This window comes from Idiotropiscis lumnitzeri, unplaced genomic scaffold (assembly GCF_059441095.1).
Source record: "Idiotropiscis lumnitzeri isolate Australia: NSW breed Sydney's pygmy pipehorse unplaced genomic scaffold, RoL_Ilum_1.0 HiC_scaffold_107, whole genome shotgun sequence".
In the NCBI taxonomy this organism is placed as follows: domain Eukaryota; kingdom Metazoa; phylum Chordata; class Actinopteri; order Syngnathiformes; family Syngnathidae; genus Idiotropiscis; species Idiotropiscis lumnitzeri.
This window is the reverse complement of record NW_028283645.1, coordinates 428,674-572,852: the sequence shown is the minus strand read 5'-3', so window position 1 is coordinate 572,852 and position 144,179 is coordinate 428,674.

Below are 144,179 nucleotides of genomic sequence, written 5' to 3'. Positions count from 1 at the left end.
TTCCAATGTAAATTTCCACCTTTATATAGTGTAAAAAGACATCCTGAAGCCTGGGCAGTCATTAATTTGATTGTCCAATATTTCCCTTATGAGATAATGCCTCTCATAGCAAATGTGTACAGCGCGAGCTGAAAATGCATTTACAGCACTAAAAAACCAAACTTTTATAACAGCTAAACCAAACGTTTCCAATGTAAATTTCCACATTTATATAGTGTAGAAAGGCATCCTGAAGCCTGGAAAGTCATTAATTTGATTGTCCAGTATTTCCTTCATGAGATATTGCAACACTTAGAAAAAGTGTACAGCGCCAGCAGACAATGAATTTTCAGCACTAAAAAAACGAAACTTCATTAACAGCTAAACCAAACGTTTCCAATGTAAATTTCCACATTTATAGAGTGTAAAAGGGCATCCTGAAGCCTGGGAAGTCATTAATTTGATTGTCCAGTATTTCCCTTATGAGATAATGCCTCACATAGCAAATGTGTACAGTGCGAGCTGAAAATGCATTTTCAGCACTAAAAAACCAAACTTTTATAACAGCTAAACCAAACGTTTCCAATGTAAATTTCCACCTTTATATAGTGTAAAAAGACATCCTGAAGCCTGGGCAGTCATTAATTTGATTGTCCAATATTTCCCTTATGAGATAATGCCTCTCATAGCAAATGTGTACAGCGCGAGCTGAAAATGCATTTACAGCACTAAAAAAACAAACTTTTATAACAGCTAAACCAAACGTTTCCAATGTAAATTTCCACCTTTATATAGTGTAGAAAGGCATCCTGAAGCCTGGAAAGTCATTAATTTGATTGTCCAGTATTTCCTTCATGAGATATTGCAACACTTAGAAAAAGTGTACAGCGCCAGCAGACAATGAATTTTCAGCACTAAAAAAACGAAACTTCATTAACAGCTAAACCAAACGTTTCCAATGTAAATTTCCACATTTATATAGTGTAAAAAGACATCCTGAAGCCTGGGCAGCCATTAATTTGATTGTCCAATATTTCCCTTATGAGATAATGCCTCTCATAGCAAATGTGTACAGCGCGAGCTGAAAATGCATTTACAGCACTAAAAAACGAAACTTTTATAACAGCTAAACCAAACGTTTCCAATGTAAATTTCCACCTTTATATAGTGTAAAAAGACATCCTGAAGCCTGGGCAGTCATTAATTTGATTGTCCAATATTTCCCTTATGAGATAATGCCTCTCATAGCAAATGTGTACAGCGCGAGCTGAAAATGCATTTACAGCACTAAAAAACCAAACTTTTATAACAGCTAAACCAAACGTTTCCAATGTAAATTTCTACCTTTATATAGTGTAGAAAGGCATCCTGAAGCCTGGAAAGTCATTAATTTGATTGTCCAGTATTTCCTTCATGAGATATTGCAACACTTAGAAAAAGTGTACAGCGCCAGCAGACAATGAATTTTCAGCACTAAAAAAACGAAACTTCATTAACAGCTAAACTAAACGTTTCCAATGTAAATTTCCACCTTTATATAGTGTAAAAAGACATCCTGAAGCCTGGGCAGTCATTAATTTGATTGTCCAATATTTCCCTTATGATATAATGCCTCTCATAGCAAATGTGTACAGCGCGAGCTGAAAATGCATTTACAGCACTAAAAAACCAAACTTTTATAACAGCTAAACCAAACGTTTCCAATGTAAATTTCCACCTTTATATAGTGTAGAAAGGCATCCTGAAGCCTGGAAAGTCATTAATTTGATTGTCCAGTATTTCCTTCATGAGATATTGCAACACTTAGAAAAAGTGTACAGCGCCAGCAGACAATGAATTTTCAGCACTAAAAAAACGAAACTTCATTAACAGCTAAACCAAACGTTTCCAATGTAAATTTCCACATTTATAGAGTGTAAAAAGGCATCCTGAAGCCTGGGAAGTCATTAATTTGATTGTCCAGTATTTCCCTTATGAGATAATGCCTCACATAGCAAATGTGTACAGTGCGAGCTGAAAATGCATTTTCAGCACTAAAAAACCAAACTTTTATAACAGCTAAACCAAACGTTTCCAATGTAAATTTCCACCTTTATATAGTGTAAAAAGACATCCTGAAGCCTGGGCAGTCATTAATTTGATTGTCCAGTATTTCCCTTATGAGATAATGCCTCACATAGCAAATGTGTACAGCGCGAGCTGAAAATGCATTTACAGCACTAAAAAAACAAACTTTTATAACAGCTAAACTAAACGTTTCCAATGTAAATTTCCACCTTTATATTGTGTAAAAAGACATCCTGAAGCCTGGGCAGTCATTAATTTGATTGTCCAATATTTCCCTTATGAGATAATGCCTCTCATAGCAAATGTGTACAGCGCGAGCTGAAAATGCATTTACAGGACTAAAAACCCAAACTTTTATAACAGCTAAACCAAACGTTTCCAATGTAAATTTCCACCTTTATATAGTGTAGAAAGGCATCTTGAAGCCTGGAAAGTCATTAATTTGATTGTCCAGTATTTCCTTCATGAGATATTGCAACACTTAGAAAAGGTGTACAGCGCCAGCAGACAATGAATTTTCAGCACTAAAAAAACGAAACTTCATTAACAGCTAAACCAAACGTTTCCAATGTAAATTTCCACATTTATAGAGTGTAAAAAGGCATCCTGAAGCCTGGGAAGTCATTAATTTGATTGTCCAGTATTTCCCTTATGAGATAATGCCTCACATAGCAAATGTGTACAGTGCGAGCTGAAAATGCATTTTCAGCACTAAAAAAACAAACTTTTATCACAGCTAAACCAAACGTTTCCAATGTAAATTTCCACCTTTATATAGTGTAAAAAGACATCCTGAAGCCTGGGCAGTCATTAATTCGATTGTCCAATATTTCCTTTATGAGATAATGCCTCTCATAGCAAATGTGTACAGCGCGAGCTGAAAATGCATTTACAGCACTAAAAAACCAAACTTTTATAACAGCTAAACCAAACGTTTCCAATGTAAATTTCTACCTTTATATAGTGTAGAAAGGCATCCTGAAGCCTGGAAAGTCATTAATTTGATTGTCCAGTATTTCCTTCATGAGATATTGCAACACTTAGAAAAAGTGTACAGCGCCAGGAGACAATGAATTTTCAGCACTAAAAAACCGAAACTTCATTAACAGCTAAACTAAACGTTTCCAATGTAAATTCCCACCTTTATATAGTGTAAAAAGACATCCTGAAGCCTGGGCAGCCATTAATTTGATTGTCCAATATTTCCCTTATGAGATAATGCCTCTCATAGCAAATGTGTACAGCGCGAGCTGAAAATGCATTTACAGCACTAAAAAAACAAACTTTTATAACAGCTAAACCAAACGTTTCCAATGTAAATTTCCACCTTTATATAGTGTAAAAAGACATCCTGAAGCCTGGGCAGTCATTAATTTGATTGTCCAATATTTCCCTTATGAGATAATGCCTCTCATAGCAAATGTGTACAGCGCGAGCTGAAAATGCATTTACAGCACTAAAAAACCAAACTTTTATAACAGCTAAACCAAACGTTTCCAATGTAAATTTCTACCTTTATATAGTGTAGAAAGGCATCCTGAAGCCTGGAAAGTCATTAATTTGATTGTCCAGTATTTCCTTCATGAGATATTGCAACACTTAGAAAAAGTGTACAGCGCCAGCAGACAATGAATTTTCAGCACTAAAAAAACGAAACTTCATTAACAGCTAAACCAAACGTTTCCAATGTAAATTTCCACATTTATAGAGTGTAAAAAGGCATCCTGAAGCCTGGGAAGTCATTAATTTGATTGTCCAGTATTTCCCTTATGAGATAATGCCTCACATAGCAAATGTGTACAGTGCGAGCTGAAAATGCATTTTCAGCACTAAAAAAACAAACTTTTATCACAGCTAAACCAAACGTTTCCAATGTAAATTTCCACCTTTATATAGTGTAAAAAGACATCCTGAAGCCTGGGCAGTCATTAATTCGATTGTCCAATATTTCCTTTATGAGATAATGCCTCTCATAGCAAATGTGTACAGCGCGAGCTGAAAATGCATTTACAGCACTAAAAAACCAAACTTTTATAACAGCTAAACCAAACGTTTCCAATGTAAATTTCCACCTTTATATAGTGTAAAAAGGCATCCTGAAGCCTGGGCAGTCATTAATTTGATTGTCCAATATTTCCCTTATGAGATAATGCCTCTCATAGCAAATGTGTACAGCGCGAGCTGAAAATGCATTTACAGCACTAAAAAAACAAACTTTTATAACAGCTAAACCAAACGTTTCCAATGTAAATTTCCACCTTTATATAGTGTAGAAAGGCATCCTGAAGCCTGGAAAGTCATTAATTTGATTGTCCAGTATTTCCTTCATGAGATAATGCCTCACATAGCAAATGTGTACAGTGCGAGCTGAAAATGCATTTTCAGCACTAAAAAAACAAACTTTTATAACAGCTAAAGCAAACGTTTCCAATGTAAATTCCACCTTTATATAGTGTAAAAAGACATCCTGAAGCCTGGGCAGTCATTAATTTGATTGTCCAATATTTCCCTTATGAGATAATGCCTCTCATAGCAAATGTGTACAGCGCGAGCTGAAAATGCATTTACAGCACTAAAAAACCAAACTTTTATAACAGCTAAACCAAACGTTTCCAATGTAAATTTCCACCTTTATATAGTGTAGAAAGGCATCCTGAAGCCTGGAAAGTCATTAATTTGATTGTCCAGTATTTCCTTCATGAGATATTGCAACACTTAGAAAAAGTGTACAGCGCCAGGAGACAATGAATTTTCAGCACTAAAAAACCGAAACTTCATTAACAGCTAAACTAAACGTTTCCAATGTAAATTCCCACCTTTATATAGTGTAAAAAGACATCCTGAAGCCTGGGCAGCCATTAATTTGATTGTCCAATATTTCCCTTATGAGATAATGCCTCTCATAGCAAATGTGTACAGCGCGAGCTGAAAATGCATTTACAGCACTAAAAAAACAAACTTTTATAACAGCTAAACCAAACGTTTCCAATGTAAATTTCCACCTTTATATAGTGTAAAAAGACATCCTGAAGCCTGGGCAGTCATTAATTTGATTGTCCAATATTTCCCTTATGAGATAATGCCTCTCATAGCAAATGTGTACAGCGCGAGCTGAAAATGCATTTACAGCACTAAAAAACCAAACTTTTATAACAGCTAAACCAAACGTTTCCAATGTAAATTTCTACCTTTATATAGTGTAGAAAGGCATCCTGAAGCCTGGAAAGTCATTAATTTGATTGTCCAGTATTTCCTTCATGAGATATTGCAACACTTAGAAAAAGTGTACAGCGCCAGCAGACAATGAATTTTCAGCACTAAAAAAACGAAACTTCATTAACAGCTAAACTAAACGTTTCCAATGTAAATTTCCACCTTTATATAGTGTAAAAAGACATCCTGAAGCCTGGGCAGTCATTAATTTGATTGTCCAATATTTCCCTTATGAGATAATGCCTCACATAGCAAATGTGTACAGCGCGAGCTGAAAATGCATTTACAGCACTAAAAAACCAAACTTTTATAACAGCTAAACCAAACGTTTCCAATGTAAATTTCCACATTTATATAGTGTAGAAAGGCATCCTGAAGCCTGGAAAGTCATTAATTTGATTGTCCAGTATTTCCTTCATGAGATATTGCAACACTTAGAAAAGTGTACAGCGCCAGCAGACAATGAATTTTCAGCACTAAAAAAACGAAACTTCATTAACAGCTAAACCAAACGTTTCCAATGTAAATTTCCACATTTATAGAGTGTAAAAGGGCATCCTGAAGCCTGGGAAGTCATTAATTTGATTGTCCAGTATTTCCCTTATGAGATAATGCCTCACCTAGCAAATGTGTACAGTGCGAGCTGAAAATGCATTTTCAGCACTAAAAAACCAAACTTTTATAACAGCTAAACCAAACGTTTCCAATGTAAATTTCCACCTTTATATAGTGTAAAAAGACATCCTGAAGCCTGGGCAGTCATTAATTTGATTGTCCAGTATTTCCCTTATGAGATAATGCCTCACATAGCAAATGTGTACAGCGCGAGCTGAAAATGCATTTACAGCACTAAAAAAACTAACTTTTATAACAGCTAAACTAAACGTTTCCAATGTAAATTTCCACCTTTATATAGTGTAAAAAGACATCCTGAAGCCTGGGCAGTCATTAATTTGATTGTCCAATATTTCCCTTATGAGATAATGCCTCTCATAGCAAATGTGTACAGCGCGAGCTGAAAATGCATTTACAGCACTAAAAAAACAAACTTTTATAACAGCTAAACCAAACGTTTCCAATGTAAATTTCCACCTTTATATAGTGTAGAAAGGCATCCTGAAGCCTGGAAAGTCATTAATTTGATTGTCCAGTATTTCCTTCATGAGATATTGCAACACTTAGAAAAAGTGTACAGCGCCAGCAGACAATGAATTTTCAGCACTAAAAAAACGAAACTTCATTAACAGCTAAACCAAACGTTTCCAATGTAAATTTCCACCTTTATATAGTGTAAAAAGACATCCTGAAGCCTGGGCAGTCATTAATTTGATTGTCCAGTATTTCCCTTATGAGATAATGCCTCACATAGCAAATGTGTACAGTGCGAGCTGAAAATGCATTTTCAGCACTAAAAAAACCAAACTTTTATAACAGCTAAACCAAACGTTTCCAATGTAAATTTCCACCTTTATATAGTGTAAAAAGACATCCTGGAGCCTGGGCAGTCATTAATTTGATTGTCCACTATTTCCCTTATGAGATAATGCCTCTCATAGCAAATGTGTACAGCGCGAGCTGAAAATGCATTTACAGCACTAAAAAAACAAACTTTTATAACAGCTAAACCAAACGTTTCCAATGTACATTTCCACCTTTATATAGTGTAGAAAGGCATCCTGAAGCCTGGAAAGTCATTAATTTGATTGTCCAGTATTTCCTTCATGAGATATTGCAACACTTAGAAAAAGTGTACAGCGCCAGCAGACAATGAATTTTCAGCACTAAAAAAACGAAACTTCATTAACAGCTAAACCAAACGTTTGCAATGTAAATTTCCACATTTATAGAGTGTAAAAAGGCATCCTGAAGCCTGGGAAGTCATTAATTTGATTGTCCAGTATTTCCCTTATGAGATAATGCCTCACATAGCAAATGTGTACAGTGCGAGCTGAAAATGCATTTACAGCACTAAAAAACCAAACTTATATAACAGCTAAACCAAACGTTTCCAATGTAAATTTCCACCTTTATCTAGTGTAGAAAGGCATCCTGAAGCCTGGAAAGTCATTGATTTGATTGTCCAGTAATTCCTTCATGAGATATTGCAACACTTAGAAAAAGTGTACAGCGCCAGCAGACAATGAATTTTCAGCACTAAAAAAAACGAAACTTCATTAACAGCTAAACTAAACGTTTCCAATGTAAATTTCCACCTTTATATAGAGTAAAAAGACATCCTGAAGCCTGGGCAGCCATTAATTTGATTGTCCAATATCTCCCTTATGAGATAATGCCTCTCATAGCAAATGTGTACAGCGCGAGCTGAAAATGCATTTATAGCACTAAAAAACCAAACTTTTATAACAGCTAAACCAAACGTTTCCAATGTAAATTTCCACCTTTATATAGTGTAAAAAGACATCCTGAAGCCTGGGCAGTCATTAATTTGATTGTCCAATATTTCCCTTATGAGATAATGCCTCTCATAGCAAATGTGTACAGCGCGAGCTGAAAATGCATTTACAGCACTAAAAAAACAAACTTTTATAACAGCTAAACCAAACGTTTCCAATGTAAATTTCCACATTTATATAGTGTAGAAAGGCATCCTGAAGCCTGGAAAGTCATTAATTTGATTGTCCAGTATTTCCTTCATGAGATATTGCAACACTTAGAAAAAGTGTACAGCGCCAGCAGACAATGAATTTTCAGCACTAAAAAAACGAAACTTCATTAACAGCTAAACCAAACGTTTCCAATGTAAATTTCCACATTTATAGAGTGTAAAAAGGCATCCTGAAGCCTGGGAAGTCATTAATTTGATTGTCCAGTATTTCCCTTATGAGATAATGCCTCACATAGCAAATGTGTACAGTGCGAGCTGAAAATGCATTTTCAGCACTAAAAAAACAAACTTTTATAACAGCTAAACCAAACGTTTCCAATGTAAATTTCCACCTTTATATAGTGTAAAAAGACATCCTGAAGCCTGGGCAGTCATTAATTTGATTGTCCAATATTTCCCTTATGAGATAATGCAACACTTAGAAAAAGTGTACAGCGCCAGGAGACAATGTATTTTCAGCACTAAAAAACCGAAACTTCATTAACAGCTAAACTAAACGTTTCCAATGTAAATTTCCACCTTTATATAGTGTAAAAAGACATCCTGAAGCCTGGGCAGCCATTAATTTGATTGTCCAATATTTCCCTTATGAGATAATGCCTCTCATAGCAAATGTGTACAGCGCGAGCTGAAAATGCATTTACAGCACTAAAAAAACAAACTTTTATAACAGCTAAACCAAACGTTTCCAATGTAAATTTCCACCTTTATATAGTGTAAAAAGACATCCTGAAGCCTGGGCAGTCATTAATTTGATTGTCCAATATTTCCCTTATGAGATAATGCCTCTCATAGCAAATGTGTACAGCGCGAGCTGAAAATGCATTTACAGGACTAAAAACCCAAACTTTTATAACAGCTAAACCAAACGTTTCCAATGTAAATTTCCACCTTTATATAGTGTAGAAAGGCATCTTGAAGCCTGGAAAGTCATTAATTTGATTGTCCAGTATTTCCTTCATGAGATATTGCAACACTTAGAAAAGGTGTACAGCGCCAGCAGACAATGAATTTTCAGCACTAAAAAACGAAACTTCATTAACAGCTAAACCAAACGTTTCCAATGTAAATTTCCACATTTATAGAGTGTAAAAAGGCATCCTGAAGCCTGGGAAGTCATTAATTTGATTGTCCAGTATTTCCCTTATGAGATAATGCCTCACATAGCAAATGTGTACAGCGCGAGCTGAAAATGCATTTACAGCACTAAAAAACCAAACTTTTAGAACAGCTAAACCAAACGTTTCCAATGTAAATTTCCACCTTTATATAGTGTAAAAAGACATCCTGAAGCCTGGGCAGTCATTAATTCGATTGTCCAATATTTCCTTTATGAGATAATGCCTCTCATAGCAAATGTGTACAGCGCGAGCTGAAAATGCATTTACAGCACTAAAAAACCAAACTTTTATAACAGCTAAACCAAACGTTTCCAATGTAAATTTCCACCTTTATATAGTGTAAAAAGGCATCCTGAAGCCTGGAAAGTCATTAATTTGATTGTCCAGTATTTCCTTCATGAAATAATGCCTCACATAGCAAATGTGTACAGTGCGAGCTGAAAATGCATTTTCAGCACTAAAAAACCAAACTTTTATAACAGCTAAAGCAAACGTTTCCAATGTAAATTCCACCTTTATATAGTGTAAAAAGAAATCCTGAAGCCTGGGCAGTCATTAATTTGATTGTCCAGTATTTCCCTTATGAGATAATGCCTCACATAGCAAATGTGTACAGTGCGAGCTGAAAATGCATTTACAGCACTAAAAAACCAAACTTATATAACAGCTAAACCAAACGTTTCCAATGTAAATTTCCACCTTTATCTAGTGTAGAAAGGCATCCTGAAGCCTGGAAAGTCATTGATTTGATTGTCCAGTATTTCCTTCATGAGATATTGCAACACTTAGAAAAAGTGTACAGCGCCAGCAGACAATGAATTTTCAGCACTAAAAAAAACGAAACTTCATTAACAGCTAAACTAAACGTTTCCAATGTAAATTTCCACCTTTATATAGAGTAAAAAGACATCCTGAAGCCTGGGCAGCCATTAATTTGATTGTCCAATATTTCCCTTATGAGATAATGCCTCTCATAGCAAATGTGTACAGCGCGAGCTGAAAATGCATTTACAGCACTAAAAAACCAAACTTTTATAACAGCTAAACCAAACGTTTCCAATGTAAATGTCCACCTTTATATAGTGTAAAAAGACATCCTGAAGCCTGGGCAGTCATTAATTTGATTGTCCAATATTTCCCTTATGAGATAATGCCTCTCATAGCAAATGTGTACAGCGCGAGCTGAAAATGCATTTACAGCACTAAAAAACCAAACTTTTATAACAGCTAAACCAAACGTTTCCAATGTAAATTTCCACCTTTATATAGTGTAAAAAGACATCCTGAAGCCTGGGCAGTCATTAATTTGATTGTCCAATATTTCCCTTATGAGATAATGCCTCTCATAGCAAATGTGTACAGCGCGAGCTGAAAATGCATTTACAGCACTAAAAAACCAAACTTTTATAACAGCTAAACCAAACGTTTCCAATGTAAATTTCCACCTTTATATAGTGTAGAAAGGCATCCTGAAGCCTGGAAAGTCATTAATTTGATTGTCCAGTATTTCCTTCATGAGATATTGCAACACTTAGAAAAAGTGTACAGCGCCAGCAGACAATGACTTTTCAGCACTAAAAAAACGAAACTTCATTAACAGCTAAACTAAACGTTTCCAATGTAAATTTCCACCTTTATATAGTGTAAAAAGACATCCTGAAGCCTGGGCAGTCATTAATTTGATTGTCCAATATTTCCCTTATGAGATAATGCCTCTCATAGCAAATGTGTACAGCGCGAGCTGAAAATGCATTTACAGCACTAAAAAACCAAACTTTTATAACAGCTAAACCAAACGTTTCCAATGTAAATTTCCACATTTATATAGTGTAGAAAGGCATCCTGAAGCCTGGAAAGTCATTAATTTGATTGTCCAGTATTTCCTTCATGAGATATTGCAACACTTAGAAAAAGTGTACAGCGCCAGCAGACAATGAATTTTCAGCACTAAAAAAACGAAACTTCATTAACAGCTAAACCAAACGTTTCCAATGTAAATTTCCACATTTATAGAGTGTAAAAGGGCATCCTGAAGCCTGGGAAGTCATTAATTTGATTGTCCAGTATTTCCCTTATGAGATAATGCCTCACATAGCAAATGTGTACAGTGCGAGCTGAAAATGCATTTTCAGCACTAAAAAACCAAACTTTTATAACAGCTAAACCAAACGTTTCCAATGTAAATTTCCACCTTTATATAGTGTAAAAAGACATCCTGAAGCCTGGGCAGTCATTAATTTGATTGTCCAATATTTCCCTTATGAGATAATGCCTCTCATAGCAAATGTGTACAGCGCGAGCTGAAAATGCATTTACAGCACTAAAAAAACAAACTTTTATAACAGCTAAACCAAACGTTTCCAATGTAAATTTCCACCTTTATATAGTGTAGAAAGGCATCCTGAAGCCTGGAAAGTCATTAATTTGATTGTCCAGTATTTCCTTCATGAGATATTGCAACACTTAGAAAAAGTGTACAGCGCCAGCAGACAATGAATTTTCAGCACTAAAAAAACGAAACTTCATTAACAGCTAAACCAAACGTTTCCAATGTAAATTTCCACATTTATATAGTGTAAAAAGACATCCTGAAGCCTGGGCAGCCATTAATTTGATTGTCCAATATTTCCCTTATGAGATAATGCCTCTCATAGCAAATGTGTACAGCGCGAGCTGAAAATGCATTTACAGCACTAAAAAACGAAACTTTTATAACAGCTAAACCAAACGTTTCCAATGTAAATTTCCACCTTTATATAGTGTAAAAAGACATCCTGAAGCCTGGGCAGTCATTAATTTGATTGTCCAATATTTCCCTTATGAGATAATGCCTCTCATAGCAAATGTGTACAGCGCGAGCTGAAAATGCATTTACAGCACTAAAAAACCAAACTTTTATAACAGCTAAACCAAACGTTTCCAATGTAAATTTCTACCTTTATATAGTGTAGAAAGGCATCCTGAAGCCTGGAAAGTCATTAATTTGATTGTCCAGTATTTCCTTCATGAGATATTGCAACACTTAGAAAAAGTGTACAGCGCCAGCAGACAATGAATTTTCAGCACTAAAAAAACGAAACTTCATTAACAGCTAAACTAAACGTTTCCAATGTAAATTTCCACCTTTATATAGTGTAAAAAGACATCCTGAAGCCTGGGCAGTCATTAATTTGATTGTCCAATATTTCCCTTATGATATAATGCCTCTCATAGCAAATGTGTACAGCGCGAGCTGAAAATGCATTTACAGCACTAAAAAACCAAACTTTTATAACAGCTAAACCAAACGTTTCCAATGTAAATTTCCACCTTTATATAGTGTAGAAAGGCATCCTGAAGCCTGGAAAGTCATTAATTTGATTGTCCAGTATTTCCTTCATGAGATATTGCAACACTTAGAAAAAGTGTACAGCGCCAGCAGACAATGAATTTTCAGCACTAAAAAAACGAAACTTCATTAACAGCTAAACCAAACGTTTCCAATGTAAATTTCCACATTTATAGAGTGTAAAAAGGCATCCTGAAGCCTGGGAAGTCATTAATTTGATTGTCCAGTATTTCCCTTATGAGATAATGCCTCACATAGCAAATGTGTACAGTGCGAGCTGAAAATGCATTTTCAGCACTAAAAAACCAAACTTTTATAACAGCTAAACCAAACGTTTCCAATGTAAATTTCCACCTTTATATAGTGTAAAAAGACATCCTGAAGCCTGGGCAGTCATTAATTTGATTGTCCAGTATTTCCCTTATGAGATAATGCCTCACATAGCAAATGTGTACAGCGCGAGCTGAAAATGCATTTACAGCACTAAAAAAACAAACTTTTATAACAGCTAAACTAAACGTTTCCAATGTAAATTTCCACCTTTATATAGTGTAAAAAGACATCCTGAAGCCTGGGCAGTCATTAATTTGATTGTCCAATATTTCCCTTATGAGATAATGCCTCTCATAGCAAATGTGTACAGCGCGAGCTGAAAATGCATTTACAGGACTAAAAACCCAAACTTTTATAACAGCTAAACCAAACGTTTCCAATGTAAATTTCCACCTTTATATAGTGTAGAAAGGCATCTTGAAGCCTGGAAAGTCATTAATTTGATTGTCCAGTATTTCCTTCATGAGATATTGCAACACTTAGAAAAGGTGTACAGCGCCAGCAGACAATGAATTTTCAGCACTAAAAAAAACGAAACTTCATTAACAGCTAAACCAAACGTTTCCAATGTAAATTTCCACATTTATAGAGTGTAAAAAGGCATCCTGAAGCCTGGGAAGTCATTAATTTGATTGTCCAGTATTTCCCTTATGAGATAATGCCTCACATAGCAAATGTGTACAGTGCGAGCTGAAAATGCATTTTCAGCACTAAAAAAACAAACTTTTATCACAGCTAAACCAAACGTTTCCAATGTAAATTTCCACCTTTATATAGTGTAAAAAGACATCCTGAAGCCTGGGCAGTCATTAATTCGATTGTCCAATATTTCCTTTATGAGATAATGCCTCTCATAGCAAATGTGTACAGCGCGAGCTGAAAATGCATTTACAGCACTAAAAAACCAAACTTTTATAACAGCTAAACCAAACGTTTCCAATGTAAATTTCCACCTTTATATAGTGTAAAAAGGCATCCTGAAGCCTGGGCAGTCATTAATTTGATTGTCCAATATTTCCCTTATGAGATAATGCCTCTCATAGCAAATGTGTACAGCGCGAGCTGAAAATGCATTTACAGCACTAAAAAAACAAACTTTTATAACAGCTAAACCAAACGTTTCCAATGTAAATTTCCACCTTTATATAGTGTAGAAAGGCATCCTGAAGCCTGGAAAGTCATTAATTTGATTGTCCAGTATTTCCTTCATGAGATAATGCCTCACATAGCAAATGTGTACAGTGCGAGCTGAAAATGCATTTTCAGCACTAAAAAAACAAACTTTTATAACAGCTAAAGCAAACGTTTCCAATGTAAATTCCACCTTTATATAGTGTAAAAAGACATCCTGAAGCCTGGGCAGTCATTAATTTGATTGTCCAATATTTCCCTTATGAGATAATGCCTCTCATAGCAAATGTGTACAGCGCGAGCTGAAAATGCATTTACAGCACTAAAAAAACAAACTTTTATAACAGCTAAACCAAACGTTTCCAATGTAAATTTCCACCTTTATATAGTGTAGAAAGGCATCCTGAAGCCTGGAAAGTCATTAATTTGATTGTCCAGTATTTCCTTCATGAGATATTGCAACACTTAGAAAAAGTGTACAGCGCCAGGAGACAATGAATTTTCAGCACTAAAAAACCGAAACTTCATTAACAGCTAAACTAAACGTTTCCAATGTAAATTCCCACCTTTATATAGTGTAAAAAGACATCCTGAAGCCTGGGCAGCCATTAATTTGATTGTCCAATATTTCCCTTATGAGATAATGCCTCTCATAGCAAATGTGTACAGCGCGAGCTGAAAATGCATTTACAGCACTAAAAAACCAAACTTTTATAACAGCTAAACCAAACGTTTCCAATGTAAATTTCCACCTTTATATAGTGTAAAAAGACATCCTGAAGCCTGGGCAGTCATTAATTTGATTGTCCAATATTTCCCTTATGAGATAATGCCTCTCATAGCAAATGTGTACAGCGCGAGCTGAAAATGCATTTACAGCACTAAAAAACCAAACTTTTATAACAGCTAAACCAAACGTTTCCAATGTAAATTTCTACCTTTATATAGTGTAGAAAGGCATCCTGAAGCCTGGAAAGTCATTAATTTGATTGTCCAGTATTTCCTTCATGAGATATTGCAACACTTAGAAAAAGTGTACAGCGCCAGCAGACAATGAATTTTCAGCACTAAAAAAACGAAACTTCATTAACAGCTAAACTAAACGTTTCCAATGTAAATTTCCACCTTTATATAGTGTAAAAAGACATCCTGAAGCCTGGGCAGTCATTAATTTGATTGTCCAATATTTCCCTTATGAGATAATGCCTCACATAGCAAATGTGTACAGCGCGAGCTGAAAATGCATTTACAGCACTAAAAAACCAAACTTTTATAACAGCTAAACCAAACGTTTCCAATGTAAATTTCCACATTTATATAGTGTAGAAAGGCATCCTGAAGCCTGGAAAGTCATTAATTTGATTGTCCAGTATTTCCTTCATGAGATATTGCAACACTTAGAAAAGTGTACAGCGCCAGCAGACAATGAATTTTCAGCACTAAAAAAACGAAACTTCATTAACAGCTAAACCAAACGTTTCCAATGTAAATTTCCACATTTATAGAGTGTAAAAGGGCATCCTGAAGCCTGGGAAGTCATTAATTTGATTGTCCAGTATTTCCCTTATGAGATAATGCCTCACCTAGCAAATGTGTACAGTGCGAGCTGAAAATGCATTTTCAGCACTAAAAAACCAAACTTTTATAACAGCTAAACCAAACGTTTCCAATGTAAATTTCCACCTTTATATAGTGTAAAAAGACATCCTGAAGCCTGGGCAGTCATTAATTTGATTGTCCAGTATTTCCCTTATGAGATAATGCCTCACATAGCAAATGTGTACAGCGCGAGCTGAAAATGCATTTACAGCACTAAAAAAACTAACTTTTATAACAGCTAAACTAAACGTTTCCAATGTAAATTTCCACCTTTATATAGTGTAAAAAGAAATCCTGAAGCCTGGGCAGTCATTAATTTGATTGTCCAATATTTCCCTTATGAGATAATGCCTCTCATAGCAAATGTGTACAGCGCGAGCTGAAAATGCATTTACAGCACTAAAAAAACAAACTTTTATAACAGCTAAACCAAACGTTTCCAATGTAAATTTCCACCTTTATATAGTGTAGAAAGGCATCCTGAAGCCTGGAAAGTCATTAATTTGATTGTCCAGTATTTCCTTCATGAGATATTGCAACACTTAGAAAAAGTGTACAGCGCCAGCAGACAATGAATTTTCAGCACTAAAAAAACGAAACTTCATTAACAGCTAAACCAAACGTTTCCAATGTAAATTTCCACCTTTATATAGTGTAAAAAGACATCCTGAAGCCTGGGCAGTCATTAATTTGATTGTCCAGTATTTCCCTTATGAGATAATGCCTCACATAGCAAATGTGTACAGTGCGAGCTGAAAATGCATTTTCAGCACTAAAAAAACCAAACTTTTATAACAGCTAAACCAAACGTTTCCAATGTAAATTTCCACCTTTATATAGTGTAAAAAGACATCCTGGAGCCTGGGCAGTCATTAATTTGATTGTCCACTATTTCCCTTATGAGATAATGCCTCTCATAGCAAATGTGTACAGCGCGAGCTGAAAATGCATTTACAGCACTAAAAAAACAAACTTTTATAACAGCTAAACCAAACGTTTCCAATGTACATTTCCACCTTTATATAGTGTAGAAAGGCATCCTGAAGCCTGGAAAGTCATTAATTTGATTGTCCAGTATTTCCTTCATGAGATATTGCAACACTTAGAAAAGGTGTACAGCGCCAGCAGACAATGAATTTTCAGCACTAAAAAAACGAAACTTCATTAACAGCTAAACCAAACGTTTCCAATGTAAATTTCCACATTTATAGAGTGTAAAAAGGCATCCTGAAGCCTGGGAAGTCATTAATTTGATTGTCCAGTATTTCCCTTATGAGATAATGCCTCACATAGCAAATGTGTACAGTGCGAGCTGAAAATGCATTTTCAGCACTAAAAAAACAAACTTTTATCACAGCTAAACCAAACGTTTCCAATGTAAATTTCCACCTTTATATAGTGTAAAAAGACATCCTGAAGCCTGGGCAGTCATTAATTCGATTGTCCAATATTTCCTTTATGAGATAATGCCTCTCATAGCAAATGTGTACAGCGCGAGCTGAAAATGCATTTACAGCACTAAAAAACCAAACTTTTATAACAGCTAAACCAAACGTTTCCAATGTAAATTTCCACCTTTATATAGTGTAAAAAGGCATCCTGAAGCCTGGGCAGTCATTAATTTGATTGTCCAATATTTCCCTTATGAGATAATGCCTCTCATAGCAAATGTGTACAGCGCGAGCTGAAAATGCATTTACAGCACTAAAAAAACAAACTTTTATAACAGCTAAACCAAACGTTTCCAATGTAAATTTCCACCTTTATATAGTGTAGAAAGGCATCCTGAAGCCTGGAAAGTCATTAATTTGATTGTCCAGTATTTCCTTCATGAGATAATGCCTCACATAGCAAATGTGTACAGTGCGAGCTGAAAATGCATTTTCAGCACTAAAAAAACAAACTTTTATAACAGCTAAAGCAAACGTTTCCAATGTAAATTCCACCTTTATATAGTGTAAAAAGACATCCTGAAGCCTGGGCAGTCATTAATTTGATTGTCCAATATTTCCCTTATGAGATAATGCCTCTCATAGCAAATGTGTACAGCGCGAGCTGAAAATGCATTTACAGCACTAAAAAACCAAACTTTTATAACAGCTAAACCAAACGTTTCCAATGTAAATTTCCACCTTTATATAGTGTAGAAAGGCATCCTGAAGCCTGGAAAGTCATTAATTTGATTGTCCAGTATTTCCTTCATGAGATATTGCAACACTTAGAAAAAGTGTACAGCGCCAGGAGACAATGAATTTTCAGCACTAAAAAACCGAAACTTCATTAACAGCTAAACTAAACGTTTCCAATGTAAATTCCCACCTTTATATAGTGTAAAAAGACATCCTGAAGCCTGGGCAGCCATTAATTTGATTGTCCAATATTTCCCTTATGAGATAATGCCTCTCATAGCAAATGTGTACAGCGCGAGCTGAAAATGCATTTACAGCACTAAAAAAACAAACTTTTATAACAGCTAAACCAAACGTTTCCAATGTAAATTTCCACCTTTATATAGTGTAAAAAGACATCCTGAAGCCTGGGCAGTCATTAATTTGATTGTCCAATATTTCCCTTATGAGATAATGCCTCTCATAGCAAATGTGTACAGCGCGAGCTGAAAATGCATTTACAGCACTAAAAAACCAAACTTTTATAACAGCTAAACCAAACGTTTCCAATGTAAATTTCTACCTTTATATAGTGTAGAAAGGCATCCTGAAGCCTGGAAAGTCATTAATTTGATTGTCCAGTATTTCCTTCATGAGATATTGCAACACTTAGAAAAAGTGTACAGCGCCAGCAGACAATGAATTTTCAGCACTAAAAAAACGAAACTTCATTAACAGCTAAACTAAACGTTTCCAATGTAAATTTCCACCTTTATATAGTGTAAAAAGACATCCTGAAGCCTGGGCAGTCATTAATTTGATTGTCCAATATTTCCCTTATGAGATAATGCCTCACATAGCAAATGTGTACAGCGCGAGCTGAAAATGCATTTACAGCACTAAAAAACCAAACTTTTATAACAGCTAAACCAAACGTTTCCAATGTAAATTTCCACATTTATATAGTGTAGAAAGGCATCCTGAAGCCTGGAAAGTCATTAATTTGATTGTCCAGTATTTCCTTCATGAGATATTGCAACACTTAGAAAAGTGTACAGCGCCAGCAGACAATGAATTTTCAGCACTAAAAAAACGAAACTTCATTAACAGCTAAACCAAACGTTTCCAATGTAAATTTCCACATTTATAGAGTGTAAAAGGGCATCCTGAAGCCTGGGAAGTCATTAATTTGATTGTCCAGTATTTCCCTTATGAGATAATGCCTCACCTAGCAAATGTGTACAGTGCGAGCTGAAAATGCATTTTCAGCACTAAAAAACCAAACTTTTATAACAGCTAAACCAAACGTTTCCAATGTAAATTTCCACCTTTATATAGTGTAAAAAGACATCCTGAAGCCTGGGCAGTCATTAATTTGATTGTCCAGTATTTCCCTTATGAGATAATGCCTCACATAGCAAATGTGTACAGCGCGAGCTGAAAATGCATTTACAGCACTAAAAAAACTAACTTTTATAACAGCTAAACTAAACGTTTCCAATGTAAATTTCCACCTTTATATAGTGTAAAAAGACATCCTGAAGCCTGGGCAGTCATTAATTTGATTGTCCAATATTTCCCTTATGAGATAATGCCTCTCATAGCAAATGTGTACAGCGCGAGCTGAAAATGCATTTACAGCACTAAAAAAACAAACTTTTATAACAGCTAAACCAAACGTTTCCAATGTAAATTTCCACCTTTATATAGTGTAGAAAGGCATCCTGAAGCCTGGAAAGTCATTAATTTGATTGTCCAGTATTTCCTTCATGAGATATTGCAACACTTAGAAAAAGTGTACAGCGCCAGCAGACAATGAATTTTCAGCACTAAAAAAACGAAACTTCATTAACAGCTAAACCAAACGTTTCCAATGTAAATTTCCACCTTTATATAGTGTAAAAAGACATCCTGAAGCCTGGGCAGTCATTAATTTGATTGTCCAGTATTTCCCTTATGAGATAATGCCTCACATAGCAAATGTGTACAGTGCGAGCTGAAAATGCATTTTCAGCACTAAAAAAACCAAACTTTTATAACAGCTAAACCAAACGTTTCCAATGTAAATTTCCACCTTTATATAGTGTAAAAAGACATCCTGGAGCCTGGGCAGTCATTAATTTGATTGTCCACTATTTCCCTTATGAGATAATGCCTCTCATAGCAAATGTGTACAGCGCGAGCTGAAAATGCATTTACAGCACTAAAAAAACAAACTTTTATAACAGCTAAACCAAACGTTTCCAATGTACATTTCCACCTTTATATAGTGTAGAAAGGCATCCTGAAGCCTGGAAAGTCATTAATTTGATTGTCCAGTATTTCCTTCATGAGATATTGCAACACTTAGAAAAAGTGTACAGCGCCAGCAGACAATGAATTTTCAGCACTAAAAAAACGAAACTTCATTAACAGCTAAACCAAACGTTTGCAATGTAAATTTCCACATTTATAGAGTGTAAAAAGGCATCCTGAAGCCTGGGAAGTCATTAATTTGATTGTCCAGTATTTCCCTTATGAGATAATGCCTCACATAGCAAATGTGTACAGTGCGAGCTGAAAATGCATTTACAGCACTAAAAAACCAAACTTATATAACAGCTAAACCAAACGTTTCCAATGTAAATTTCCACCTTTATCTAGTGTAGAAAGGCATCCTGAAGCCTGGAAAGTCATTGATTTGATTGTCCAGTAATTCCTTCATGAGATATTGCAACACTTAGAAAAAGTGTACAGCGCCAGCAGACAATGAATTTTCAGCACTAAAAAAAACGAAACTTCATTAACAGCTAAACTAAACGTTTCCAATGTAAATTTCCACCTTTATATAGAGTAAAAAGACATCCTGAAGCCTGGGCAGCCATTAATTTGATTGTCCAATATCTCCCTTATGAGATAATGCCTCTCATAGCAAATGTGTACAGCGCGAGCTGAAAATGCATTTATAGCACTAAAAAACCAAACTTTTATAACAGCTAAACCAAACGTTTCCAATGTAAATTTCCACCTTTATATAGTGTAAAAAGACATCCTGAAGCCTGGGCAGTCATTAATTTGATTGTCCAATATTTCCCTTATGAGATAATGCCTCTCATAGCAAATGTGTACAGCGCGAGCTGAAAATGCATTTACAGCACTAAAAAAACAAACTTTTATAACAGCTAAACCAAACGTTTCCAATGTAAATTTCCACATTTATATAGTGTAGAAAGGCATCCTGAAGCCTGGAAAGTCATTAATTTGATTGTCCAGTATTTCCTTCATGAGATATTGCAACACTTAGAAAAAGTGTACAGCGCCAGCAGACAATGAATTTTCAGCACTAAAAAAACGAAACTTCATTAACAGCTAAACCAAACGTTTCCAATGTAAATTTCCACATTTATAGAGTGTAAAAAGGCATCCTGAAGCCTGGGAAGTCATTAATTTGATTGTCCAGTATTTCCCTTATGAGATAATGCCTCACATAGCAAATGTGTACAGTGCGAGCTGAAAATGCATTTTCAGCACTAAAAAAACAAACTTTTATAACAGCTAAACCAAACGTTTCCAATGTAAATTTCCACCTTTATATAGTGTAAAAAGACATCCTGAAGCCTGGGCAGTCATTAATTTGATTGTCCAATATTTCCCTTATGAGATAATGCAACACTTAGAAAAAGTGTACAGCGCCAGGAGACAATGTATTTTCAGCACTAAAAAACCGAAACTTCATTAACAGCTAAACTAAACGTTTCCAATGTAAATTTCCACCTTTATATAGTGTAAAAAGACATCCTGAAGCCTGGGCAGCCATTAATTTGATTGTCCAATATTTCCCTTATGAGATAATGCCTCTCATAGCAAATGTGTACAGCGCGAGCTGAAAATGCATTTACAGCACTAAAAAAACAAACTTTTATAACAGCTAAACCAAACGTTTCCAATGTAAATTTCCACCTTTATATAGTGTAAAAAGACATCCTGAAGCCTGGGCAGTCATTAATTTGATTGTCCAATATTTCCCTTATGAGATAATGCCTCTCATAGCAAATGTGTACAGCGCGAGCTGAAAATGCATTTACAGGACTAAAAACCCAAACTTTTATAACAGCTAAACCAAACGTTTCCAATGTAAATTTCCACCTTTATATAGTGTAGAAAGGCATCTTGAAGCCTGGAAAGTCATTAATTTGATTGTCCAGTATTTCCTTCATGAGATATTGCAACACTTAGAAAAGGTGTACAGCGCCAGCAGACAATGAATTTTCAGCACTAAAAAACGAAACTTCATTAACAGCTAAACCAAACGTTTCCAATGTAAATTTCCACATTTATAGAGTGTAAAAAGGCATCCTGAAGCCTGGGAAGTCATTAATTTGATTGTCCAGTATTTCCCTTATGAGATAATGCCTCACATAGCAAATGTGTACAGCGCGAGCTGAAAATGCATTTACAGCACTAAAAAACCAAACTTTTAGAACAGCTAAACCAAACGTTTCCAATGTAAATTTCCACCTTTATATAGTGTAAAAAGACATCCTGAAGCCTGGGCAGTCATTAATTCGATTGTCCAATATTTCCTTTATGAGATAATGCCTCTCATAGCAAATGTGTACAGCGCGAGCTGAAAATGCATTTACAGCACTAAAAAACCAAACTTTTATAACAGCTAAACCAAACGTTTCCAATGTAAATTTCCACCTTTATATAGTGTAAAAAGGCATCCTGAAGCCTGGAAAGTCATTAATTTGATTGTCCAGTATTTCCTTCATGAAATAATGCCTCACATAGCAAATGTGTACAGTGCGAGCTGAAAATGCATTTTCAGCACTAAAAAACCAAACTTTTATAACAGCTAAAGCAAACGTTTCCAATGTAAATTCCACCTTTATATAGTGTAAAAAGAAATCCTGAAGCCTGGGCAGTCATTAATTTGATTGTCCAGTATTTCCCTTATGAGATAATGCCTCACATAGCAAATGTGTACAGTGCGAGCTGAAAATGCATTTACAGCACTAAAAAACCAAACTTATATAACAGCTAAACCAAACGTTTCCAATGTAAATTTCCACCTTTATCTAGTGTAGAAAGGCATCCTGAAGCCTGGAAAGTCATTGATTTGATTGTCCAGTATTTCCTTCATGAGATATTGCAACACTTAGAAAAAGTGTACAGCGCCAGCAGACAATGAATTTTCAGCACTAAAAAAAACGAAACTTCATTAACAGCTAAACTAAACGTTTCCAATGTAAATTTCCACCTTTATATAGAGTAAAAAGACATCCTGAAGCCTGGGCAGCCATTAATTTGATTGTCCAATATTTCCCTTATGAGATAATGCCTCTCATAGCAAATGTGTACAGCGCGAGCTGAAAATGCATTTACAGCACTAAAAAACCAAACTTTTATAACAGCTAAACCAAACGTTTCCAATGTAAATGTCCACCTTTATATAGTGTAAAAAGACATCCTGAAGCCTGGGCAGTCATTAATTTGATTGTCCAATATTTCCCTTATGAGATAATGCCTCTCATAGCAAATGTGTACAGCGCGAGCTGAAAATGCATTTACAGCACTAAAAAACCAAACTTTTATAACAGCTAAACCAAACGTTTCCAATGTAAATTTCCACCTTTATATAGTGTAAAAAGACATCCTGAAGCCTGGGCAGTCATTAATTTGATTGTCCAATATTTCCCTTATGAGATAATGCCTCTCATAGCAAATGTGTACAGCGCGAGCTGAAAATGCATTTACAGCACTAAAAAACCAAACTTTTATAACAGCTAAACCAAACGTTTCCAATGTAAATTTCCACCTTTATATAGTGTAGAAAGGCATCCTGAAGCCTGGAAAGTCATTAATTTGATTGTCCAGTATTTCCTTCATGAGATATTGCAACACTTAGAAAAAGTGTACAGCGCCAGCAGACAATGACTTTTCAGCACTAAAAAAACGAAACTTCATTAACAGCTAAACTAAACGTTTCCAATGTAAATTTCCACCTTTATATAGTGTAAAAAGACATCCTGAAGCCTGGGCAGTCATTAATTTGATTGTCCAATATTTCCCTTATGAGATAATGCCTCTCATAGCAAATGTGTACAGCGCGAGCTGAAAATGCATTTACAGCACTAAAAAACCAAACTTTTATAACAGCTAAACCAAACGTTTCCAATGTAAATTTCCACATTTATATAGTGTAGAAAGGCATCCTGAAGCCTGGAAAGTCATTAATTTGATTGTCCAGTATTTCCTTCATGAGATATTGCAACACTTAGAAAAAGTGTACAGCGCCAGCAGACAATGAATTTTCAGCACTAAAAAAACGAAACTTCATTAACAGCTAAACCAAACGTTTCCAATGTAAATTTCCACATTTATAGAGTGTAAAAGGGCATCCTGAAGCCTGGGAAGTCATTAATTTGATTGTCCAGTATTTCCCTTATGAGATAATGCCTCACATAGCAAATGTGTACAGTGCGAGCTGAAAATGCATTTTCAGCACTAAAAAACCAAACTTTTATAACAGCTAAACCAAACGTTTCCAATGTAAATTTCCACCTTTATATAGTGTAAAAAGACATCCTGAAGCCTGGGCAGTCATTAATTTGATTGTCCAATATTTCCCTTATGAGATAATGCCTCTCATAGCAAATGTGTACAGCGCGAGCTGAAAATGCATTTACAGCACTAAAAAAACAAACTTTTATAACAGCTAAACCAAACGTTTCCAATGTAAATTTCCACCTTTATATAGTGTAGAAAGGCATCCTGAAGCCTGGAAAGTCATTAATTTGATTGTCCAGTATTTCCTTCATGAGATATTGCAACACTTAGAAAAAGTGTACAGCGCCAGCAGACAATGAATTTTCAGCACTAAAAAAACGAAACTTCATTAACAGCTAAACCAAACGTTTCCAATGTAAATTTCCACATTTATATAGTGTAAAAAGACATCCTGAAGCCTGGGCAGCCATTAATTTGATTGTCCAATATTTCCCTTATGAGATAATGCCTCTCATAGCAAATGTGTACAGCGCGAGCTGAAAATGCATTTACAGCACTAAAAAACGAAACTTTTATAACAGCTAAACCAAACGTTTCCAATGTAAATTTCCACCTTTATATAGTGTAAAAAGACATCCTGAAGCCTGGGCAGTCATTAATTTGATTGTCCAATATTTCCCTTATGAGATAATGCCTCTCATAGCAAATGTGTACAGCGCGAGCTGAAAATGCATTTACAGCACTAAAAAACCAAACTTTTATAACAGCTAAACCAAACGTTTCCAATGTAAATTTCTACCTTTATATAGTGTAGAAAGGCATCCTGAAGCCTGGAAAGTCATTAATTTGATTGTCCAGTATTTCCTTCATGAGATATTGCAACACTTAGAAAAAGTGTACAGCGCCAGCAGACAATGAATTTTCAGCACTAAAAAAACGAAACTTCATTAACAGCTAAACTAAACGTTTCCAATGTAAATTTCCACCTTTATATAGTGTAAAAAGACATCCTGAAGCCTGGGCAGTCATTAATTTGATTGTCCAATATTTCCCTTATGATATAATGCCTCTCATAGCAAATGTGTACAGCGCGAGCTGAAAATGCATTTACAGCACTAAAAAACCAAACTTTTATAACAGCTAAACCAAACGTTTCCAATGTAAATTTCCACCTTTATATAGTGTAGAAAGGCATCCTGAAGCCTGGAAAGTCATTAATTTGATTGTCCAGTATTTCCTTCATGAGATATTGCAACACTTAGAAAAAGTGTACAGCGCCAGCAGACAATGAATTTTCAGCACTAAAAAAACGAAACTTCATTAACAGCTAAACCAAACGTTTCCAATGTAAATTTCCACATTTATAGAGTGTAAAAAGGCATCCTGAAGCCTGGGAAGTCATTAATTTGATTGTCCAGTATTTCCCTTATGAGATAATGCCTCACATAGCAAATGTGTACAGTGCGAGCTGAAAATGCATTTTCAGCACTAAAAAACCAAACTTTTATAACAGCTAAACCAAACGTTTCCAATGTAAATTTCCACCTTTATATAGTGTAAAAAGACATCCTGAAGCCTGGGCAGTCATTAATTTGATTGTCCAGTATTTCCCTTATGAGATAATGCCTCACATAGCAAATGTGTACAGCGCGAGCTGAAAATGCATTTACAGCACTAAAAAAACAAACTTTTATAACAGCTAAACTAAACGTTTCCAATGTAAATTTCCACCTTTATATAGTGTAAAAAGACATCCTGAAGCCTGGGCAGTCATTAATTTGATTGTCCAATATTTCCCTTATGAGATAATGCCTCTCATAGCAAATGTGTACAGCGCGAGCTGAAAATGCATTTACAGGACTAAAAACCCAAACTTTTATAACAGCTAAACCAAACGTTTCCAATGTAAATTTCCACCTTTATATAGTGTAGAAAGGCATCTTGAAGCCTGGAAAGTCATTAATTTGATTGTCCAGTATTTCCTTCATGAGATATTGCAACACTTAGAAAAGGTGTACAGCGCCAGCAGACAATGAATTTTCAGCACTAAAAAAAACGAAACTTCATTAACAGCTAAACCAAACGTTTCCAATGTAAATTTCCACATTTATAGAGTGTAAAAAGGCATCCTGAAGCCTGGGAAGTCATTAATTTGATTGTCCAGTATTTCCCTTATGAGATAATGCCTCACATAGCAAATGTGTACAGTGCGAGCTGAAAATGCATTTTCAGCACTAAAAAAACAAACTTTTATCACAGCTAAACCAAACGTTTCCAATGTAAATTTCCACCTTTATATAGTGTAAAAAGACATCCTGAAGCCTGGGCAGTCATTAATTCGATTGTCCAATATTTCCTTTATGAGATAATGCCTCTCATAGCAAATGTGTACAGCGCGAGCTGAAAATGCATTTACAGCACTAAAAAACCAAACTTTTATAACAGCTAAACCAAACGTTTCCAATGTAAATTTCCACCTTTATATAGTGTAAAAAGGCATCCTGAAGCCTGGGCAGTCATTAATTTGATTGTCCAATATTTCCCTTATGAGATAATGCCTCTCATAGCAAATGTGTACAGCGCGAGCTGAAAATGCATTTACAGCACTAAAAAAACAAACTTTTATAACAGCTAAACCAAACGTTTCCAATGTAAATTTCCACCTTTATATAGTGTAGAAAGGCATCCTGAAGCCTGGAAAGTCATTAATTTGATTGTCCAGTATTTCCTTCATGAGATAATGCCTCACATAGCAAATGTGTACAGTGCGAGCTGAAAATGCATTTTCAGCACTAAAAAAACAAACTTTTATAACAGCTAAAGCAAACGTTTCCAATGTAAATTCCACCTTTATATAGTGTAAAAAGACATCCTGAAGCCTGGGCAGTCATTAATTTGATTGTCCAATATTTCCCTTATGAGATAATGCCTCTCATAGCAAATGTGTACAGCGCGAGCTGAAAATGCATTTACAGCACTAAAAAACCAAACTTTTATAACAGCTAAACCAAACGTTTCCAATGTAAATTTCCACCTTTATATAGTGTAGAAAGGCATCCTGAAGCCTGGAAAGTCATTAATTTGATTGTCCAGTATTTCCTTCATGAGATATTGCAACACTTAGAAAAAGTGTACAGCGCCAGCAGACAATGAATTTTCAGCACTAAAAAAACGAAACTTCATTAACAGCTAAACTAAACGTTTCCAATGTAAATTCCCACCTTTATATAGTGTAAAAAGACATCCTGAAGCCTGGGCAGCCATTAATTTGATTGTCCAATATTTCCCTTATGAGATAATGCCTCTCATAGCAAATGTGTACAGCGCGAGCTGAAAATGCATTTACAGCACTAAAAAACCAAACTTTTATAACAGCTAAACCAAACGTTTCCAATGTAAATTTCCACCTTTATATAGTGTAAAAAGACATCCTGAAGCCTGGGCAGTCATTAATTTGATTGTCCAATATTTCCCTTATGAGATAATGCCTCTCATAGCAAATGTGTACAGCGCGAGCTGAAAATGCATTTACAGCACTAAAAAACCAAACTTTTATAACAGCTAAACCAAACGTTTCCAATGTAAATTTCTACCTTTATATAGTGTAGAAAGGCATCCTGAAGCCTGGAAAGTCATTAATTTGATTGTCCAGTATTTCCTTCATGAGATATTGCAACACTTAGAAAAAGTGTACAGCGCCAGCAGACAATGAATTTTCAGCACTAAAAAAACGAAACTTCATTAACAGCTAAACTAAACGTTTCCAATGTAAATTTCCACCTTTATATAGTGTAAAAAGACATCCTGAAGCCTGGGCAGTCATTAATTTGATTGTCCAATATTTCCCTTATGAGATAATGCCTCACATAGCAAATGTGTACAGCGCGAGCTGAAAATGCATTTACAGCACTAAAAAACCAAACTTTTATAACAGCTAAACCAAACGTTTCCAATGTAAATTTCCACATTTATATAGTGTAGAAAGGCATCCTGAAGCCTGGAAAGTCATTAATTTGATTGTCCAGTATTTCCTTCATGAGATATTGCAACACTTAGAAAAGTGTACAGCGCCAGCAGACAATGAATTTTCAGCACTAAAAAAACGAAACTTCATTAACAGCTAAACCAAACGTTTCCAATGTAAATTTCCACATTTATAGAGTGTAAAAGGGCATCCTGAAGCCTGGGAAGTCATTAATTTGATTGTCCAGTATTTCCCTTATGAGATAATGCCTCACCTAGCAAATGTGTACAGTGCGAGCTGAAAATGCATTTTCAGCACTAAAAAACCAAACTTTTATAACAGCTAAACCAAACGTTTCCAATGTAAATTTCCACCTTTATATAGTGTAAAAAGACATCCTGAAGCCTGGGCAGTCATTAATTTGATTGTCCAGTATTTCCCTTATGAGATAATGCCTCACATAGCAAATGTGTACAGCGCGAGCTGAAAATGCATTTACAGCACTAAAAAAACTAACTTTTATAACAGCTAAACTAAACGTTTCCAATGTAAATTTCCACCTTTATATAGTGTAAAAAGACATCCTGAAGCCTGGGCAGTCATTAATTTGATTGTCCAATATTTCCCTTATGAGATAATGCCTCTCATAGCAAATGTGTACAGCGCGAGCTGAAAATGCATTTACAGCACTAAAAAAACAAACTTTTATAACAGCTAAACCAAACGTTTCCAATGTAAATTTCCACCTTTATATAGTGTAGAAAGGCATCCTGAAGCCTGGAAAGTCATTAATTTGATTGTCCAGTATTTCCTTCATGAGATATTGCAACACTTAGAAAAAGTGTACAGCGCCAGCAGACAATGAATTTTCAGCACTAAAAAAACGAAACTTCATTAACAGCTAAACCAAACGTTTCCAATGTAAATTTCCACCTTTATATAGTGTAAAAAGACATCCTGAAGCCTGGGCAGTCATTAATTTGATTGTCCAGTATTTCCCTTATGAGATAATGCCTCACATAGCAAATGTGTACAGTGCGAGCTGAAAATGCATTTTCAGCACTAAAAAAACCAAACTTTTATAACAGCTAAACCAAACGTTTCCAATGTAAATTTCCACCTTTATATAGTGTAAAAAGACATCCTGGAGCCTGGGCAGTCATTAATTTGATTGTCCACTATTTCCCTTATGAGATAATGCCTCTCATAGCAAATGTGTACAGCGCGAGCTGAAAATGCATTTACAGCACTAAAAAAACAAACTTTTATAACAGCTAAACCAAACGTTTCCAATGTACATTTCCACCTTTATATAGTGTAGAAAGGCATCCTGAAGCCTGGAAAGTCATTAATTTGATTGTCCAGTATTTCCTTCATGAGATATTGCAACACTTAGAAAAAGTGTACAGCGCCAGCAGACAATGAATTTTCAGCACTAAAAAAACGAAACTTCATTAACAGCTAAACCAAACGTTTGCAATGTAAATTTCCACATTTATAGAGTGTAAAAAGGCATCCTGAAGCCTGGGAAGTCATTAATTTGATTGTCCAGTATTTCCCTTATGAGATAATGCCTCACATAGCAAATGTGTACAGTGCGAGCTGAAAATGCATTTACAGCACTAAAAAACCAAACTTATATAACAGCTAAACCAAACGTTTCCAATGTAAATTTCCACCTTTATCTAGTGTAGAAAGGCATCCTGAAGCCTGGAAAGTCATTGATTTGATTGTCCAGTAATTCCTTCATGAGATATTGCAACACTTAGAAAAAGTGTACAGCGCCAGCAGACAATGAATTTTCAGCACTAAAAAAAACGAAACTTCATTAACAGCTAAACTAAACGTTTCCAATGTAAATTTCCACCTTTATATAGAGTAAAAAGACATCCTGAAGCCTGGGCAGCCATTAATTTGATTGTCCAATATCTCCCTTATGAGATAATGCCTCTCATAGCAAATGTGTACAGCGCGAGCTGAAAATGCATTTATAGCACTAAAAAACCAAACTTTTATAACAGCTAAACCAAACGTTTCCAATGTAAATTTCCACCTTTATATAGTGTAAAATGACATCCTGAAGCCTGGGCAGTCATTAATTTGATTGTCCAATATTTCCCTTATGAGATAATGCCTCTCATAGCAAATGTGTACAGCGCGAGCTGAAAATGCATTTACAGCACTAAAAAAACAAACTTTTATAACAGCTAAACCAAACGTTTCCAATGTAAATTTCCACATTTATATAGTGTAGAAAGGCATCCTGAAGCCTGGAAAGTCATTAATTTGATTGTCCAGTATTTCCTTCATGAGATATTGCAACACTTAGAAAAAGTGTACAGCGCCAGCAGACAATGAATTTTCAGCACTAAAAAAACGAAACTTCATTAACAGCTAAACCAAACGTTTCCAATGTAAATTTCCACATTTATAGAGTGTAAAAAGGCATCCTGAAGCCTGGGAAGTCATTAATTTGATTGTCCAGTATTTCCCTTATGAGATAATGCCTCACATAGCAAATGTGTACAGTGCGAGCTGAAAATGCATTTTCAGCACTAAAAAAACAAACTTTTATAACAGCTAAACCAAACGTTTCCAATGTAAATTTCCACCTTTATATAGTGTAAAAAGACATCCTGAAGCCTGGGCAGTCATTAATTTGATTGTCCAATATTTCCCTTATGAGATAATGCAACACTTAGAAAAAGTGTACAGCGCCAGGAGACAATGTATTTTCAGCACTAAAAAACCGAAACTTCATTAACAGCTAAACTAAACGTTTCCAATGTAAATTTCCACCTTTATATAGTGTAAAAAGACATCCTGAAGCCTGGGCAGCCATTAATTTGATTGTCCAATATTTCCCTTATGAGATAATGCCTCTCATAGCAAATGTGTACAGCGCGAGCTGAAAATGCATTTACAGCACTAAAAAAACAAACTTTTATAACAGCTAAACCAAACGTTTCCAAAGTAAATTTCCACCTTTATATAGTGTAAAAAGACATCCTGAAGCCTGGGCAGTCATTAATTTGATTGTCCAATATTTCCCTTATGAGATAATGCCTCTCATAGCAAATGTGTACAGCGCGAGCTGAAAATGCATTTACAGCACTAAAAAACCAAACTTTTATAACAGCTAAACCAAACGTTTCCAATGTAAATTTCTACCTTTATATAGTGTAGAAAGGCATCCTGAAGCCTGGAAAGTCATTAATTTGATTGTCCAGTATTTCCTTCATGAGATATTGCAACACTTAGAAAAAGTGTACAGCGCCAGCAGACAATGACTTTTCAGCACTAAAAAAACGAAACTTCATTAACAGCTAAACCAAACGTTTCCAATGTAAATTTCCACATTTATAGAGTGTAAAAAGGCATCCTGAAGCCTGGGAAGTCATTAGTTTGATTGTCCAGTATTTCCCTTATGAGATAATGCCTCACATAGCAAATGTGTACAGTGCGAGCTGAAAATGCATTTTCAGCACTAAAAAACCAAACTTTTATAACAGCTAAACCAAACGTTTCCAATGTAAATTTCCACCTTTATATAGTGTAAAAAGACATCCTGAAGCCTGGGCAGTCATTAATTTGATTGTCCAGTATTTCCCTTATGAGATAATGACTCACATAGCAAATGTGTACAGCGCGAGCTGAAAATGCATTTACAGCACTAAAAAAACAAACTTTTATAACAGCTAAACTAAACGTTTCCAATGTAAATTTCCACCTTTATATAGTGTAAAAAGACATCCTGAAGCCTGGGCAGTCATTAATTTGATTGTCCAATATTTCCCTTATGAGATAATGCCTCTCATAGCAAATGTGTACAGCGCGAGCTGAAAATGCATTTACAGGACTAAAAACCCAAACTTTTATAACAGCTAAACCAAACGTTTCCAATGTAAATTTCCACCTTTATATAGTGTAGAAAGGCATCTTGAAGCCTGGAAAGTCATTAATTTGATTGTCCAGTATTTCCTTCATGAGATATTGCAACACTTAGAAAAGGTGTACAGCGCCAGCAGACAATGAATTTTCAGCACTAAAAAACGAAACTTCATTAACAGCTAAACCAAACGTTTCCAATGTAAATTTCCACATTTATAGAGTGTAAAAAGGCATCCTGAAGCCTGGGAAGTCATTAATTTGATTGTCCAGTATTTCCCTTATGAGATAATGCCTCACATAGCAAATGTGTACAGCGCGAGCTGAAAATGCATTTACAGCACTAAAAAACCAAACTTTTAGAACAGCTAAACCAAACGTTTCCAATGTAAATTTCCACCTTTATATAGTGTAAAAAGACATCCTGAAGCCTGGGCAGTCATTAATTCGATTGTCCAATATTTCCTTTATGAGATAATGCCTCTCATAGCAAATGTGTACAGCGCGAGCTGAAAATGCATTTTCAGCACTAAAAAACCAAACTTTTATAACAGCTAAAGCAAACGTTTCCAATGTAAATTCCACCTTTATATAGTGTAAAAAGAAATCCTGAAGCCTGGGCAGTCATTAATTTGATTGTCCAATATTTCCCTTATGAGATAATGCCTCTCATAGCAAATGTGTACAGCGCGAGCTGAAAATGCATTTACAGCACTAAAAAACCAAACTTTTATAACAGCTAAACCAAACGTTTCCAATGTAAATTTCCACCTTTATATAGTGTAAAAAGACATCCTGAAGCCTGGGCAGTCATTAATTTGATTGTCCAATATTTCCCTTATGAGATAATGCCTCTCATAGCAAATGTGTACAGCGCGAGCTGAAAATGCATTTACAGCACTAAAAAACCAAACTTTTATAACAGCTAAACCAAACGTTTCCAATGTAAATTTCTACCTTTATATAGTGTAGAAAGGCATCCTGAAGCCTGGAAAGTCATTAATTTGATTGTCCAGTATTTCCTTCATGAGATATTGCAACACTTAGAAAAAGTGTACAGCGCCAGCAGACAATGAATTTTCAGCACTAAAAAAACGAAACTTCATTAACAGCTAAACCAAACGTTTCCAATGTAAATTTCCACATTTATAGAGTGTAAAAAGGCATCCTGAAGCCTGGGAAGTCATTAATTTGATTGTCCAGTATTTCCCTTATGAGATAATGCCTCACATAGCAAATGTGTACAGTGCGAGCTGAAAATGCATTTACAGCACTAAAAAACCAAACTTATATAACAGCTAAACCAAACGTTTCCAATGTAAATTTCCACCTTTATCTAGTGTAGAAAGGCCACCTGAAGCCTGGAAAGTCATTGATTTGATTGTCCAGTATTTCCTTCATGAGATATTGCAACACTTAGAAAAAGTGTACAGCGCCAGCAGACAATGAATTTTCAGCACTAAAAAAACGAAACTTCATTAACAGCTAAACTAAACGTTTCCAATGTAAATTTCCACCTTTATATAGTGTAAAAAGACATCCTGAAGCCTGGGCAGTCATTAATTTGATTGTCCAATATTTCCCTTATGAGATAATGCCTCTCATAGCAAATGTGTACAGCGCGAGCTGAAAATGCATTTACAGCACTAAAAAACCAAACTTTTATAACAGCTAAACCAAACGTTTCCAATGTAAATTTCCACATTTATATAGTGTAGAAAGGCATCCTGAAGCCTGGAAAGTCATTAATTTGATTGTCCAGTATTTCCTTCATGAGATATTGCAACACTTAGAAAAAGTGTACAGCGCCAGCAGACAATGAATTTTCAGCACTAAAAAAACGAAACTTCATTAACAGCTAAACCAAACGTTTCCAATGTAAATTTCCACATTTATAGAGTGTAAAAGGGCATCCTGAAGCCTGGGAAGTCATTAATTTGATTGTCCAGTATTTCCCTTATGAGATAATGCCTCACATAGCAAATGTGTACAGTGCGAGCTGAAAATGCATTTTCAGCACTAAAAAACCAAACTTTTATAACAGCTAAACCAAACGTTTCCAATGTAAATTTCCACCTTTATATAGTGTAAAAAGACATCCTGAAGCCTGGGCAGTCATTAATTTGATTGTCCAGTATTTCCCTTATGAGATAATGCCTCACATAGCAAACGTGTACAGCGCGAGCTGAAAATGCATTTACAGCACTAAAAAAACAAACTTTTATAACAGCTAAACTAAAAGTTTCCAATGTAAATTTCCACCTTTATATAGTGTAAAAAGACATCCTGAAGCCTGGGCAGTCATTAATTTGATTGTCCAATATTTCCCTTATGAGATAATGCCTCTCATAGCAAATGTGTACAGCGCGAGCTGAAAATGCATTTACAGCACTAAAAAAACAAACTTTTATAACAGCTAAACCAAACGTTTCCAATGTAAATTTCCACCTTTATATAGTGTAGAAAGGCATCCTGAAGCCTGGAAAGTCATTAATTTGATTGTCCAGTATTTCCTTCATGAGATATTGCAACACTTAGAAAAAGTGTACAGCGCCAGCAGACAATGAATTTTCAGCACTAAAAAAACGAAACTTCATTAACAGCTAAACCAAACGTTTCCAATGTAAATTTCCACCTTTATATAGTGTAAAAAGACATCCTGAAGCCTGGGCAGTCATTAATTTGATTGTCCAGTATTTCCCTTATGAGATAATGCCTCACATAGCAAATGTGTACAGTGCGAGCTGAAAATGCATTTACAGCACTAAAAAACCAAACTTATATAACAGCTAAACCAAACGTTTCCAATGTAAATTTCCACCTTTATCTAGTGTAGAAAGGCATCCTGAAGCCTGGAAAGTCATTGATTTGATTGTCCAGTATTTCCTTCATGAGATATTGCAACACTTAGAAAAAGTGTACAGCGCCAGCAGACAATGAATTTTCAGCACTAAAAAAAACGAAACTTCATTAACAGCTAAACTAAACGTTTCCAATGTAAATTTCCACCTTTATATAGAGTAAAAAGACATCCTGAAGCCTGGGCAGCCATTAATTTGATTGTCCAATATTTCCCTTATGAGATAATGCCTCTCATAGCAAATGTGTACAGCGCGAGCTGAAAATGCATTTACAGCACTAAAAAACCAAACTTTTATAACAGCTAAACCAAACGTTTCCAATGTAAATGTCCACCTTTATATAGTGTAAAAAGACATCCTGAAGCCTGGGCAGTCATTAATTTGATTGTCCAATATTTCCCTTATGAGATAATGCCTCTCATAGCAAATGTGTACAGCGCGAGCTGAAAATGCATTTACAGCACTAAAAAACCAAACTTTTATAACAGCTAAACCAAACGTTTCCAATGTAAATTTCCACCTTTATATAGTGTAAAAAGACATCCTGAAGCCTGGGCAGTCATTAATTTGATTGTCCAATATTTCCCTTATGAGATAATGCCTCTCATAGCAAATGTGTACAGCGCGAGCTGAAAATGCATTTACAGCACTAAAAAACCAAACTTTTATAACAGCTAAACCAAACGTTTCCAATGTAAATTTCCACCTTTATATAGTGTAGAAAGGCATCCTGAAGCCTGGAAAGTCATTAATTTGATTGTCCAGTATTTCCTTCATGAGATATTGCAACACTTAGAAAAAGTGTACAGCGCCAGCAGACAATGACTTTTCAGCACTAAAAAAACGAAACTTCATTAACAGCTAAACTAAACGTTTCCAATGTAAATTTCCACCTTTATATAGTGTAAAAAGACATCCTGAAGCCTGGGCAGTCATTAATTTGATTGTCCAATATTTCCCTTATGAGATAATGCCTCTCATAGCAAATGTGTACAGCGCGAGCTGAAAATGCATTTACAGCACTAAAAAACCAAACTTTTATAACAGCTAAACCAAACGTTTCCAATGTAAATTTCCACATTTATATAGTGTAGAAAGGCATCCTGAAGCCTGGAAAGTCATTAATTTGATTGTCCAGTATTTCCTTCATGAGATATTGCAACACTTAGAAAAAGTGTACAGCGCCAGCAGACAATGAATTTTCAGCACTAAAAAAACGAAACTTCATTAACAGCTAAACCAAACGTTTCCAATGTAAATTTCCACATTTATAGAGTGTAAAAGGGCATACTGAAGCCTGGGAAGTCATTAATTTGATTGTCCAGTATTTCCCTTATGAGATAATGCCTCACATAGCAAATGTGTACAGTGCGAGCTGAAAATGCATTTTCAGCACTAAAAAACCAAACTTTTATAACAGCTAAACCAAACGTTTCCAATGTAAATTTCCACCTTTATATAGTGTAAAAAGACATCCTGAAGCCTGGGCAGTCATTAATTTGATTGTCCAATATTTCCCTTATGAGATAATGCCTCTCATAGCAAATGTGTACAGCGCGAGCTGAAAATGCATTTACAGCACTAAAAAAACAAACTTTTATAACAGCTAAACCAAACGTTTCCAATGTAAATTTCCACCTTTATATAGTGTAGAAAGGCATCCTGAAGCCTGGAAAGTCATTAATTTGATTGTCCAGTATTTCCTTCATGAGATATTGCAACACTTAGAAAAAGTGTACAGCGCCAGCAGACAATGAATTTTCAGCACTAAAAAAACGAAACTTCATTAACAGCTAAACCAAACGTTTCCAATGTAAATTTCCACATTTATATAGTGTAAAAAGACATCCTGAAGCCTGGGCAGCCATTAATTTGATTGTCCAATATTTCCCTTATGAGATAATGCCTCTCATAGCAAATGTGTACAGCGCGAGCTGAAAATGCATTTACAGCACTAAAAAACGAAACTTTTATAACAGCTAAACCAAACGTTTCCAATGTAAATTTCCACCTTTATATAGTGTAAAAAGACATCCTGAAGCCTGGGCAGTCATTAATTTGATTGTCCAATATTTCCCTTATGAGATAATGCCTCTCATAGCAAATGTGTACAGCGCGAGCTGAAAATGCATTTACAGCACTAAAAAACCAAACTTTTATAACAGCTAAACCAAACGTTTCCAATGTAAATTTCTACCTTTATATAGTGTAGAAAGGCATCCTGAAGCCTGGAAAGTCATTAATTTGATTGTCCAGTATTTCCTTCATGAGATATTGCAACACTTAGAAAAAGTGTACAGCGCCAGCAGACAATGAATTTTCAGCACTAAAAAAACGAAACTTCATTAACAGCTAAACTAAACGTTTCCAATGTAAATTTCCACCTTTATATAGTGTAAAAAGACATCCTGAAGCCTGGGCAGTCATTAATTTGATTGTCCAATATTTCCCTTATGATATAATGCCTCTCATAGCAAATGTGTACAGCGCGAGCTGAAAATGCATTTACAGCACTAAAAAACCAAACTTTTATAACAGCTAAACCAAACGTTTCCAATGTAAATTTCCACCTTTATATAGTGTAGAAAGGCATCCTGAAGCCTGGAAAGTCATTAATTTGATTGTCCAGTATTTCCTTCATGAGATATTGCAACACTTAGAAAAAGTGTACAGCGCCAGCAGACAATGAATTTTCAGCACTAAAAAAACGAAACTTCATTAACAGCTAAACCAAACGTTTCCAATGTAAATTTCCACATTTATAGAGTGTAAAAAGGCATCCTGAAGCCTGGGAAGTCATTAATTTGATTGTCCAGTATTTCCCTTATGAGATAATGCCTCACATAGCAAATGTGTACAGTGCGAGCTGAAAATGCATTTTCAGCACTAAAAAACCAAACTTTTATAACAGCTAAACCAAACGTTTCCAATGTAAATTTCCACCTTTATATAGTGTAAAAAGACATCCTGAAGCCTGGGCAGTCATTAATTTGATTGTCCAGTATTTCCCTTATGAGATAATGCCTCACATAGCAAATGTGTACAGCGCGAGCTGAAAATGCATTTACAGCACTAAAAAAACAAACTTTTATAACAGCTAAACTAAACGTTTCCAATGTAAATTTCCACCTTTATATAGTGTAAAAAGACATCCTGAAGCCTGGGCAGTCATTAATTTGATTGTCCAATATTTCCCTTATGAGATAATGCCTCTCATAGCAAATGTGTACAGCGCGAGCTGAAAATGCATTTACAGGACTAAAAACCCAAACTTTTATAACAGCTAAACCAAACGTTTCCAATGTAAATTTCCACCTTTATATAGTGTAGAAAGGCATCTTGAAGCCTGGAAAGTCATTAATTTGATTGTCCAGTATTTCCTTCATGAGATATTGCAACACTTAGAAAAGGTGTACAGCGCCAGCAGACAATGAATTTTCAGCACTAAAAAAACGAAACTTCATTAACAGCTAAACCAAACGTTTCCAATGTAAATTTCCACATTTATAGAGTGTAAAAAGGCATCCTGAAGCCTGGGAAGTCATTAATTTGATTGTCCAGTATTTCCCTTATGAGATAATGCCTCACATAGCAAATGTGTACAGTGCGAGCTGAAAATGCATTTTCAGCACTAAAAAAACAAACTTTTATCACAGCTAAACCAAACGTTTCCAATGTAAATTTCCACCTTTATATAGTGTAAAAAGACATCCTGAAGCCTGGGCAGTCATTAATTCGATTGTCCAATATTTCCTTTATGAGATAATGCCTCTCATAGCAAATGTGTACAGCGCGAGCTGAAAATGCATTTACAGCACTAAAAAACCAAACTTATATAACAGCTAAACCAAACGTTTCCAATGTAAATTTCCACCTTTATATAGTGTAAAAAGGCATCCTGAAGCCTGGGCAGTCATTAATTTGATTGTCCAATATTTCCCTTATGAGATAATGCCTCTCATAGCAAATGTGTACAGCGCGAGCTGAAAATGCATTTACAGCACTAAAAAAACAAACTTTTATAACAGCTAAACCAAACGTTTCCAATGTAAATTTCCACCTTTATATAGTGTAGAAAGGCATCCTGAAGCCTGGAAAGTCATTAATTTGATTGTCCAGTATTTCCTTCATGAGATAATGCCTCACATAGCAAATGTGTACAGTGCGAGCTGAAAATGCATTTTCAGCACTAAAAAAACAAACTTTTATAACAGCTAAAGCAAACGTTTCCAATGTAAATTCCACCTTTATATAGTGTAAAAAGACATCCTGAAGCCTGGGCAGTCATTAATTTGATTGTCCAATATTTCCCTTATGAGATAATGCCTCTCATAGCAAATGTGTACAGCGCGAGCTGAAAATGCATTTACAGCACTAAAAAACCAAACTTTTATAACAGCTAAACCAAACGTTTCCAATGTAAATTTCCACCTTTATATAGTGTAGAAAGGCATCCTGAAGCCTGGAAAGTCATTAATTTGATTGTCCAGTATTTCCTTCATGAGATATTGCAACACTTAGAAAAAGTGTACAGCGCCAGGAGACAATGAATTTTCAGCACTAAAAAACCGAAACTTCATTAACAGCTAAACTAAACGTTTCCAATGTAAATTCCCACCTTTATATAGTGTAAAAAGACATCCTGAAGCCTGGGCAGCCATTAATTTGATTGTCCAATATTTCCCTTATGAGATAATGCCTCTCATAGCAAATGTGTACAGCGCGAGCTGAAAATGCATTTACAGCACTAAAAAACCAAACTTTTATAACAGCTAAACCAAACGTTTCCAATGTAAATTTCCACCTTTATATAGTGTAAAAAGACATCCTGAAGCCTGGGCAGTCATTAATTTGATTGTCCAATATTTCCCTTATGAGATAATGCCTCTCATAGCAAATGTGTACAGCGCGAGCTGAAAATGCATTTACAGCACTAAAAAACCAAACTTTTATAACAGCTAAACCAAACGTTTCCAATGTAAATTTCTACCTTTATATAGTGTAGAAAGGCATCCTGAAGCCTGGAAAGTCATTAATTTGATTGTCCAGTATTTCCTTCATGAGATATTGCAACACTTAAAAAAAGTGTACAGCGCCAGCAGACAATGAATTTTCAGCACTAAAAAAACGAAACTTCATTAACAGCTAAACTAAACGTTTCCAATGTAAATTTCCACCTTTATATAGTGTAAAAAGACATCCTGAAGCCTGGGCAGTCATTAATTTGATTGTCCAATATTTCCCTTATGAGATAATGCCTCACATAGCAAATGTGTACAGCGCGAGCTGAAAATGCATTTACAGCACTAAAAAACCAAACTTTTATAACAGCAAAACCAAACGTTTCCAATGTAAATTTCCACATTTATATAGTGTAGAAAGGCATCCTGAAGCCTGGAAAGTCATTAATTTGATTGTCCAGTATTTCCTTCATGAGATATTGCAACACTTAGAAAAGTGTACAGCGCCAGCAGACAATGAATTTTCAGCACTAAAAAAACGAAACTTCATTAACAGCTAAACCAAACGTTTCCAATGTAAATTTCCACATTTATAGAGTGTAAAAGGGCATCCTGAAGCCTGGGAAGTCATTAATTTGATTGTCCAGTATTTCCCTTATGAGATAATGCCTCACCTAGCAAATGTGTACAGTGCGAGCTGAAAATGCATTTTCAGCACTAAAAAACCAAACTTTTATAACAGCTAAACCAAACGTTTCCAATGTAAATTTCCACCTTTATATAGTGTAAAAAGACATCCTGAAGCCTGGGCAGTCATTAATTTGATTGTCCAGTATTTCCCTTATGAGATAATGCCTCACATAGCAAATGTGTACAGCGCGAGCTGAAAATGCATTTACAGCACTAAAAAAACTAACTTTTATAACAGCTAAACTAAACGTTTCCAATGTAAATTTCCACCTTTATATAGTGTAAAAAGACATCCTGAAGCCTGGGCAGTCATTAATTTGATTGTCCAATATTTCCCTTATGAGATAATGCCTCTCATAGCAAATGTGTACAGCGCGAGCTGAAAATGCATTTACAGCACTAAAAAAACAAACTTTTATAACAGCTAAACCAAACGTTTCCAATGTAAATTTCCACCTTTATATAGTGTAGAAAGGCATCCTGAAGCCTGGAAAGTCATTAATTTGATTGTCCAGTATTTCCTTCATGAGATATTGCAACACTTAGAAAAAGTGTACAGCGCCAGCAGACAATGAATTTTCAGCACTAAAAAAACGAAACTTCATTAACAGCTAAACCAAACGTTTCCAATGTAAATTTCCACCTTTATATAGTGTAAAAAGACATCCTGGAGCCTGGGCAGTCATTAATTTGATTGTCCACTATTTCCCTTATGAGATAATGCCTCTCATAGCAAATGTGTACAGCGCGAGCTGAAAATGCATTTACAGCACTAAAAAAACAAACTTTTATAACAGCTAAACCAAACGTTTCCAATGTACATTTCCACCTTTATATAGTGTAGAAAGGCATCCTGAAGCCTGGAAAGTCATTAATTTGATTGTCCAGTATTTCCTTCATGAGATATTGCAACACTTAGAAAAAGTGTACAGCGCCAGCAGACAATGAATTTTCAGCACTAAAAAAACGAAACTTCATTAACAGCTAAACCAAACGTTTGCAATGTAAATTTCCACATTTATAGAGTGTAAAAAGGCATCCTGAAGCCTGGGAAGTCATTAATTTGATTGTCCAGTATTTCCCTTATGAGATAATGCCTCACATAGCAAATGTGTACAGTGCGAGCTGAAAATGCATTTACAGCACTAAAAAACCAAACTTATATAACAGCTAAACCAAACGTTTCCAATGTAAATTTCCACCTTTATCTAGTGTAGAAAGGCATCCTGAAGCCTGGAAAGTCATTGATTTGATTGTCCAGTAATTCCTTCATGAGATATTGCAACACTTAGAAAAAGTGTACAGCGCCAGCAGACAATGAATTTTCAGCACTAAAAAAAACGAAACTTCATTAACAGCTAAACTAAACGTTTCCAATGTAAATTTCCACCTTTATATAGAGTAAAAAGACATCCTGAAGCCTGGGCAGCCATTAATTTGATTGTCCAATATCTCCCTTATGAGATAATGCCTCTCATAGCAAATGTGTACAGCGCGAGCTGAAAATGCATTTATAGCACTAAAAAACCAAACTTTTATAACAGCTAAACCAAACGTTTCCAATGTAAATTTCCACCTTTATATAGTGTAAAAAGACATCCTGAAGCCTGGGCAGTCATTAATTTGATTGTCCAATATTTCCCTTATGAGATAATGCCTCTCATAGCAAATGTGTACAGCGCGAGCTGAAAATGCATTTACAGCACTAAAAAAACAAACTTTTATAACAGCTAAACCAAACGTTTCCAATGTAAATTTCCACATTTATATAGTGTAGAAAGGCATCCTGAAGCCTGGAAAGTCATTAATTTGATTGTCCAGTATTTCCTTCATGAGATATTGCAACACTTAGAAAAAGTGTACAGCGCCAGCAGACAATGAATTTTCAGCACTAAAAAAACGAAACTTCATTAACAGCTAAACCAAACGTTTCCAATGTAAATTTCCACATTTATAGAGTGTAAAAAGGCATCCTGAAGCCTGGGAAGTCATTAATTTGATTGTCCAGTATTTCCCTTATGAGATAATGCCTCACATAGCAAATGTGTACAGTGCGAGCTGAAAATGCATTTTCAGCACTAAAAAAACAAACTTTTATAACAGCTAAACCAAACGTTTCCAATGTAAATTTCCACCTTTATATAGTGTAAAAAGACATCCTGAAGCCTGGGCAGTCATTAATTTGATTGTCCAATATTTCCCTTATGAGATAATGCAACACTTAGAAAAAGTGTACAGCGCCAGGAGACAATGTATTTTCAGCACTAAAAAACCGAAACTTCATTAACAGCTAAACTAAACGTTTCCAATGTAAATTTCCACCTTTATATAGTGTAAAAAGACATCCTGAAGCCTGGGCAGCCATTAATTTGATTGTCCAATATTTCCCTTATGAGATAATGCCTCTCATAGCAAATGTGTACAGCGCGAGCTGAAAATGCATTTACAGCACTAAAAAAACAAACTTTTATAACAGCTAAACCAAACGTTTCCAATGTAAATTTCCACCTTTATATAGTGTAAAAAGACATCCTGAAGCCTGGGCAGTCATTAATTTGATTGTCCAATATTTCCCTTATGAGATAATGCCTCTCATAGCAAATGTGTACAGCGCGAGCTGAAAATGCATTTACAGCACTAAAAAACCAAACTTTTATAACAGCTAAACCAAACGTTTCCAATGTAAATTTCTACCTTTATATAGTGTAGAAAGGCATCCTGAAGCCTGGAAAGTCATTAATTTGATTGTCCAGTATTTCCTTCATGAGATATTGCAACACTTAGAAAAAGTGTACAGCGCCAGCAGACAATGACTTTTCAGCACTAAAAAAACGAAACTTCATTAACAGCTAAACCAAACGTTTCCAATGTAAATTTCCACATTTATAGAGTGTAAAAAGGCATCCTGAAGCCTGGGAAGTCATTAGTTTGATTGTCCAGTATTTCCCTTATGAGATAATGCCTCACATAGCAAATGTGTACAGTGCGAGCTGAAAATGCATTTTCAGCACTAAAAAACCAAACTTTTATAACAGCTAAACCAAACGTTTCCAATGTAAATTTCCACCTTTATATAGTGTAAAAAGACATCCTGAAGCCTGGGCAGTCATTAATTTGATTGTCCAGTATTTCCCTTATGAGATAATGACTCACATAGCAAATGTGTACAGCGCGAGCTGAAAATGCATTTACAGCACTAAAAAAACAAACTTTTATAACAGCTAAACTAAACGTTTCCAATGTAAATTTCCACCTTTATATAGTGTAAAAAGACATCCTGAAGCCTGGGCAGTCATTAATTTGATTGTCCAATATTTCCCTTATGAGATAATGCCTCTCATAGCAAATGTGTACAGCGCGAGCTGAAAATGCATTTACAGGACTAAAAACCCAAACTTTTATAACAGCTAAACCAAACGTTTCCAATGTAAATTTCCACCTTTATATAGTGTAGAAAGGCATCTTGAAGCCTGGAAAGTCATTAATTTGATTGTCCAGTATTTCCTTCATGAGATATTGCAACACTTAGAAAAGGTGTACAGCGCCAGCAGACAATGAATTTTCAGCACTAAAAAACGAAACTTCATTAACAGCTAAACCAAACGTTTCCAATGTAAATTTCCACATTTATAGAGTGTAAAAAGGCATCCTGAAGCCTGGGAAGTCATTAATTTGATTGTCCAGTATTTCCCTTATGAGATAATGCCTCACATAGCAAATGTGTACAGCGCGAGCTGAAAATGCATTTACAGCACTAAAAAACCAAACTTTTAGAACAGCTAAACCAAACGTTTCCAATGTAAATTTCCACCTTTATATAGTGTAAAAAGACATCCTGAAGCCTGGGCAGTCATTAATTCGATTGTCCAATATTTCCTTCATGAGATAATGCCTCTCATAGCAAATGTGTACAGCGCGAGCTGAAAATGCATTTACAGCACTAAAAAACCAAACTTTTATAACAGCTAAACCAAACGTTTCCAATGTAAATTTCCACCTTTATATAGTGTAAAAAGGCATCCTGAAGCCTGGAAAGTCATTAATTTGATTGTCCAGTATTTCCTTCATGAAATAATGCCTCACATAGCAAATGTGTACAGTGCGAGCTGAAAATGCATTTTCAGCACTAAAAAACCAAACTTTTATAACAGCTAAAGCAAACGTTTCCAATGTAAATTCCACCTTTATATAGTGTAAAAAGAAATCCTGAAGCCTGGGCAGTCATTAATTTGATTGTCCAATATTTCCCTTATGAGATAATGCCTCTCATAGCAAATGTGTACAGCGCGAGCTGAAAATGCATTTACAGCACTAAAAAACCAAACTTTTATAACAGCTAAACCAAACGTTTCCAATGTAAATTTCCACCTTTATATAGTGTAAAAAGACATCCTGAAGCCTGGGCAGTCATTAATTTGATTGTCCAATATTTCCCTTATGAGATAATGCCTCTCATAGCAAATGTGTACAGCGCGAGCTGAAAATGCATTTACAGCACTAAAAAAACAAACTTTTATAACAGCTAAACCAAACGTTTCCAATGTAAATTTCCACCTTTATATAGTGTAAAAAGACATCCTGAAGCCTGGGAAGTCATTAGTTTGATTGTCCAGTATTTCCCTTATGAGATAATGCCTCACATAGCAAATGTGTACAGTGCGAGCTGAAAATGCATTTTCAGCACTAAAAAACCAAACTTTTATAACAGCTAAACCAAACGTTTCCAATGTAAATTTCCACCTTTATATAGTGTAAAAAGACATCCTGAAGCCTGGGCAGTCATTAATTTGATTGTCCAGTATTTCCCTTATGAGATAATGACTCACATAGCAAATGTGTACAGCGCGAGCTGAAAATGCATTTACAGCACTAAAAAAACAAACTTTTATAACAGCTAAACTAAACGTTTCCAATGTAAATTTCCACCTTTATATAGTGTAAAAAGACATCCTGAAGCCTGGGCAGTCATTAATTTGATTGTCCAATATTTCCCTTATGAGATAATGCCTCTCATAGCAAATGTGTACAGCGCGAGCTGAAAATGCATTTACAGGACTAAAAACCCAAACTTTTATAACAGCTAAACCAAACGTTTCCAATGTAAATTTCCACCTTTATATAGTGTAGAAAGGCATCTTGAAGCCTGGAAAGTCATTAATTTGATTGTCCAGTATTTCCTTCATGAGATATTGCAACACTTAGAAAAGGTGTACAGCGCCAGCAGACAATGAATTTTCAGCACTAAAAAACGAAACTTCATTAACAGCTAAACCAAACGTTTCCAATGTAAATTTCCACATTTATAGAGTGTAAAAAGGCATCCTGAAGCCTGGGAAGTCATTAATTTGATTGTCCAGTATTTCCCTTATGAGATAATGCCTCACATAGCAAATGTGTACAGCGCGAGCTGAAAATGCATTTACAGCACTAAAAAACCAAACTTTTAGAACAGCTAAACCAAACGTTTCCAATGTAAATTTCCACCTTTATATAGTGTAAAAAGACATCCTGAAGCCTGGGCAGTCATTAATTCGATTGTCCAATATTTCCTTCATGAGATAATGCCTCTCATAGCAAATGTGTACAGCGCGAGCTGAAAATGCATTTACAGCACTAAAAAACCAAACTTTTATAACAGCTAAACCAAACGTTTCCAATGTAAATTTCCACCTTTATATAGTGTAAAAAGGCATCCTGAAGCCTGGAAAGTCATTAATTTGATTGTCCAGTATTTCCTTCATGAAATAATGCCTCACATAGCAAATGTGTACAGTGCGAGCTGAAAATGCATTTTCAGCACTAAAAAACCAAACTTTTATAACAGCTAAAGCAAACGTTTCCAATGTAAATTCCACCTTTATATAGTGTAAAAAGAAATCCTGAAGCCTGGGCAGTCATTAATTTGATTGTCCAATATTTCCCTTATGAGATAATGCCTCTCATAGCAAATGTGTACAGCGCGAGCTGAAAATGCATTTACAGCACTAAAAAACCAAACTTTTATAACAGCTAAACCAAACGTTTCCAATGTAAATTTCCACCTTTATATAGTGTAAAAAGACATCCTGAAGCCTGGGCAGTCATTAATTTGATTGTCCAATATTTCCCTTATGAGATAATGCCTCTCATAGCAAATGTGTACAGCGCGAGCTGAAAATGCATTTACAGCACTAAAAAACCAAACTTTTATAACAGCTAAACCAAACGTTTCCAATGTAAATTTCTACCTTTATATAGTGTAGAAAGGCATCCTGAAGCCTGGAAAGTCATTAATTTGATTGTCCAGTATTTCCTTCATGAGATATTGCAACACTTAGAAAAGTGTACAGCGCCAGCAGACAATGAATTTTCAGCACTAAAAAAACGAAACTTCATTAACAGCTAAACCAAACGTTTCCAATGTAAATTTCCACATTTATAGAGTGTAAAAAGGCATCCTGAAGCCTGGGAAGTCATTAATTTGATTGTCCAGTATTTCCCTTATGAGATAATGCCTCACATAGCAAATGTGTACAGTGCGAGCTGAAAATGCATTTACAGCACTAAAAAACCAAACTTATATAACAGCTAAACCAAACGTTTCCAATGTAAATTTCCACCTTTATCTAGTGTAGAAAGGCATCCTGAAGCCTGGAAAGTCATTGATTTGATTGTCCAGTATTTCCTTCATGAGATATTGCAACACTTAGAAAAAGTGTACAGCGCCAGCAGACAATGAATTTTCAGCACTAAAAAAACGAAACTTCATTAACAGCTAAACTAAACGTTTCCAATGTAAATTTCCACCTTTATATAGTGTAAAAAGACATCCTGAAGCCTGGGCAGTCATTAATTTGATTGTCCAATATTTCCCTTATGAGATAATGCCTCTCATAGCAAATGTGTACAGCGCGAGCTGAAAATGCATTTACAGCACTAAAAAACCAAACTTTTATAACAGCTAAACCAAACGTTTCCAATGTAAATTTCCACCTTTATATAGTGTAGAAAGGCATCTTGAAGCCTGGAAAGTCATTAATTTGATTGTCCAGTATTTCCTTCATGAGATATTGCAACACTTAGAAAAGGTGTACAGCGCCAGCAGACAATGAATTTTCAGCACTAAAAAAACGAAACTTCATTAACAGCTAAACCAAACGTTTCCAATGTAAATTTCCACATTTATAGAGTGTAAAAAGGCATCCTGAAGCCTGGGAAGTCATTAATTTGATTGTCCAGTATTTCCCTTATGAGATAATGCCTCACATAGCAAATGTGTACAGTGCGAGCTGAAAATGCATTTTCAGCACTAAAAAAACAAACTTTTATCACAGCTAAACCAAACGTTTCCAATGTAAATTTCCACCTTTATATAGTGTAAAAAGACATCCTGAAGCCTGGGCAGTCATTAATTCGATTGTCCAATATTTCCTTTATGAGATAATGCCTCTCATAGCAAATGTGTACAGCGCGAGCTGAAAATGCATTTACAGCACTAAAAAACCAAACTTTTATAACAGCTAAACCAAACGTTTCCAATGTAAATTTCCACCTTTATATAGTGTAAAAAGGCATCCTGAAGCCTGGGCAGTCATTAATTTGATTGTCCAATATTTCCCTTATGAGATAATGCCTCTCATAGCAAATGTGTACAGCGCGAGCTGAAAATGCATTTACAGCACTAAAAAAACAAACTTTTATAACAGCTAAACCAAACGTTTCCAATGTAAATTTCCACCTTTATATAGTGTAGAAAGGCATCCTGAAGCCTGGAAAGTCATTAATTTGATTGTCCAGTATTTCCTTCATGAGATAATGCCTCACATAGCAAATGTGTACAGTGCGAGCTGAAAATGCATTTTCAGCACTAAAAAAACAAACTTTTATAACAGCTAAAGCAAACGTTTCCAATGTAAATTCCACCTTTATATAGTGTAAAAAGACATCCTGAAGCCTGGGCAGTCATTAATTTGATTGTCCAATATTTCCCTTATGAGATAATGCCTCTCATAGCAAATGTGTACAGCGCGAGCTGAAAATGCATTTACAGCACTAAAAAACCAAACTTTTATAACAGCTAAACCAAACGTTTCCAATGTAAATTTCCACCTTTATATAGTGTAGAAAGGCATCCTGAAGCCTGGAAAGTCATTAATTTGATTGTCCAGTATTTCCTTCATGAGATATTGCAACACTTAGAAAAAGTGTACAGCGCCAGGAGACAATGAATTTTCAGCACTAAAAAACCGAAACTTCATTAACAGCTAAACTAAACGTTTCCAATGTAAATTCCCACCTTTATATAGTGTAAAAAGACATCCTGAAGCCTGGGCAGCCATTAATTTGATTGTCCAATATTTCCCTTATGAGATAATGCCTCTCATAGCAAATGTGTACAGCGCGAGCTGAAAATGCATTTACAGCACTAAAAAACCAAACTTTTATAACAGCTAAACCAAACGTTTCCAATGTAAATTTCCACCTTTATATAGTGTAAAAAGACATCCTGAAGCCTGGGCAGTCATTAATTTGATTGTCCAATATTTCCCTTATGAGATAATGCCTCTCATAGCAAATGTGTACAGCGCGAGCTGAAAATGCATTTACAGCACTAAAAAACCAAACTTTTATAACAGCTAAACCAAACGTTTCCAATGTAAATTTCTACCTTTATATAGTGTAGAAAGGCATCCTGAAGCCTGGAAAGTCATTAATTTGATTGTCCAGTATTTCCTTCATGAGATATTGCAACACTTAAAAAAAGTGTACAGCGCCAGCAGACAATGAATTTTCAGCACTAAAAAAACGAAACTTCATTAACAGCTAAACTAAACGTTTCCAATGTAAATTTCCACCTTTATATAGTGTAAAAAGACATCCTGAAGCCTGGGCAGTCATTAATTTGATTGTCCAATATTTCCCTTATGAGATAATGCCTCACATAGCAAATGTGTACAGCGCGAGCTGAAAATGCATTTACAGCACTAAAAAACCAAACTTTTATAACAGCAAAACCAAACGTTTCCAATGTAAATTTCCACATTTATATAGTGTAGAAAGGCATCCTGAAGCCTGGAAAGTCATTAATTTGATTGTCCAGTATTTCCTTCATGAGATATTGCAACACTTAGAAAAGTGTACAGCGCCAGCAGACAATGAATTTTCAGCACTAAAAAAACGAAACTTCATTAACAGCTAAACCAAACGTTTCCAATGTAAATTTCCACATTTATAGAGTGTAAAAGGGCATCCTGAAGCCTGGGAAGTCATTAATTTGATTGTCCAGTATTTCCCTTATGAGATAATGCCTCACCTAGCAAATGTGTACAGTGCGAGCTGAAAATGCATTTTCAGCACTAAAAAACCAAACTTTTATAACAGCTAAACCAAACGTTTCCAATGTAAATTTCCACCTTTATATAGTGTAAAAAGACATCCTGAAGCCTGGGCAGTCATTAATTTGATTGTCCAGTATTTCCCTTATGAGATAATGCCTCACATAGCAAATGTGTACAGCGCGAGCTGAAAATGCATTTACAGCACTAAAAAAACTAACTTTTATAACAGCTAAACTAAACGTTTCCAATGTAAATTTCCACCTTTATATAGTGTAAAAAGACATCCTGAAGCCTGGGCAGTCATTAATTTGATTGTCCAATATTTCCCTTATGAGATAATGCCTCTCATAGCAAATGTGTACAGCGCGAGCTGAAAATGCATTTACAGCACTAAAAAAACAAACTTTTATAACAGCTAAACCAAACGTTTCCAATGTAAATTTCCACCTTTATATAGTGTAGAAAGGCATCCTGAAGCCTGGAAAGTCATTAATTTGATTGTCCAGTATTTCCTTCATGAGATATTGCAACACTTAGAAAAAGTGTACAGCGCCAGCAGACAATGAATTTTCAGCACTAAAAAAACGAAACTTCATTAACAGCTAAACCAAACGTTTCCAATGTAAATTTCCACCTTTATATAGTGTAAAAAGACATCCTGAAGCCTGGGCAGTCATTAATTTGATTGTCCAGTATTTCCCTTATGAGATAATGCCTCACATAGCAAATGTGTACAGTGCGAGCTGAAAATGCATTTTCAGCACTAAAAAAACCAAACTTTTATAACAGCTAAACCAAACGTTTCCAATGTAAATTTCCACCTTTATATAGTGTAAAAAGACATCCTGGAGCCTGGGCAGTCATTAATTTGATTGTCCACTATTTCCCTTATGAGATAATGCCTCTCATAGCAAATGTGTACAGCGCGAGCTGAAAATGCATTTACAGCACTAAAAAAACAAACTTTTATAACAGCTAAACCAAACGTTTCCAATGTACATTTCCACCTTTATATAGTGTAGAAAGGCATCCTGAAGCCTGGAAAGTCATTAATTTGATTGTCCAGTATTTCCTTCATGAGATATTGCAACACTTAGAAAAAGTGTACAGCGCCAGCAGACAATGAATTTTCAGCACTAAAAAAACGAAACTTCATTAACAGCTAAACCAAACGTTTGCAATGTAAATTTCCACATTTATAGAGTGTAAAAAGGCATCCTGAAGCCTGGGAAGTCATTAATTTGATTGTCCAGTATTTCCCTTATGAGATAATGCCTCACATAGCAAATGTGTACAGTGCGAGCTGAAAATGCATTTACAGCACTAAAAAACCAAACTTATATAACAGCTAAACCAAACGTTTCCAATGTAAATTTCCACCTTTATCTAGTGTAGAAAGGCATCCTGAAGCCTGGAAAGTCATTGATTTGATTGTCCAGTAATTCCTTCATGAGATATTGCAACACTTAGAAAAAGTGTACAGCGCCAGCAGACAATGAATTTTCAGCACTAAAAAAAACGAAACTTCATTAACAGCTAAACTAAACGTTTCCAATGTAAATTTCCACCTTTATATAGAGTAAAAAGACATCCTGAAGCCTGGGCAGCCATTAATTTGATTGTCCAATATCTCCCTTATGAGATAATGCCTCTCATAGCAAATGTGTACAGCGCGAGCTGAAAATGCATTTATAGCACTAAAAAACCAAACTTTTATAACAGCTAAACCAAACGTTTCCAATGTAAATTTCCACCTTTATATAGTGTAAAAAGACATCCTGAAGCCTGGGCAGTCATTAATTTGATTGTCCAATATTTCCCTTATGAGATAATGCCTCTCATAGCAAATGTGTACAGCGCGAGCTGAAAATGCATTTACAGCACTAAAAAAACAAACTTTTATAACAGCTAAACCAAACGTTTCCAATGTAAATTTCCACATTTATATAGTGTAGAAAGGCATCCTGAAGCCTGGAAAGTCATTAATTTGATTGTCCAGTATTTCCTTCATGAGATATTGCAACACTTAGAAAAAGTGTACAGCGCCAGCAGACAATGAATTTTCAGCACTAAAAAAACGAAACTTCATTAACAGCTAAACCAAACGTTTCCAATGTAAATTTCCACATTTATAGAGTGTAAAAAGGCATCCTGAAGCCTGGGAAGTCATTAATTTGATTGTCCAGTATTTCCCTTATGAGATAATGCCTCACATAGCAAATGTGTACAGTGCGAGCTGAAAATGCATTTTCAGCACTAAAAAAACAAACTTTTATAACAGCTAAACCAAACGTTTCCAATGTAAATTTCCACCTTTATATAGTGTAAAAAGACATCCTGAAGCCTGGGCAGTCATTAATTTGATTGTCCAATATTTCCCTTATGAGATAATGCAACACTTAGAAAAAGTGTACAGCGCCAGGAGACAATGTATTTTCAGCACTAAAAAACCGAAACTTCATTAACAGCTAAACTAAACGTTTCCAATGTAAATTTCCACCTTTATATAGTGTAAAAAGACATCCTGAAGCCTGGGCAGCCATTAATTTGATTGTCCAATATTTCCCTTATGAGATAATGCCTCTCATAGCAAATGTGTACAGCGCGAGCTGAAAATGCATTTACAGCACTAAAAAAACAAACTTTTATAACAGCTAAACCAAACGTTTCCAATGTAAATTTCCACCTTTATATAGTGTAAAAAGACATCCTGAAGCCTGGGCAGTCATTAATTTGATTGTCCAATATTTCCCTTATGAGATAATGCCTCTCATAGCAAATGTGTACAGCGCGAGCTGAAAATGCATTTACAGCACTAAAAAACCAAACTTTTATAACAGCTAAACCAAACGTTTCCAATGTAAATTTCTACCTTTATATAGTGTAGAAAGGCATCCTGAAGCCTGGAAAGTCATTAATTTGATTGTCCAGTATTTCCTTCATGAGATATTGCAACACTTAGAAAAAGTGTACAGCGCCAGCAGACAATGACTTTTCAGCACTAAAAAAACGAAACTTCATTAACAGCTAAACCAAACGTTTCCAATGTAAATTTCCACATTTATAGAGTGTAAAAAGGCATCCTGAAGCCTGGGAAGTCATTAGTTTGATTGTCCAGTATTTCCCTTATGAGATAATGCCTCACATAGCAAATGTGTACAGTGCGAGCTGAAAATGCATTTTCAGCACTAAAAAACCAAACTTTTATAACAGCTAAACCAAACGTTTCCAATGTAAATTTCCACCTTTATATAGTGTAAAAAGACATCCTGAAGCCTGGGCAGTCATTAATTTGATTGTCCAGTATTTCCCTTATGAGATAATGACTCACATAGCAAATGTGTACAGCGCGAGCTGAAAATGCATTTACAGCACTAAAAAAACAAACTTTTATAACAGCTAAACTAAACGTTTCCAATGTAAATTTCCACCTTTATATAGTGTAAAAAGACATCCTGAAGCCTGGGCAGTCATTAATTTGATTGTCCAATATTTCCCTTATGAGATAATGCCTCTCATAGCAAATGTGTACAGCGCGAGCTGAAAATGCATTTACAGGACTAAAAACCCAAACTTTTATAACAGCTAAACCAAACGTTTCCAATGTAAATTTCCACCTTTATATAGTGTAGAAAGGCATCTTGAAGCCTGGAAAGTCATTAATTTGATTGTCCAGTATTTCCTTCATGAGATATTGCAACACTTAGAAAAGGTGTACAGCGCCAGCAGACAATGAATTTTCAGCACTAAAAAACGAAACTTCATTAACAGCTAAACCAAACGTTTCCAATGTAAATTTCCACATTTATAGAGTGTAAAAAGGCATCCTGAAGCCTGGGAAGTCATTAATTTGATTGTCCAGTATTTCCCTTATGAGATAATGCCTCACATAGCAAATGTGTACAGCGCGAGCTGAAAATGCATTTACAGCACTAAAAAACCAAACTTTTAGAACAGCTAAACCAAACGTTTCCAATGTAAATTTCCACCTTTATATAGTGTAAAAAGACATCCTGAAGCCTGGGCAGTCATTAATTCGATTGTCCAATATTTCCTTCATGAGATAATGCCTCTCATAGCAAATGTGTACAGCGCGAGCTGAAAATGCATTTACAGCACTAAAAAACCAAACTTTTATAACAGCTAAACCAAACGTTTCCAATGTAAATTTCCACCTTTATATAGTGTAAAAAGGCATCCTGAAGCCTGGAAAGTCATTAATTTGATTGTCCAGTATTTCCTTCATGAAATAATGCCTCACATAGCAAATGTGTACAGTGCGAGCTGAAAATGCATTTTCAGCACTAAAAAACCAAACTTTTATAACAGCTAAAGCAAACGTTTCCAATGTAAATTCCACCTTTATATAGTGTAAAAAGAAATCCTGAAGCCTGGGCAGTCATTAATTTGATTGTCCAATATTTCCCTTATGAGATAATGCCTCTCATAGCAAATGTGTACAGCGCGAGCTGAAAATGCATTTACAGCACTAAAAAACCAAACTTTTATAACAGCTAAACCAAACGTTTCCAATGTAAATTTCCACCTTTATATAGTGTAAAAAGACATCCTGAAGCCTGGGCAGTCATTAATTTGATTGTCCAATATTTCCCTTATGAGATAATGCCTCTCATAGCAAATGTGTACAGCGCGAGCTGAAAATGCATTTACAGCACTAAAAAACCAAACTTTTATAACAGCTAAACCAAACGTTTCCAATGTAAATTTCTACCTTTATATAGTGTAGAAAGGCATCCTGAAGCCTGGAAAGTCATTAATTTGATTGTCCAGTATTTCCTTCATGAGATATTGCAACACTTAGAAAAAGTGTACAGCGCCAGCAGACAATGAATTTTCAGCACTAAAAAAACGAAACTTCATTAACAGCTAAACCAAACGTTTCCAATGTAAATTTCCACATTTATAGAGTGTAAAAAGGCATCCTGAAGCCTGGGAAGTCATTAATTTGATTGTCCAGTATTTCCCTTATGAGATAATGCCTCACATAGCAAATGTGTACAGTGCGAGCTGAAAATGCATTTACAGCACTAAAAAACCAAACTTATATAACAGCTAAACCAAACGTTTCCAATGTAAATTTCCACCTTTATCTAGTGTAGAAAGGCATCCTGAAGCCTGGAAAGTCATTGATTTGATTGTCCAGTATTTCCTTCATGAGATATTGCAACACTTAGAAAAAGTGTACAGCGCCAGCAGACAATGAATTTTCAGCACTAAAAAAACGAAACTTCATTAACAGCTAAACTAAACGTTTCCAATGTAAATTTCCACCTTTATATAGTGTAAAAAGACATCCTGAAGCCTGGGCAGTCATTAATTTGATTGTCCAATATTTCCCTTATGAGATAATGCCTCTCATAGCAAATGTGTACAGCGCGAGCTGAAAATGCATTTACAGCACTAAAAAACCAAACTTTTATAACAGCTAAACCAAACGTTTCCAATGTAAATTTCCACATTTATATAGTGTAGAAAGGCATCCTGAAGCCTGGAAAGTCATTAATTTGATTGTCCAGTATTTCCTTCATGAGATATTGCAACACTTAGAAAAAGTGTACAGCGCCAGCAGACAATGAATTTTCAGCACTAAAAAAACGAAACTTCATTAACAGCTAAACCAAACGTTTCCAATGTAAATTTCCACATTTATAGAGTGTAAAAGGGCATCCTGAAGCCTGGGAAGTCATTAATTTGATTGTCCAGTATTTCCCTTATGAGATAATGCCTCACATAGCAAATGTGTACAGTGCGAGCTGAAAATGCATTTTCAGCACTAAAAAACCAAACTTTTATAACAGCTAAACCAAACGTTTCCAATGTAAATTTCCACCTTTATATAGTGTAAAAAGACATCCTGAAGCCTGGGCAGTCATTAATTTGATTGTCCAGTATTTCCCTTATGAGATAATGCCTCACATAGCAAACGTGTACAGCGCGAGCTGAAAATGCATTTACAGCACTAAAAAAACAAACTTTTATAACAGCTAAACTAAAAGTTTCCAATGTAAATTTCCACCTTTATATAGTGTAAAAAGACATCCTGAAGCCTGGGCAGTCATTAATTTGATTGTCCAATATTTCCCTTATGAGATAATGCCTCTCATAGCAAATGTGTACAGCGCGAGCTGAAAATGCATTTACAGCACTAAAAAAACAAACTTTTATAACAGCTAAACCAAACGTTTCCAATGTAAATTTCCACCTTTATATAGTGTAGAAAGGCATCCTGAAGCCTGGAAAGTCATTAATTTGATTGTCCAGTATTTCCTTCATGAGATATTGCAACACTTAGAAAAAGTGTACAGCGCCAGCAGACAATGAATTTTCAGCACTAAAAAAACGAAACTTCATTAACAGCTAAACCAAACGTTTCCAATGTAAATTTCCACCTTTATATAGTGTAAAAAGACATCCTGAAGCCTGGGCAGTCATTAATTTGATTGTCCAGTATTTCCCTTATGAGATAATGCCTCACATAGCAAATGTGTACAGTGCGAGCTGAAAATGCATTTTCAGCACTAAAAAAACCAAACTTTTATAACAGCTAAACCAAACGTTTCCAATGTAAATTTCCACCTTTATATAGTGTAAAAAGACATCCTGGAGCCTGGGCAGTCATTAATTTGATTGTCCACTATTTCCCTTATGAGATAATGCCTCTCATAGCAAATGTGTACAGCGCGAGCTGAAAATGCATTTACAGCACTAAAAAAACAAACTTTTATAACAGCTAAACCAAACGTTTCCAATGTAAATTTCCACCTTTATATAGTGTAGAAAGGCATCTTGAAGCCTGGAAAGTCATTAATTTGATTGTCCAGTATTTCCTTCATGAGATATTGCAACACTTAGAAAAGGTGTACAGCGCCAGCAGACAATGAATTTTCAGCACTAAAAAAACGAAACTTCATTAACAGCTAAACCAAACGTTTCCAATGTAAATTTCCACATTTATAGAGTGTAAAAAGGCATCCTGAAGCCTGGGAAGTCATTAATTTGATTGTCCAGTATTTCCCTTATGAGATAATGCCTCACATAGCAAATGTGTACAGTGCGAGCTGAAAATGCATTTTCAGCACTAAAAAAACAAACTTTTATCACAGCTAAACCAAACGTTTCCAATGTAAATTTCCACCTTTATATAGTGTAAAAAGACATCCTGAAGCCTGGGCAGTCATTAATTCGATTGTCCAATATTTCCTTTATGAGATAATGCCTCTCATAGCAAATGTGTACAGCGCGAGCTGAAAATGCATTTACAGCACTAAAAAACCAAACTTTTATAACAGCTAAACCAAACGTTTCCAATGTAAATTTCCACCTTTATATAGTGTAAAAAGGCATCCTGAAGCCTGGAAAGTCATTAATTTGATTGTCCAGTATTTCCTTCATGAGATAATGCCTCACATAGCAAATGTGTACAGTGCGAGCTGAAAATGCATTTTCAGCACTAAAAAACCAAACTTTTATAACAGCTAAAGCAAACGTTTCCAATGTAAATTCCACCTTTATATAGTGTAAAAAGACATCCTGAAGCCTGGGCAGTCATTAATTTGATTGTCCAATATTTCCCTTATGAGATAATGCCTCTCATAGCAAATGTGTACAGCGCGAGCTGAAAATGCATTTACAGCACTAAAAAACCAAACTTTTATAACAGCTAAACCAAACGTTTCCAATGTAAATTTCCACCTTTATATAGTGTAGAAAGGCATCCTGAAGCCTGGAAAGTCATTAATTTGATTGTCCAGTATTTCCTTCATGAGATATTGCAACACTTAGAAAAAGTGTACAGCGCCAGGAGACAATGAATTTTCAGCACTAAAAAACCGAAACTTCATTAACAGCTAAACTAAACGTTTCCAATGTAAATTCCCACCTTTATATAGTGTAAAAAGACATCCTGAAGCCTGGGCAGCCATTAATTTGATTGTCCAATATTTCCCTTATGAGATAATGCCTCTCATAGCAAATGTGTACAGCGCGAGCTGAAAATGCATTTACAGCACTAAAAAACCAAACTTTTATAACAGCTAAACCAAACGTTTCCAATGTAAATTTCCACATTTATATAGTGTAGAAAGGCATCCTGAAGCCGGGGAAGTCATTAATTTGATTGTCCAGTATTTCCCTTATGAGATAATGCCTCACATAGCAAATGTGTACAGTGCGAGCTGAAAATGCATTTTAAGCACTAAAAAACCAAACTTTTATAACAGCTAAACCAAACGTTTCCAATGTACATTTCCACCTTTATATAGTGTAGAAAGGCATCCTGAAGCCTGGAAAGTCATTAATTTGATTGTCCAGTATTTCCTTCATGAGATATTGCAACACTTAGAAAAAGTGTACAGCGCCAGCAGACAATGAATTTTCAGCACTAAAAAAACGAAACTTCATTAACAGCTAAACCAAACGTTTCCAATGTAAATTTCCACCTTTATATAGTGTAAAAAGACATCCTGAAGCCTGGGCAGTCATTAATTTGATTGTCCAGTATTTCCCTTATGAGATAATGCCTCACATAGCAAATGTGTACAGTGCGAGCTGAAAATGCATTTTCAGCACTAAAAAAACCAAACTTTTATAACAGCTAAACCAAACGTTTCCAATGTAAATTTCCACCTTTATATAGTGTAAAAAGACATCCTGGAGCCTGGGCAGTCATTAATTTGATTGTCCACTATTTCCCTTATGAGATAATGCCTCTCATAGCAAATGTGTACAGCGCGAGCTGAAAATGCATTTACAGCACTAAAAAAACAAACTTTTATAACAGCTAAACCAAACGTTTCCAATGTACATTTCCACCTTTATATAGTGTAGAAAGGCATCCTGAAGCCTGGAAAGTCATTAATTTGATTGTCCAGTATTTCCTTCATGAGATATTGCAACACTTAGAAAAAGTGTACAGCGCCAGCAGACAATGAATTTTCAGCACTAAAAAAACGAAACTTCATTAACAGCTAAACCAAACGTTTCCAATGTAAATTTCCACATTTATAGAGTGTAAAAAGGCATCCTGAAGCCTGGGAAGTCATTAATTTGATTGTCCAGTATTTCCCTTATGAGATAATGCCTCACATAGCAAATGTGTACAGTGCGAGCTGAAAATGCATTTACAGCACTAAAAAAACAAACTTATATAACAGCTAAACCAAACGTTTCCAATGTAAATTTCCACCTTTATCTAGTGTAGAAAGGCATCCTGAAGCCTGGAAAGTCATTGATTTGATTGTCCAGTATTTCCTCCATGAGATATTGCAACACTTAGAAAAAGTGTACAGCGCCAGCAGACAATGAATTTTCAGCACTAAAAAAAACGAAACTTCATTAACAGCTAAACTAAACGTTTCCAATGTAAATTTCCACCTTTATATAGAGTAAAAAGACATCCTGAAGCCTGGGCAGCCATTAATTTGATTGTCCAATATTTCCCTTATGAGATAATGCCTCTCATAGCAAATGTGTACAGCGCGAGCTGAAAATGCATTTACAGCACTAAAAAAACAAACTTTTATAACAGCTAAACCAAACGTTTCCAATGTAAATTTCCACCTTTATATAGTGTAAAAAGACATCCTGAAGCCTGGGCAGTCATTAATTTATTGTCCAATATTTCCCTTATGAGATAATGCCTCTCATAGCAAATGTGTACAGCGCGAGCTGAAAATGCATTTACAGCACTAAAAAACCAAACTTTTATAACAGCTAAACCAAACGTTTCCAATGTAAATTTCCACCTTTATATAGTGTAGAAAGGCATCCTGAAGCCTGGAAAGTCATTAATTTGATTGTCCAGTATTTCCTTCATGAGGTATTGCAACACTTAGAAAAAGTGTACAGCGCCAGCAGACAATGAATTTTCAGCACTAAAAAAACGAAACTTCATTAACAGCTAAACCAAACGTTTCCAATGTAAATTTCCACATTTATAGAGTGTAAAAAGGCATCCTGAAGCCTGGGAAGTCATTAATTTGATTGTCCAGTATTTCCCTTATGAGATAATGCCTCACATAGCAAATGTGTACAGTGCGAGCTGAAAATGCATTTTCAGCACTAAAAAAACAAACTTTTATAACAGCTAAACCAAACGTTTCCAATGTAAATTTCCACCTTCATATAGTGTAAAAAGACATCCTGAAGCCTGGGCAGTCATTAATTTGATTGTCCAGTATTTCCCTTATGAGATAATGCCTCACATAGCAAATGTGTACAGCGCGAGCTGAAAATGCATTTACAGCACTAAAAAACCAAACTTTTATAACAGCTAAACCAAACGTTTCCAATGTAAATTTCCACCTTTATATAGTGTAAAAAGACATCCTGAAGCCTGGGCAGTCATTAATTTGATTGTCCAATATTTCCCTTATGAGATAATGCCTCTCATAGCAAATGTGTACAGCGCGAGCTGAAAATGCATTTACAGCACTAAAAAACCAAACTTTTATAACAGCTAAACCAAACGTTTCCAATGTAAATTTCCACCTTTATATAGTGTAGAAAGGCATCCTGAAGCCTGGAAAGTCATTAATTTGATTGTCCAGTATTTCCTTCATGAGATATTGCAACACTTAGAAAAAGTGTACAGCGCCAGCAGACAATGAATTTTCAGCACTAAAAAAACGAAACTTCATTAACAGCTAAACTAAACGTTTCCAATGTATATTTCCACCTTTATATAGTGTAAAAAGACATCCTGAAGCCTGGGCAGTCATTAATTTGATTGTCCAATATTTCCCTTATGAGATAATGCCTCTCATAGCAAATGTGTACAGCGCGAGCTGAAAATGCATTTACAGCACTAAAAAAACAAACTTTTATAACAGCTAAACCAAACGTTTCAAATGTAAATTTCCACCTTTATATAGTGTAGAAAGGCATCCTGAAGCCTGGAAAGTCATTAATTTGATTGTCCAGTATTTCCTTCATGAGATATTGCAACACTTAGAAAAAGTGTACAGCGCCAGCAGACAATGAATTTTCAGCACTAAAAAAACGAAACTTCGTTAACAGCTAAACCAAACGTTTCCAATGTAAATTTCCACATTTATAGAGTGTAAAAAGGCATCCTGAAGCCTGGGAAGTCATTAATTTGATTGTCCAGTATTTCCCTTATGAGATAATGCCTCACATAGCAAATGTGTACAGTGCGAGCTGAAAATGCATTTTCAGCACTAAAAAACCAAACTTTTATAACAGCTAAACCAAACGTTTCCAATGTAAATTTCCACCCTTATACAGTGTAAAAAGACATCCTGAAGCCTGGGCAGTCATTAATTTGATTGTCCAATATTTCCCTTATGAGATAATGCCTCTCATAGCAAATGTGTACAGCGCGAGCTGAAAATGCATTTACAGCACTAAAAAACCAAACTTTTATAACAGCTAAACCAAACGTTTCCAATGTAAATTTCCACCTTTATATAGTGTAGAAAGGCATCCTGAAGCCTGGAAAGTCATTAATTTGATTGTCCAGTATTTCCTTCATGAGATATTGCAACACTTAGAAAAAAGTGTACAGCGCCAGCAGACAATGAATTTTCAGCACTAAAAAAACGAAACTTCATTAACAGCTAAACCAAACGTTTCCAATGTAAATTTCCACATTTATAGAGTGTAAAAAGGCATCCTGAAGCCTGGGAAGTCATTAATTTGATTGTCCAGTATTTCCCTTATGAGATAATGCCTCACATAGCAAATGTGTACAGTGCGAGCTGAAAATGCATTTACAGCACTAAAAAAACAAACTTTTAGAACAGCTAAACCAAACGTTTCCAATGTAAATTTCCACCTTTATATAGTGTAGAAAGGCATCCTGAAGCCTGGAAAGTCATTAATTTGATTGTCCAGTATTTCCTTCATGAGATATTGCAACACGTAGAAAACGTGTACAGCGCCAGCAGACAATGAATTTTCAGCACTAAAAAAACGAAACTTCATTAACAGCTAAACTAAACGTTTCCAATGTAAATTTCCACCTTTATATAGTGTAGAAAGGCATCCTGAAGCCTGGAAAGTCATTAATTTGATTGTCCAGTATTTCCTTCATGAGATATTGCAACACTTAGAAAAAGTGTACAGCGCCAGCAGACAATGAATTTTCAGCACTAAAAAAAACGAAACTTCATTAACAGCTAAACTAAACGTTTCCAATGTAAATTTCCACCTTTATATAGTGTAAAAAGACATCCTGAAGCCTGCGCAGCCATTAATTTGATTGTCCAATATTTCCCTTATGAGATAATGCCTCTCATAGCAAATGTGTACAGCGCGAGCTGAAAATGCATTTACAGCACTAAAAAACCAAACTTTTATAACAGCTAAACCAAACGTTTCCAATGTAAATTTCCACCTTTATATACTTTAAAAAGACATCCTGAAGCCTGGGCAGTCATTAATTTGATTGTCCAATATTTCCCTTATGAGATAATGCCTCTCATAGCAAATGTGTACAGCGCGAGCTGAAAATGCATTTACAGCACTAAAAAACCAAACTTTTATAACAGATAAACCAAACGTTTCCAATGTAAATTTCCACCTTTATATAGTGTAAAAAGACATCCTGAAGCCTGGGCAGTCATTAATTTGATTGTCCAATATTTCCCTTATGAGATAATGCCTCTCATAGCAAATGTGTACAGCGCGAGCTGAAAATGCATTTACAGCACTAAAAAACCAAACTTTTATAACAGCTAAACCAAACGTTTCCAATGTAAATTTCCACCTTTATATAGTGTAGAAAGGCATCCTGAAGCCTGGAAAGTCATTAATTTGATTGTCCAGTATTTCCTTCATGAGATATTGCAACACTTAGAAAAAGTGTACAGCGCCAGGAGACAATGAATTTTCAGCACTAAAAAACCGAAACTTCATTAACAGCTAAACTAAACGTTTCCAATGTAAATTCCCACCTTTATATAGTGTAAAAAGACATCCTGAAGCCTGGGCAGCCATTAATTTGATTGTCCAATATTTCCCTTATGAGATAATGCCTCTCATAGCAAATGTGTACAGCGCGAGCTGAAAATGCATTTACAGCACTAAAAAACCAAACTTTTATAACAGCTAAACCAAACGTTTCCAATGTAAATTTCCACATTTATATAGTGTAGAAAGGCATCCTGAAGCCGGGGAAGTCATTAATTTGATTGTCCAGTATTTCCCTTATGAGATAATGCCTCACATAGCAAATGTGTACAGTGCGAGCTGAAAATGCATTTTAAGCACTAAAAAACCAAACTTTTATAACAGCTAAACCAAACGTTTCCAATGTACATTTCCACCTTTATATAGTGTAGAAAGGCATCCTGAAGCCTGGAAAGTCATTAATTTGATTGTCCAGTATTTCCTTCATGAGATATTGCAACACTTAGAAAAAGTGTACAGCGCCAGCAGACAATGAATTTTCAGCACTAAAAAAACGAAACTTCATTAACAGCTAAACCAAACGTTTCCAATGTAAATTTCCACCTTTATATAGTGTAAAAAGACATCCTGAAGCCTGGGCAGTCATTAATTTGATTGTCCAGTATTTCCCTTATGAGATAATGCCTCACATAGCAAATGTGTACAGTGCGAGCTGAAAATGCATTTTCAGCACTAAAAAAACCAAACTTTTATAACAGCTAAACCAAACGTTTCCAATGTAAATTTCCACCTTTATATAGTGTAAAAAGACATCCTGGAGCCTGGGCAGTCATTAATTTGATTGTCCACTATTTCCCTTATGAGATAATGCCTCTCATAGCAAATGTGTACAGCGCGAGCTGAAAATGCATTTACAGCACTAAAAAAACAAACTTTTATAACAGCTAAACCAAACGTTTCCAATGTACATTTCCACCTTTATATAGTGTAGAAAGGCATCCTGAAGCCTGGAAAGTCATTAATTTGATTGTCCAGTATTTCCTTCATGAGATATTGCAACACTTAGAAAAAGTGTACAGCGCCAGCAGACAATGAATTTTCAGCACTAAAAAAAACGAAACTTCATTAACAGCTAAACCAAACGTTTCCAATGTAAATTTCCACATTTATAGAGTGTAAAAAGGCATCCTGAAGCCTGGGAAGTCATTAATTTGATTGTCCAGTATTTCCCTTATGAGATAATGCCTCACATAGCAAATGTGTACAGTGCGAGCTGAAAATGCATTTACAGCACTAAAAAAACAAACTTATATAACAGCTAAACCAAACGTTTCCAATGTAAATTTCCACCTTTATCTAGTGTAGAAAGGCATCCTGAAGCCTGGAAAGTCATTGATTTGATTGTCCAGTATTTCCTCCATGAGATATTGCAACACTTAGAAAAAGTGTACAGCGCCAGCAGACAATGAATTTTCAGCACTAAAAAAAACGAAACTTCATTAACAGCTAAACTAAACGTTTCCAATGTAAATTTCCACCTTTATATAGAGTAAAAAGACATCCTGAAGCCTGGGCAGCCATTAATTTGATTGTCCAATATTTCCCTTATGAGATAATGCCTCTCATAGCAAATGTGTACAGCGCGAGCTGAAAATGCATTTACAGCACTAAAAAAACAAACTTTTATAACAGCTAAACCAAACGTTTCCAATGTAAATTTCCACCTTTATATAGTGTAAAAAGACATCCTGAAGCCTGGGCAGTCATTAATTTATTGTCCAATATTTCCCTTATGAGATAATGCCTCTCATAGCAAATGTGTACAGCGCGAGCTGAAAATGCATTTACAGCACTAAAAAACCAAACTTTTATAACAGCTAAACCAAACGTTTCCAATGTAAATTTCCACCTTTATATAGTGTAGAAAGGCATCCTGAAGCCTGGAAAGTCATTAATTTGATTGTCCAGTATTTCCTTCATGAGGTATTGCAACACTTAGAAAAAGTGTACAGCGCCAGCAGACAATGAATTTTCAGCACTAAAAAAACGAAACTTCATTAACAGCTAAACCAAACGTTTCCAATGTAAATTTCCACATTTATAGAGTGTAAAAAGGCATCCTGAAGCCTGGGAAGTCATTAATTTGATTGTCCAGTATTTCCCTTATGAGATAATGCCTCACATAGCAAATGTGTACAGTGCGAGCTGAAAATGCATTTTCAGCACTAAAAAAACAAACTTTTATAACAGCTAAACCAAACGTTTCCAATGTAAATTTCCACCTTCATATAGTGTAAAAAGACATCCTGAAGCCTGGGCAGTCATTAATTTGATTGTCCAGTATTTCCCTTATGAGATAATGCCTCACATAGCAAATGTGTACAGCGCGAGCTGAAAATGCATTTACAGCACTAAAAAACCAAACTTTTATAACAGCTAAACCAAACGTTTCCAATGTAAATTTCCACCTTTATATAGTGTAAAAAGACATCCTGAAGCCTGGGCAGTCATTAATTTGATTGTCCAATATTTCCCTTATGAGATAATGCCTCTCATAGCAAATGTGTACAGCGCGAGCTGAAAATGCATTTACAGCACTAAAAAACCAAACTTTTATAACAGCTAAACCAAACGTTTCCAATGTAAATTTCCACCTTTATATAGTGTAGAAAGGCATCCTGAAGCCTGGAAAGTCATTAATTTGATTGTCCAGTATTTCCTTCATGAGATATTGCAACACTTAGAAAAAGTGTACAGCGCCAGCAGACAATGAATTTTCAGCACTAAAAAAACGAAACTTCATTAACAGCTAAACTAAACGTTTCCAATGTATATTTCCACCTTTATATAGTGTAAAAAGACATCCTGAAGCCTGGGCAGTCATTAATTTGATTGTCCAATATTTCCCTTATGAGATAATGCCTCTCATAGCAAATGTGTACAGCGCGAGCTGAAAATGCATTTACAGCACTAAAAAAACAAACTTTTATAACAGCTAAACCAAACGTTTCAAATGTAAATTTCCACCTTTATATAGTGTAGAAAGGCATCCTGAAGCCTGGAAAGTCATTAATTTGATTGTCCAGTATTTCCTTCATGAGATATTGCAACACTTAGAAAAAGTGTACAGCGCCAGCAGACAATGAATTTTCAGCACTAAAAAAACGAAACTTCGTTAACAGCTAAACCAAACGTTTCCAATGTAAATTTCCACATTTATAGAGTGTAAAAAGGCATCCTGAAGCCTGGGAAGTCATTAATTTGATTGTCCAGTATTTCCCTTATGAGATAATGCCTCACATAGCAAATGTGTACAGTGCGAGCTGAAAATGCATTTTCAGCACTAAAAAACCAAACTTTTATAACAGCTAAACCAAACGTTTCCAATGTAAATTTCCACCCTTATACAGTGTAAAAAGACATCCTGAAGCCTGGGCAGTCATTAATTTGATTGTCCAATATTTCCCTTATGAGATAATGCCTCTCATAGCAAATGTGTACAGCGCGAGCTGAAAATGCATTTACAGCACTAAAAAACCAAACTTTTATAACAGCTAAACCAAACGTTTCCAATGTAAATTTCCACCTTTATATAGTGTAGAAAGGCATCCTGAAGCCTGGAAAGTCATTAATTTGATTGTCCAGTATTTCCTTCATGAGATATTGCAACACTTAGAAAAAAGTGTACAGCGCCAGCAGACAATGAATTTTCAGCACTAAAAAAACGAAACTTCATTAACAGCTAAACCAAACGTTTCCAATGTAAATTTCCACATTTATAGAGTGTAAAAAGGCATCCTGAAGCCTGGGAAGTCATTAATTTGATTGTCCAGTATTTCCCTTATGAGATAATGCCTCACATAGCAAATGTGTACAGTGCGAGCTGAAAATGCATTTACAGCACTAAAAAAACAAACTTTTAGAACAGCTAAACCAAACGTTTCCAATGTAAATTTCCACCTTTATATAGTGTAGAAAGGCATCCTGAAGCCTGGAAAGTCATTAATTTGATTGTCCAGTATTTCCTTCATGAGATATTGCAACACGTAGAAAACGTGTACAGCGCCAGCAGACAATGAATTTTCAGCACTAAAAAAACGAAACTTCATTAACAGCTAAACTAAACGTTTCCAATGTAAATTTCCACCTTTATATAGTGTAGAAAGGCATCCTGAAGCCTGGAAAGTCATTAATTTGATTGTCCAGTATTTCCTTCATGAGATATTGCAACACTTAGAAAAAGTGTACAGCGCCAGCAGACAATGAATTTTCAGCACTAAAAAAAACGAAACTTCATTAACAGCTAAACTAAACGTTTCCAATGTAAATTTCCACCTTTATATAGTGTAAAAAGACATCCTGAAGCCTGCGCAGCCATTAATTTGATTGTCCAATATTTCCCTTATGAGATAATGCCTCTCATAGCAAATGTGTACAGCGCGAGCTGAAAATGCATTTACAGCACTAAAAAACCAAACTTTTATAACAGCTAAACCAAACGTTTCCAATGTAAATTTCCACCTTTATATACTTTAAAAAGACATCCTGAAGCCTGGGCAGTCATTAATTTGATTGTCCAATATTTCCCTTATGAGATAATGCCTCTCATAGCAAATGTGTACAGCGCGAGCTGAAAATGCATTTACAGCACTAAAAAACCAAACTTTTATAACAGATAAACCAAACGTTTCCAATGTAAATTTCCACCTTTATATAGTGTAAAAAGACATCCTGAAGCCTGGGCAGTCATTAATTTGATTGTCCAATATTTCCCTTATGAGATAATGCCTCTCATAGCAAATGTGTACAGCGCGAGCTGAAAATGCATTTACAGCACTAAAAAACCAAACTTTTATAACAGCTAAACCAAACGTTTCCAATGTAAATTTCCACCTTTATATAGTGTAGAAAGGCATCCTGAAGCCTGGAAAGTCATTAATTTGATTGTCCAGTATTTCCTTCATGAGATATTGCAACACTTAGAAAAAGTGTACAGCGCCAGCAGACAATGAATTTTCAGCACTAAAAAAACGAAACTTCATTAACAGCTAAACCAAACGTTTCCAATGTAAATTTCCACATTTATAGAGTGTAAAAAGGCATCCTGAAGCCTGGGAAGTCATTAATTTGATTGTCCAGTATTTCCCTTATGAGATAATGCCTCACATAGCAAATGTGTACAGTGCGAGCTGAAAATGCATTTTCAGCACTAAAAAAACAAACTTTTATAACAGCTAAACCAAACGTTTCCAATGTAAATTTCCACCTTTATATAGTGTAAAAAGACATCCTGAAGCCTGGGCAGTCATTAATTTGATTGTCCAGTATTTCCCTTATGAGATAATGCCTCACATAGCAAATGTGTACAGCGCGAGCTGAAAATGCATTTACAGCACTAAAAAAACAAACTTTTATAACAGGTAAACCAAACGTTTCCAATGTAAATTTCCACCTTTATATAGTGTAGAAAGGCATCCTGAAGCCTGGAAAGTCATTAATTTGATTGTCCAGTATTTCCTTCATGAGATATTGCAACACTTAGAAAAAGTGTACAGCGCCAGCAGACAATGAATTTTCAGCACTAAAAAAACGAAACTTCATTAACAGCTAAACTAAACGTTTCCAATGTATATTTCCACCTTTATATAGTGTAAAAAGACATCCTGAAGCCTGGGCAGTCATTAATTTGATTGTCCAATATTTCCCTTATGAGATAATGCCTCTCATAGCAAATGTGTACAGCGCGAGCTGAAAATGCATTTACAGCACTAAAAAACCAAACTTTTATAACAGCTAAACCAAACGTTTCCAATGTAAATTTCCACCTTTATATAGTGTAAAAAGACATCCTGAAGCCTGGGCAGTCATTAATTTGATTGTCCAATATTTCCCTTATGAGATAATGCCTCTCATAGCAAATGTGTACAGCGCGAGCTGAAAATGTATTTACAGCACTAAAAAAACAAACTTTTATAACAGCTAAACCAAACGTTTCCAATGTAAATTTCCACCTTTATATAGTGTAGAAAGGCATCCTGAAGCCTGGAAAGTCATTAATTTGATTGTCCAGTATTTCCTTCATGAGATATTGCAACACTTAGAAAAAGTGTACAGCGCCAGCAGACAATGAATTTTCAGCACTAAAAAAACGAAACTTCATTAACAGCTAAACTAAACGTTTCCAATGTATATTTCCACCTTTATATAGTGTAAAAAGACATCCTGAAGCCTGGGCAGTCATTAATTTGATTGTCCAATATTTCCCTTATGAGATAATGCCTCTCATAGCAAATGTGTACAGCGCGAGCTGAAAATGCATTTACAGCACTAAAAAAACAAACTTTTATAACAGCTAAACCAAACGTTTCAAATGTAAATTTCCACCTTTATATAGTGTAGAAAGGCATCCTGAAGCCTGGAAAGTCATTAATTTGATTGTCCAGTATTTCCTTCATGAGATATTGCAACACTTAGAAAAAGTGTACAGCGCCAGCAGACAATGAATTTTCAGCACTAAAAAAACGAAACTTCGTTAACAGCTAAACCAAACGTTTCCAATGTAAATTTCCACATTTATAGAGTGTAAAAAGGCATCCTGAAGCCTGGGAAGTCATTAATTTGATTGTCCAGTATTTCCCTTATGAGATAATGCCTCACATAGCAAATGTGTACAGTGCGAGCTGAAAATGCATTTTCAGCACTAAAAAACCAAACTTTTATAACAGCTAAACCAAACGTTTCCAATGTAAATTTCCACCCTTATATAGTGTAAAAAGACATCCTGAAGCCTGGGCAGTCATTAATTTGATTGTCCAATATTTCCCTTATGAGATAATGCCTCTCATAGCAAATGTGTACAGCGCGAGCTGAAAATGCATTTACAGCACTAAAAAACCAAACTTTTATAACAGCTAAACCAAACGTTTCCAATGTAAATTTCCACCTTTATATAGTGTAGAAAGGCATCCTGAAGCCTGGAAAGTCATTAATTTGATTGTCCAGTATTTCCTTCATGAGATATTGCAACACTTAGAAAAAAGTGTACAGCGCCAGCAGACAATGAATTTTCAGCACTAAAAAAACGAAACTTCATTAACAGCTAAACCAAACGTTTCCAATGTAAATTTCCACATTTATAGAGTGTAAAAAGGCATCCTGAAGCCTGGGAAGTCATTAATTTGATTGTCCAGTATTTCCCTTATGAGATAATGCCTCACATAGCAAATGTGTACAGTGCGAGCTGAAAATGCATTTACAGCACTAAAAAAACAAACTTTTAGAACAGCTAAACCAAACGTTTCCAATGTAAATTTCCACCTTTATATAGTGTAGAAAGGCATCCTGAAGCCTGGAAAGTCATTAATTTGATTGTCCAGTATTTCCTTCATGAGATATTGCAACACGTAGAAAACGTGTACAGCGCCAGCAGACAATGAATTTTCAGCACTAAAAAAACGAAACTTCATTAACAGCTAAACTAAACGTTTCCAATGTAAATTTCCACCTTTATATAGTGTAGAAAGGCATCCTGAAGCCTGGAAAGTCATTAATTTGATTGTCCAGTATTTCCTTCATGAGATATTGCAACACTTAGAAAAAGTGTACAGCGCCAGCAGACAATGAATTTTCAGCACTAAAAAAAACGAAACTTCATTAACAGCTAAGCTAAACGTTTCCAATGTAAATTTCCACCTTTATATAGTGTAAAAAGACATCCTGAAGCCTGGGCAGCCATTAATTTGATTGTCCAATATTTCCCTTATGAGATAATGCCTCTCATTGCAAATGTGTACAGCGCGAGCTGAAAATGCATTTACAGCACGAAAAAAACAAACTTTTATAACAGCTTAACCAAACGTTTCCAATGTAAATTTCCACCTTTATAGAGTGTAAAAAGGCATCCTGAAGCCCGGGAAGTCATTAATTTGATTGTCCAGTATTTCCCTTATGAGATAATGCCTCACATAGCAAATGTGTACAGTGCGAGCTGAAAATGCATTTTAAGCACTAAAAAACCAAACTTTTATAACAGCTAAACCAAACGTTTCCAATGTAAATTTCCACCTTTATATAGTGTAAAAAGACATCCTGAAGCCTGGGCAGTCATTAATTTAATTGTCCAATATTTCCCTTATGAGATAATGCCTCTCATAGCAAATGTGTACAGCGCGAGCTGAAAATGTATTTACAGCACTAAAAAAACAAACTTTTATAACAGCTAAACCAAACGTTTCCAATGTAAATTTCCACCTTTATATAGTGTAGAAAGGCATCCTGAAGCCTGGAAAGTCATTAATTTGATTGTCCAGTATTTCCTTCATGAGATATTGCAACACTTAGAAAAAGTGTACAGCGCCAGCAGACAATGAATTTTCAGCACTAAAAAAACGAAACTTCATTAACAGCTAAACTAAACGTTTCCAATGTAAATTTCCACCCTTATATAGTGTAAAAAGACATCCTGAAGCCTGGGCAGTCATTAATTTGATTGTCCAATATTTCCCTTATGAGATAATGCCTCTCATAGCAAATGTGTACAGCGCGAGCTGAAAATGCATTTACATCACTAAAAAACCAAACTTTTATAACAGCTAAACCAAACGTTTCCAATGTACATTTCCACCTTTATATAGTGTAGAAAGGCATCCTGAAGCCTGGAAAGTCATTAATTTGATTGTCCAGTATTTCCTTCATGAGATATTGCAACACTTAGAAAAAGTGTACAGCGCCAGCAGACAATGAATTTTCAGCACTAAAAAAACGAAACTTCATTAACAGCTAAACTAAAAGTTTCCAATGTAAATTTCCACCTTTATATAGTGTAAAAAGACATCCTGAAGCCTGGGCAGCCATTAATTTGATTGTCCAATATTTCCCTTATGAGATAATGCCTCTCATAGCAAATGTGTACAGCGCGAGCTGAAAATGCATTTACAGCACTAAAAAACCAAACTTTTATAACAGCTAAACCAAACGTTTCCAATGTAAATTTCCACCTTTATATAGTGTAAAAAGACATCCTGAAGCCTGGGCAGTCATTAATTTGATTGTCCAATATTTCCCTTATGAGATAATGCCTCTCATAGCAAATGTGTACAGCGCGAGCTGAAAATGCATTTACAGCACTAAAAAACCAAACTTTTATAACAGCTAAACCAAACGTTTCCAATGTAAATTTCCACCTTTATATAGTGTAAAAAGACATCCTGAAGCCTGGGCAGTCATTAATTTGATTGTCCAATATTTCCCTTATGAGATAATGCCTCTCATAGCAAATGTGTACAGCGCCAGCAGACAATGAATTTTCAGCACTAAAAAAACGAAACTTCATTAACAGCTAAACTAAACGTTTCCAATGTAAATTTCCACCTTTATATAGTGTAAAAAGACATCCTGAAGCCTGGGCAGTCATTAATTTGATTGTCCAATATTTCCCTTATGAGATAATGCCTCTCATTGCAAATGTGTACAGCGCGAGCTGAAAATGCATTTACAGCACGAAAAAAACAAACTTTTATAACAGCTAAACCAAACGTTTCCAATGTAAATTTCCACCTTTATAGAGTGTAAAAAGGCATCCTGAAGCCGGGGAAGTCATTAATTTGATTGTCCAGTATTTCCCTTATGAGATAATGCCTCACATAGCAAATGTGTACAGTGCGAGCTGAAAATGCATTTTAAGCACTAAAAAACCAAACTTTTATAACAGCTAAACCAAACGTTTCCAATGTAAATCTCCACCTTTATATAGTGTAAAAAGACATCCTGAAGCCTGGGCAGTCATTAATTTGATTGTCCAGTATTTCCCTTTTGAGATAATGCCTCTCATAGCAAATGTGTACAGCGCGGGCTGAAAATGCATTTACAGCACTAAAAAACCAAACTTTTATAACAGCTAAACCAAACGTTTCCAATGTACATTTCCACCTTTATATAGTGTAGAAAGGCATCCTGAAGCCTGGAAAGTCATTAATTTGATTGTCCAGTATTTCCTTCATGAGATATTGCAACACTTAGAAAAAGTGTACAGCGCCAGCAGACAATGAATTTTCAGCACTAAAAAAACGAAACTTCATTAACAGCTAAACTAAACGTTTCCAATGTAAATTTCCACCCTTATATAGTGTAAAAAGACATCCTGAAGCCTGGGCAGTCATTAATTTGATTGTCCAATATTTCCCTTATGAGATAATGCCTCTCATAGCAAATGTGTACAGCGCGAGCTGAAAATGCATTTACAGCACTAAAAAACCAAACTTTTATAACAGCTAAACCAAACGTTTCCAATGTAAATTTCCACCTTTATATAGTGTAGAAAGGCATCCTGAAGCCTGGAAAGTCATTAATTTGATTGTCCAGTATTTCCTTCATGAGATATTGCAACACTTAGAAAAAGTGTACAGCGCCAGCAGACAATGAATTTTCAGCACTAAAAAAACGAAACTTCATTAACAGCTAAACCAAACGTTTCCAATGTAAATTTCCACCCTTATATAGTGTAAAAAGACATCCTGAAGCCTGGGCAGTCATTAATTTGATTGTCCAATATTTCCCTTATGAGATAATGCCTCACATAGCAAATGTGTACAGTGCGAGCTGAAAATGCATTTTCAGCACTAAAAAACCAAACTTTTATAACAGCTAAACCAAACGTTTCCAATGTAAATTTCCACCTTTATATAGTGTAAAAAGACATCCTGAAGCCTGGGCAGTCATTAATTTGATTGTCCAGTATTTCCCTTATGAGATAATGCCTCACATAGCAAATGTGTACAGCGCGAGCTGAAAATGCATTTACAGCACTAAAAAACCAAACTTTTATAACAGCTAAACCAAACGTTTCCAATGTAAATTTCCACCTTTATATAGTGTAAAAAGACATCCTGAAGCCTGGGCAGTCATTAATTTGATTGTCCAATATTTCCCTTATGAGATAATGCCTCTCATAGCAAATGTGTACAGCGCGAGCTGAAAATGCATTTACAGCACTAAAAAAACGAAACTTCATTAACAGCTAAACTAAAAGTTTCCAATGTAAATTTCCACCTTTATATAGTGTAAAAAGACATCCTGAAGCCTGGGCAGCCATTAATTTGATTGTCCAATATTTCCCTTATGAGATAATGCCTCTCATAGCAAATGTGTACAGCGCGAGCTGAAAATGCATTTACAGCACTAAAAAACCAAACTTTTATAACAGCTAAACCAAACGTTTCCAATGTAAATTTCCACCTTTATATAGTGTAGAAAGGCATCCTGAAGCCTGAAAAGTCATTAATTTGATTGTCCAGTATTTCCTTCATGAGATATTGCAACACTTAGAAAAAGTGTACAGCGCGAGCTGAAAATGCATTTACAGCACTAAAAAACCAAACTTTTATAACAGCTAAACCAAACGTTTCCAATGTAAATTTCCACCTTTATATAGTGTAAAAAGACATCCTGAAGCCTGGGCAGTCATTAATTTGATTGTCCAATATTTCCCTTATGAGATAATGCCTCTCATAGCAAATGTGTACAGCGCGAGCTGAAAATGCATTTACAGCACTAAAAAACCAAACTTTTATAACAGCTAAACCAAACGTTTCCAATGTAAATTTCCACCTTTATATAGTGTAGAAAGGCATCCTGAAGCCTGGAAAGTCATTAATTTGATTGTCCAGTATTTCCTTCATGAGATATTGCAACACTTAGAAAAAGTGTACAGCGCCAGCAGACAATGAATTTTCAGCACTAAAAAAACGAAACTTCATTAACAGCTAAACTAAACGTTTCCAATGTATATTTCCACCTTTATATAGTGTAAAAAGACATCCTGAAGCCTGGGCAGTCATTAATTTGATTGTCCAATATTTCCCTTATGAGATAATGCCTCTCATAGCAAATGTGTACAGCGCGAGCTGAAAATGCATTTACAGCACTAAAAAACCAAACTTTTATAACAGCTAAACCAAACGTTTCCAATGTAAATTTCCACCTTTATATAGTGTAAAAAGACATCCTGAAGCCTGGGCAGTCATTAATTTGATTGTCCAATATTTCCCTTATGAGATAATGCCTCTCATAGCAAATGTGTACAGCGCGAGCTGAAAATGTATTTACAGCACTAAAAAAACAAACTTTTATAACAGCTAAACCAAACGTTTCCAATGTAAATTTCCACCTTTATATAGTGTAGAAAGGCATCCTGAAGCCTGGAAAGTCATTAATTTGATTGTCCAGTATTTCCTTCATGAGATATTGCAACACTTAGAAAAAGTGTACAGCGCCAGCAGACAATGAATTTTCAGCACTAAAAAAACGAAACTTCATTAACAGCTAAACTAAACGTTTCCAATGTATATTTCCACCTTTATATAGTGTAAAAAGACATCCTGAAGCCTGGGCAGTCATTAATTTGATTGTCCAATATTTCCCTTATGAGATAATGCCTCTCATAGCAAATGTGTACAGCGCGAGCTGAAAATGCATTTACAGCACTAAAAAAACAAACTTTTATAACAGCTAAACCAAACGTTTCAAATGTAAATTTCCACCTTTATATAGTGTAGAAAGGCATCCTGAAGCCTGGAAAGTCATTAATTTGATTGTCCAGTATTTCCTTCATGAGATATTGCAACACTTAGAAAAAGTGTACAGCGCCAGCAGACAATGAATTTTCAGCACTAAAAAAACGAAACTTCGTTAACAGCTAAACCAAACGTTTCCAATGTAAATTTCCACATTTATAGAGTGTAAAAAGGCATCCTGAAGCCTGGGAAGTCATTAATTTGATTGTCCAGTATTTCCCTTATGAGATAATGCCTCACATAGCAAATGTGTACAGTGCGAGCTGAAAATGCATTTTCAGCACTAAAAAACCAAACTTTTATAACAGCTAAACCAAACGTTTCCAATGTAAATTTCCACCCTTATATAGTGTAAAAAGACATCCTGAAGCCTGGGCAGTCATTAATTTGATTGTCCAATATTTCCCTTATGAGATAATGCCTCTCATAGCAAATGTGTACAGCGCGAGCTGAAAATGCATTTACAGCACTAAAAAACCAAACTTTTATAACAGCTAAACCAAACGTTTCCAATGTAAATTTCCACCTTTATATAGTGTAGAAAGGCATCCTGAAGCCTGGAAAGTCATTAATTTGATTGTCCAGTATTTCCTTCATGAGATATTGCAACACTTAGAAAAAAGTGTACAGCGCCAGCAGACAATGAATTTTCAGCACTAAAAAAACGAAACTTCATTAACAGCTAAACCAAACGTTTCCAATGTAAATTTCCACATTTATAGAGTGTAAAAAGGCATCCTGAAGCCTGGGAAGTCATTAATTTGATTGTCCAGTATTTCCCTTATGAGATAATGCCTCACATAGCAAATGTGTACAGTGCGAGCTGAAAATGCATTTACAGCACTAAAAAAACAAACTTTTAGAACAGCTAAACCAAACGTTTCCAATGTAAATTTCCACCTTTATATAGTGTAGAAAGGCATCCTGAAGCCTGGAAAGTCATTAATTTGATTGTCCAGTATTTCCTTCATGAGATATTGCAACACGTAGAAAACGTGTACAGCGCCAGCAGACAATGAATTTTCAGCACTAAAAAAACGAAACTTCATTAACAGCTAAACTAAACGTTTCCAATGTAAATTTCCACCTTTATATAGTGTAGAAAGGCATCCTGAATCCTGGAAAGTCATTAATTTGATTGTCCAGTATTTCCTTCATGAGATATTGCAACACTTAGAAAAAGTGTACAGCGCCAGCAGACAATGAATTTTCAGCACTAAAAAAAACGAAACTTCATTAACAGCTAAGCTAAACGTTTCCAATGTAAATTTCCACCTTTATATAGTGTAAAAAGACATCCTGAAGCCTGGGCAGCCATTAATTTGATTGTCCAATATTTCCCTTATGAGATAATGCCTCTCATTGCAAATGTGTACAGCGCGAGCTGAAAATGCATTTACAGCACGAAAAAAACAAACTTTTATAACAGCTTAACCAAACGTTTCCAATGTAAATTTCCACCTTTATAGAGTGTAAAAAGGCATCCTGAAGCCCGGGAAGTCATTAATTTGATTGTCCAGTATTTCCCTTATGAGATAATGCCTCACATAGCAAATGTGTACAGTGCGAGCTGAAAATGCATTTTAAGCACTAAAAAACCAAACTTTTATAACAGCTAAACCAAACGTTTCCAATGTAAATTTCCACCTTTATATAGTGTAAAAAGACATCCTGAAGCCTGGGCAGTCATTAATTTAATTGTCCAATATTTCCCTTATGAGATAATGCCTCTCATAGCAAATGTGTACAGCGCGAGCTGAAAATGTATTTACAGCACTAAAAAAACAAACTTTTATAACAGCTAAACCAAACGTTTCCAATGTAAATTTCCACCTTTATATAGTGTAGAAAGGCATCCTGAAGCCTGGAAAGTCATTAATTTGATTGTCCAGTATTTCCTTCATGAGATATTGCAACACTTAGAAAAAGTGTACAGCGCCAGCAGACAATGAATTTTCAGCACTAAAAAAACGAAACTTCATTAACAGCTAAACTAAACGTTTCCAATGTAAATTTCCACCCTTATATAGTGTAAAAAGACATCCTGAAGCCTGGGCAGTCATTAATTTGATTGTCCAATATTTCCCTTATGAGATAATGCCTCTCATAGCAAATGTGTACAGCGCGAGCTGAAAATGCATTTACATCACTAAAAAACCAAACTTTTATAACAGCTAAACCAAACGTTTCCAATGTACATTTCCACCTTTATATAGTGTAGAAAGGCATCCTGAAGCCTGGAAAGTCATTAATTTGATTGTCCAGTATTTCCTTCATGAGATATTGCAACACTTAGAAAAAGTGTACAGCGCCAGCAGACAATGAATTTTCAGCACTAAAAAAACGAAACTTCATTAACAGCTAAACTAAAAGTTTCCAATGTAAATTTCCACCTTTATATAGTGTAAAAAGACATCCTGAAGCCTGGGCAGCCATTAATTTGATTGTCCAATATTTCCCTTATGAGATAATGCCTCTCATAGCAAATGTGTACAGCGCGAGCTGAAAATGCATTTACAGCACTAAAAAACCAAACTTTTATAACAGCTAAACCAAACGTTTCCAATGTAAATTTCCATCTTTATATAGTGTAAAAAGACATCCTGAAGCCTGGGCAGTCATTAATTTGATTGTCCAATATTTCCCTTATGAGATAATGCCTCTCATAGCAAATGTGTACAGCGCGAGCTGAAAATGCATTTACAGCACTAAAAAACCAAACTTTTATAACAGCTAAACCAAACGTTTCCAATGTAAATTTCCACCTTTATATAGTGTAGAAAGGCATCCTGAAGCCTGGAAAGTCATTAATTTGATTGTCCAGTATTTCCTTCATGAGATATTGCAACACTTAGAAAAAGTGTACAGCGCCAGCAGACAATGAATTTTCAGCACTAAAAAAACGAAACTTCATTAACAGCTAAACTAAACGTTTCCAATGTAAATTTCCACCTTTATATAGTGTAAAAAGACATCCTGAAGCCTGGGCAGTCATTAATTTGATTGTCCAATATTTCCCTTATGAGATAATGCCTCTCATTGCAAATGTGTACAGCGCGAGCTGAAAATGCATTTACAGCACGAAAAAAACAAACTTTTATAACAGCTAAACCAAACGTTTCCAATGTAAATTTCCACCTTTATAGAGTGTAAAAAGGCATCCTGAAGCCGGGGAAGTCATTAATTTGATTGTCCAGTATTTCCCTTATGAGATAATGCCTCACATAGCAAATGTGTACAGTGCGAGCTGAAAATGCATTTTAAGCACTAAAAAACCAAACTTTTATAACAGCTAAACCAAACGTTTCCAATGTAAATCTCCACCTTTATATAGTGTAAAAAGACATCCTGAAGCCTGGGCAGTCATTAATTTGATTGTCCAGTATTTCCCTTTTGAGATAATGCCTCTCATAGCAAATGTGTACAGCGCGGGCTGAAAATGCATTTACAGCACTAAAAAACCAAACTTTTATAACAGCTAAACCAAACGTTTCCAATGTACATTTCCACCTTTATATAGTGTAGAAAGGCATCCTGAAGCCTGGAAAGTCATTAATTTGATTGTCCAGTATTTCCTTCATGAGATATTGCAACACTTAGAAAAAGTGTACAGCGCCAGCAGACAATGAATTTTCAGCACTAAAAAAACGAAACTTCATTAACAGCTAAACTAAACGTTTCCAATGTAAATTTCCACCCTTATATAGTGTAAAAAGACATCCTGAAGCCTGGGCAGTCATTAATTTGATTGTCCAATATTTCCCTTATGAGATAATGCCTCTCATAGCAAATGTGTACAGCGCGAGCTGAAAATGCATTTACAGCACTAAAAAACCAAACTTTTATAACAGCTAAACCAAACGTTTCCAATGTAAATTTCCACCTTTATATAGTGTAGAAAGGCATCCTGAAGCCTGGAAAGTCATTAATTTGATTGTCCAGTATTTCCTTCATGAGATATTGCAACACTTAGAAAAAGTGTACAGCGCCAGCAGACAATGAATTTTCAGCACTAAAAAAACGAAACTTCATTAACAGCTAAACCAAACGTTTCCAATGTAAATTTCCACCCTTATATAGTGTAAAAAGACATCCTGAAGCCTGGGCAGTCATTAATTTGATTGTCCAATATTTCCCTTATGAGATAATGCCTCACATAGCAAATGTGTACAGTGCGAGCTGAAAATGCATTTTCAGCACTAAAAAACCAAACTTTTATAACAGCTAAACCAAACGTTTCCAATGTAAATTTCCACCTTTATATAGTGTAAAAAGACATCCTGAAGCCTGGGCAGTCATTAATTTGATTGTCCAGTATTTCCCTTATGAGATAATGCCTCACATAGCAAATGTGTACAGCGCGAGCTGAAAATGCATTTACAGCACTAAAAAACCAAACTTTTATAACAGCTAAACCAAACGTTTCCAATGTAAATTTCCACCTTTATATAGTGTAAAAAGACATCCTGAAGCCTGGGCAGTCATTAATTTGATTGTCCAATATTTCCCTTATGAGATAATGCCTCTCATAGCAAATGTGTACAGCGCGAGCTGAAAATGCATTTACAGCACTAAAAAAACGAAACTTCATTAACAGCTAAACTAAAAGTTTCCAATGTAAATTTCCACCTTTATATAGTGTAAAAAGACATCCTGAAGCCTGGGCAGCCATTAATTTGATTGTCCAATATTTCCCTTATGAGATAATGCCTCTCATAGCAAATGTGTACAGCGCGAGCTGAAAATGCATTTACAGCACTAAAAAACCAAACTTTTATAACAGCTAAACCAAACGTTTCCAATGTAAATTTCCACCTTTATATAGTGTAGAAAGGCATCCTGAAGCCTGAAAAGTCATTAATTTGATTGTCCAGTATTTCCTTCATGAGATATTGCAACACTTAGAAAAAGTGTACAGCGCGAGCTGAAAATGCATTTACAGCACTAAAAAACCAAACTTTTATAACAGCTAAACCAAACGTTTCCAATGTAAATTTCCACCTTTATATAGTGTAAAAAGACATCCTGAAGCCTGGGCAGTCATTAATTTGATTGTCCAATATTTCCCTTATGAGATAATGCCTCTCATAGCAAATGTGTACAGCGCGAGCTGAAAATGCATTTACAGCACTAAAAAACCAAACTTTTATAACAGCTAAACCAAACGTTTCCAATGTAAATTTCCACCTTTATATAGTGTAGAAAGGCATCCTGAAGCCTGGAAAGTCATTAATTTGATTGTCCAGTATTTCCTTCATGAGATATTGCAACACTTAGAAAAAGTGTACAGCGCCAGCAGACAATGAATTTTCAGCACTAAAAAAACGAAACTTCATTAACAGCTAAACTAAACGTTTCCAATGTAAATTTCCACCTTTATATAGTGTAAAAAGACATCCTGAAGCCTGGGCAGTCATTAATTTGATTGTCCAATATTTCCCTTATGAGATAATGCCTCTCATTGCAAATGTGTACAGCGCGAGCTGAAAATGCATTTACAGCACGAAAAAAACAAACTTTTATAACAGCTAAACCAAACGTTTCCAATGTAAATTTCCACCTTTATAGAGTGTAAAAAGGCATCCTGAAGCCGGGGAAGTCATTAATTTGATTGTCCAGTATTTCCCTTATGAGATAATGCCTCACATAGCAAATGTGTACAGTGCGAGCTGAAAATGCATTTTAAGCACTAAAAAACCAAACTTTTATAACAGCTAAACCAAACGTTTCCAATGTAAATTTCCACCTTTATATAGTGTAAAAAGACATCCTGAAGCCTGGGCAGTCATTAATTTGATTGTCCAGTATTTCCCTTTTGAGATAATGCCTCTCATAGCAAATGTGTACAGCGCGGGCTGAAAATGCATTTACAGCACTAAAAAACCAAACTTTTATAACAGCTAAACCAAACGTTTCCAATGTACATTTCCACCTTTATATAGTGTAGAAAGGCATCCTGAAGCCTGGAAAGTCATTAATTTGATTGTCCAGTATTTCCTTCATGAGATATTGCAACACTTAGAAAAAGTGTACAGCGCCAGCAGACAATGAATTTTCAGCACTAAAAAAACGAAACTTCATTAACAGCTAAACTAAACGTTTCCAATGTAAATTTCCACCCTTATATAGTGTAAAAAGACATCCTGAAGCCTGGGCAGTCGTTAATTTGATTGTCCAATATTTCCCTTATGAGATAATGCCTCTCATAGCAAATGTGTACAGCGCGAGCTGAAAATGCATTTACAGCACTAAAAAACCAAACTTTTATAACAGCTAAACCAAACGTTTCCAATGTAAATTTCCACCTTTATATAGTGTAGAAAGGCATCCTGAAGCCTGGAAAGTCATTAATTTGATTGTCCAGTATTTCCTTCATGAGATATTGCAACACTTAGAAAAAGTGTACAGCGCCAGCAGACAATGAATTTTCAGCACTAAAAAAACGAAACTTCATTAACAGCTAAACCAAACGTTTCCAATGTAAATTTCCACCCTTATATAGTGTAAAAAGACATCCTGAAGCCTGGGCAGTCATTAATTTGATTGTCCAATATTTCCCTTATGAGATAATGCCTCACATAGCAAATGTGTACAGTGCGAGCTGAAAATGCATTTTCAGCACTAAAAAACCAAACTTTTATAACAGCTAAACCAAACGTTTCCAATGTAAATTTCCACCTTTATATAGTGTAAAAAGACATCCTGAAGCCTGGGCAGTCATTAATTTGATTGTCCAGTATTTCCCTTATGAGATAATGCCTCACATAGCAAATGTGTACAGCGCGAGCTGAAAATGCATTTACAGCACTAAAAAACCAAACTTTTATAACAGCTAAACCAAACGTTTCCAATGTAAATTTCCACCTTTATATAGTGTAAAAAGACATCCTGAAGCCTGGGCAGTCATTAATTTGATTGTCCAATATTTCCCTTATGAGATAATGCCTCTCATAGCAAATGTGTACAGCGCGAGCTGAAAATGCATTTACAGCACTAAAAAAACGAAACTTCATTAACAGCTAAACTAAAAGTTTCCAATGTAAATTTCCACCTTTATATAGTGTAAAAAGACATCCTGAAGCCTGGGCAGCCATTAATTTGATTGTCCAATATTTCTCTTATGAGATAATGCCTCTCATAGCAAATGTGTACAGCGCGAGCTGAAAATGCATTTACAGCACTAAAAAACCAAACTTTTATAACAGCTAAACCAAACGTTTCCAATGTAAATTTCCACCTTTATATAGTGTAGAAAGGCATCCTGAAGCCTGGAAAGTCATTAATTTGATTGTCCAGTATTTCCTTCATGAGATATTGCAACACTTAGAAAAAGTGTACAGCGCGAGCTGAAAATGCATTTACAGCACTAAAAAACCAAACTTTTATAACAGCTAAACCAAACGTTTCAAATGTAAATTTCCACCTTTATATAGTGTAGAAAGGCATCCTGAAGCCCGGAAAGTCATTAATTTGATTGTCCAGTATTTCCTTCATGAGATATTGCAACACTTAGAAAAAGTGTACAGCGCCAGCACACAATGAATTCTCAGCACTAAAAAAACGAAACTTCATTAACAGCTAAACCAAACGTTTCCAATGTAAATTTCCACATTTATAGAGTGTAAAAAGGCATCCTGAAGCCTGGGAAGTCATTAATTTGATTGCCCAGTATTTCCCTTATGAGATAATGCCTCACATAGCAAATGTGTACAGTGCGAGCTGAAAATGCATTTTCAGCACTAAAAAACCAAACTTTTATAACAGCTAAACCAAACGTTTCCAATGTAAATTTCCACCTTTATATAGTGTAAAAAGACATCCTGAAGCCTGGGCAGTCATTAATTTGATTGTCCAGTATTTCCCTTATGAGATAATGCCTCACATAGCAAATGTGTACAGCGCGAGCTGAAAATGCATTTACAGCACTAAAAAACCAAACTTTTATAACAGCTAAACCAAACGTTTCCAATGTAAATTTCCACCTTTATATAGTGTAAAAAGACATCCTGAAGCCTGGGCAGTCATTAATTTGATTGTCCAATATTTCCCTTATGAGATAATGCCTCTCATAGCAAATGTGTACAGCGCGAGCTGAAAATGCATTTACAGCACTAAAAAACCAAACTTTTATAACAGCTAAACCAAACGTTTCCAATGTAAATTTCCACCTTTATATAGTGTAGAAAGGCATCCTGAAGCCTGGAAAGTCATTAATTTGATTGTCCAGTATTTCCTTCATGAGATATTGCAACACTTAGAAAAAGTGTACAGCGCCAGCAGACAATGAATTTTCAGCACTAAAAAAACGAAACTTCATTAACAGCTAAACTAAACGTTTCCAATGTAAATTTCCACCCTTATATAGTGTAAAAAGACATCCTGAAGCCTGGGCAGTCATTAATTTGATTGTCCAATATTTCCCTTATGAGATAATGCCTCTCATAGCAAATGTGTACAGCGCGAGCTGAAAATGCATTTACAGCACTAAAAAACCAAACTTTTATAACAGCTAAACCAAACGTTTCCAATGTAAATTTCCACCTTTATATAGTGTAGAAAGGCATCCTGAAGCCTGGAAAGTCATTAATTTGATTGTCCAGTATTTCCTTCATGAGATATTGCAACACTTAGAAAAAGTGTACAGCGCCAGCAGACAATGAATTTTCAGCACTAAAAAAACGAAACTTCATTAACAGCTAAACCAAACGTTTCCAATGTAAATTTCCACCCTTATATAGTGTAAAAAGACATCCTGAAGCCTGGGCAGTCATTAATTTGATTGTCCAATATTTCCCTTATGAGATAATGCCTCACATAGCAAATGTGTACAGTGCGAGCTGAAAATGCATTTTCAGCACTAAAAAACCAAACTTTTATAACAGCTAAACCAAACGTTTCCAATGTAAATTTCTACCTTTATATAGTGTAGAAAGGCATCCTGAAGCCTGGAAAGTCATTAATTTGATTGTCCAGTATTTCCTTCATGAGATATTGCAACACTTAGAAAAAGTGTACAGCGCCAGCAGACAATGACTTTTCAGCACTAAAAAAACGAAACTTCATTAACAGCTAAACCAAACGTTTCCAATGTAAATTTCCACATTTATAGAGTGTAAAAAGGCATCCTGAAGCCTGGGAAGTCATTAGTTTGATTGTCCAGTATTTCCCTTATGAGATAATGCCTCACATAGCAAATGTGTACAGTGCGAGCTGAAAATGCATTTTCAGCACTAAAAAACCAAACTTTTATAACAGCTAAACCAAACGTTTCCAATGTAAATTTCCACCTTTATATAGTGTAAAAAGACATCCTGAAGCCTGGGCAGTCATTAATTTGATTGTCCAGTATTTCCCTTATGAGATAATGCCTCACATAGCAAATGTGTACAGCGCGAGCTGAAAATGCATTTACAGCACTAAAAAACCAAACTTTTATAACAGCTAAACCAAACGTTTCCAATGTAAATTTCCACCTTTATATAGTGTAAAAAGACATCCTGAAGCCTGGGCAGTCATTAATTTGATTGTCCAATATTTCCCTTATGAGATAATGCCTCTCATAGCAAATGTGTACAGCGCGAGCTGAAAATGCATTTACAGCACTAAAAAAACGAAACTTCATTAACAGCTAAACTAAAAGTTTCCAATGTAAATTTCCACCTTTATATAGTGTAAAAAGACATCCTGAAGCCTGGGCAGCCATTAATTTGATTGTCCAATATTTCCCTTATGAGATAATGCCTCTCATAGCAAATGTGTACAGCGCGAGCTGAAAATGCATTTACAGCACTAAAAAACCAAACTTTTATAACAGCTAAACCAAACGTTTCCAATGTAAATTTCCACCTTTATATAGTGTAGAAAGGCATCCTGAAGCCTGGAAAGTCATTAATTTGATTGTCCAGTATTTCCTTCATGAGATATTGCAACACTTAGAAAAAGTGTACAGCGCGAGCTGAAAATGCATTTACAGCACTAAAAAACCAAACTTTTATAACAGCTAAACCAAACGTTTCCAATGTAAATTTCCACCTTTATATAGTGTAAAAAGACATCCTGAAGCCTGGGCAGTCATTAATTTGATTGTCCAATATTTCCCTTATGAGATAATGCCTCTCATAGCAAATGTGTACAGCGCGAGCTGAAAATGCATTTACAGCACTAAAAAACCAAACTTTTATAACAGCTAAACCAAACGTTTCCAATGTAAATTTCCACCTTTATATAGTGTAGAAAGGCATCCTGAAGCCTGGAAAGTCATTAATTTGATTGTCCAGTATTTCCTTCATGAGATATTGCAACACTTAGAAAAAGTGTACAGCGCCAGCAGACAATGAATTTTCAGCACTAAAAAAACGAAACTTCATTAACAGCTAAACTAAACGTTTCCAATGTAAATTTCCACCTTTATATAGTGTAAAAAGACATCCTGAAGCCTGGGCAGTCATTAATTTGATTGTCCAATATTTCCCTTATGAGATAATGCCTCTCATTGCAAATGTGTACAGCGCGAGCTGAAAATGCATTTACAGCACGAAAAAAACCAAACTTTTATAACAGCTAAACCAAACGTTTCCAATGTAAATTTCCACCTTTATAGAGTGTAAAAAGGCATCCTGAAGCCGGGGAAGTCATTAATTTGATTGTCCAGTATTTCCCTTATGAGATAATGCCTCACATAGCAAATGTGTACAGTGCGAGCTGAAAATGCATTTTAAGCACTAAAAAACCAAACTTTTATAACAGCTAAACCAAACGTTTCCAATGTAAATTTCCACCTTTATATAGTGTAAAAAGACATCCTGAAGCCTGGGCAGTCATTAATTTGATTGTCCAGTATTTCCCTTTTGAGATAATGCCTCTCATAGCAAATGTGTACAGCGCGGGCTGAAAATGCATTTACAGCACTAAAAAACCAAACTTTTATAACAGCTAAACCAAACGTTTCCAATGTACATTTCCACCTTTATATAGTGTAGAAAGGCATCCTGAAGCCTGGAAAGTCATTAATTTGATTGTCCAGTATTTCCTTCATGAGATATTGCAACACTTAGAAAAAGTGTACAGCGCCAGCAGACAATGAATTTTCAGCACTAAAAAAACGAAACTTCATTAACAGCTAAACTAAACGTTTCCAATGTAAATTTCCACCCTTATATAGTGTAAAAAGACATCCTGAAGCCTGGGCAGTCATTAATTTGATTGTCCAATATTTCCCTTATGAGATAATGCCTCTCATAGCAAATGTGTACAGCGCGAGCTGAAAATGCATTTACAGCACTAAAAAACCAAACTTTTATAACAGCTAAACCAAACGTTTCCAATGTAAATTTCCACCTTTATATAGTGTAGAAAGGCATCCTGAAGCCTGGAAAGTCATTAATTTGATTGTCCAGTATTTCCTTCATGAGATATTGCAACACTTAGAAAAAGTGTACAGCGCCAGCAGACAATGAATTTTCAGCACTAAAAAAACGAAACTTCATTAACAGCTAAACCAAACGTTTCCAATGTAAATTTCCACCCTTATATAGTGTAAAAAGACATCCTGAAGCCTGGGCAGTCATTAATTTGATTGTCCAATATTTCCCTTATGAGATAATGCCTCACATAGCAAATGTGTACAGTGCGAGCTGAAAATGCATTTTCAGCACTAAAAAACCAAACTTTTATAACAGCTAAACCAAACGTTTCCAATGTAAATTTCCACCTTTATATAGTGTAAAAAGACATCCTGAAGCCTGGGCAGTCATTAATTTGATTGTCCAGTATTTCCCTTATGAGATAATGCCTCACATAGCAAATGTGTACAGCGCGAGCTGAAAATGCATTTACAGCACTAAAAAACCAAACTTTTATAACAGCTAAACCAAACGTTTCCAATGTAAATTTCCACCTTTATATAGTGTAAAAAGACATCCTGAAGCCTGGGCAGTCATTAATTTGATTGTCCAATATTTCCCTTATGAGATAATGCCTCTCATAGCAAATGTGTACAGCGCGAGCTGAAAATGCATTTACAGCACTAAAAAAACGAAACTTCATTAACAGCTAAACTAAAAGTTTCCAATGTAAATTTCCACCTTTATATAGTGTAAAAAGACATCCTGAAGCCTGGGCAGCCATTAATTTGATTGTCCAATATTTCCCTTATGAGATAATGCCTCTCATAGCAAATGTGTACAGCGCGAGCTGAAAATGCATTTACAGCACTAAAAAACCAAACTTTTATAACAGCTAAACCAAACGTTTCCAATGTAAATTTCCACCTTTATATAGTGTAGAAAGGCATCCTGAAGCCTGGAAAGTCATTAATTTGATTGTCCAGTATTTCCTTCATGAGATATTGCAACACTTAGAAAAAGTGTACAGCGCGAGCTGAAAATGCATTTACAGCACTAAAAAACCAAACTTTTATAACAGCTAAACCAAACGTTTCAAATGTAAATTTCCACCTTTATATAGTGTAGAAAGGCATCCTGAAGCCCGGAAAGTCATTAATTTGATTGTCCAGTATTTCCTTCATGAGATATTGCAACACTTAGAAAAAGTGTACAGCGCCAGCACACAATGAATTCTCAGCACTAAAAAAACGAAACTTCATTAACAGCTAAACCAAACGTTTCCAATGTAAATTTCCACATTTATAGAGTGTAAAAAGGCATCCTGAAGCCTGGGAAGTCATTAATTTGATTGTCCAGTATTTCCCTTATGAGATAATGCCTCACATAGCAAATGTGTACAGTGCGAGCTGAAAATGCATTTTCAGCACTAAAAAACCAAACTTTTATAACAGCTAAACCAAACGTTTCCAATGTAAATTTCCACCTTTATATAGTGTAAAAAGACATCCTGATGCCTGGGCAGTCATTAATTTGATTGTCCAGTATTTCCCTTATGAGATAATGCCTCACATAGCAAATGTGGACAGTGCGAGCTGAAAATGCATTTTCAGCACTAAAAAAACCAAACTTTTATAACAGCTAAACCAAACGTTTCCAATGTACATTTCCACCTTTATATAGTGTAGAAAGGCATCCTGAAGCCTGGAAAGTCATTAATGTGATTGTCCAGTATTTCCTTCATGAGATATTGCAACACTTAGAAAAAGTGTACAGCGCCAGCAGACAATGAATTTTCTGCACTAAAAAAACGAAACTTCATTAACAGCTAAACTAAACGTTTCCAATGTAAATTTCCACCCTTATATAGTGTAAAAAGACATCCTGAAGCCTGGGCAGTCATTAATTTGATTGTCCAATATTTCCCTTATGAGATAATGCCTCTCATAGCAAATGTGTACAGCGCGAGCTGAAAATGCATTTACAGCACTAAAAAACCAAACTTTTATAACAGCTAAACCAAACGTTTCCAATGTAAATTTCCACCTTTATATAGTGTAGAAAGGCATCCTGAAGCCTGGAAAGTCATTAATTTGATTGTCCAGTATTTCCTTCATGAGATATTGCAACACTTAGAAAAAGTGTACAGCGCCAGCAGACAATGAATTTTCAGCACTAAAAAAACGAAACTTCATTAACAGCTAAACCAAACGTTTCCAATGTAAATTTCCACCTTTATATAGTGTAGAAAGGCATCCTGAAGCCTGGAAAGTCATTAATTTGATTGTCCAGTATTTCCTTCATGAGATATTGCAACACTTAGAAAAAGTGTACAGCGCCAGCAGACAATGAATTTTCAGCACTAAAAAAAACGAAACTTCATTAACAGCTAAACCAAACGTTTCCAATGTAAATTTCCACCTTTATATAGTGTAGAAAGGCATCCTGAAGCCTGGAAAGACATTAATTTGATTGTCCAGTATTTCCTTCATGAGATATTGCAACACTTAGAAAAAGTGTACAGCGCCAGCAGACAATGAATTTTCAGCACTAAAAAAACGAAACTTCATTAACAGCTAAACCAAACGTTTCCAATGTAAATTTCCACATTTATAGAGTGTAAAAAGGCATCCTGAAGCCTGGGAAGTCATTAATTTGATTGTCCAGTATTCCCCTTATGAGATAATGCCTCACATAGCAAATGTGTACAGTGCGAGCTGAAAATGCATTTTCAGCACTAAAAAACCAAACTTTTATAACAGCTAAACCAAACGTTTCCAATGTAAATTTCCACCTTTATATAGTGTAAAAAGACATCCTGAAGCCTGGGCAGTCATTAATTTGATTGTCCAATATTTCCCTTTTGAGATAATGCCTCTCATAGCAAATGTGTACAGCGCGAGCTGAAAATGCATTTACAGCACTAAAAAACCAAACTTTTATAACAGCTAAACCAAACGTTTCCAATGTACATTTCCACCTTTATATAGTGTAGAAAGGCATCCTGAAGCCTGGAAAGTCATTTATTTGATTGTCCAGTATTTCCTTCATGAGATATTGCAACACTTAGAAAAAGTGTACAGCGCCAGCAGACAATGAATTTTCAGCACTAAAAAAAACGAAACTTCATTAACAGCTAAACTAAACGTTTCCAATGTAAATTTCCACCCTTATATGGTGTAAAAAGACATCCTGAAGCCTGGGCAGTCATTAATTTGATTGTCCAATATTTCCCTTATGAGATAATGCCTCTCATAGCAAATGTGTACAGCGCGAGCTGAAAATGCATTTACAGCACTAAAAAACCAAACTTTTCTAACAGCTAAACCAAACGTTTCCAATGTAAATTTCCACCTTTATATAGTGTAAAAAGACATCCTGAAGCCTGGGCAGTCATTAATTTGATTGTCCAATATTTCCCTTATGAGATAATGCCTCTCATAGCAAATGTGTACAGCGCGAGCTGAAAATGCATTTACAGCACTAAAAAACCAAACTTTTATAACAGCTAAACCAAACGTTTCCAATGTAGATTTCCACCTTTATATAGTGTAGAAAGGCATCCTGAAGCCTGGAAAGTCATTAATTTGATTGTCCAGTATTTCCTTCATGAGATATTGCAACACTTAGAAAAAGTGTACAGCGCCAGCAGACAATGAATTTTCAGCACTAAAAAAAACGAAACTTCATTAACAGCTAAACTAAACGTTTCCAATGTAAATTTCCACCTTTATATAGTGTAAAAAGACATCCTGATGCCTGGGCAGTCATTAATTTGATTGTCCAATATTTCCCTTATGAGATAATGCCTCTCATAGCAAATGTGTACAGCGCGAGCTGAAAATGCATTTACAGCACTAAAAAAACAAACTTTTATAACAGCTAAACCAAAACTGGGTTTAGCTAGTCAGTAAAACACTCTTTATAGTGTAGCAACGTTAGTAACGCTAAATTCTTACCTAGTTTATGAGACGAGTGCTGTACTTGACTATTTTTTGTAATTTATTATTATTATTTTTTTTTAATGCTTTATAGAGCAAATTGCACCTATGACAGTTGTTATTACCACAGAAGCCATCTCAAATGGTTGCAAACTCTGAGGGTGACTTTGAACCGGAAGTCCCGCCTCAATCGTCATCTGATTGACAGCGGAATCCTGGAGCCAGAGAAGAGAAAAGAATCAGACACGAAGTTGAAGAAGCGAAAAAAAATAAACATCGAATCTTAAAGTTCTCGCAACGAGGGTGACTGTTGGGGTCTGGAGAAGTGACCGGGAGATGGGGAGCCCCGTATTTTGGTCTTGGTAAGAGGGTAACTCACTTGATGTTGACGAGGGAACCTATGCCGCTATGCTATATACCGACGTGAGAAAACTACGGCCTGGGGGCCACATGCGGCTTAAACGTTTTAATCCGGCCCGCCGAATTTGAAAAAAAAAAAATAAACCTTGTTAATGTTTTATTTTCAAAATAGTGTGGTTTTTCAAAGACAAGCTTTTGTTCACTTTCATTTAAAATTAAATGTATTTTTTTTCTCAGATGAGATGAGGTTACCAAAACACTCCATCCATCTGCTCCTGGTCCAGCCCCTCTGTCAAATTTTAGAACCCATTGTGGCCCGCCAATAAAAAAGTTTTCCCACCCCTGCTATATACTATAAACTATGTTAATGTCGTCAGGCCATTATAGAGTATTTCTTCTGACATTTTGAAGGAGAAATAATACTCAACGTTTTATTTTTTTATGATGTTTGAGGCATTCTGACTGAAATACAGTTAAATTGAGGTTACCAGTAGTCATTTCCATTACCTGTAAATGTAAATTAGAATGTAACTTACTACAGTGAACCCTCGGTTATCGCGGTTAATGGGGACCGAGACCACCCGCGAAAACTGAAAATCCGCAAAGTAGCGGCGCACCTTCAAAAATGCTTAAAAAAAAAAAAGTGCGAAGTAGCGGCGCACCTTCAAAAATGCTTAAAAAAAATAAGTGCGAAGTAGCGGCGCACCTTCAAAAATGCTTAAAAAAATAAATAAATAAAATAATATATATATATATATATATATATATATATACGGGTAGAGAGAGAGAGGGTGAAATTCATGTTATAACAAAAAAAAAAAATTATTAAAACATTTTTTTATTCCCCAGCCATTATTTTTGTATTTATTCAATTACTTCTTTTTGTATTCATTTAATTACTTCGACTTTTACCTGCTGGTACGCCGTCCGGTGTGCCCTGGCATTCTTCATTTATTTATTCATTTATTCATTCATAACTGACAGCCTCGCGCTCCGCTCATGCCCGGGCGGAAGGTGTTCCTCTTCGGCTTAACAACCACGCACGCCGGCCGGTCTCCTCCGGAGCTCTCGCACGGTCCCGAACGGAGCGAAATGTCGCCCCGCTAGTGCCCGGGCGGAAGTTGTTCCTCTTCGGCTTAACTGCCACGCACGCTGGCCGGAGCTCTGGTACGGTCCGAACCGCGCGAAACGTCGCCCCAAATCGTGCCCGGGGGAACGTGCTCTTCTTTGTCCACTCTCCTCTTCGCCCACGTTCTTCTTCGGCGCACGCCGGCCGTCTAACCACTCCAGCGCCCCGTCGTGCCGCTCGGCGAAACTACAATGCCCCCGAATATTTTTTAGACCCGCGAAGCACTGAACCCGCGAAAGGTGAACCGCGAAGTAGCGAGGGTTCACTGTATTGCAGCCAGATACCTATAAAATGTCATTTAATTTGCACTGTTTTGATCGCCACTGTTTTGCTCATTGAACAACAAATGAAAAGATGAATCATACACAGTGTTTGTAAAGATAATTGTCAATGTTTTATTAAATGAAATTCCAATGTAAAATTGTGTAATATTGTGTTATATAATGGGTCTACAACATACATTTCTCACAGACAAGTAGAGCTTTTTCTCATGAAATGTGTTGAAAAAAAACTAACATTTGAACATTGTTTTGCGTTACAACATCCGTGTTTACTGGTCATAAATTATTAACTTAAGTTTAATATACACTACACGAGCTGGGTAGCCACCACGCCTCAACCACCATAACAAGTTCGCTAACCCTTTAAGTCGAACGAGGTAGCTAACATATCGGGTTCAATTTGTACCAAAAATATGCTGTTGTGCCTTGTGTCTCTGTATATGTCGTCATGACGTGTCATTTGACAAAGCCTTGTGTCGATGTTAGTTGTCGATGTAACAGTCTATGTTAGATGTCAATGTATGTCTATGTTAGATCTCAATGTGTCGATGTTAGATGTCAATCTATGTGTCTATATTAGATGTGTTTATGTTAGATGTCTATGTAAATGTTTGTTAGATGTCGATGTGTGTAAGATGTCTATGTAAAGGTTGGTTAGATGTCGATGTCTATGTAAATGTTTATGATGGATGTCGATGTGTCTGTTAGATGTCCGTGTTTGTTAGATGTGATTGTAATGGTTTATGTTATAGACGTCAATGTAAGTGTCAATGTTAGATGCCCATGCATGTTTGTTAGATGTCGATATATGTGTCATTGTTACATTTCAACGTAAATGTTGTTCGTGCAAGTTTCCAGTCCTCCAGCCACGTGACATCATGCGCGTCAAAGTGATAACTCGTACATTTCACGGAGGGAAAAAAAACAGACACCATTGGTAGTTTTGACCGGGAAAAAAAAATCATTTATTTTTTTCGAACACCTCATGTCTCTTTCAGCGTAAGAATAAACATGACACGACCAAAATAAAATATACCAACACAGGCAAATATTTAAGGAGCACTCAAGAGATACACTTCAGCTCATTTAATCCCACCTATTTTTACTAACGCAAACCCTTCAATTCTAGCGCCCACAGAATAGTGTGCTATAATGCTATAAAAATATGGAGCCTTTACCTGACAGCGTTTGAATATAACTGAATTCCCATTGCTCACGAAAAACTGAGAAACTAAGAACAAACATTTCAAGCACAAGCTTGACTTGACTTCAACAGTTCTATTTTTTCTTTTGTGACAGCTCAGACATCAAAATAATGCTTTCCTTCTATAAAATAAAAACAGCATGACAAAAGGTGCTGAAATAAACTATATACGGAAGTGCGTGAGTGACAGTGTGTGCATGTGTTTTTGCAACGCATGTGTACACCCCGCCATACAAATTACACAATTCGTTGGGTATGTGGTATACACTAAAACAATTGCCTTGGAGCAAGTGAACACAACACGTCTCACACTGTATACATGCTGTAGAAGGGCTGGGCGATATGACCTCAAATCAATATCGCGAGAAATCGAGCAATTTTACCTCGATAACGATAAATGCACGATAAATTCCCACGTGGACTAAAATCAAAATAAATGCAGGAATTGCATATTGACTGTTTTTTTTATTGACCAACTGGTACACTTTACTTTCAATGAAAAATAAAAGTACAAAAATCATTTGTATGAACATTCCAAATAGCTTGCAGGGTTCGCGGTTAACTTTAAAAACTGCTTGCCCATAGGGCAAGTGCCACTAAAATTTGCCTTGCCCGAGTGGCCAAATTACTTGCCCGACTTGGGCAAGTGACAATTTTTTTTCTCTAAGAATAAAATGTTTATGGTTGTAAAATGTGCGCCACAAATGTAAATAAACATATAATCTGATAAGCATAAATTAATCTTGTTTTCATCGTCAACCATGAAACCCTACTCACAAGAGCAAATGTATCATCCTGTGCAGTTATTGAAAATGTTAATTGTAGTTTTAATAATTAACAAATCTGCATGTTAAATTGGGAAAATGATATTACAGCAATCCAGATGATCAATTTTAAGTCCAGGAGAGCGTATTAATTGAGGAATCACATGAGTAAATTATGAGTGTGGCAAATTTGTGTATTCCTTTAAGACCAGTGCCTGTGGTGCTGCCTCCATAAGTTTCATAGCATATACAGAACACAGTCACTGACACTATGTCAGGTCACATCATGGAGCTAATGAATTAACAGCCAATAATCAAATATTACTCCCTTCCTTACTCACAACTGAATTGTCTACTTAAAAATATTCAAGCTATTTTAGTCATGTCAGAGGAATCCGAAATGTTCGGATTTGAACGAACTCGTCGCCAATTTTCGGCCAAAATATCGTAGGTTTTTGTTGTGTTTTTCAAACTTCAAATGAGGATGCTACGACAGCGAGTTCCAATACTGCGGGATTTATTGACGTCCACTTTAACTCGACATTCACTGAACTAACTGATCCCCGTAGCGCCCGCCCATTGCCCCCGATAAGGCCAATGGACCATACCAAAACATAAGGGGTTGTCTGGGTTAAACCATCACCATACAGTGCACACAAACAGATCACACCACCGTTTTCGTCAAAATTAAAGATATTTGGCTGCTTTAAAAAATGCTTGCCCGGTCGGGCAAGTTGCCCATAATTTTACCTTGCCCGTGGCCAAATTTCACTTGCCCCGGGCAATCGGGAAGCGGTTAACCGCGAACCCTGAGCTTGCTTTGCATGACTTGAACAATGTCACAAAGAAAAAGGGTACCTCTTGCGAAATCTTTTTCTGCAAATAGATTGCGCCAAAATGCTCTCATGATGTAAATAATGGCAAATAAAAAAACGCTAAATAAAATGAAAGAAAATGTCAATGCAAGCCAAATAAACAAGTGGGTATTATCGGGGAAAATGTGCCGTCTCGAGTACTCTGCTGCGCAGTCGCCACTTGTCATCTATGTAATGCACAGTTAGGCTCAATCAGGGATCCATGTTGCGACCCGACCACAAGTCGGATGTAGATGCAAAATGCTTGACATGTCTAAGCTCCCGGCCCGATGTAGTCCATATCGGGAAATACGGCTTTCATGAAGCGTTTAAATCCTGTGCGCGCCACGTAACTAGAGGAGCTTTATCTTTAGCTATGTGCTAGGCTATCGCGTCCACCTCTGAGACGTTCTCTCGTATGGTGTCGCCTCCGTTCATGGGCTGTTGTCACTTGTCGAACCTTGCTTCTCACTTTGAACTTTCAGCACAGCATGGTTGTGTTGTGGGTGGTGAGAAAGCTTCTGGATTTGAATCGCCAGCAACGAGAGCGACAGACGGGTGGAGTCACATGACTAGAGGCGCTGTAGCGGTCTTAAAGGGGCATGAACATTGCCGCAGACAAAAGGCTTTTCTTTTTTTATTCATCGAATTTACCGACATGGGCAAAATGATTTCGGTCATTGTAATAAATTTCGGTAACGGTAAATTTTCGGTTTATCGCCCAGCCCTATGCTGTAGCATGGCTTTTTTTGCCGTGGGTGTCAAATATTTTACTTTGTTTTCAGAGTGCTTACAGACCTCTTGGTTTTGCCTCAAAATAATTGTCTGCAAAGCAGTCTGTGCCATCCGCATCATTGATGTGCAGGAGTAGCTTGTTGGTAATAAATAGCTGCAAGAAGTCCGCTGTTTGCCGCAGCATCCAGTGGTCCAGCGCTCGCAGTGAAAGTCTTGTCTGGCAGCCCGAACCATCCCCAAACATTTCGAGATGCACGCCCACTAAATTCCAGAAATATAAACATGGACAAACTTGACATTCTTCCAGATTCTGTCTCTTTGCATTGTTTTGAAGTTACTCCTGCAACTTTTCCACTTCTTCGATCCTCCCCATTGTCTGAAAAAGAAGTGTATATTTTGATTTGAAATAATGACCTCAACATACCAATACATTTGTTTATCATCTGAACTGGATTATTTTGAAACAACATTTGGGTTGGACATCTGGGATTTGTTGTTGTGTATATTCAGAGTAATCCTTTTCTTGTATATAGCTAAAGCAATAGTCGCTGGCCTTGAAAATGGGTACAAGACTTGACCAAATTAAGATGCCATAAGGTCTAATTTGCCCCTTCTCTACCACAACTGATTTAGAGGCCATTAGTAACAGATTTGAGAAGACCACTTTTAAAGATATGAAGCCAGAGCTCGGCACCGGACCCATTTTAATTATTTATTATAATTTTAATGTATTATTGAGCAAATGACACAATATGTCAGTAGTGATTACCACAGAAGTCATGTCAAAATAGTGCAAATTCTGAGGTCGACTTCAAATCAGACAGGCGGAGACGAGCGCCAGAGAAGAGATGAGAATCAGAAGAGATGTTGAAGAAGCTAATAACAAAAAAAACAAAAAAACACATCAAATCTCCATGTAGTAGCAACGGGGATGGCTCATGGGGTCAGGAGAAGTGAGCGGGAGATGGGGAGTATGAGGTGCCGTTGGGGACAAAAATCAGGAATCGCTTCACACTTCTGAAATGTACTCTTACACACCAGTGAAATTGTTGTTGCTCATGCATACTTATGAAACGCTATCATACATACGAGTGAAACGCTCTCATACACACTAGTGAAATAGTTGTTGCTCATACACTCGTCAAATGCGCTCATACACATAGGTGAAACATTCTCATACACACCAGTGAAAGGCGCTCAGGCACAATTGTGAAATTATTGTTATTCATAAATACAACTGAAACATGCTCATGCCCATACACGAGTGAAATGCTTTCATACAAACACCCACACTGTTGAAAATGCTGTCATGAACACAAGATCGCTTACAAATACTAAAATGTAAAAATTAATCATTTATTTAGCAGGGATGCATGGTGGGCGACTTGTTAGCACGATGGTCTCACAATGCAGAGGTCGCGGGATTGATTCCGGCTTTCCTGTTTGGAGTTTGCATGTTTCCCACACGCCTGCGTGGGTTCTCCGGTTTCCTCCCACATTCCAAACACATGCATGGCAGGTTGTTTGGACACCCTAAATTGGTGTGAGTGTGAGCGCGGATGGTTGTTTGTCTTTGTGTGACCTGCGATTGGCTGGCAACCAGTTTAGGGTGTACCCCACCTACTGCCCCAAGATAGCTGGGATAGGCTCCAGCACCCCCCGCAACCCTTGTGAGGAGAAGCCGTACAGATAATGGATGGTGGGATGGCATTCATAATGGACGGCCGCCACGGTGGGCGACTTGTGAGCACGATGGTCTCACAATGCAGAGGTTGTGGGATCGATTCCGGCTCCGGCCTTCCTGTGTAGAGTTTGCATGTTCTCCCAAGCCTGCGTAGTTTTCTCTGAGTTCGCCAGTTTCCTCGCACATTGCAAAAACATGCATCCATTTACTCTGATGCCAATGTTTTCTGTACCTTATGGCAGATTTTTCTCTTTGCCGAAGACTATTAGCACTTGTAGAGCGAGGACCTGTGCCACAGTCGTCAACTGCACCCTAAAATCTGATCATTTTGTATTTTAGACATTACACACTACACAGTTAAAGATGGTCCAAAAAAGAAAAATGGATTAATGTATTTCAACTTACATAATACTCTTTAAAGAGCTGACCAGCTCATTCCCAGAGGTACGTATTGGGGCGTATTGGTCGTCTTTACAGAAGACTCCAGGAGGTAACTCAGGTTTGACCTTCAGCCACAACAGAGTGTTGGGTGTGAGTGCTTCCAAGTCGTTGAGGTCGGAAGATGTCCTTGTGATAGGCCTGCTGTTTATAACTGCTTCAGCCTCACCAAGCAAGGTATATTGACTTTCTTCACCCGAAATTTGTTCTTTTACAGTGACATTCAGGATTTTTCTCACAGACCAAATAAGTCGCTCACAGCTTCCTCCGTGGTGGGAACCTGCTGGGGGATTGCTATGCCACTGAATACCTTTTTGCAGCAAGTGTTTCTCGATTTACTTAGTGTTCCATTCTTTGATTGATTTCTTCATTTCACTGTCAGCTGATCTAAAGTTGGTTCCGTTATCAGAATACATCTCTCTCACTTGTCCTCTTCTGACAAGAAATCTTCGGATTGCGTTGAGACAAGCATCTGTGTCACGTGAAGATGCAATTTCCAGATGTACGGCTCGTACAGCGAGACATGTAAAAATCACGCCGTATCTCTTTACTTGTCCTCTAACCCTACTTACTTAGAATGGACCAAAATAATCAACGCCAATTCTCTTGAAAGGCGGATCGTCAGGTAGCACTCTTCTGATGACTCTAGCAGCTCGAGGTATCCAAAACTGTTGATGCAGATTAGCCATCATGTGGTTCCTTCCAGCGTGAGCTGTAATCTCATGAATGTATCTCAGGACTAGCTTTGTGTTATGTGAATCCTTGGCAAGATGGCTTGCTGTTTTGCTGTTTCAGGCATGGCTGCGTGGCTCAACTGTCCACCAACCCTCATGACACCATCTTGAAGTACTATATTGAACTTGTAAAGTGGGCTACTTTTCTTCACCCTTTTTTGTTTTTCAAATATGGCTAAATCTTTTTTGAAACTTCGCCTTTGACAGTATTTCACAAGTTCTCTTTCTGCTTTATCCAAGTCGTCGCAGGTCAAATACTTTCCTTTGACAGTTCTCTTGAATAAATTCATCTTGCCTTCTTCACCTAATGTGATTAACTCCTTTCTATTTTCCTTTACTCTGTCAGTAAGTCTTTCAGCTTTAGAAACCAGGCTACGGCCTGCTTCAATGCTGTCCAAGACGAATAATGGTTCATCCACTGGCCCAGAGAATCTTTGGGCTACAGTGACTGAATTACATGCACTTGAGTCACTCATTTGACCTCCTGGTCATTAATTGGTAATTTGAAGTGGTTTTTGTGTTTAACTAAATTCCTGGACACTGCCTGATTTTTTTCAGAGCTGTACAACCACTAGAAAGGGTGGTTCCCACAATGTGAGTTTTGCTCAGGTGGCCCAACAATGTCACAAAAACAAGTAGGGGGGTGTGTGTGTGTTTGTATGTATAAGCTACATGTTGGGGACCAACATCGGACAGCACACCCACTGTAGGGGACCAAAATTTTTGTGGGGACCAAAAATCTGGGCCCCACAAAAAAGAGCATTGAATTCAGTGATAAGAAGCTCAGGGGGAGGTCCTGTCAAAGTTTCAGGGCTTCCCAGGAAGGTCACAAAAACAAGACGAGTGTGCTAGAAATGTGTGTGCGGAAAAATTACTCAGGATCGCTGTCTAGTGGTCGGTCCCGGTACTGCACTTACGCACACTTCACACACTCGGCTGGTCTGCGCATGTGCAGGACAGTCTGCTTTATGTCAGGCAGCCACCCTCCCCTCCCCCACAGCCCAACCCGAAAAATTGAGATGTTAGTTAAGTATTTATTCCTATTATTGAGTGAGATTACATATTTTTACTTGGCAGCTGGCACAACAGCTAAGCTTGGAGCACAGTTATTGCAAAATAAAATAAATAAACAGTAACAACAATAACGATTGTTAATATTGTTATACTTTATAGCGTAACCTATTTATACTAATTTTCTGTATGCAATTTCAAGTGCAACTAATATAGTTGTGCATATAGATAGCCACCAAACTCCATACATTAGATAAAAATAAGAGCCACGATGTTAACCAATTAACAGTTCAAGAAAAAAGCAGACATCCAAGAACTTGCTTTGTTACTTTTGCGTGGCCAGAACTACAAACCCCAAAGCAGAGCAAACCCAAAACATCAGAGAAAGTACAATACTTTTGTCAAGGAGTGGTGCTGCTGCTTTGCGATCGCTGCCACCATAGTGAACGCGCTCCCACATTCGTGCACATGCCACACACCTGTTTTCCACGTCCTGTCAGTCCACTCCGTCGGTCCGCATTTATTTCGTTGGTCAGCCATCACGGTTGGGTGCGCACTAGATCGCTGTTAAACCATCTTCTACGCCACAGTCCTCGTGTTCAACAAACATTTCTCCCGAATTCGCCTACCATGCACAACTCTCCACTTTCAAACCGAGCGCCGCTGTTACTTCCGGGTTTTTAGCGCCAAGCACTTGACGCTAGCGTGTGACGTCATGGCGAAATACTAGGTTTTAAAATAAAAATTTTCTTTTTTTTGTACAGTCTAAGTGCATGGGGTTATGATAGATCGAATGAGTATACCTTTATGTACTCACTAACATTTATGTTGATCATAAAATGTTGTTTTGATGAAGAAAACTGTTATTTTTTAGAATCAATTGGCTTAGGGCACTTGGGCAAACTACGGCCCGGGGGCCACTTGTGGCCCGTTAAACGTTTCAATCCAGCCCCCCAAACTTGAAAAAAATTAAATGAATAAGCCTTGTTAATGGTTTATTTTCTAAATACTGTGGTTTTTCAAAGACATATATATTGTTGTAATGCTTTTGTTCACTTTCGTTTAAAATTAAATGTATTTTAGGACTCATTGTGCCCCCCCCCTCCCAATCAAAAAGTTTGCCCATCCCTGGCATAGTGGATGGGCCGAGGAGTTTAAAAGGCACACATCATGCATTTTTCAGTCAGTTTTAGCCAGGGCTTGGTATGGGGAAGACCAGCTGGTTTACATGTAATCATTAAATTTTCCCAAGTTTTATTTAAGTTAATTGGACAAAACAAAAAAAACGCAATATTCTTCTGCCAGAGAGTATGTAATATTCTTCTGCCATTTTATTGTAGAGGGCCATTTTGAGCCCCTAACAATATTATTCAACCAAGAGATCATGAGTCGTCGCCCACTTACTTTCTGAAGTCAGCTGGGATGTCACGGCTGTGACCCTCGTGAGGATAAAGTGGTTCAGATGGAAAAGTAGGACTAAGGGCTTTTTCTCAGGTTTCCATGCGCAAATCCATGTATATTAGGTTAATTGGAGACTCTAAATTCTCTACTCATCAAATGACATTCGTGACCCTGATGGATAGATAAAATAGATTATTAATCTGCCATGGGAAGTCCAAGGTGTCTGGTAGAAAGAAATGCATTCATACACTCATTACACAGTCAACCAAGCAAAGACACAAAGCCTAGGGCAGGGGCGGGCAAACTTTTTGATTGGAGGACCACAATGGGTTCTAAAATATGACAGAGGGGCCGGACCAGGAGCAGATGGATGGAGTGTTTTGGAAACCTCACCTCATCTGAGAAAAAAAATACATTTAATTTTAAATGAAAGTGAATAAAAGCATTCCAACAATAATATTTGTCTTTGAAAACCACAGTGTTTAGAAAATAAAACATTAACAAGGTTTATTCATTAAATTTTTTTCAAGTTCGGCGGCCCGGATTAAAACTTAACGGGCCGCATGTGGCCCCCGGGCCGTAGTTTGCCCTCGCCTGGCCTAGGGCATAAACACATACATGTAATATCCAATCCGCTTATTCTCACAAGGATAGCGTGCTGGAGCCTACCCAGCTGTCAACGGACAGTAGGCGGGGCACACCCTGAAGTGGTTGCCAGCCAATCGCAGGGCACGCAAAGACGAACAACCATCTGCGCTCAAACTCACTCACAAATGCAACCTCCACACAGGAAAGCTGGGTCCCGGGATCGAACCCTGCACCTTGGGACTGCGAGCCGGATGTCCTAACCAGTCTTAACTCATTAAATACCAGCCATTTTCACTGGAGCAACCCGCTCAATCCCAGCGTTTTCCTGGGTTTTGACTAATATTGCAAGGCCCACAGAATATAGTATTCTAATGCTATATAGACATGGAGCACACCCGAAGAAAGATGAGCCTCTCTTCTTTCAACAGAAAAAAAATGTTTGTTCCTATCTTTTTCCATTCTTGAGCAATCAGCATTTGAAAATAGCTAAATTTCATGAAAACTCCAATCCCTGGGGAAAAAACTGAGAAAATGAGCTTTGTAAACTGATGCATTTTGACCATAATTTGAATTTTGACACTATTATTTATGGCTTTTATGACACCTCTAACATCTAAATAATGCATGCCTTCTATAAAATAACAAAAAAAAGCACAAAAAATGTTTTTGATAAAATAAATTTATTTGCACATAACACTAAACGACTGAACTGTTGAACTATGTACAAAAATGAAATACATCAGTGTCATACATACTTTTTTTTTGTGTGATATAAAATAAAACAGTTGCCTTGATGCAAGGGCACACAACATAGTTCACACCACATTCTTGTTTCACTCCGTTTGCCTTTGCGCAAACAGACCCGACACTTTCGTTGTGGTCTGGCTTTGCTGGTCCGTGGAAAATAGGCGAGCTTGTGTTTGTCCACTGGGGTTTGTGTGAAAATAATTGTCTGGGAAGTGATTGCTGGCATCCGCGATGTGCTGCAGAAGCTCATCCGTGAGAAACAGCTGCAGGAAATCAGCTGGCTCCTCAGACTCCAAATGGGCAGCGGCATTCAGTGGTCCAGGGGTTGCTGTAAAGTCGATTTTCCTCGGTTGCCATCCAGTGTGACGCCATCCGGAACCACTGCTTCCTGATGCACAACCTGTAAATTACAGAAATATAAACAATTGGAAATATATATTTATTGCTGCATTTTATTGCTGGCGTGTGAAGTTTCATATTATAATTTACCTTTCTTTACACCAACAAGACGAGGAGGAACTTTCTTGCCGCGGGATGCACAATCTGTGAATTTTAGAAAGTATGCATGATTACCACACCATTCAGTATTGTTGTTTCCTCGTCGGGAGGAGATGCGCTCGCGCGTAACTGCACATTTACGCGACATTTTCTGCCCGCAAGATGCATGATATGTACAATAAAAGCATGAGGGCTAAAACCACATGTTCAATGGTAACTTGCGAGCGTTTACTTCCTCGTCGGCGAGGACTTACGCTCGCGTGTAATTGTGCAATAGGCGCCCGGACGAGAAAGTCAGCGAGCAAGCTTGCGTCTAACTGCACATTTACGCGACATTTTCTGCCCGCAAGATGCATGATATGTACAATAAAAGCATGAGGGCTAAAACCACATGTTTAATGGTAACTTGCGAGCGTTTACTTCCTCGTCGGCGAGGACTTACGCTCGCGTGTAATTGTGCAATAGAGGCGGCCGGACGAGGAAGTCAGCGAGCAAGCTCGCTTCTAACTGCACATTTACGCGACATTTTCTGCCCGCAAGATGCATGATATGTACAATAAAAGCATGAGGGGTAAAACCACATGTTCAATGGTAACTTGCGAGCGCTTACCTCCTCGTTCGGGGGGATCTGGTGAGGACTCTCAGCTGCTTTGGCTATTGTCCGAAGGCAGGCGATGCAGGCCGCAAGGCACGCGCACCCTCTTTAGACGCCGTTTTGTTGTGACGACGACGAAGCGTCATCCTCTCAACCAAAGCGTCTCCATCGCCTTGATGCTTTTAGGAAGCTTTTTTTTACAAAAAAGCATTCCTCGATCGTCATTTGCTTGGAGGATTTCATTGCTAACGCTACTAATGCGACTGCTGCTAGTGCTGCCGATGCTGCTGCTACCCACGCTGCTCTCCACACTTATAAGTCTACCCCAGGATCCCGCCCCCCCATTTGTACCTCTGGCGCAGATTCAAGGCGGATCTTTTGCACCTCTGCCCCCTGCTGGGTGATTTTTACATGATTCACAATGCGGACAAGGCTGATTCTCAGTCAGAGGTTGCATCAGACCCTTATGTACACTATGACGTAAAAAAGACAGGAAACGTACTTATACGTCTTTGGTAGAGGGCGCCATTGCATTAAAAGACGTCTTTGTACGTCTAAGGGAGTAAATGAGTTGAACAAAGTACAGGGTCCTTCACCTGACTACAGATGATCTTCTGGGGACTTTATTTGGTTTTAATCACTTTTGGGGTCTGTATCTATGCACACTCCCTGGTTTTGCTACCTTCCCGGGTACCACATACACACTGCTTAGTTTCTCTGCCTTCGTGGGTACCACATACATATTGCTAGGTTTCTCTGCCTTCCTGGGTACGACATACACACTGCCTGGTTTTGCTACCTTCCTGGGTACCAGTCACACAAACGTCAGACGACTCAGCACATACCGACTGTCTCAGCACTACACACTTTCACTCCAAGGCAGTGCTGTGAACCAACTTACTGACAAGAGGTAGTATTTAGAATTTTAAAAAGTGCTTGAAAGGTTTTGTTCATGTAAAACCAACAGATTATGACATTATTATTATTATTTAAATCAGTATTAAACAGCATCAGCATAGGTTAAAGATATTATACAGACTATATACGATAAAAAAATACTAAACCACCCTTGCTTTTCCGTCATTTCTTGTATAAGTTAACACACAGATGTATAACATTTGTTTATACAAATATAACGATTAAAAAGTAGCTGATTAGAGTTTTAATTTTGTATTCATTAATCTGTAATAAAAATGGACATATTTTGGTTAATAAAATTAACAAGAAATAAAAGTAAAGGGTGTTCTAATACTTTTTTCAAGATTGTCCTAACATACATTTAATGTTTACAGTATATGTCTTCGGAAGAAGGGCAGCATTAGATTTTTTTTTTGTTCTCTCTCTTTGACTTCTGAATTTGAATTTCTGTCACAGATGTGCTTGAATTCTATTTTGGATGATTTGTGTTAAACTGCACAAATATTTGAAGAGCCATAGAATTCAAGAATCACACCAGTGCTGCTACTCCTCCGAACGGGTGAACGCCCTTGATTAACAACCTGCGTTGAGGTGGCTTTTGAGATTCGTGGTGTGGGAGAAAAATCTATGAAGGCATTCTTAGACTTCAAGAGAGGGTCCACAATTTTCAAAGATTCACTTCCGTCTGAATCAGAGGCCTCACTTGTATCCGGAATATATTCATCTCCACTGTCATCTGAGTTGGAGTAATAATGCTTATCCATTCCAAAGTCAGCCTGTTTTTTTAATCTAAAAAACAACAACAACAACGAAATATAAAGGATAGAAGGCAGGTGACCAATAAAATATATGCAATTTGCTTGTAAGATTCCCTGAAATCTATATGGGTTGTTTACCTGTATACTTTTGGTCCTCCTGAGCCTTGGGATAGTAATATGGTCTGGGTCTGAGGAACAAAGTTCAGGGGCAGGATTTGACAATGATTCGTCAGAATCTGTGTCGTTATTCCAAGGAAGATTCAGCCCATATTTTTTGTCCAAGGGAGGAGACTGGGTTGCATCAGAGTCCAAGAGAAAATTGAGAACCCATTAAATACTTAATCCCCAGAGGAATCTGCACAGAAAAAGGTCTTAATTCTATTTGAAAAAAAAAAAAAAACTAAAATATTGATGAATGATATTATGACAAAATAATGTAATAACAAAATTAGAATGATTTTAGGAAATTATTTGCAAAACCAAAACATTGTGGTACGATAATAATGCATATAATTATTCTACGCAGCTATATTTAACAAAAACACTTAATTGACCGTAACAAAAAGCTCCCGGGAGGAAAACTACATTAAATGTTTTTTTAACAGGGCAGTGAAAATATTGGAAAATAAAAAAAATAATGAATAAAATAATATGAAAAAAGAATTCAATGTGTATCGATGGACCCATATGAAATACTTATATTGCTATGTACTTATCAGCCATATCGCCCAGCCCAATATGTAACTGCAACTTCAAAACCTCGGGCCATAACAGGATTGTAACATGGGATGCATATCTTCATTCCTAAATTTGTAGATCCCGAGGAGGCTGCTCAATGGTCCTGGTAATGTAAACCTCAACCAATTCGGTCACAGCCAATGTTCTCCATCCTTGTTAAGAAGTTTTGAAATGATTTAATAGATATACTATTGCAAACTATACCAGAATTTTATACATTTTAAACTTTTGATCACAATTTTACCTATTTTCTAAAAATCTGAAGAATCCACATGCCAAATCACCTGCTGTGGACACATAGGTTCTGTTCTGACAGATAATTCAGTTACAGGTTGTGTACTTAAAGCCAATAAGAGGGCAATGCAGCAGTCGACAGCCTGACGAAAGCTTAAGTCTCCCAATGAGAGAACTGTAGTGGCTGGTAGGTTCTTAGATTGTAACATAGTAAAGACATACACTACGCATAACTGTATATCATATGATGATGAGGGAAAATATTATTAGCTACGATTTATGTCCAGATATATTAGAAAACTTGTCCAACCAGCACAGGTCTATCTAACTGTAATTTTAACATCTCAAGACACGACAGGATGACCACATGATACGCATACCTCCTTTTCAGAGTCTGTCAAACCTTGAGAAGGCTGCTTCGATGTTCTGGTGGCATCAACCTCAGCCGATTCAGTCATTGTCGGTTGTCCTCCATCCTAATGAACAAGTTGAATATTAATTTAATGAATTAAAAAAAAGAAAATGGATCAGAATTTTACACATTTTAAAGAACAAGTTCACGAATGAAACAAAACCAATTACTTTAGCGCATGACAATTAATCTTCAGTAGAGATATGTTGTGACTGATATTTCAGTCACAGGTTGTCTTTTGAACGCCACCAGGGCCGCAATGGAGCACAGGACAGCCAAAAGTCTTCTTGTCGGACAGCTGTAGTGGCTGGTAGGTTCTAAGATTATAACATAGTAAAGGCACATACAACTCCTAACTGTATTTCATATGATAATGAAGGAAAAGATGATTAGCTATGATTTATGTCAACAATAAAAATGGCTCTACGGGGTCCCCACGAACGCAAACCTGACAGTTGGGTGTCAGATGGCCAACATACCTGACTCGCAATTCAACTCAACTGGACCCCACAACACAAGAAAAAGCTGAGTGAGCCTCAAACCAGACATACACATTCACTGACAAATATCCTGTGACACCAGATATATTAGAAGTCTTGTCTAATCAGCACACGTCTATCTAACTGCAATTTTAACATCTCGAGACACGACAGGATGAGCACATGATACGCATACCTCCATTTCTGAGTCTGTAAAGCCTGGAGGAGGCTGCTTCGATGTTTTAGTAGCATCATAAATTTATTGAATTAATTATATTTGAGGTTGGATTAGATTTTTACACATTTTAAGCCTTAGCCACCCAAAACAAAACATAAGCTCATGAATGAAATAAAACTAATTAATTTCGCCCATGCCAATTAATCTTCTGTAGACACGTGTTGTGACCAGTGTTGTTTTTGGCAGGCATTTTAGATTTTGTCCAAGTCATTTGGACAAAGTGCTGATTTGTTTACATCACATTTAGTCATCCCAATTCGTTATAGTTTTAGTCCAGTTTTAGTCAACGAAAACTAAAAAAAGGGTTTTAGTCCAGTTTTAATCGACGGAAACGCAAAAAAAGTTTTACCCTAGTTTTCGTCAATTTATTCACAAAGGTTTTAGTCCAAGCGGCACGGTGGCCCAACTGGTTAGCATGATGGCCTCACAATATTGAGGTCGTAGGTACGATTCTGGCTCCGGCCTTCCTGCGTGGGTTTCCTCTGGGTAATCCGGTTTCCTCCCATATTCTTAAAACATGCATGGCAAGTTGCTTGGACACTCTAATTGCCCCGAGGCATGAGTGTGAGCGTGGATGGTTGTTCGTCTATGCATGTCCTGCGATTGGCTGGACACCAATTCAGGGTGTACCTCGCCTACTGCCGAAGACAGCTGGGATAGGCTCCAACACCCCCCGCGACCCTAGTGAGGAGAAGCGGTACAGATAACGGATGGATGGATGGATGGATGGGTTTAAGTCCATTTGAGTTAAAACAAGGCATTCAAGGTTTCCACCCAATAACAAAGACTTTTGGATGGACTACTACATCACAAACAGAAAAAAGTGGCAACAGTGGAATCAATACTCACTGCTCCAAAATAAGCAGAGAAGCAAAACATTTTGTTGGGCAACTGTTGTGGCTTTATTTCACTAAAAGCAACATAAAATAATTTATGAACCACATGCTAACAATTTTGTCTAGTCAACGAAAAAAATTCATGTACATCACGTCATGTTTTCGTCATAAAAGAACCTCGTATAGCTTGTCATCGTCATTAAAAAAGGGGCGTTAACTAAGTATTTTCGTCATAGTCATCAGTGACGAAAACAACACTGGTTGTGACTGATATTTCAGTCCCAGGTTGTCTCCTGAACACCACCAATTGGGCAAGGGCGCGCAGGAAAGCCTGGGGTCTTCTATTTTTACAGTATAGAAAGGCTAAATATCAAATTGAAACAGTGTTTTATATCATGAATATACAGGGTTGGTGCTGGTTCTGGTAGGGAAACCACAACATAAAGATGTCCTTAATTAGTCCCACAATGGGGATATTTGCAATATGGCATATGATGGCCTAACAGGGCCACCGCCCAGAAAGGAGTAACGCAGAACTTTGTAATACTGTCACTCCCTGACCAGTTCGTTGTTCCTGCAGAGCCAAACTTGGACTCAGACCCACAAATTTGAATTACAGATAGTGGACAATGGAGAACTCCCCCAGTCAGTCAGCATGTTCAACTTCCATAGAAACCTCACATACATTTATTAGATTGCCAAACTAATTGGAAACTACATCACCAGAACACCACAAGTGGGCTCTGTTATTGTACTTAAAGATGCATCTTACAAACCTGTGTTCTCCAAGTCCAGCTGGTCCATAGTCTTAAGTTATTTCTTCGCCAACATCAATGTCTCGGAGCGCAAACAGACAGAGGTGTGGTCTGTCCTCTGTTGTCATCTTCTTCATTTTACAGTTGGGGTGCATGTGGTCATCATTAACCAGTCTTCCCAGACTGCCATCTTCTTGAGCTGCATCAACACTTAAAATAGATTAAAAAAAAAAAAAAACAATTATTCAATCAATGTCAGAAATTAATCTTTGAGACAATCTTGTGTACACAAAACATAAAAATAGGAAATCCACAATTTTTAAATCTAAATCAAATCATACAAGAAATTTCTATTGGAATCAGACCCTATTAACAGCTTGTCTTTGAGACTTCATGATCTATATTTTCATTTGTACAGATTCAACGCATGAATAAAAGTAATTATACATTTTTGCTTAGAGAATGATTTTTCCCCTAACACTTATGGGATGAGTATGTGTTTATTTTTTTAAATAAAAACAAAAATAAGATAACATCTCAATCTTTGCCTCACCTCCAAGTTTTTTCTTGCCGGCGGAAGTCAAACAAAAAGACAGTGCCTCTTCCATCCATCTTCCTGCGTTGAGATTCATCAGAATCTATCAATTTTCCTCTGTACTCCATAATAAAGAATAAAGTCGTCTTTCCTGAAAGGGGCCTTGGTAAATACTCCTCGACCTAGTTAACAGGGAAATCAAGTTAGCTTCGTCATATTTTTAAGCACACAAATAAGGAGTCATCATATTCATTTGTGCCACTATACTAATGTAGGGTGGTTTGAAACATTGCTTCTTGTGAGGGATAGAGCAGAGCCCTTCTTTATGATTTTAAAGGAACAGACCAGCCAAAATTCATTTTCCAGCATTGCATTAGCCAGTATGTATTAGGACTGAAAGTACAAATGTCAATTGCACCTGGTTACGTAAAAAAAAAACTTTAAGATTATTTAGTTTCAAAACAATGACATACACTGTACACAGTCATATTGGATCGCGTCACGTGATCTCTGTGACGTATTACGTGCTTTACACTAGACTATCAATATCGGACTTGTTCACCGGTCTATTGTGGTATAAAAATGCCGGAGGGCGTCATCAAGTACAGCCTTAATTTAGATAGAACTCCTACCATCAGGTTTCACACTCACTGAAATAACTTGAAACTGACAAAAGTGGCAAAAGAAAAGGTCAAGACACTCTTAATGTAAAATAACCACTTAAAAAACGATGTCAGCTTGGTTATCAGAAAACAATAATATATCTTAGCAAAAGCGTTAACTTCATACCTTTAAATTAGTTTATATACTTCGCTTCTAACTCTGCAGTCTTGTCCAGACCCTTGACTGCATGTTCAATAGTATCCTGCTTTGGGGACTTCCTGCATCTCAGGGAAGGCATTGTTTATTCTATAAAGAAAAAAGACAGTATTGTGTTGAGAATTATTAATACTATGGGCTAAATGGAGTTTTAACAATATTAGTGTAAGAAAAATAAATTATAAATTAAAAAAATATCAATTCCTCCATCCCAATTAACGATTTCAACCATAATAGTTTATATTGAAGTTTAAACAACAGACACAGACAGATTTATGCAGTGTGACTACAAAAATCTTACCAAAATTGCATTCACAGTAACCTTTGCTTTAAGAATCATGTAATTAACCAGTGAACATCGTGTCTTACACAAAAATTAATGACAGAAATTATCATGGTACTTGCATTCTGTGGTTCTATAACAAAAGTGCAAGCTGTTAGCTCCGCAAAGCTAACGCAACAAGCTAGCGTCCCTCGTGCTCACATTCAATGCAAACCTGACCACCGGATGACAATACGCGTCGGTTTAGTTCTTTAAATGAGTAAAAGCACCATGACGTTTTATAATTATTCAATGCTTAACCGGAGCTCGTCAATTATGTCTATGTAGGAGCACATGTTTGCTAGGCCAGTGTTGTAGGCCCACATCCATGGTGCTACTTTGTATAGTGTTTTCCACACAACTATCTCTAACTATGAACAAATGCACTCGACGCATGTTTTGAAAAAAACCCAACGAAAAACACTTACCTCTCCGTTTCAACAGCAGTTCGAACTTCGAAGTGGTGATATTCTCCAGCGTTAAGCACCTGCTCGAACTGCGAATAGGTCAAATTCAACAGCGTCTTTTTTCTGTCTTAATAAGGACGCGATGAGAGGAGGAGCGCTTGCCTTTTCGTCAGCACGCCCCGCGCGGGTGGTGCTGCTTTATCACTCTCTATCTGTGCCCGCCCGCCGGCACGTCGATAGAAAAATAATATTCCTTCAAACATTACTTTCATCTTCTTAACGTTTTGTAGTGAATTTAACAGGTTCACCACTTTTTTCAAATACACCAATGGAAAACAGGTCTTAATTGAGGAAACATACAAAGAGCGTCTCACAAACACCTGATGATGAGCAATGTAATTTGATCACGTTTTTTGTCACTGCCTGGACGTTGGGTTCACTGGCCTGGTGGCAGTGGCTTGTAGACACTGTCACTGAGTGGGAACGGATCTCAAGGTGGGTCAAACTAACCCAAGCAGTGGATCGGTCCGTTTTTTAAATTTATTAATTTTTTTATTTTATGTATTTATTTATTATTTAATACAAGGGCTTCGGCTCACTACCAGTGGGCGGGACCAAAGAATTTGGGTTTCCTTTGAGCTAGGAGGCAGTCAAAGGCAGTCCAATCCCCGGCAACATAAAGCGCCTAGCTCTGGGGACATGGAATGTCATTTCTCTGGTAGGGAATGAACCCGAGCTGGTGTGTGACTAGACCAGTGGTTCTCAATTATTTCCTGTCATGCCCCCCCTACCAAGAAGAAAACAATTCGCACCCCCCCCACCACAATTTTCTTTTACATTTCGTACTAATGTACATGTTCTTTGCATATTAATGTTAGATTGTCAATAAAATATCTTACCTTAACAAAGCTAAATTGATAAAAATAAAATATCATTTTGAGAACGACTATTGTGAGGATCTCGAAACTCAGTACTCTGTGGTGCTAATATTGATGAGATGATAAATATGTTGAAGCCACAGAACAAAAAGATTAGATATTGTTTGGAAATTAATGACGTACATAAAGGAATATCAGCCTTGATTGGAGTACATTACTGCATTTAAATTTTTAATAAAAATGAAACAATTATTGATGTTATGACCACTATGAAGAATTTAAAAAACAATATATAGGGATAATTATAGTTTTCATTTTGTTATGTGTAGTCTGTTCATGTTGCATTATTTTTATGACAAAGACGATGGTTAATCGTAGGTTTGTTGCCCAAATGTACCATTACAACCTGATTAATGTTGAGAATGACGAACTCAAACTGGACACTGAAACGTAAAAACACATGGACTTCTTGCCCCTGTCCTCACACGTGCACACACACACACACCATACACGAAGATCCGGGAGGTAAGGACGGCTGTCCTACAGGATGCGGATGGAAGAACAACTGCAGCGGAACAATGCCAGGGATGTCTGGAGGGGCCTGAAGACCATCTCAGGCCACGGACAAGCAGGTAAGACCCAGAAGGGGGGGGGCTTCAGTGGGCAAATGAGTTGAACCTATTTTTCAATAGGTTTGATCAAATGTCTGACCCCGCTCAGGCTTCCCTGATGCAGCCCCCACCCACCCCTCCTGCCACTGCGAACAAGACCCTCTCTCCCCCTCTCTCGCCCCTCTCTCTCTCCACAGGCTCCAGTTCCCAGCCTCATCAGACAACCACCACTTCCTCCTGCTCAGCCTTGTTCCTCACAACATCTCAGGTGAAGAACCAGCTGAGGAAGATGAAGGCGAGGAAGGCGGCAGGCCCAGATGGGATCAGCTCCCAGCTCCTCAAATCCTGCGCAGACCAGCTGTGTGGAATCGTCCAGCACATGTTCAACCTGAGCTTGAAGCTGGGCAGAGTCCCCCAGCTGTGGAAAACATCCTGCCTGGTTCCGGTTCCAAAGACACCCCATCCGAAGGAGCTCAACAACTTCAGACCAGTGCCGCTGACGTCTCATCTGATGAAGACCCTGGAGAGACTGGTCCTCGTCCATCTGCGCCCCCTGGTCAGCTCCTCAATGGACCCACTCCAATTTGCATACCAGCCTGGCATCAGTGTGGATGATGCCATCATCTACCTGCTCCACACTTCACTCTTCCACCTGGAGAAGGCGGGGGGCACGGTGAGGATCATGTTCTTTGATTTCTCAAGTGCTTTCAACACCATCCAGCCCGCCTTATTGGGAGACAAGCTGGAGCAGGCGGGAGTGGCCCACCACCTCATCACATGGATTCACAACTACCTCACAAACCGGCCACAGTACGTGAGAACACAGGACTGTGTGTCTGACGTGCTCCTCTGCAGCACGGGAGCGCCGCAGGGAACTGTGCTGGCTCCCTTCCTGTTCACCCTCTACACCTCGGACTACAAATACAATTCCACAACCTGTCACCTGCAGAAGTTCTCTGATGACTCTGCGATTGTCGGCCTCATCACTGACGATGACGATCGGGAGTACAGAGGGGTTACGCAGGGGTTCGTGGACTGGTGTCAGCAGAACCGCCTCCAAATCAACGCTGGGAAATCCAAAGAGCTGGTGGTGGATTTCCGCAAGCGTCGGCACTCTCCACCTGCACCAGTGAATATCCAGGGAACAGACATTGAGAGGGTCTCAACTTACAAGTACCTGGGTGTTCATCTGAACAATAAACTGGACTGGAGCGACAACACAGACGCTCTCTATAGGAAGGGTCAGAGCAGACTCTTCCTACTCAGGCGGCTGAGGTCCTTTGGCGTTCGGGGAACACTCCTCAGGAACTTCTATGACTCGGTGGTTTCATCAGTCATCTTCTATGGAGTGGTCTCCTGGGCAGGAGGCATCTCGGGCCGAGACAAAAAGAGACTGGACAAACTGGTGAGGAGGGCCAGCTCTGTCCTGGGCTGCTCCCTGGACTCTGTGGACTCAGTGGGGGGCAGAAGGATGACGGCAAAACTGTCATCAATGCTGGACAAACCAGCCCACCCATTCAATGACACTCTGAGAACACTTTACAGCTCCTTCAGTGACAGACTTTTACACCCTCGCTGTACCAAAGAGAGATTTCGCCGCTCCTTCCTGCCAACTGCTGTCAGACTTTTTAACAAGAACATTGGGTCAGGCCTACAAACGGGAGGGCATTAGTGCAATTGTGCAGTCCTAGGATGCAATATTAACTACTACTGTACTTTCAGCCAAGGGTGTACTTAAATATTGACCAATGATGTATTTTGTTTACCATTACAGTATTCTTATTACAATACTTCTATCACTGTAGTATTTCTACCACTGCAGGATGTTCACTATTACAGTACTTTTATCATTGCAGTACTTTTATCATTGCAGTATTTTTCTATCATTGCGGTACTTTTACTATTACAGTACTTTTACCATTGCAGTACTTTTACCATTGCAGTACTTTCATCATTGCAGTATTTTTCTATCGTTGCAGTACTTTTACTATTACAGTACTTTTACCATTGCAGTATTTTCTATCATGCAGTACTTTTCTATCATTTCAGTACTCTTACCATTACAGTACTTTTATCATTGCAATATTTTTATGATTGCAGTATTTTCAATCATTCAGTAGTTTTTATCATTACAGCGTTTCCCCCTCCGTATAATGGACAAACATTAGGAGTGTTTCCTTACACTTAGATACGTTTATACTGTGTATATTTGCATGCTTTTTCTGAATGTCTGCTGCTAATGTTATACATTAACGGCTACATTACGCCGCCGACTCTGTGTGATCTATATCTTTGCTGCTGTAACACCTCAAATTTCCCCATTGTGGGACTAATAAAGGACATCTTATCTTATCTTATCTCTCCTACAACGAGGCAAGGGCCTCCACCAAGTCACCCCAGGGACAAGTTTTATTCCCTGATGGTCATCAAATTATGAGGATCTCATTCTACGCCGGAAGGGAGGAGGGGAATTTTTCCCTAATGTGAGGTTTTCGCTCCTCCACTGATGATCACACTGTTGTATGATTTCATTATGATGATCTGTCTTAAAGCCGTAAGGACATGATTTTTAAATCCACAACAGGGGGGAAATGTAAGATGGGCTGAGGATAGGTAATCAGTTTGTGTATTCATAATCATGTTTTTATACACTCATTAATGTTGAACACACACAGAGACACTTACTTGTTATTTTAACACACACACACACAGACACCGTATCCTGAAGATGTGTTTAGTTAAACTGACCTTGGGTTATGATTTTCTGCCTGCTGGAGTCCCTGGTGATTAGTTATTGATGCTTTAGTTAAACTGACCTTTATACCGTGAGTTATTGATGTTTTCTGTCTCTTGGTGATTAGTTGTTGATGCTTTTCTGTCTTCTGGTGATTAGTTATTGATGAGTTAGTTTCAATAAAAAGGCAGAACGGAGGGTGAGAGTCAGAGGGTGTGCGGGATTGAACTGGCAAGACGGCTGTTTCACCTCCTGGCTCCCTCTCCCATTCTGAATGGCACAAAACGAAAACTTTAGTAAGTTATTTCAGTCTAAAAAAGGCGTCAGGGCATTTTTAAACCGGACAGTAAGTCGCCACTGTCTTGGTTCCTTTTTGTGCCTTGACCCATACCGGAATTATTGAAAGGATGCAGTCCTATTTACAGGCCCCAGTGACACCCCAGGTTTCTGTTGTTTGTACGAGGGCGCTTAATAGGTACTGCTATTCACAATCGTCTTAGGCTGTTTCTTTGCAGAAGTTTATGGACAATGTGTAGTGCTGTAGGATGCAGTCTAGAGCATTCTTGACATTGAAGCTTTTGTTTCCAGCAACTGCTAATGCGACCGTGCATCAAACATGCAAAACACAGACCCTTGCTCCTCAAGAAGTCAATCTTATCCTTGTGATGCTTTCTCCTAAATTCCTTACCAATTGTGAGACTGTGTTGCTCTCCATTACAATTAGCACATGGTTTGGCAATAGCATCCACTGAAACAGGTTCTGCCTTTGGCGTGGTGGTTTTGTTGTTTTCCATCTTGGCGGGCACAATGACTGTTGTGAAGACTTTCTTTGATTTTGTTGTTTCTGTGTGTTGTGATTTTGTTTTCTGTTTTATAGAAATCTTTCGTGCTTGTCAACAAAGTCAACAAAATCCTTAAACTTCACTCTTCTATTTGTTCTTTCTTGGAGATTGCAGGCAAATTTTCTCCAAGATTCTATAAGTCTGTATGGAAGTTTGTTTGCCAATGCCTTTATATTAGCCATGTTGTCCAAGTCCTCCATGTAATTAACATCTGCCAATATGTTCGAACAGCCCATAAGGAATAATGTGAAAGACTGAAGTGCAACACCATCTTCAGACTTGATTGTTGGCCAATCCATGGCTTCCTTTAAATATGCTTCTGCTATCATGAAGTCATCACCATAAAACTCCTTCAAGATTTGTTTTGCTTTGGTATATCCTGTCAGAGGTTCCATATGGATGCAGCTCTTCACCAACTCATGTGGTTGTTCACTAGTATACTGCAGCTAAAATTGAAGATGATCACGGTTATCACTTGTACGGCCTTCAATCCCATGTTCAATGGCACCTATACAGGTTTTATAATGCAGAGGGTCGCCTGTAAAACGTAGGAATGGAAAGTTCGGGAAGAAGCGATGCTTTTTGACTCTTTGCTAAGTATTCTGCGACACTGGCTTGCTGTGAGATTGCGTGGCAAAGGCCATCAAGCACATGTCCCTGTTGTTCTCTACTTTCTGTCTGATGTGGAAATCTAGCCATTGGAATAGTCGAAGTGGGAGCATTTCAGGTCAACACTGCTTGTTGCTCTGATAGGCTGTGATGGTAATTGAATGTTTTTCCTTGTTTAAATTGTAACACACTCATCAGGAATGTGGATACCATCCTCCTGGGTATTTTCATATCTTCTCAAGACATCCAATTTAGCATCAGACTCAGGGAGTGCCGTTTGCATTGCATGCATTTCCTTCTTTGCTTTAATTGCAGCTTCTTCTTGCTCAAGTGCCAACCTTTGTTGTAAATCAGCAGCCTTTGCCTTTAAACATGCTCGTTCCATTTGAGCCTTTAATTTAATTGAAGACGTTGACAGAAGTGAGCTTCTGTCTGTTAGATTCTTTACTTCTACTTCTATGGGTGTAGTTAGTTGATGCAGATCTACTATCAGCAGGTGATATTTGTTTATTGCATCCTTCCTCTGCACGTTTCAAAACGTCCTTCTTCCATTGCTCACATTTCCATTAATTACATTTTTTGGATCAAACCAGTTATTTTGGTCATCGGCAAAATCCTCTTCAGTCTTTAAATTTTGCAGACCGGAATTGAGGTCCACAAATTCTTGCTCCATGCCGCTAAAGCAAACACGAACCTCAGTTTTTTACAGCGTCAACATTTGCATCATCCTCCATCAATTGTTCAATTTGACGTTGCATGGAGGTCAATTGAGCAAATTTGCAGCTGCGTGCCTGCATCCGTTTAGGCTTGTGATCTTCTACAGCTTTTCTCCGTCATTTTTAATGTCCGCTTTCCACTGTCTTGTTCCTCCATGTCAATCCACAATGAAGCAAACAAAAACGTCAAACTGACTGTAGCGTCTCAATTTGTAGGTCAGCCGAATGACGATCAAAGTTTTAAGCAGTTTACTCACGCACCTGTTACGTGCGCGTCCTTGTTAACTCGCGATGCTTGTCAAGTATGGACGCATGCTAACAGCTAGCAGCTCATTGTCCCGACTGGAAAGTTGCTCCTTAGCTGTGATGTGCCTAGGGTTACACTATCTATCATTAACAAACACAGCCAGCCCTCCTCTTTCCTCTTCCCGCTTTCCAGTGTCCTGTCCGCAAGTAGTATTTGGAAGCCGTCAAATTCCACAACGGTGTCCGGCGTTAGCTCTGTTAGCCATGAATCCGTGAACATCAGCAAGCTAGCTCATTGGAAGTTCCTCTCGTGCCGCGTTAGCGCTGTTAGCTCGTCCATTTTCTTGGGAAGGTATCTAACATTTCCCATAAAAACGGACGGGAGGACGGGGTGGTCACGCCTCCTCTTTGCCTGGCGTTTCGCCCCCGCGCGACATCCCCCGTCTCTTCCTCCTCAACTCGCGGGGGATATCGGGTCTCGCTCCGGGAGTCGGCACGGGGTTAGCACGAAGTGCTAACAGCTGATGTCTTGTGTAAACGATTGATCCGTAGCTCCCAGTGACATCTCCGGACACGATCACGCAAAAAACAGCCCTCAGCAGCAATAAAACCACCGCAATTTGGATGTCCATTGCTGCGATGAGGTAAAATAAATAAAACTGGGTAAAGGGAAAAACACGCGAAAAAGGCTCAAATAGTGAGCCGTGCTGCTCTAGCAGGTAGCCACTCGCGTGGCGACGGAACCGGAAAAACAAATGTGGTCCCATCAAAATCTGATTGGATATTTAAAAATAAAAGCGTGAAAATTTGCTTATTTGTCTGTCGTCACCAATGATTAAAAAAATTAAAATCATTACAAAATCCTCAAGCTATCGTGATACCAGACGAGTTCTGCGGGACACCAGACCACCCCAGTTGTCCACAAAAAGTGGTCACTTCAAAATTTGATGTGGCATTTCAAAATAAAAAAATCACCTGAAATATGCACTGTGATCAACACTGATTTAAAAGAAAAATCTTTAAAAAATATCCTCAAACTATCGTGATACCAAACCAGGACTGGGGATACTAGACCACACCAGCTGTCCACCAAAAGTGGTCACATCAAAATGTGATGTGGCACTTCAAAATAAAAGTAGCCTGAAATTCGCTTATTTCACGGTCATCACCACTGAGTTAAAAAAAAACATAGCTCGAGCTTTCGTGATACCAGACCAGTTTTGTGGGACACGAGACTACCCCAGCTGTCCATAAAAAGTGGTCCCATTGAAATCTAATTTGTAATTTCAAACTAAAAGTTGCCTGAAATCTGCACATTTCACTGTCATCATGCCTGACTTTAAAATTTCATTAAAAAATATCCTCTAGCTATGGTAATACCAAACCAGGTTTGGAGGACACTAGACAACACAGCTTTCCACCAAAAGTAGTCCCATCAAAATGTAAGGAGGCATTTTAAAATAAAAGAGCTGGAGCTGTCGTAATACCAGACTAGTTTTGTTGGACACTCGACGACCCCAGCTGTTCATCAAAAGTGGTCCCATCAAAATCTGGTGTAATTTCACAATAAAAAAAAAAACACCTGAAATATGCACATTTCATTGTCATCAACACTGATTTTAAAATAATCATTTCAAAATACCCTCGAGCTATCGTGATATCAGACCCATTTTGGGGGACACTAGACAACCCCAGTTGTCCATCAATTGCGGTCCCACCAAAATGTGATACGGCATTTCAAAATAAAAGTAGCCTGAAATCAGCATACATCACTGTTATCAGGCCTGACTAAAATATCATGACAAAATATCCTCCAGCTATCATGATACCAGACCAGACATATTTCACTGTCATCACCATTGATTTTAAAAAATTAATTAAAAACTAGAGCTGCGAGCAGCTATAAAGGGCCCTCGCCACCCGGACAACGTTGGGGTACTGGCACGTTGGAAATGTGAAATATTTCCGAGAAATAACGTGAGGAATCTTCAAGAGGAATTTGCTTGTAGTTAAAGTTAGAGCAGCTTTTGTTTTCAAAGCCTCGTCAATGTTTGAAGTAAATTTGTTGGCAGGCACTACAGGTGCATCAAATCAAAGACTAATAGACTGAAAAACATTTTCTTTCCGAGAGCCATCACCATTCTGAACTCTCACACACATGCACACACACACGACCACCCTTACCTTGCTGAACAGCGACGTATTGTGTTGTATTTCTCCAATTTCATACTATTTTCCATCACAATATTTATTCTCTTATTTATCTAATTTATATATTTGATTAAATTATTGTTGTATTGCACTGGAGAGGGGAGCTCCCTAATCTTGTTGCACACTGTACAATGACAATAAAAGGATTTCGGATTCTGATAAATTTAGAATGGCCGACTTCCTGTTCAATTTAGCATACGGCTCCATGAGACTTTTTATTAGGTCTTGGCTTTGTACACACTTCATCAAATTTTCAGTTTGGTGAAACAGAGATATGGGGCTGTTTTTTTTTGTTGTTTTTTTTTTCTAGGGGGCGATAGCGAGCCATTTTTAAACAACTGTACGACAAAATAATAAAATATTGTGAATATTGAATCAACTCCCGGTTGGATGGACGCTGGCACGTTTGGCTGCCACTGCTCACCGGTAACTCTCAGAAATTTTTTGGATCCGCTTGTTGTACCTGCTTTAGCAGTTTACAATCCCTCCAGTTACAGTGATTTTATTTATTATCTGTATGTTGAGCGATCCCGATTCTCATGAATGCCACCCACCGATTGCATTGTCGCTGACGCGTCTACTGTGGCTAAAGTTTAGCTTACCTATCAAAGTTAGCACCTGTCTGCCATGTGGACCCGCAGGCCAGTCTGCTTCTCGCACTTCTGCCTGTTCCTGTCATGTCATCAACCTGTGTCAGGACAACTTCAATCCACTGCCGCTGAACTCCGCTGGATTTACCGACACATGCCCGAGGGAAACGCACCACCACCACTGCTCCTCCTCCCGAACATCGCTCGTCGACCCTTGAAGGATTGTATGGCAATTACCGGCATTTTAAACATTTATGGGACAGAATGTCAATTATTTAATTTAGCAGGTTTATATTTACTGAATATGCTATGATCGCAAAATTCCGGACGAACTGGCGAGGCTGCCCGGCTCACCGTGGCTTGTCATCGGGACCGGGAGGCGGCGCAGGCGACGCAGAGAGAGGAAGCAGTAGCGGGGCTGCAGGTCCGGTGTCTTGCAACGGCTGCGACGGCAGCCCCATAGGCAACCACTGCCGAGCCTGTACCTCACCAACGCCAGATCCGTGGTCCACAAAATCGACGACCTGGGATTACAAATCCTGGGAAACCGCTATGTGCGAGACAGCAGTGTGATCGTCGTCACGGAATCCTGGCTGCACGCAGACGTCCCCGACGCTAGCATCCAGCTGGCCGGGCGCTCGCTACATCGCGCGGATCGGACGAGGGACACCGGTAAGAGAAGGGGCGGGGTGGCTCTGTGTTTACATGCATGAGAACTGGTGCGGCGATAGCACGATCGTCGAGAAGCACTCTTCCCCCGACATCGAGTTCATGTCCGTTAAATGCCGGCCTTATTTTCTCCCGAGGGAGCTAACGGTCGTGATTGTCACAGCTGTTTACATCCCTCCCGACGCTAGCACTAGCACGGCGCTCTCGCTACTCGCGTGCGTCATCAATAAACATCAGCGGGCCCACCCTGATGGCGTTCACGTAGTAGCGGGAGACTTTAATAAGGCCAATTTAAAGACTGTACTCCCAGAGTTTCACCAGCATGTCAAGTGCCCAACGAGGGGAGACAACACTCTCGACCATGTGTACTCGAACATCAAGCACGCATACAGGGCCCTCCCACTCGCCCCCCTCGGCCAGTCAGACCACCTGTCCTTGCAGCTCGCACCTGCATACACCCCTCTCAGGCGCAGATTCAGGCCCACCACAAAGACTGTGAAAACCTGGCGTGACGGCGCCATGAGTGAATTACAGGACTGCTTTCAAGACACAAACTGGGGCCTCTTTGATCATCAGGACCTAGATGTCTACACACATTGTGTACTGGACTACATCAAGTTCTGCATGGAAACTGTGTCCCTACACAGGACTATACGGACCTTCCCAAATGCGAAGCCCTGGATGTCCAGCAGGGTTCGCTCTCTCCTCAAGGCCCGTGACGCTGCCTTCAGGTCAGGCGACAAAGCCCAGTACAGGGTGGCTCGTGCTGACCTGAGCAAAGGCATCAAGCTAGCCAAGGCAACCTACAAGGGGAGGCTGGAGGCCCACCTTGCCAGTAACAGACCACGGGAGGTGTGGCAGGGTCTACGGAGCATCACCAACTTCCGTGGCAGCAGCACGACCTCTGCAGACCCGAGTGCATCGCTGGCAGAGGAGCTTAACTGCTTCTTCGCTCGCTTTGACTCGTCCCAACCGTCACACCCCCGCACTTCATGCTCCAACTCCCCCCCACTCACCGTAGAGGAACACGATGTGAGGCGCGCGCTCCTGGCTGTTAAACCCAGGAAAGCTACTGGACCCGACGGAATACCAGGCAAGGTCCTCAAAACACCAACTTTCACATGTTTTCTGCAGGATCTTCAACCGCTCCCTGGCTCAAGCAGTCATCCCCTCCTGCTTGAAAACTTCCACCATTATTCCTGTCCCCAAAAAGTCACCAGCCGTCCACCTGAATGACTACCGTCCTGTTGCTCTCACACCAGTCATCATGAAGTGTTTCGAGAGGCTGGTTCTCCAGCACATCAGGGACTGCCTTCCTCCCACTCTGGACCCCTACCAGTTTGCATACCAGATCCACTGAGGACGCCATCAACACTGCTCTGCATGTTGTGCTGGGCCACCTGAAACAACAGCGGAGCTATGCAAGGATGTTCTTTGTGGACTACAGCTTGGCATTCAACACAATCATCCCAGACATCCTCGTCGCCAAACTGGACATTCTCGGCCTCCCTGCCCTCACACGCATCTGGATTAAGGACTTTCGGACCAACAGACCCCAAACTGTGTTGCTCGGCCCCTACACGTCCTCCACCTGCATGCTGAGCACCGGTTCCCCTCAAGGATGCGTGCTGAGCCCTCTCCTATACGCCCTCTACACCTACGACTGCAGCCCGGCCCACGGCAACAACACCATCGTCAAGTTTGCTGACGACGCGACAGTGGTCGGTCTGATCTCGAAAGGTGACGAGACAGCCTACAGAGAGGAGGTAAAGAGACTGACAGCTTGGTGCAAGGACAACAGACTGCAAAAACAAAGGAGATTGTCGTCGACTTCAGGAGGAACAAGACGGTGCCGCCCCCCCTCTGCATCGAAGGCGTGTGTGTGGAGAGGGTCCACACGTTCAAGTTCCTCGGAGTACAGATCTCCGACGACCTTTCTTGGACTCACAACACCACAGCAGTGGTAAAGAAGGTCCACCAGCGTCTGCACTTCCTGAGAGTCCTCAGGAAATTCAACCTGGACAGGAAGCTGCTGCTAGCCTTCTACCACTCGTCCATTGAGAGCCTGTTGACGTACTGTGTCTCCACCTGGTACAGCGGCTGCACTGAGGCGGACAGAGTGAGGCTCCAGAGGACAGTCAAAACAGCGCAAAGGATTATTGGCTGCCCTCTCTCCTCACTGTCGGACATCTAAACCGCCCGGTGCCTCAGAAGGGCTCTCAACATCGTCAAAGACAATACCCACCCAAACTCACACCTGTTCGACCTGTTGCCCTCTAGCAGGCGCTACAGATGCATCAAATCGAGGACCAATAGACTGAGAAACAGTTTCTTTCCGAGAGCCATCTCCATTCTGAACTCTCACACACACACGAGAACACCCCTACCTTGCAGAACAGCATCGTGATGTGTTTTTATATACCCTATTCTGTACTAAATTCCATTGCACTCTCTTATTTATTTATCTAATTTATATATTTGTCTGTATTATTGTTGTATTGCACTGGAGAGGGGAGCCCTCTAATCTCGTTGCACACTTGAGTACAATGACAATAAAGGGATTTCTAATTCTAATTCTAATTCTACTACGCATAGGAATGACTGATTGTAGTCATGGTCTTTACTGTTTTATGATATTATTTTCACATGCTAACGTTATATTACTTAGTTTATAAATGTGTGAACATAGTATTTTCATGACCTACACTCACATTCACATCATACATATTCAGTCTGCACATTACAAACTGATGACAAGCCAGACAGCACTTCATGGACAAATATGACAAAGCACATTCTCCACATAGGCCATAGAGATGCAAACATACCAAATTGGGCACTGGATTTAGTTTTAAAATCGCTGCATTGGCTCCCCGTGTGTTTCAGGATTGATTTTAAGGTGCTTCAATTAGTTTTTAAATGCCTTAACGGTCTTGGGCCATCCTCGCGGACCCTGAGGTCCTCTGGCACCGGCCTGTTAATTATTCCTAGGGTGAGGACTGGAACACATGGCGAGGCTGCATTCAGCCATTCTGGTCCTCGTCTATGGAATAGCCTGCCGGAGGACATCAGGTCCGCAGAGACCGTTGATATTTTTAAAAGGAGGCTCAAGACCAGACCTGGGCATTGCACGGCCCGCGGGCCACATCCGGCCCGCCGGGTGGCACTGACTGGCCCGTATGACAGACCTGGGCATTGTATGGCCCGGGCCACATACCTTTGGTTGACTCTGACCGCGAGTGTAAGGTTAATTGGAAATTTCAAAATAAACATACTTTTTAATTTCACCTCATTCATGGGCTAAAGCTGCACTGCTTTTATTCTGAAATTGTTTTGTTTTTTTTATTCCCGCACAATGTGCGTCGCACATAATGACGTAATGCGTTTATCAAGACATGCGCGCAATTGAATCACAACAAGACGACGTTCGCCCTCAAAAATGTCCGCTCAGGCTAAAAAAAGAAAGGTAGATGCCGAATGTAGAATTTTCAACAAAAATTGGACAGCGAAGTATTTATTTGCTGAAGTTAGAGGTAAAGCTGTGTGTTTAGTTTGCGGGGAGCAGATCGCCGTGTTGAAGGACTACAATTTGAGTCGGCATTACCAGACGAAACATGGAGAGAAATATAAAAACGGCACCAGATAACAATGAACTGGGACACTTTTTCTCAAAATCACAGTTCAGTGACAGTCAATATGTTGTATCTTGCTTAATGTTTGGTGCAAAAAGACAATATTGTGATGTCTTTAAAATGCTCAGAACCTTTACACAACTATCCAACAGTATATGGAACTCAAAATGTGTTTTGAAGTGAATGTGACAGAATATGTTTACTAATATGAGTCACAAATAGTAAAAAATGTTAATATTTTGTCTACCATTGTGTTGAGAAATTTGAATGAATAAATTTTTGGAAGGCAACCTCATTTTTTCAGTTTATTTGGTATTTAGTTTCATTGCTTAACTTTAATATATACTCTTGCCAGCTTGTCAAAACAGTGCTATTTACTGCTTTTTAAAAAAGAAATACAATTAATATTATGCAGAATTGAGTTCAGCCTTTTGGCCCGGCCCTCCACAATATTTTATGTTTCTTATGCGGCCCCATGGAAAAAATAATTGCCCACCCCTGCTCAAGACTCACCTTTTTTGTTTAGCTTTTAAATAATTTATCTTAGTCTTTTAATTCAGGACTGTCATTTTATCTATTATCATTGTCTTTAATTTTTTTTAGCTTCTTTGTCTTTTAGTATAATTTTTCTTATACATTTTAGCTCCGTCGTTTTATATTATTGTCTTTTAATTTTTAGCTTCTTCTATGTCTTTTAGTATCATAATTTTTCTTAAATATTTTAGCTTCGTCTTTTTATATTATTGTCCTTTAATTTTTAGCTTCTTTTTTGTTTAGCATTATCATTTTCTTTTATATATTTTAGCTCCAGTGTTTCCTCAAGGGGGGCCTCCGCGCTGGGAGGTGTGGCTGGCCTTCTCACAGGGGGCTTCATCCCGGAGGCTCCTTAGGCCCGGGGCCCTCTGCACTATGTGTAGGGTCTACCCCGGTCAGTCTGGGCTAGGGGTCTGTGTGTTGGCGCAGCTCCCTGTGGGCGTGAGCCGTCATCCCTCTCAGCGCGGATTACCTACCCTGGGTACATTTTCTCATATGGTTTCTCTGTGCCTTACCCTGTCTTTCTACTAAGATGGTTTATTAAGTTGTGTGAATGCGAGTGTTCTGTGTGTATGCGAGTTCAGGCGTGTATGTTGATGTGTCTTGTGTTTATGTTGAGTGGGTGGAATGGGTTTTAGTTTTTCGTTGTAATTTGGATGTTTTTATTGTACAGCACTTTGAGCCGCATTTTATGTATGAAAAGTGCTCTTATAAATAAAATTTGATTGATTGATTGGAGGGTTCACTGGGACGCCATTGCAAAAACACATTCTGAAAGACATAATTTGATTTTGGAGCACACATACATGCACACTGACAAGATTACAGGGGAATACCAGCAGGAGAGACGGAGAGACTGCCCGCCGGAGAAGGCCAGCCGTGGAATACCAGTCTTGGGGACCAGCTGGGAATCAACCATCCAGACAATGATTAATCTGGAGAGGACCTTCCCTTGGACGTAGACCCGTGTCGGGGGAAGAATGTGAGGCTGGGCTGAGATAACGCACGACTCTTTTCGACTGTGCTTGCCCGAGTACATTTTCTCATGAGATTAAGAAAAAGCCGCTCAGTACTATTTCCTGAACCTCTGCCCCATTCATTTCAAAAGTCCTAGATAATGTAGTCGCCACTCAACTCCACTCTCATCTCACCTGCAATAACCCTTTCAGTCCGGTTTCCGTGCACTTCACAGCACTGAATCAACTCTACTCAAGGTCACCTCTGATCTCCTCATTGCAGCTGACTCCGATTCATTCTCCATTGTCATCCTTCTTAACCTGACTGCGGCCTTTGACACCATCTCACACACCATCCTTCTCAAAAGACTTTCTTCCATCGGCATCACCCACACCGCCCTCAACTGGTTCCATTCATACTTCAAAGACCGCACTCAGTTCATCCATCTTAAATATTTCTCATCAAAGTCCCTCCCAGTCACCTCAGGTTTGCCCCAAGGCTCGGTCCTGGCCCCCCTATTATGTATCATATACCTCCTTGCCCTTGGCAGCATTTTCCGAAAATTCAATATCGCTTTATATTGCTTCGCGGATGACACCCAGCTCTAGTTCTCCTGCAAACCCAGCATATCACTCCCTCCCACCTCCGTCACCTCCTGTCTATCTGAAATCAATGACTGGTTTTCTAATGATTTCATGAGGCTTAACAGCGACAAAACAGAAGTTATTCTTTTCAGTACAAAATCAATACAATCCAAAGTTGTCAGTTTTCCCATTCCTGTTGGCCCCTCCATTGTTTTCCCCTCCCCTCAGGTCAAGAGTCTGGGTGTCATCCTTGACAGCACTCTATCTTTCCATAAGCATAATAACACAACCCGGTCAGCCTACTTCCATCTGCACAATATCAGTCAACACCGCCCCTCCCTTTTTCCCTCATCCACTTCTATTCTGGTCCAAGTCGAGTCAAGTCAATTTTATGTGTATAGCCCTTAATCACAGACAGTCTCAAAGGGCTTTACATAACCACAATCAACATCCACTGATCTTAACCCCCAGGAGGGCAAGGAAAAACTCAAAACCCCATTGGGGGAAAAGTGAGAAAACTTGAGAAGGGACCACAGATGGGGGGGAAACCCCCTTCCAGGATGACCAGGCTGCTTTGGATGCTAAGTGGGCAACATTTGACACATACAATGATGCTATACAATGTTAGATGAGATAATGTGAGAGTCAATTAAATGAAGTGCTGCAGGAAGATGACTTTAGTGGAGTGGGTCCTCATCCAGGACCGTAATCTCCATGGCAGCATATCCGAGGATGAGCCTTCGATCTTGAAATAGTCAGTTTGGGGTAAATTCAGAACAGCCACTTCCAAGTGAATCACCATCACCTAATTCCCAAGCCGTGGAATTGGGAACAGAAAAAAAAGAACAGAAATAGTAAACAGGCCAACAAGTAGTTCAACGAAGTGCTGAAATATAGGGAAATCAGAAGAGGCGCTGCATGAAGACGACTTTGGGAGAGCAGGTCCCTCCCCGGTTGGTCAGTGCCGTAATCTTCATAGCAGGTCACCATCACCTAATTCCCAAGCAGGGGAAGAGGGGGCAGAAAAGAGGAGAAGCGGCAGTAAACAGGCCAACAAATAATTAAATTAGATGCTAAAGTATATAAATAAATTGATCAAATGTCGCGCTGCAGGAAGACGACATCACTGGAACAGGTGCATGCCCAGTTTGTCAATGCCTTAAACTTCCTAGTGGGTCACCGTCACCTAATCCCCCAGCCGGGGAAAAGGGGGCAGAATAGAGAAGAAAAGAGAAAAAGCGGCAGTAAACAGGCCAACAAATAGTTCAACTAAATGCACAAGAGTATAAATGCGTCTTTAATAGTGTTTTGAACATTTCTACTGAGGTGGCGCCTCTAATACCTGAGGGTAGTGCATTCCAAAGCATTGGTGCCCGAATAGAGAACGCTCTAGAACCTGTGGACTTCTTTTTGGCTCGCGGAATCACTAAAAGACCAGCATTTTGTGAGCGAAGGTTTTGGGACGGAACATATGGTACCACGAGGTCAACGAGATAGGAAGGAGCTAAGCCATGCAATATTTTATAGGCAAGTAGCAGAACTTTAAAATCACATCTCAAGTGGACCGGAAGCCAATTCAAATTGGCAAGTATCGGGGTAATATGATCAAACTTTCTCGTTCTAGTCAAGAGTCTAGCTGCTGCATTTTGAACTAACTTTTAATACTAGACATGGGGAGACCCGAGAGCAAAATGTTACAATAGTCGAGGCGAGACGAAACAAACGCATGGATTAAGATTTCTGCATCACAAGTTGATAGAATTGGGCGAATTTTAGCAATGTTACGCAGATGAAAAAATGCAGTTCTAGTAATATTTTTAATGTGCATTTGAAACGACATAGTTGTGTCAAATATAACACCGAGATTTTTTGTTGAATCCTTTTGGGCAATTTATCGATACTCATAGTGGTGTCTTTGAAAAAGGTACCGATGACGCGCTGGTCCAATGATCAGCATCTCGGTTTTATCTGAGTTAAGACGCAAAAAATTGAAAGACATTCATAGTTTAATTTCGGCAAGGCATGCCTCTAATTTATAGCAATCACACGGATTCGTTATATCCAACGGCATGTATAATTGCGTATCATCAGCATAACAATGAAAACTAATGTTATATTTCCGTATAATATCACCAAGCGGTAGCATCTAGTACCAATCCCTGCGGAACTCCGCGTGTGATCTTACAAAGATCAGAAGTCGCATTGCCATGAATTACACAGTGCGTCCTCTCCGACAGATACGAATTAAACCAAGAAAGCGCTGAACCTGAAATGCCAACACAAGTTTCAAGGCGTTTTAATAATATGTTATGATCAAGTGTCAAAAGCGGCGCCAAGATTGAGTAAGAGTAATACAGTGAACCCTCGGTTATCGCGGTTAATGGGGACCGAGACCACCCGCGAAAACTGAAAATCCGCGAAGTAGCGGCGCACCTTCAAAAATGCTTAAATTATATATATATATATATATATATATATATATATATATATATACGGGTAGAGAGAGAGAGACTGAAATTCATGTTATAACAAAAAAAAATTATTATTAAAACTTCTTATTTTTTTATTCCCCAGCCATTATTTTTGTATTTATTCAATTACTTATTTTTGTATTTATTTAATTACTTCGACTTTTAACTTCTGGTACGCCGTCCGGTGTGCCCTGTGAATGTTATGATCCTCCAGCAGAGCTGGAGGATTGAGCAGGACTCTCCAAACGCAGACACAAGTAGGATAACAATCCGACGCCAGGTAGTCAGTGTAGGTGGTAGTGAGTGTAATCAGTGAGTGAATGGGAATCCGGTGCGGGGCTGGTGGGCGCGTCTCGCAGCAGCTGACCGCATGGCGCGAGACGATCGCTGGAGGAACGCCCACACAGCTGAAAAAACAAAAACACACGCGGCATGACAGGCACGGATCATGCCAGTGAAATGAAAGGTGGCATTCTTCATTTATTTATTTATTCATTTATTCATTCATAACTGACAGCCTCGCGCTCCGCTCGTGCCCGGGGGGAAGAGGTGCTCCTCTTCGGCTTAACTGTGACGCGAGCATGCCCTCCTCCTCCGGAGCTTCCATTCGGTTAAACTTAGGGGCCGCTTGACACCGCCCGTGCCCGGGGAAGGTGCTCCTCTTCGGCTTAACTGTGACGCGAGCATGCCCTCCTCCTCCGTAGCTTCCATTCGGTAAAACCTGATTGGAAAGGTTCAAATTGATTATTACTAGTCATATATTCATTAAGTTTTTCAAGATTTTTGCAATAAACGGAAGATTTGAAACCGGTCTATAGTTGTTGAGACTCTCTGGGTCGAGGTTTGGTTGCTTAAGTAGCGGTCGCATAATGGCGGTCCTAAAGCTGCTGGTACTATACCCGTGGTAAGTGATAGATTAATAATATTTAAGACAGACGGTCCTAGGGTCATAAACAGTTCTTTAATTAGTTTGCCAGGAAGCGGATCGAGCACACAAGTTGTCGGTTTTGCCCCACTAACCAATTTTGTTTGGCTTTCAAGAGATACTTTTTTAAATTGAGATAAGGTTATCGGACAGTTATCAGCCCTAATGTCCCTATTAACACCATTTATGACGGAATTCAACGGAATTGTAAGAACAGTGTCTTTAATCTCATCACGAATACACTCAATCTTCTGAGTAAAGAATTGCATGAAATCGTGAGCTGAATAGGAAGAGCTATCCGAGGTTGGTTGCTGTTGCGTTAGCATTGCTACAGTAGCAAATAAATATTTAGGGTTGTTTTTATGTAAAACAATTAATCTAGAGTAATAATTAGTTTTGGCTAGATTGAGCGCTTCCTTGTATAAACTAGCGCACCATGCCTGACGGAAGACCTCCAGTTTGGTCGCACGCCATTTGCGCTCAAGCTTCCTACAAGAATCGTTTCAGTATGCGTGTTTCCTCATTAAACCACGGAGTCAGCCTCTTTGGACAAGTTTTAGTTTTTAAAGGTGCGACGGAGTCAGGCGCATTTAACAGAGCGACATTAAAGTTGTTTGTAAGATCATCAATCGTACCAATATAATTAGGAAACGAATCGGTTACTAAAGGGAGTAGCTCAGAGAGCGCAGCGGTGGTTAAGGAGCTAATGTTGCGGCTGCTATAGCTTTGATCATGGTCAGAACGATGGCAATGCGCCAAGACTTCAAATTTGATTAAGTAATGGTCAGCTATAGCACTAGTATATGGTAATACAATTATTTTTGAGGATGCTAAGCCCCGGGTTAATACCAAATCTAACGTGTTACCATTTATATGCGTTGCTTCATCTATTATTTGCATGAAACCAAACATATCAATTATTGTCCGAAACGCCACGGTAAGTGGTTCCGACGGGAGATTCATATGAATGTTGAAGTCGCCCATGATATATTATCCGCATGAGTTACCAAATCAGCCACAAATTCAGAAAATTCATCTAAAAAGCCTGAGTAAGAGCCAGGGGGACGGTAAAAAACGGCAAGATAAAACGGCAGTGCGGCCGTGGATCGCATAATGAGAACTTCAAATGTTTTGAAGGAATTGCTAGGACGAGGACTAAGTTTTAGATTAAATTCGGAAATGAGGGCTACACCCCCATCTTTCTCATCATTGCCTCTCGCAGGCAAGGGGCCAGAGACAATTACTCGACTCAGACTCATCTTTCTGGCGAGATCACAAGTCCTTGCTATGTTTTTTCTTTGTGATCTCTGATTGCTTCATCCTAGTTGTTGGAGCAGTTTTCTTTTGAGTAATGCAGTATGGCAACACCACCACTAGGGCAATTGATGACGTCAGCACTGGTTGCGTTCATCCATAAATAACAAATGCAGGACAGGTGGGGGAACGCTGGTCGGATACCGCTTTTCAACCGCACTTACTCAAGACGCATTATTTATGTACAAACTGGAAGATAGAAGATAGTATATTGTATTGATTACCGCATATGCGCGGATGTTTTTGATTTGAAGTTTGGAAGACCGTAGCCATTGATTTATTTATTTGATTTACTTGACTTCACGGCATGACATCTGGACTGAAATGACTACGATTAAGACTAACCCTTGACTGTTTGACGTGACATACATAACTACACATCAACATCAAGACCAGTGAAGCCGAGCGAACGTCATCGCAACTTCAACCCATGGTGAGTGAGTGCGCGTTAAAACTTTCTTTAGCCAGCGTATCATTGAAACGGCAGTAACACTAGTGTCATTGGAGCCGACGTGTATTACTATATCTGAATAGCTAGCGTTGTTTGCACTGCGCTGGTGTCTAGGTCTCTTGCGTGCTAGCTCCATAAGATTAGCTTCAATGTCGGGTGCTCTGGCCCCAGCAATACACATTCTGTGGTTGGATTTTCAAGCTTAATGTATCGAGTAATGGAGTCACCTTTCACTAAAGTGCGGGAGCCAGGAGACCGAGGTGGAATGGAACTGCTCTGTGTCTTAACAGGCTCAACGCGATTAGCAAGCCGTTTACGGCCAATGCTAACCGGTGCTGTCCGCCACATTTACGCTTACCACATTACTCTGCTCTAGCTGGCAGACACGTCCCTCCAGCAGGGAGAGTCTTTCCATGAGAATGGTGCAAGTGTTGCATGTGGTGGTGCACGAAACCATAGTTGCGTTTACTCGCCTGGTGGATGAAAGCAGACGAACAGATGTCGCGCCGAAAGTGACGACACCCTCCACGACCGGGATTCCCACGTTGTCGTCGTGTGGAGGCTTGAGCGGCTCCCTGGAGTGCAGCCAGCATTCTGGGGGCCTGACTAAGAGGAATCCCACCCTGGTGGTCGAACCAAGCGTTAAAAACTTGCTCTCGACTACACACCTCAAAAATGGAAATGGAAGCTCAAAGAAGGAATATTCATACTGGATCGGCCGTCGCCCAGGATAACCAGGTCCGCGTTGGTGCAGTAGAGAGTCCTGCAACTTCGAAAAATACGCTAGACTCAGTTAATGATGACCTAAATGACAATGTAGTGACAGTAGGAGGAGGACTGAGGATAATCTCATTGAATGTGGAGGGTATATCGATGGCTAAGTGTGAGTTGATGGCGCAGATGCTGAGGGAGAAAGATGTACAAGTGTTGGCACTGCAGGAAACTCATCTGACTAAAGAATCGCCCCCATCGAGATACAGTATATCCAGCTTCATACCCATCACGAGAATAGATCATCAACAGTACGGAACCATGATATATGTACATGAAGACATCCCTGCCATAGACAGAGGATCCTCTATGGACGAACACAATATACACAGGTCAGAGATTGAGGTGCTGGGTACAACAGTGGTCAACATATACAAGCCTCCAAATACAAGCTGGCCAATTAGTGTCCTCCCACAATACCAACATCAATCTATAATATTAGGAGACTTCAATAGCCACCATACATCGTGGGGATACACAGAGCCCGACCCAGCTGGAATCCAGCTCAGCAACTGGGCAGAAATAAATAATCTCCACCTCCTTTACCATCCAAATGAACCAGGCACCTTCCACTCAGCACGATGGCAGAGGGAATACACACCTGACCTGACCTTCGTTACGAGGGACACAGATGGCATATCAATGCCAGCACATCGAAGAGTGCTGGGTAACTTCCCAAGGTCCCAGCACCGACCAATATTGATAAAAACAGGAATCAACATACCAGTCACACAATCTCTACCCCTGCCAAGATGGAACTTGTTGGAATTTATCTTTATATCAATGTTAGAATTTAACTTTAACCCAATGTAAACTCAAATAAGTAATCTGACTCCAATTTGCGACCTTACCCAACTCTCACTCATCCAACAATATGCGCGCTCGTTCTGCAATAGAAAGGTATCAGGAAGCCGGCATTTTCACGCACAAAGTGGATTTATTCCCAATACAGATTTTCTACATGGCACCTGGATCTCGGGTCCCTCTCAATACAACTCTACACCTCTCTTGCCACCAGCGAATGTGTTCTACCCCCGAGTTGCCCAGTACTGATTCATACTATACAACATGCAAAAATGGCACAGACAAAGGCATCCTGGCATGATTCTATTGGCTATGTTTATTGCAGTTAACTTTAGCTCGCTCTCATTGGTCTTTCTCCTCCCGCCGAATCCCGTGGCTCCTCCTGCGTGCGATCCCCCGATGGCCGCTCCTTCCCGGAGTCATCTTGTCTCGCTCAGCACCTTCTGCTTCTAAAACATTCCATTCTTGCACAACCCCCGCAACCAGTTTCGCTTCACCAGTCACACTCTCAGCATTTTACAATATCACATTTTCATACATTGGATGCACCAACATCTAATGAACTATGTTAAGCTCAAACTCTTATATTCCTTTAATAGTCAAATGTATGAAATCCTTTAAGTGTAACTGAAGTTTAGACCATGCTAATGACCAAACCCTCAGGATTGGAATGCAGGAAGATTGGATCACAGCTGCACCACAGGAGGTGTGAACGAGACCCCTCTGAAACAATGGACTTCCATGCCGGGATCACAAAAGTGGCTCCTAGCAGTCTACTCTTTGTTCAGTTTTTAAATTGACTGCCATTTACATTATCCTTTAAACTTTAGAAAGGCAAACTGGCAGGGTTTCGCAGAGCAAGTTGATAAGACATGCAAGCGAATCCCAGCAAAACAGGAGAATATAATTAGGTTCAATAAACTCATTCAGAGCAGTGCAAAAAAGCACATACCCCGGGGAGTCCGTAAAAGATATATACCATGCTGGACACCAGAATGTGAGGAAATATTAAAATCCTATGAGGAAACCCAGAATCCAGATACTGGAGAGAAATTGCTGGAGAGACTGCAGGAGGAGAGACAGAGAAGATGGATGGAAACGGTAGAGAGCATGGATTTTACAAGATCCAGTAGACATGCATGGAAACTGATTAAAAAACTGGACGGGGGTGGAAAAAAGAGCAAACAGTCTAACGTAGTGAGCCCTGATAGTGTTGCAATTAATATAAGAGGAAGAGGAGCTCACACCCCTGACTACCAGTTCGAAACCACCATAAAGAAAAAGTACCAGCAGCTAATCAGAGACATGCCAGAAGAAGACGGGTTCTCCCACCCAGTGAGCGAAGAGGAGGTGAAAGCAGCACTCAGAGCAACGAAGTCAGGCAAGGCAGCAGGAGTTGATGGGATCTACCCAGATATGTTGAAACACCTGGGTCCAGCTGCGATTAAATGGATGGCATCTGCTATCACTGATGCAATAAACATGGGTAGATACTGCCATCTCTGGAAAAGAGCTAGGGTCATAGCCATCTTAAAACCGGGGAAATCACCAGAAGACCCAAATAACTACAGACCAATATCCCTGCTATGCAGTATGTATAAGATAATGGAGAGGATAATCCTAACCAGAATAACACCAACCCTGGAGCTGAATATTCCTTGCCAGCAGGCAGGATTTAGAAAGCACAGAAGCACCACAGAACAGGTACTGGCTCTAACAACATTCATAGAGGCAGGATACCAAAGAAAACTAAAAAGTGGTGCCTCTATTTTAAAGGAGTGGAAGAGTTTAAACCTGGCTAGTTTTATTCGATGTCCTGCATCTTGTGTCACTGTTATTCTGTGGAATGCTGTGTGGGTGGCTGGTGAAGCTGGAAAAAGAAAGTGAAAGAATGTGAGGTTTGGGAGGTTTTAGGTCGGTGCCTGGCGCAGACAGATACCTCGAGGGGGAAGGGATGCACAAGAAACTGGACCCTCCAGCCACAAGCAGGAGGGGCCACCACTTGAAGAAAGACCAAGAGAAGCAAGCTAAAGTTAACTGCAGCATACACATAGCCAATAGAATCATGCCAGGATGCCTTTGTCTCTGTGTCATTTGCATATTGTGTCTATAAATTAATGCTGAACAGCGAAGACAAAGAGAGCTGTATTGAGAGGGACCCAAACTCAAGTTGTAGATTTGTGTGTTAGGAATAAATCCACTCGTGTGTGAAAATGCCGGCTTCCTGATACCTTTCTATTTATTGCAGAACGAGCGCGCATATTGTTGGATGAGTGAGAGTTGGGTAAAGTCACAAATTGGAGTCAGATTATTAATTTGAGTTTACATTGGTTTAAAATTAAATTCTAACATTGATTTAAAGATAAATTCCAACAATTTATGGTGACGCCGACGCGATGCATGAGAGGTAAAAGAAGTTTGGAACTTCGAGAAAGACCACATGAGACTGGGTCTCGCATGTCCACACCAGGTGACGACCTGATAGGAGCCGCACATCCGACCGTCTTTCCTCTTTGGGCCCACAGTGACATAAGGTAAGCAGATCCTTTTCAAATTCTGCACATTGGCAACGCTAAATTATAAGAGGAAGGAGGAGCGGAACGGCATAATAAAAAGAAAAAATAAATTAAAAAAAAAAAAAAAAAAAAGTGTAACAGTGTGGACGTTAGGAGGATATAAAATCTGGGATTTACCTACTAGAATAGTTTGGAACTATTCGTGGTTAAGATACGGTATAAAATCTGGGATTTACGTATCAGGACACGGTTTAAAATCTGGGATTTACGTGTCTGTGTGGAAGCGGTGTGAATGTGAAGCCTAAATTTGTTCTGCGTATGAAGTGCTTGGGACACGCACGAGTGGATTTGGAGATGGAAAATGGGAGGAAATGTGAGGGTTTTCTTGTGTCTGGCGCTTCAGACGAGCGGGCGGAAGTCTGGTCGGAGATTAATGGTCATTATGCTCAGCTGGAATCACAGTTGATTAGTGGAATGGAAAGTAAGAAAATTAAGAAGGTGAAAGAACGGAGTCAGAAGTTGTTTCTGAAATTAAAAAAGGATGATTTGTTTTGCGGTGGTCCCGGAACGTGGGACATGTCGAAGTTAGCGAGGCAGTTACAGAAAAAGGAAACCAGAATGTTGGCAAATATTCGAGATATGAAGGAGGATCAGAGCCAAGCTGGATGGCGACAGCGTATTAAACTTGAGAAGGAAGTGAAGGAATTGGACAAAGATAGACGAGGCATTCACCAATTGGCAATTATTGCCACTGCGCTGGGGGCAATAAAAGAGGAAGAGAGTGTGAATGAAGTGAAAAAGAAGGATGAAGTGATTGGAAAAGTGGAAGAAAAGACGGAAGGTCGGAGAGGCATTTATCCACAGTTGCCTGACTCGCGACAGTATGTGTATGAGCCGCCGCCGTATCCGATGGCGCAAATAATGGCCCCCGTAGTCACTTTGGGCGGCAGGATGGTTTTGGATGTAGAAGATCACGATTCACGGATGACGCCAGCGACCATACAGTTGATTGAACAGGCTGTGAATAATGAAAGGAAGAGAGTGCGCGGAGAGCAGCAGGGGAATGTGGAGTCGCCCGTGCTGACGTCAGGGGCAGCGCTCGCAGGAGGTGGGGGCACCCCGAGTGCCGGGAGTGAGAGAAATTCGAAACCACTGATGAAGGAGGCGTCGCGAAAGTTGTTGGAAGGACACAGGGTGCAAAGTGAGGAAAGAGAGATGTTAGAGGGAGTGATGACGGGGACACGGAAACATGGGCAGGCAATGCCCAGTGACGCAGATCCCCGCGAGGAGGAAGTGGAAAGTGATGAGGAAGCCGAGGTAGTGTTACGTGAACAGCGGCAGATGCTCAGAGCGTTGAGTGAAGGAGAGAGGCTGGGCGATAAAGAGGAGAGCATGTCCAGGGCTGAGCGAGGCTATAATACACGCAGTAAAGATAAGATGATGGCACAGCAGGAGCAGCCTCAAACAATGGCACCCCTAGTGGTGACTCACGCTGGCCGTCACTATGAGCCTCTGGTGCTTCGGGATGTGGCTGCATTGGTGGAAAAATTGCCTCCGCTGCATAAAGGGGCACGAGCCTGGATTACTAAATTCTTAGCCGCCATGTCAGGACAGGGAGTAGCATTGGGAGATTTTAGACAAGCCATTTTGGGATCGTGTTCCCTGATTCAATTACAGAATATTGAGGGGGCAGCTGGCACCCGCCAGCTGGGGAGAGAAACCCCCTTGGCTGAGACTTCTGAGGCGTTGTTTCGGGAGCTGAGGGCGGCCTTTCCCTCCCCAGTGGATGTGGCGCCAACAATTTTTAATTACGGAAAAGATGTGACTCCCGAGCAACATTATGCTCAGGCATTGGAGCTGTGGATTGAGACCACAGGTAAACACCCAGGCAACTATCCTGAAGCTGAAATGATGTTCAGGACGGCGATGCTGAACGGCCTCCCAAATGAGGTGCAGGCGATTTTGAGAATTGATCCGGACATTTTGGTTTGTCCGGAACCGAGATTTAAGAGGCATTTGATACACCATTGCCGCATCTACATGGAAAAAGCAAATAAAGATCAAAAGGAATCTGACGCTCTGGCGACTAGTTTGGTTAAACTACAGTTGGCAAAGTTGCATGGTGAGGCAAAACAAGAAAAGGTGAAACAAAAACAGATGTATCAAACTCCAGTGGGGGCTGAACGGCGCCAAGGTCAAGGGTTCCGTGGTAGATACAGAGGGCGTGGTCGTGGCGCCCCCCCAGGCCGGGGGCGGAATGGGTTCGCTCCAGGGACTTGCTTCAACTGCGGGTCCCTTGACCACTGGGCACGTGATTGTCATGGCAACCCACCACCAGGGGTGGAGCAGCAGAACCAGCAAGCAGGGCCACCACACCAAGGGGTACCGCAGCAGCCCCGCCCGTGGCCACAGCCGAATCCATGGGGTCAGTATTTCCAAGCTGACCAGTGGTACGGCCCAGACGAATAGGGGGGCCTGGGAAGCTCGGGAAGCACTGGCCAGGCAGAGCCAATGCTTCAGTTGACAGTGGCGGACACTCCAGTCCAGATGTTGGTGGACACTGGAGCAACACATTCATCAATCAACATACCACTGCCAAGTACAGCGTTGTCGAGGCGAGTTACAACGTTAGTCGGCTTCTCGGGACGTCCTCAGACTCTGCCCTTTACTCGGCCACTGAAAACGGAAATTACAAACACTGGACAGAGACTATATCATTCATATGTTCATGCAATGGACACACCCATCAATTTAATGGGCAGAGACATGTTGTCAGCATTGAGAGCCCAGATATTGTGCGGCGAGAAGGGACTTACAGTGACATTTCCTGACGGACAGGTACTGGAATGCTTCCAGCCTGTGACACCTAGGGGTCAGTGGTTGATGGCACCACTCCCCACAGTACCTGAAACGGCACGGATCTACTGGGCTAGATTGAATCCTGAGACTCCACTTGGGGGAGGTGTCTACTCCACATACCTCTTGTGGAAACCGTGGATCCAGACATTGGCACCGTACCACCCCCCACTGGATCCATTGCACTGCACTCTATATTATGATAGAGAATCAGATGACATATATAGAGATGCGTTCGAAGAAATTGAGGGGGATGGTTGGATATTGCGCGCACCATGCATCTTTGTGGGCCCCGAGGGGGTGGCAGCATATGTGCAGTTGTCGCCGGAGCAAGAGCAATGGTATCGAATGAGTGAGGAAGGTTTGCCTCACGTGTCACTAGCTGTGTCGCCAGGCCATGATCCCCGCCAATTGGGGCCCATGGTGAAACGATTAACACAACAACATGACTGGATGATGACTGAAATTCTAGATGTGTGGCACTCAGCTGCAACCAAAAGTTACAGGATAATGGCAAAAATGGTAGATAAGTCAGACCTTGAATTGGTATTCTTGGACCGCCATCATGGGCGGGAACAGACGGACCATGAGTCCGCACAGGCAATGTTGGATCAAATGCCACAGACCGTGTGGTCACAGGGTCCATTTGATGTTGGTTTTTGTCGGACGGTTCAGCCAATCCAATTGGAAGTTGACTGCTCCATTCCGGTTCGCCGTCCTCAATATCGATGGCCGAAGGAAGCAGACAAAGGAATGGAGGACACAGTGGCAGGATTGTGGGATGCGGGGGTGTTGGAAACGTCGGCGTCCTCTTGGAACACACCTCTGAGGCCGGTCCAGAAGGCTGATGGGGTGACATGGAGGATGGCCCACGATTTGCGGCCAGTGAATGACATCACTATAACTCCAGTTTTGCCAGTTCCTGACCCCCATCGCATCCTGTCCTCCCTGGACCCGCAGAAACAGTGGTATACGGTAATTGATTTGGCGAATGCATATTTCTGTTTACCGCTGGCTGAATCAATACGACACGTGTTTGCATTTTCTTACAAAGGGGTGAAATTGCAGTACAAAAGACTCCCTCAGGGCATTAAGAATTCGCCAGGAATTTTTAATCAGGTCTTGAAGGACTTGTTATTTTCATGTGCGCTACCCCAAGGCTCAGTGCTCCTGCAGTATGTGGACGATCTCCTCATTGCGGCCGAAACATCCGACCAGTGTGTGGAAGCCACACGAGCAGTGCTGTTGAAGCTTGCTGACCTGGGCTTCAAAGTGTCAAGGAAAAAGTTACAGTGCTGTCGTAAGTCTGTGATTTTTCTGGGGCGTGTCATCACCCCAGCCGGCTTGGCTATGTCCCCAAATCACCGCAGCTCCATCCTGCAACACCCACGTCCACACACAGTGCAGGACATGTTGTCTTTCTTGGGATTGTGTGGCTACAGCCGAGCATACATCCCATGTTATGTGGATAAAACAGCAGGCTTGCGGGCCCTGGTCAAACAACAAGGGGTCCGAAATTTGAAGGCCACATTGCAGTGGACCCCTGAGGATGATGCATTCTTTGTGCAATTAATTCAGGAATTAGCATCAGCAGCAGCTTTGGCCACTCCAGATTACACTAAGGTGTTTTATTTAGACGTTGCGAGCAGTGAGAAAACAGTGAATGCGGCATTGTACCAAAGACATGGAACAGACAGGGCAGTTTTATTGTATTGTAGTGTGCCATCAGACGGAATTGAACAGAAACAAGCAGACTGTGTTAGGTACGCAGCAGGCCTGGCAAAGGTCCTACAGAAAACAGCTCATGTGGTCATGGGGTATCCCGTCCAGGTGTTGACAGATCATGGGGTGTCAGCTTTTGTAGCATCGGTGGCATTTACATTGACACCCCTGCGACAAACACGGATGATGAAAACATTGATGGCACCAAACGTTACTTATGTGCATGATGGTGTGAACATGGCTAATCACCTCCTGGAAGGGGCACATGAGTGCGCTCTGAAAGTACAGAAAGATCAGAAGGTCCGTGAGGACTTGTATGCGGAACCATTGGAAGGTGGACGGGTTATGTTCACCGATGGGTGTTGTTGGCGTGCCAAGGATGGGACACTCCACGCGGCCGCGGCAGTGGTGGAGTGGAAAGGTTCTTTCTTCCTCCCAGTGACAGCTCAGAAGTTGACAATAAAACCCTCCGCCCAGGCGGCAGAGGTGTTGGCGCTGGTGTTGGCCTTGGAACAGTGTCCAGGACAGCAATTAACTGTATATACTGATTCGGCATATGCAGCGTCAGCTGCCCTGATTGACCTAAAGGGGTGGTTGCACAATGGCTGGCTAACAGCGAAAGGCAAAGAAATTGCTCATAGAACTTTGATGGAGCGATTGTATGAAGCAATTAAGGGTCCACACGAATTGGCGATTGTAAAGGTCCCGGGACACTCAAAGGCCAACACCATGGTGGCGAAAGGTAATGAGAGGGCGGATGCTCTCGCGAAAGAGGTGGCTGGATACACCCCTCAGGGCGGGATGATGTTAACAACCCCAGCTGTGGTCTGGGATGGGGAACCCCCGGATCTTCCAGTGGCACCCGAAGTGGCACTGGAGGATATTATGGATGCACAAGGTAAGTCGTCGCCGGAACAAAAATAAATGTGGATCGCATCTAAGGTGGTCAGGCGGGTGGGTCCCAGGGGCCAGCCGGTCCTCCCTGAAGGGCAACTCATGACCTCAGTGTTGGCTGAGGCCCATACAGTGGCACATGTGGGGCCTCAGGCAATGCTTCCAAAACTTCGTCAGTGGTGGCATCCAAGGTTACAGGAGGTGGTCTGGCAGTTTGTGGCGGCTTGTGAACTATGTCAAACATTTAATGCACGACCGACATTAAAACCCAAGCCAGGGGCGTTCTCCCCTGTGGCCTGGCCTGGAGCAGAAATTGTAATTGATTTCACGGACATGATTGACAGGGTGAACGGGAAGCGGTTCCTTCTGGTCATTGTGGATTCTTATTCACGCTGGCCGGAGGCGTATCCGTGTGCAAAGGAAGATACCACGTCAGTCCTTAAAGCTTTGGTAAATCATTATATTCCGACACATGGTTTCCCTGCTTTAATCAGATCTGATAATGGGACACATTTTAACAACAAAGCGCTGGCTAAAGTGGAGGCGCTGTTGGGGCTGAAGCATCGCTTTGGGTGTGTCTACCACCCCCAGAGCCAAGGCAAAGTTGAAAGGTTTAACAGGAATTTGAAAGAAAAATTGGCTAAGATCATGGCTCAAACAAAAATGACGTGGTTGCAAGCTTTGCCCCTAGCCCTGTTGGTCGTCCGCCAAACTGTTCACAAAATAACAGGTTTTGCGCCATTCGAACTATTAACTGGTCGCTTAATGCCAGGGCCTGCCTCCAGATACGAATCCTGGAAATTCGGTTATGCGGATGACTGGGCATTGGTAACCCAAGACAGGGATTTTGGTACAATCAAGAGAACATTATCGCTGGACATAGCGTTGCTCTCAAATTACTTTAAAAGATGGTACCTAAGAATGAACAGAACCAAGACAGTGGTAACAACATTCCATCTAACCAACCAGCAAGCTAATTACAAGCTAAGGGTGGAAATAGAGGGGGGAAACCTGCCGGTGGATTGTGAACCAAAATATCTAGGGGTAACTCTAGACAGAACTCTCACCTACAGGAAACACCTAGAAAATACAGCCCAGAAGCTGAAATCAAGAGTGGCACTAATCCGTAAACTTACGGGAACAGGTTGGGGTGCCAACCAAAACGTTCTACGGACGTCAGTCATGGCACTGTGCTACAGCGTGGCTGAATATTGCAGCCCCGTATGGGGCCGGTGTGCACATACATCCAAAGTTGATGTCCAGCTGAATGAAGCAATGAGACTGATATCGGGCGCCATACGTTCTACTCCTATAAACTGGCTTCCAACAATGTGCAACATTGAACCTCCAGCAGTTAGAAGAGAGCAGGCAACACAGATCATGCAAAAAAATATATTGGCACTCCCGGAGGAGGCTCCCCTGTGTCGGGCCCTAGCACACAACCCAGGAGGGCACCGCCTGAGATCCAGAAGACCCTTCAGCCAAGAACGGGAATCAGAGCACACGTCAGCAGATAGGTGGCGCGACCTATGGAGAGGAAATGTACCTGTTGGAGGCGAGAGAATTGGAGACCCCACTGAGAAGCTCCCAGGCTACAATGGAACCAGCAGGAGAGAGTGGACATCCTACAACAGGATCCTTTGCAAACAAGGACGTACAGCCCAAAATTTGCAAAGATGGGGGGCAGTGGCTACGCAAGCATGCCCCTGGTGTAACCATGAGTGTCAAAATATGGACCATCTGATTATAGACTGCCCTTATACATCGATAGAGGGAGGGTATGATACGGTATTCCAGTGTGGAGATGAATTCAAGACATGGCTTTCAGGGATGAGACAGGAGGTGTGAAAACCACACGAAACTACTACTAGTGACGTCACGGGTTGCGTCTCCTCAGAGTTCGTTCGTGCCTCAGCTTGGTTGATACATTACCAACACATACCTGTCAGGGCACAATAGTGATATTCAGAAAACGTTCTCGGTGCACAGCCTCTCTTGCGTCATCGCTAACTGACTGTTCTTCCACGGTCGTTCACCATCTCCATATGAGACTGTCAAGTTTGGTGAGTTTTCGTGTATGTTTAGGGGGTCAAAAATGCGATCGAACGATCGGAAAATAGAAAAAAAATAATAACTAGCGCTGCGAGCTGCGATAAAGGGCCCTCGCAGCCCTGGCAACGTTGGGGTACCGGCACGTTGGAAATGTGAAATATTTACGAGAAAAAACGTGAGGAATCCTCACAAGGAATTTTTGTGGAGTTAAAGTTCAAGCAGTTTTTGTTGTCAAAGCCTCGTCCATGTTTGAAGTAAGTCCAAAATGGCTGACTTCCTGTCAATTTAGAATGTGGCTCCCAGACACTTCTTATTCTGTCTTGGCTTTATACATGCATCATCAAATTTTCAAAAAGTTTGAAGAAACACAGATCCGGGGCTGTTTTTTTTTCCAAATGTTCAAGGGGGCGATAGCGAGCCATTTAAAAAAAATTAAACAACAAACTAATAAAATATTGATGAATTTGCCAGGCCTGATTTTTCATTTAAATTTCGAACCTCAAAATAAGCAAACTTGTTAACCTACTCTGAGAAAAATATCAACAAAAATAACTTGTATTTGCTTTAACCAGTAAGTGGCACTACCACTACGATGAAAAATAAGTTGGTAGATGTCTTCAGGGTTGGACTATCCTTAAATTTGAAAATATTATAGAAGTTAGGATCATCTGATTCATGTTACGGTAGCTTTTGTT